The sequence below is a fragment of the Babylonia areolata genome, chromosome 11 (genome assembly GCF_041734735.1).
Source record: "Babylonia areolata isolate BAREFJ2019XMU chromosome 11, ASM4173473v1, whole genome shotgun sequence".
Classification (NCBI taxonomy): domain Eukaryota; kingdom Metazoa; phylum Mollusca; class Gastropoda; order Neogastropoda; family Buccinidae; genus Babylonia; species Babylonia areolata.
Window position 1 is genome coordinate 27,534,849 of NC_134886.1, and position 144,179 is coordinate 27,679,027.

Genomic DNA, 144,179 nt, shown 5'->3' on the forward strand with positions numbered 1-144,179 from the left:
TAGAATAAACTAAGAAATTAGTTTATTTCGACGAAAAGATAACTCTACCCCTGCTGTAGCTTCAAATATATTTACAGACAAATGATGGGGTAAAAAAGGTCGTCTACAACGACATCTAAAATCACCTACACATAGCTAAGCACACACAGACACACGCACACACACACAGAGACACAGCCACAGAGAGAGAGAGAGAGAGAGAGAGAGAGAGAGCGACAGACAGACAGACAGACAGACAGACACTTAACACTTTGACACTTTGACTCTTTACTGTCAGTAGCTTAAGAGGCCATATGACAGGGAGGGGTGTGGGGGGGGGGGGGGGGGGGTTGAGCGTACAGGGTGGGAGGGGGGTGGTTACAGTGTCGTTACATCCTATCATCTGAGCAAAAAAGCTAAACCAAACGAAACTCTAACGAACCAAATATAACGAAGATAAAATGAATAAACAACAAACAAAAAATTACACAAAAACATTGTCATTAGATTGACCATCCAAATACCAGTTCAGTTTGCTTATATTTTCCCCTTCAAAACAATTATTTGAGAAACCATTACTGTTTGCACATACGTTGTGTTACAGTCGTATTCATTATTCATTTTCGTTTTCCGAATGTTTACTGCCTCTGAGACGTATTTAGCAACTGAGAGGATAATGTTTTCGTCATTTGATGTTAAAACACTAACTGGGTCATTTCTCTTTGCTGCAGCCATGTAAAAAAAGAATGTACACTTTTCCCGAACCTCCTCGTAACCTTTTCAACTAAACATGAAATGTTTCTCATGAGAGAGAGAGAGAGAGAGAGAGAGAGAGAGAGAGAGAGAGAGAGAGAGAGAGAAGATATGTTTTACATTCAAATGATGACGCTTGTGTTGGGAAAGGTAAAGTGCATTTTATGCAGAACACACAAACTCAGACAAATTGTGTTTGACCAAGTTTCATCAGCTGTACCGTGTCAGTGGATTACTCCCACGACAATCATTCCGAGTCTCCAATTCACAGCCACACCCGGGTATCCTGCAGCATTCTGAGCGCCGTAAGTCCACAGGGAACCATTGATGTTAAGTGAATCAGGAGGCCACACACCAGGGGAGACCCTGCCCTGCATTGTTGCCGTTACCTCCCCCCAACTCTCCACACTATAATGTTTGTTTTTGTCGTATAACACTGAACCAGAAGAAATTCCGAAAAGCCCACCATTATCATATTGTGAGAAAACCGATTTTTGCGATAATTACTGGCTCAGTCATAACGCAAACGAGATACTGTAGTCTTGCTGATTAAATATGATAGTTTTAAGATTTCCAGTCGGAGTTTTTTCAAGAATGTTGGCATTGTCAAATCACCACACAATAGAGTTATCACAATTACTGACTGAAGCATGTCAAGAATGATATATGTTGGCAAAGGTTGATTTCAATACCGCTATGTAGAACGCTTTTTTTCTGACCCATCTTCCGCGCCAGTTCAGTAGCATTAATCATTTCATTCCCCTTTTGTGTGAATGTTTTACACATAGGATAAGTTCTAAAGGCATGAGCGGCGTATTGAGCTATGTAAAGATCAGGCATCGGCTCCCCACCCCCCCTTTTCTTTAGAAGATGTAGTGCAGCGCATATGGATATGTCCGCATGCTCTGACACCTCCTTAACCCTTTCACCTCCACTCAATTTAGAGTACAAAATTCCCTTGTGGTATAAACACAGAAAACACAGTGGGTAAGAATAGCTGGGGATTCCCCCTGCGATGTAAAGAAAATATTGCCTATCATACCACCGAACATTAAGAGCAGTAGGTTCATGGGTAACAGACCAATGAATGGTCACCTTTCAGTGACATGGGTCCTCTACCACGCCTGTGCATAAATGCGAGCTTGGTGGTGAAAGGGTTAAAATTTAAACTGAAACTGAAACTCAGTGGGTTTTTTTTCCCCATGCCGTTCCTATCCAGTCCCCCAGTCAGGTATCAAACAGAAAAAAAAAGAATATGCAGAAGAACAATATTTAGACAAAATAGCTCTCAAACACAAGTGGAAAATTGAATTGTATCATACTAGTTTTACAAGGAGGAAGGTGGCAGAATGGTTAAGACGCTCAGCTGCCAATACAGAGAGTCCGTGAGGGTGTGGGTTCGAATCCCGCTCTCGCCCTTTCTCCTAAGTTTGACTGGAAAATCAAACTGAGCGTCTAGTCTTTCGGATGAGACGATAAACCGAGGTCCCGTGTGCAGCACGCACTTGGCGCACTGAAAAAGAACCCATGGCAACGAGAGTGTTGTCCTCTGGCGAAATTACGTAAAATGAAATCCACTTTCATAGGTACACAAATATGTAAGCATGAACTCAAGGCCTGACCAAGCGCGTTGGGTTATGCTGCTGGTCGGGCATCTGCTCGGCAGATGTGGTGTAGCGTGTATGGATTTGTCCGAACGCAGTGACGCCTCCTTGAGAAAGTGAAACTGAAACTGAAACTTACAACTTTATAAGTACGAAACAAGAAAGCCTACTGGTTACCCAATTCATACTGTAAGTTATGCGATTCTTCATGTCCCGTTTTATATGATAGTCGTGTCCGACTATGACCATCAGAACAGCAGAGGAGGCAACAGCGTGTCCGACTATGACCATCAGAACAGCAGAGGAGGCAACAGCGTGTCCGACTATGACCATCAGAACAGCAGAGGAGGCAACAGCGTGTCCGACTATGACCATCAGAACAGCAGAGGAGGCAACAGCGTGTCCGACTATGACCATCAGAACAGCAGAGGAGGCAACAGCTTTCCCGACTATCTGGGCTAGAATTTTTATCATAGTGACTTGCCCAAGTTACATCCCCACTCTCTCGGCCAAAGAGTGTTTTTGGACAGTCGGTGTTGGGGTAGTCCCTAAACGCCAGTTAGCCACCAAAGCTGCAGCACTTTGAGTCAGTGCAATCTTGCCTCCTAAAATGGTCATAATCCTCCACAAAACACAAAACCATTGATCATACCACTCCCACTTTGCTGTTGGCCCAACTGTAAGCTAATATCGACCTGTCACTTTTCACTCCCAATGTAATCCCACATGAAATCCAGTGTTCCTCTCCTGGGGCCACCAACATTAAGAACGAAAATTGCATGGGCATATACAGTTCAGTCAAATCCATAAGTTTGGCATGACTTCATGTAAAATATCCGATTCATATTCACGAGAACGTATGCGAAATGCACTGTCAGAAAAAAAGACTTTCCGATTGTTTTGGACTCTTCCTGCATCCATTTTTGACTCAGTTGTGTAAACAAGGTGAGTCTTTGGTATAACTCGGTGCTTGGTTGTGTGTGTGTGTGTGTGTGTGTGTGTGTGTGTGTGTGTGAGGGGGGGGGGTAAACTTTATTGCCATTTTTCTGGAAATACTTAGTCTGCCAATACCAAATTTGACTTAAACATAGTAGGAAAAAATCTTCACAGTTATACCAATAACAGGTTGTACGTCTCCCGAATTTAGCCGTACCTCCAAATCATTAACGGTTTATTTCGTTGATGCTCGTTCCGGATTCTGAACACGCTGTTATCCCTTTGCTGCCCGATTGTCTGGTAAGAAGACGCCGTGACCTCGTTTTTCTTGTTCGCAATCAAAAGCAAAAAAAACAAAAAAAAAAAAAAACAACAACAAAACAAAACACAACAACAACGCCCCCCCAAAAAAAACCAACAACAACAACAACCAACAACAAACAAACAAAAAAACCAAACAAAACAAATTCTGGACAAAATTCCTACAGTGACACTTACTACATTATTGACGTGTTTACTGCATGTGAATATTCTAAAAGGGACACTGGATTAACTGGAATGAACATAAAAGAAAATTTGAATTGACCGTTTTTCTGAGTTAACGTCAGAAATTCCATTTTGATAAGATGACATTTTACAACAACAACAACATCTTAATAGACATTTATAAAGAAAAAACAACAACAACAACAAAAAGCCCAACAACACCCCCCCAAAAAAAAAACAACAAAACAACAAAAACAAAACAAAACCCACCAACCAACCAACCAACCAACCAACAAACAACAACAACAACAAAACAAAACAAAACCCACCAACCAACCAACCAAGCAACCAACAAACAACAACAACAACAAAACAAAACAAAAACAAACAAACCAACAAAAAACCAGTAAAAATAACAGTTATATATTATGTATAAACAGATTTACAGACAGAAACAGCCAAGCAGCTGGATTATACATAGGTTGGTTATCATTGTGGAGTATTATCATTGATTTCTTAAATCTTACACAAGCTGTCAAGGAATACAAACTATTAAGTATCTTAGAGTATGTTCACAGTAAGTGAACATCACACTAATTTATTACGAATATCAATAAAAAGAAAATAAATATTGGTGGTTAATTTTAATTAATCATGAACAGGCTATTAATCATAATCAATCATTAAGCACATAAAAAGATTATTAACGACGGGCGCAATAGCCGAGTGGTTAAAGCGTTAGACTTTCAATCTGAGGTTCCTGGGTTCAAATCTCGGTAACGGCACCTGGTGGGTAAAGTGTGGAGATTTTTCCGATCTCCCAGGTCAACATATGTGCAGACCTGCTAGTGCCTGAACCCCCTTCGTGTGTATACGCACGCAGACGATCAAATACGCACGTTAAAGATCCTGTAACCCATGTCAGTGTTCGGTGTGTTATGGGGACACGAAAATACCCAGCATGCATGAACCACGACAGAGTCATCGGCAAGTCGATGTTGGTCGTGTAACCGAAAGAAGAAGAATCATTTGTGATCAATAATTTGTAAGGCAGCCATCTGTAAGTAATACTTTGCAAACAATATTATAAAACACAAAACAACATCATTTGTTATTGTCACATCATATCCAAATAACACAAGTGATTCTGTTAACTTTAGAATTCCCGCGTTTACACATCTCTCTTTCATCAAATCTGTTAAAGGGTTCTAAAACATTTGCACATAATTACACTCCCCAAAAAGCATGATCAATACTGTCTTTGTGTTCTCTACAAAAACTACAGTTGTTATTATCAGTAAAACCAATCTCTCTTTTTTTTATATATAATTTTTGTACGTAAACATCTATATATTCTTTTCAGCTGAAACCATTTCAGTTTAATGTCAACTATCTGGAGTACATGCATGAAACAAGATTTCCAGTTATGATGTTTCAAATGCTTGAAGTCCCATTTATTACAACATTTTGGTTTCATGTTATTTTCAGTCAGCACATCATAATATGGTATTATTATTGTCATTATTATTTCTTTACGTGTGTATCACAAGTGCCTTTCTTGTTCTTTGATACTTTAGTCATTTCCTGAGAGATGGTTTTCACTCTACTGGAATACCCAGAACCTGGATCATTCAGTTATGGAACTAGTACTTGACCAAAGTTACTGAAACAGTGTTTCCCCCAGAGGGAAACGAATGAGCGTCCCCCGGTGGGGTACAATGGGTGGAAATGAGTTAAAATTTATAGATTCATAAATTCTTTTTCTTTTTTTTGCCGTGTTCTTTTCCCTCAAGAGTTATAGGAGCGCAGCACAAAGTGATTTTTCACCAGACTCATACTTATCTGTGGGTATCTGCAAATGTCTTTTTCCTGTCCAATTCTGTAATGTTGTCAGTTTTTTTCTGTCTTCTCCGTACATCTCCCTGCCTCAACAGTTCCTTTGAGGATTGATTTTGCAAGGCATTAGGATCTTGTTACTTGTCCGTACCAGCAGTAGCTTTCTTTTGTTTTTGACTTGGGTAAATGTGATATGTTTTTATCTTGCTGTGATTTTGGGCCTATGTGATGTGAGACTATGATATTGTCTTGTGATGATTTTACATTATATGTGTGTGTATCCGAAGCGGAATCCTCAGAGGACTTCGGAAAATGTTTCTCAGTGGACGTCTGGCGATGGCAGTTCACTACTCAGAAGACGACAGGCCACCATACTCTGTGTCCACCATGACGATTCCACGACAGCGTAGAAATCCCAGACGGATTGAGGGAGGAGTCTCTCTCTCAAGATAACGACACTCAGCAAGGACCGGTGCTGCTTTTTTGACGTCCATACATCACAAACGTCATGTGACCAGGAACAGCGCAACCACAGCAAACTGTCAGACTTGGAAGAAACAAAATAGCAGCATATATTATTACGTTTAAGTCTGCTTTGATGTGAACAGCCAGCCTCCACACCAACGTGTGAACTTAATCGCTTCGAAAAGAAAGTTATGTACCGGCGGCCAGAAGGAAGCCTGTCAGAGGGCGGTACACAGGGGACACAACGTCTAGACACTTTGCGGGCATCGTGAATGATCGTTCTTAGGAGGAGGCTGTTTCCGGGTTCTATATATCGTAGTTCTTTAAAGTCATTTTGCTTTCATTCTCAGTACTTACATGAAATTCGCAGAGATAGTTAGACAGACAGTCAGACAGAGATAGATAGATAGATAGATAGAGGTAGACGAAAAGAATTTTGGTAAACTCTTGACTTACATGAGATAAAAGAGGCAACGTGTCGAGCCACAAGCTGACGGGCGCAATAGCCGAGTGGTTAAAGCGTTGGACTGTCAATCTGAGGGTCCCGGGTTCGAATCACGGTGACGGCGCCTGGTGGGTAAAGGGTGGAGATTTTTACGATCTCCCAGGTCAACATATGTGCAGACCTGCTAGTGCCTGAACCCCCTTCGTGTGTATACGCAAGCAGAAGATCAGATACGCACGTTAAAGATCCTGTAATCCATGTCAGCGTTCGGTGGGTTATGGAAACAAGAACATACCCAGCATGCACACCCCCGAAAACGGAGTATGGCTGCCTACATGGCGGGGTAAAAACGGTCATACACGTAAAAGCCCACTCGTGAGCATACGAGTGGAAGAAGAAGAAGAAGAGCCACAAGCAAAATTAGTAGATAAAAAAAAAGATAAATAGAGAAGTTAGATAGGCCGAAATATAGATAAACAGATAGATAGATAGGTAGATAAATAGACAGATAGGTAGATAGACAGATAGAGAGAGGGAGAGAGGGAGAGAGAGAGAGAGAAACAGACATAGATAAGGACAGACAGACAGCCACACTGGGTGACAAGTATGAGAGAGAGAAAGAGGGAACAAGAGACATAGAGAGAAACAGAGAGAGACAGAAAGAAACAGAGACACAGATAAGGACAGACAGACAGTTAGACAGACAAAGAGATAAAAAGACATTACGCTGACGGTCGCCATTACAAGCACCGCTCGCAATACCTAGTTCCAAAGCTGTGCAGATGTTGAATAGCTATTTACTATATTATTGTTTATCTAGTTCACTGTCTTCAAAGCATCTAAATACGTACCACGAGTCACTTTTATCACAACAAACACATGTGCGTTTATAAACCAGATCAATCTTGAGCAACCTTTGCTATTCTTATGTTCATTTGAATTCTCAGTAACATATATTCACCTCTAACTCCCAAATTACATCAGCCACATTTTCAAGAATACCAATGTCATTATCAGTATAAAAAAAAGAAAAAAAAGAGGAAAATTTTCCGTTGGGATATAAGTGCAAAGTGTGTAAACATCTTTTAGTAGACCGAAAGGACTTAACATTAAGATAACATTATTGAAATCACAATCACATTCTTGCATACATGAAAATTGAGTGGGACAAACTGGCCCGCCGCTGCCTCCTCGAGGTTTCCACGGCTTACACCTTCTTCGACGCGTTCCTCCACAGGGCTAATGAGCTGTGGAAACAGCGTCCGGTTAATCAGGACACGGGGTCTCCTTCCTCTGTCCCGCCTGGCCTCTTCACCGACCAGAGGTTAAACGCTTTTGGCAATAGGGTAGCATCTGGTCTCACGGCAGCTGTAGACACAGCTACCAGCCTTCACTTCAATACTGTGCTAGCGCGGCGTGATGCCATTTTCAGCCTCTCTAACATTCCTGTGGAGGAGAGGGCTGCCCTGCGGTCCATCCCAGCACAGCAGCACTCCCTTTTCGGCCAGTATGCGCCCCATTTTGTCAGCCACAGGGCAGAGACAAACAGGGAGGTGGCCTCATATTTGGCCCACACCTCTCAGGGGCTCCAGGGTTCTATGCCATTGAAGAGACCGGCCACCAGGGCCCCTCCATATACCACGCCGCCTAAGTCAAAGCAGCGTGTGCAGAATCAGCGGCAGAGGAATAAACCACCTTAGGTCCGTCCAAGCCGACCGGCCATGCCCAAGGCCAGAAGGCAGCACCCTCAATGACTGGGCCCCGATTCAGCACCGCCAGTCGTTCAGCCCCTCCAATTAGGAAACTTGTCCCGGCATGCACATCAGTGGCGTGCTCTGGGACTCAACGACGGGATTGTGTCGGTGCTAGAGTCGGGGTACATGCTGCCTTGGGCGGAGGACCGCCCCCCTCTTAGATCCACTCTTCCTCCTTAGGTGCCCAGCTCGACGGAGCAGGAGAGCGTCTTAGAGAAAGAGATATCGCACCTACTCCTCATAGGGGCTATATCTCAACTCTTGGACCCGGGCCCCGGTTTTTACAGCTGGTTGTTCGTGATTCCAAAGGTCTCGGGAGGGTGGAGACCAGTTTTGGACTTGTCCCTCCTCAACAAATTCCTCCCCAAAATCAAATTCAAGATGGACACACAGGCACAGATTCGGGAGACCATCCAACAAGGCGATTGGGCTACCTCTATCGATCTGGAAGATGCTTATTTTCATATCCTCATCCATTCGGCATCCCGTCGGTACCTGAGGTTCGTGTGGAGGAACAAGGGGTTCCAGTTCCCGGCCCTCCCATTTGGTCTGTCCCTTGCCCCTTTCCTGTTTACCAAGGTGGTGCGGGAATTGGTGTCCATCGTCCGCTCGGAATCCATTTGTCTCTGTGTGTACCTGGACGACTGGCTTATCCTGGCCCAGTCGCAGGCCCTGTGTCAGAGTCATACGGCCAGACTTCTAGACCTTTGCTCCCAACTGGGCTTCCTCATGGACCAGGAGAAATGCGATCTGTCCCCAAGTCAGTCCTTCGACTTCTTAGGGATGAGATTCGACACGCGGTCCATGATAGTCTCTCTGACACCAGATCGCTGGGACCGTCTGGCAGGCCTCCTCAGCCACTTGCGCCGCTCCTCCCAAGATACAGCGCGGACACTTTCTTCCCTCCTGGGCATGATGGAGTCCACGGCACCTCTCATTCCCCTGGGCAGGGTTCTCAAGCGCTCTCTCCAGAGGGCACTGAGGTTACGCCGGTCCCAGAGCACTCAGCCATGGGATACCCAGATATGTCTGGGCGAGTGGTTCCTCGAGGTGACATCAGAGTGGTTAATCACCCCTCTTCGGAAACAGGGGGTGCCCATAGCCCCACCTACTCTTCAGGTGGCACTCTTCACAGACGCCTCCTCCCTGGGCTGGGGAGCCCACATGGACTCACTCCATGCAGCAGGGACTTGGTCCCCGGAGGAGCGCCTATGCCACATCATATTCTGGAACTGGAGGTAGTTCGCAGGGCTCTCCTGCACTTCATGGGGGAGGCCACTGGCAAGACCATCCGCTTGTTCACGGACAAGACGACGGTCGCATGTTATGTGAACAAAGGGGGGGGGGGGGGGGAGCGCACTCAGCAGACCTCTCCCTGCAGACTGAGGCTCTCCTCCGTTGGTGCCACAGCAAGGGCATTGCACTTTCAGCGAGACACTTAGCAGGAAAAGCCAAATTCTTGGCAGATGCTCTCAGCAGGTCCAAGAGTGTCATACGCACAGAGTGGACCCTGGACAAGGACAGCCTTCAGGGGGTGTGGGAACAGTGGTTTCCACCGATGGTGGACCTTGTTCAACAAGAGACTTCCCACTTATGTCTCTTCGGTTGCCGACCCAGAAGCGTGGGCAGTGGATGCTCTCTCTCTAGACTGGAGCAGTCTGATTGCCTCCGCGTTTCCTCCCTTTCCAATTCTGTCCAAGGTGATACGGAAAGACAGATTGGAATGCCCGCAGCTGATTCTCATTGCGCCGAAATGGCCAGCCCAGCCCTGGTTTCCGGACCTTCAGTCCCTGACACATGTTCCACCCCTGGAACTTGAAACCAAATCTCATCTGCTGAGGCAGCCTCGCTCGGGCACTCCTGATTCCAATCCTCAACTGCTCCACCTGCACTCATGGCTGCTGTGCGGTTGGAACTGTCAGCATCACCATTGAAGTCCTCGACCCCTCGGTCGGCCTCTGTGTCGGCTGCGCTGACCCAGGGGTGTGCCTCCTCTGACCTCCTCTCCATAGTCACCAGAGCAAGGAGGCAGGGAACGGTGACTTTGTATGACTTTCGCTGGAAGAAATGGCTGCGGTGGTGTACAGCTCAGGGCATTCCCCCTACGAACCCTACGAGCATGCAGCTGGCCAACTTTCTGGCTCACTGCTCCTCGGTTCTCATCCTGTCTGCTAGTTCTGTGCGAGGGTACAGGTCTGCCATCTGTACCACAATTCAAACAGCTAGGTGGTCCTGCCTTTGAAGCGGATTTCCAGCTCAGAGAGGTGGCTAGGGGTGCCCCTCTGAAGGAAGCTAGAAACCCCAGAAGAGTGCCCCTCTGGGACGTGTTCCTGGTGCTGGATTTCATTCGAAAACAGCCCTTCGAGCCATTGGGGACTATTCCTTTTGACATCCTCACCCTCAAGACCACTTTCCTTTTGTTGCTGGCCACAGGCCATCGTAGAAGCGAGATTCATGGTCTTAGTGGAATGCCACAAGATCTGGCCTTCCACAGAGATGGTTCCATCACTATTTTTACAGCTGAATTGGTGGCCATCCTTATGGCTTTAAATCATCTTGTTGATATACCAATCATAATAAGTAATATCCTATTTTGTGTTGATTCTCAATCTGTCTTAAAAGGTTTGCTCCTTTTTGAGAATAATCTAAGAGAAGATTTATTTTTTGAAATTAGGTATTTATTGCACTCCCTATTTGTGAAGGGTACAAATGTTGATTTTTGTTGGATACCATCCCACACTGGATTCCGTTATTACGACCAAGCAGATAGGGCAGCAAAAAGGGGAGCAAAAAATCATATAGATAGTATAAAAGTATATTACCCATTGTCATACAAGGAAATAAGCAATATACTAGAAAGAGACTTTTATAGGTGCTTGAATTCAAGTCTAAAACTTCGTCAGTTGACTCTCTCAGACTTTGGTCCGATTCGCAGAGCAATTCTGAGCTTAGCTCTGAGACTATTATCAAATTCATTACGGACCAAGTATTGTTCTAATGTCAAGTGTATATGCTTTAATAACCTGACAATTGAGCATATAATTTTTCACTGTAGCTTGATGAAGCCTTTTGTACACGAAAGTGTGTCTTCACAAGTGACTGAGAACGTTGATGTTTTTGACTTTTTGCATTCATTATCAGTTGTTTCGCTTGTCAGTTTAACGACTTCTCTTTTACGAAGTCCTTTAAGTAATTTCCTGTAACTGTATTTAGAGGGTTTTTTGTTTGTTTGTTTGTTTGTTTGTTTTGTTTTTCTTTCAAATTTCACCCACATTTTTACCCTCATTTGCCCAGTTTCCCCCAACCCTCCATTCATCCACATCTCCCACCCCTTCTAACCGATAATACACAGGTGTATTCATAAATACTTTTACAAAATGTCTTCAATCACCGATATGTGTGACGGGACATTAAACAAAAATTCCTTCCTTCCTTCCATCACTATTCGTTTCCTTCCAGAGTTTCTGGCTAAGAACCAAGACCCTGAGGTTCCTTCCCCCTCTCTGAGGGTCAGACCTTTGTCTGATATTCTTGCCCAAGATGATGAGGATAGGCATCTCTGCCCTGTTCGGTGTCTCAAATATTATTGGGATAGGTCTCGCCATAGGCGTTCTTCTCAGAGGCGTCTGCTCATTTCCCTCAATGAGAATTACAAGAAAGACATCGCTGCAGGCACCATTTCCCTCTGGGTTTCCCAAGTCATTCAAAGAGCCTACTCTCATGCACACAGGGATATCAGCTGTCTTCATCCCAGAGCACACGAAGTGCGGGCCATAGCTACTTCGGCTGCTTTCCAGCACTCAGTGCCACCGCAGCATGTCTTGGAGGCAGCCTTCTGGCGGTCTGAGAATCCCTTCATCAACTTCTACCTCAGGAATTTCCGTATGACCAGGGCTGACGGTTCCGAGGGGATTTCCTTTGTCGCGGCTAACACTGCCGTCTCAGTTACAAGGGCTCCCCATACGAACCAGTAGGCGTTGCCCTCCTCCATTTGCTTTAAATTCTGCATCCGTTTGACATGGTACAGTATAGGACACCAAAAGGAGGAGTTTGTATTATATTCCATGTTTGGTGTTACATATACTTACCATGTCAAACTCGAATGCCCGCCCGTCCGTCCCCGCGTCTCCGCCGTGGTTCTCATGGGGCATATTCTTCGATGGCCACGGAATGATTCAGCGCTTATAGCTTTTAGAGGCGTTTGATTGGCTGAGAGCGGGCGGGCCCGTCTTTTCACTGTTAGCCGCGCGAAATTTGGCCAAGCAGAGCAAACCAATAGGCCTAGTTTGTATCAGTTTGACATGGTAAGTATATGTAACACCAAACATGGAGTATAATACAAACTCCTCCTATTCATCAAACGAGTTAGCCACCCATAACGTCTTCCTTGCCTTTAAAAATGGAATCGCTGGCTTACAAACATGTGGCAGAGAGAGAGAGAGAGAGAGAGACAGAGACAGAGACAGAGACGGATACGGAGACAGAGATACTAAGACACAGATAGGCAGACAGACAGACAGTCAGACAGACAGACAGAAAGAGACAGGGACAGGGATAAAGGAACGGTAACGAAAAACCGGAGGGGAAAAAGAAAAAAGAAAAAAAAAAGAAAGAAAAAGAGACATAGACAGAAAGATCACATACTCCCCACGGCAAATCACCATCACACAGTCACACGACGGCCAGCATGCAAATTAGTTCGCCCCAAGGTGTTACGTTTCCACTGATTGGATGGTGCCCAAACCAATCAGATCGTTGTTCTTCCCCTCCGGCTTCTTGTTGTGGGGTGTGATGGGGAAGCAGAGGTTTTGCCGATGCGCAGTGTGTGAACTAATATTAGTGTTCCGGCAGTGCCATTGACCAATGTCTGTCTTTCTGTCTGTCCTTAAGTCTGTCTGTCTGTAAGTCTGTCCGGGACATGATTGTGCTATTCAGGTTTAGAGAATTTTTTTTCCTGATTCGGTAGAGATCGGAGAATGTATGTGTGTATGTATATATGAATGTATGTATGTTTGTGTCTCTACTGTCTCTCTCTTCTGTCTGTCTGTCTCTCTCTCTCTCTATCCCCCCCTTTCTCTCTCTCTCTCACACACACACTCTCTCTCTCACACACACAGAGACACACACGCAGACAGGCATATATATATATATATATATATATATATATATATATATATATACACATACATATACATGAATTTCACATATTATTTGCGTTTGTTTTGAAGGAGACTTGGGCTGTAAATTCGAATTTCGAGTGCATGTTTGTGTGTGTGTGTGTGTGTGTGTGTGTGTGTGTGTGTGTGTGTGTGTGTGTGTGTGTGTGTGTGTTATTTAATCCAAAGTAGTGTTTCGTTTTGGGTGATAGCGTCAGATTTACTTGTAGAGCAAAGTTCCCATTATTCTAATTAGTGGAACAAATTGTTGCGAAAATGCCAGTACAACAAACAGTTAATCTGACAATAAATGGTTTCAGTCAGTGTGTGTGTGTGTGTGTGTGTGTGTGTGTGTGTGTGTGCGCGCGCGTGTGTGCGTGAGAGAGAGAGAGAGAGAGAGAGAGAGAGAGAGAGAGAGAGAGAGATACACGCAGTTAGGCACAGGGAGAGACAGACAGGGACAGACAGACAAGACAGACAGAAAGACGCAAGGAACATCTGTAAACTACAACACACCGTTTTATGCCTAAATGCCTGTTGATTGATGCGTCCTTGACTTGTATTCTACAGAGTGTGTTTTTACAAAGTGCAGCAAACGACAGCACATTTGTTGCCATCGGTACTTTACCGAGCGCAAACAAAACAGTTCTTAAGTCACTTCGGGTTCCTTCTCTCATCCACACGACCAGCACTGTTACCAAGCTCCCTGGTGGTGGTGGTGGTGGAGATGGTGGTCGATTTCATTGCAGGGAAACTACAAATTATTTTCAGCTATGTGTTCGAAACTGCCGCAAGGATTTATCTGTACCTTTCCCTGTCACTGGCATCATAGACATCAGCAGTACAGTGTCGTAACTGTGGAAATCACCCACACACAGCATGACGATTTGAACGTAAGGTAAGCATCGAAAATTTGTTTCCATTGGCCTGTCGTTCATCGGGAATGCTATATCAATTTCCCTCGGGAATGCTATCCCTGGAACGCTATACCAGTTTATCCCGGAACGCTTTTTCAGTTTCCCCCGGGAATGCTATATCAATTTCCCCTGGAACGCTTTTTTAGTTTCCCTCGGGAATGCTATATCAACTTCCCTCGGAACGCTATCCCTGGAACGCTATATCAATTTCCCCCGGGAACGCTATATCGATTTCCCACGGGAACGCTATCCCTGGAACGCTATACCAGTTTCCCTCGGGAAGGTTTTTTCAGTTTCCCTCGGGAATGCGATATCAGTATCCCTCAGATCCTCTCATTTCATTTTTCAGGGGTGGGGGGTTAGGGGTGGGGGGTGGTGAGCAGGAGAGAGGAGGGGTAGGTGGTACAGCAGGAAAACGAACGAACGAAATGTTTTATTCAAATAAAGGCCATAGCCCCTTACTGAAGAGGTGTGACACATGTACATTGAAATATAGGAATCATAACAGTCATACTGAATACAACAGTAACATACTTTGTATACCATAAATTGCACACAATCAAAGTCTAACTACTACAACAGAAATATACCACACATGTCATATAGTACACTTACAAAATAAACAAACAAACAAAAACAACGACAACAACCACAAAACAAACCACAGCAGGAAAGAAAGAAAGAAAGAAGGAAAGAAAGAAAGAAAAGAAAGAAATAAAGAAAGAGAAAAGGGATGGGCGGGACTGCCAAGCAATTATTTGTATTTGTATTTCTTTTTATCACAACAGATTTCTCTGTGTGAAATTCGGGCTGCTCTCCCCAGGGAGAGCGCGTCGCCACACTAGAGCGCCACCCATTTTTTTTTTTTTTGTATTTTTTCATGCGTGCAGTTTTATTTGTTTTTCCTATCGAAGTGGATTTTTCTACAGAATTTTGCCAGGAACAACCCTTGTGTTGCCGTGAGTTCTTTTACGTGCGCTAAGTGCATGATGCACACGGGACCTCGTTTTATCGTCTCATCCGAATGACTAGCGTCCAGACCACCACTCAAGGTCTAGTGGAGGAGGAGAAAATATCGGCGACTGAGCCGTGATTCGAACCAGCGCGTTCAGATTCTCTCGCTTCCAAGGCGGACGCGTTACCTCTAGGCCGTCACTCAACTCCAGTTAATTAAAGCGCTTAACTCACTCAGTACGGCCAGTCCTCCTCAACACAGACCCCTCGGATGTCCAGTGGGTGTCTGAATGACACAACCTTTAGCTTCCGAACTGTGGTATTCTTTGTCAACAATCACCCCTTCAGTATAAGAGCCTTCCGCTTGCAATATTTTGATGATGGTAATTGGGGTGAAACGCTGTTAACGTCGTCTCTTTCGCCGTTCGTATGGAGTGAGTTAAAGGATCCTGTAATTCATGTCTGTGTTCAGTGGGCAGTGCAAACACGACATTGTAATTGCTGAAACGGAGGATGGATGCCTAAGAGGCGTGTGAGTTGCAGCCCATGAACGAGGAAGAAGAAGAAGAAGGAGAAGAAGGAGAAGAAGAAGAAGAAGAAGAGAAGAAGAAGAAGAAGAACAAGAAGAAGAAGAAGAACAAGAAGAAGAACAAGAAGAAGAACAAGAAGAAGAAGAAGAAAATCAACAACAAGAACAACACCAACAAAAAGAACAACAACAAGAAGAATCTTTAGCCCAGTCATGTCAAGGCTGAAGAAGAAGGGAATTTTTCATCGATTTTCAGAGGTACCTTCATCTTTTTTAGATTATTAAAAAAAAAAGATACATGTTTTTTGTTAAAACAAAGTTCCAATGATGAGCTTACCTCCGGATTTCAGGATCAATATCTTCAGTTAGCGTGGTGACCTCCGTGGAAGCTTACTATAAATACACATCTAATGCGTCGTGCTGTGTCTCTGGGGTAAACCATTGTACCGGCGACCATCCCTTGGAATGTACAGGACACTTCAACCGGGGTTCCTACATTATACAGAAATGTCGATTTCTAACGAATAATGACCATCATCATCATCATTATGACAGAAATGATAATAATCCAATTAATAATAATATCATGTATGTTCAGTCTGATATCATCGTATTAGATGAACAGAATATAAATAAATAAGCGAACAAAGAAGAAGAAGATGATCAACAAAACCAACAACAAGAACAACAACAAAGAGATTCTTTAGCTCAGTCAACCAACACATGATCAGGCCAAAGCTGAAGAAAAAGAAGAAGAAGAAGAAAAAGAAGAAGAAGAAGAAAAAGAAAAAGAAGAAAAAGATGAATGAATGAATGAATGAATCTTTAATGGGTAAAGAATTAGGCACAGTAAAGGCCTTTTTACACTTCTGTGCATTGAACGACACAAAACATAAAAATAAAGAACGACACAAAACATAAAAATAAAGAAATAAAATAAAATAAAATAAAATAATAAAACGACGAATACGAATAGTAACTGGAATAGTCTACTAAAGGTAACAAAGCGAAGAACAGAACAATTGGTACATTACATGCACGTACGTATCTACACACACACATAGAATGAACATGAAGAAGGAGAAGCAGAAGAAGAAGAAGAAGAAGGAGAAGAAGAAGAAGCAGAAGAAGAAGTTGAAAACAAGAAAGAAAAAAAAGAAAGCGGAACGAAGAACCTCTTGGCATCTTAAAAAAGATTACCATGCATTGTAAATTTTGCACTGTCTCATCGGAGAAGAAGTAAACATTGCCCCAGGGATGGTGAAGGAGACAGCAGGACTGTAAAGTAAATAAGAAGGGTGACCAGACTGCTTGTCCTTTTTTGTCTTCGGGAGGCTTGTGGGTATATATTTCTTGTTTGGAAAGTTGGTCTAGGTGTCGACTGATTTATTCATACCGTCGGTGTTTTGGACTCGTCGCTATCCTTTGTCTTTCTGTTGTTTTATTCTTCTTTTCTGCCTGTCCCTTTTGTCATGTGTGTGTGTGTGTGTGTGTGTGTGTGTGTGTGTGTGTGTGTGTGTGTGTGTGTGTGTGTGTGTGTGTGTGTGTGTGTGTGTGTGTGTGTTTTGTGTGTGTGTGTGTGTGTGTGTGTGTGTGTGTGTGCGCTTGTGTGTGTGTGTTTGTGTGTGTGTGTGTGTGTGCGCTTGTGTGTGTGTGTGTGTGTGTGTGTATGTGCGCTTGTGTGTGTGTGTGTGTGTGTGTGTGTTTGTGTGTGTGTGTGTGTGTGTGTTTGTGTGTGTGTGTGTGTGTGTGTGTTTGTGTGTGTGTGTGTGTGTGTGTGTGTGTGCGCTTGTGTGTGTGTGTGTGTGTGTGAGAGAGAGAAGAGAGAGAGAGAGAGAGAGAGAGAGAGAGAGAGAGAGAGTGTCACTTTCTTCTTTTCTTTCCCTTTCTTTTCTTTCGTTTTTTTTTTTTCCTCTCTCTGTTGTCTTTTAATCCTTTTTCGATTCCTTTTTATTTTCCACCGCACTTTTGTTTGTTTTTGTCTACTCCCCGTGTTTTATTTTGTTTGTTTGTTTTGTTTCGTTTCTGGTCCTAGTGTCTTTTTATGTTTCGCCTTTCTTTACATCTCTTCTTTCTTTCGTCGTTATTCTTTTTCAGTCTCCGTTTCTTTGAGAAGGGCAGGAGCAGGGAGGAGGCCGTGTTTCATGTTTTTTTTAATCCATTCTTTCATGTATATATTCTGTGTCCTATTTTTTTATTTTATATTATCATTATGTGTTTTATCTTTTTGCTGTTGAACCCACAACAAAGTGAGGGTTGTATGATCCATGATTTCCCCACTGCAATGGGCATTGATTTACAGCTTAGTCCTTTCTGAAGGGCTATGACTCTCGAGCTTGGAGGCAAGATGCAATGGCACTTAGTGCTCCAGCCTTTTGGGAGCTAGCTGGCCTTTGGAGATCACCCCAACGCCGATTGTCCTAAAGCCCTCTTGGCTGAGAGAGAGTGGGGGTATAATTTGGGCAAGATACTCTCCACTATGGTAACAAATTCTAGCACATATAGTCCAGACAGCAGTTGCCTTCTCTGCTGTTCTGATGGTCATTGCCGTACACGACTGACTATCATACAGTGTATACTGCAGCTGAGAACAATGCCCGCTACAAACTAGTGCGTAGCCCCTAGTGGACACGGTGACTGACTGTAGCAAATGAAAAACACGTGTACATACCACTGACCTGCACTGAGAACCAGTAGCCTAGAATCTGGATCAAATCACCCACCACTAATTACAAAAGAAATAAAGTTTTCAGTAGCCTACAATCTGGATCAAATCACCCACCACTAATTACGTCAGAAATAATGTTTTCAGTACAATCTGGATCAAATCACCCACCACTAATTACAAAAGAAATAAAGTTTTCAGTAGCCTACAATCTGGATCAAATCACCCACCACTAATTACGTCAGAAATAATGTTTTAGTTGCCTACAATCTGGATCAAATCACCCACCACTAAATACATCAGAAATAACGTTTTCAGTACAATCTGGATCAAATCACCCACCACTAATTACATCAGAAATAACGTTTTCAGTACAATCTGGATCAAATCACCCACCACTAATTACAACAGAAATAACGTTTTCAGTACAATCTGGATCAAATCACCCACCACTAAATACATCAGAAATAACGTTTTCAGTACAATCTGGATCAAATCACCCACCACTAAATACATCAGAAATAACGTTTTCAGTACAATCTGGATCAAATCACCCACCACTAAATACATCAGAAATAACGTTTTCAGTACAATCTGGATCAAATCACCCACCACTAATTACATCAGAAATAACGTTTTCAGTTGCCTACAATCGTGATCAAATCACCCACCACTAAATACATCAGAAATAACGTTTTCAGTACAATCTGGATCAAATCACCCACCACTAAATACATCAGAAATAACGTTTTCAGTAGCCTGCAATCTGGATCAAATCACTCACCACTAAATACATCAGAAATAACGTTTTCAGTACAATCTGGATCAAATCACTCACCACTAATTACATCAGAAATAACGTTTTCAGTACAATCTGGATCAAATCACCCACCACAAATTACATCAGAAATAACGTTTTCAGTACAATCTGGATCAAATCACCCACCACTAATTACATCAGAAATACTGTTTTCGGTCGCCTACAATCTGGTTCAAACCATACACCACAAATTGCGACAGAAATAATGTTTGACACAACAGGAAGAACATTGTTTTCGAAACGAATCATGTGAGTTATAAACGCTCTTCCTCTTCTATTTCTCCCTGTACTCTGTGAGACTCGCTGGGCACAGCACAGAAGGGACAACAGTTCACCAGATTCCTCGGAGGTCTGACCATTGTGTGCCAAAGGTTGCGCGTCTCTGCAAATGATTTTTACTGGCCATTCAGCTGTGTTGTCATTCTGATCGTTTTGTTCTGCCTTTCTCCCCGTGTCCCTCCTCAACAGTTCCTTGGAGGATTGTTTTGGCAAGGCCGTTTGTGTTTCAGTCCTGAAATAAATCTTTAAAAATGATTTTTGTTTAATTCGTCGACGGGCGCTTTTGTCTGGAGGCTGAAATCCGTGGCTTGAAACCACCCCCCCAAAAAAACAAAACAAAACAAATACAAAACAAAAACAAAACAACAACAAACAAACAAAAAACAACAAAAAACAAACAACTAAAACAAATAGTAAAAACACAAAAAACCAGCAACAACAAACACACACACACACACACACACACACACACACACACACACACACACACACACACACACACAAAAGAAGAAGAAAAAGCCCAGCTACACGTTACGTATCACAATCAAACATCCGCTCCGACTGCACCGTTTACATATGTTTGAAGGTAAATATGGTGGATGATAATTCAGGCCATCCATATCTTGGTCGCCATGACACTTGCTGTTTTGTATGTGATTTCTTTCCACGTGTTAGAATTTCAAGACCATTGGGAATTGGAAAGGCAACAGCATTGAAAAAGATGCTGAAGTACAGTTCAGTTTCGTCGAGACATTTCTCCGACAAGAGACCCAAAAGGGAAATCTCATACACAGGCGAGGACGCATAACTGCTGCTGTACAAGGGGCCATTATGGAGACAAGAACCGCTTGTGGCATCGGCTTTTCTGCATGGAAGGAGCAAATGGGACAGCGATAAAGTGCTTTCATTATCACCAACTTCAGCTGCTGTCTGGTATGACACCCAGAGAGTGTACCCCTCCAGGTTCAACAATCTATGGGGATCATCCGAATCCGTCTCATCCGAATGACTAGCGTCCAGACCACCACTCAAGGTCTAGTGGAAGAGGAGAAAATACTGGCGACTGTGGGATTCGAACCAGTGCGCTCAGATTCTCTGGCTTCCTAGGTCAATGCTGGATGCGTCCCGCATTCAGCGGGAGCTGTCTGCTGCACGCATGATCTCATCACTGCTCTATGCTTGTTGGGTTCAACCAGAATAACTTTGCGAGTACGTTTGTGTCTTTCAGGTCCCGTTTTCCTCTTCTTCTGTAAAATATTGTGAACACACACACACACACACACACACACACACACACACACACACAAACACACACGCACGCACGCACATGTACATGCATAAATTCATAAAAAGAGAAAAAAAAAGAAGCTACTGCTACTGCTACTACTACTGACAATGACGCACACGCGTCATACATGCATCGATCATACAAACAGCTCAACTCACATGTCAGCGTAAATATCCCTACTCCACCCCCACCTCCTTTACCTTACTCACTACTGCTGCTACTACTGACGATGACACACACACACACACACACACACACACACGTCGCACATGCATCGATCATAGAAACAGCTAAACTCACAGCGATGGCCACCTATATATACCAAATTTACCTGCACATCCTACCAGCCCCCTGAAAATATCCCTCCCTCCCCCCTCCTTTACCTTACTCATTAACCCTTGGTCTGTTGCGCTTGTTTGTTTGCTTTTACCACTATTTTCGGTTTCCATTTTCGTCTTATTGATTAGTTCTTTACCACAGGTATCACTGCTTTGGTTGTTTGCTCACGTATTCGTGTATTTTTGGTAAAGCTATTGTTCTCTTTTTGTCAGGTTGAGGATCAGCTGACTTTCTTTTCGAACATTATTTCTTTCAATGGGACTGGAAGAATATATACCTACCTCAACATAAGGTCATTCTTCGTATCACAAAAACAACTTTATCAGTTTTAATTTTCTTTTCTGTCTGTTGTTTTTTTCTTCGTGTTTTATCGTTCTAATTAATTTTCTTTTTGCATGTCTTTATTTCTGTCTCCTCCCCCCCCCTCCCTCCACCTTAATGTCATTGTCTAGCCGTAAACAGGGAAAGTGCTTTGCACTCTTTGAACTTAGTTATCTCGGCTTGTGTGCGGATTTTGTTTTTCTGTGATGTTTTTTCCCCCTGCTGCTTAGTGTGAGTGTGGGTATGTGGCCAGGAGATATGGAAGTGTGTGTTTGTGTTAGTGTTAGTGTGTGTGTGTGTGTGTGTGTGTGTGTGTGTGCGTGTGAGTGAGATTTTTTTCTTTTGTTTGCTTTTTTGGTGTGTGTGTGTGTGTGTGTGTGTGTGTGTGTGTGTGTGTGTGTGTGTGTGTGTGAATTTTTTTTCTTTTGTTTGCTTTTTTGGTGCGCGCGCGCGCGCGCGTGTGTGTGTGTGTGTGTGGTTGTGTCCGTCTGTGTCTGTGTGTTTGTTTCTGCGTGTGAGTGTTTGTCTTTGAGTGTGTTTAATCAAATACTTTATATATATATATATATATATATATATATATATATATATATATATATATATAATTCAAAGCTCTAGCCATGGTATTACAAGTGCTTGCTCGTAGATTATCAACTGTATTCATGAGGAATTAAGAAATGAATACTCTCTCTCTCTCTCTCTCTCTCTCTCTCTCTCTCTCTCTCTCACACACACACACACACACACACACAAACACACACACACGTTTTATTTTATTTTCATTTTTTATTTTGACGTTAAACATGCTTCAAACTTTAACAGAGACATGCTTTGACATTTTTGCACACAGAATGCAATAGGTATCTTCTTTCTTCCTTTCTTCCTTCCTTCCTACACCAAGAAATGAAAGAGGGGGAAAAGATTACAGGGTATATATAGTGCGTCTAGATAAAGGGACACGACTTGGTGTCGGTGTATTAATTAGATCCGTAGTAATCTCGATCTCATTGACTTACACAATACCGTCCGTTGATCAGTGTTGGGAGAGTTTGCCTCGGGGGGAGGGGTGGGGGCTGGGGGTGGGGGGTGGGTGGGGGGGGGGCATGTTTTTAGCCCCATCACCGAGTATATTTGCTTTGTCTGCCGCGTTTTGTGGGTGGGTCACTCTTCTTCAGGGTACACTCTTCCCGTCCTCCTCAAACAAAGAAGTCTCTACCGAGTGGTCTCCCTTCGCGTCCTTTTCAACCGGAATCTTGCGGTGGTTTGTGTCGTCGGTCCTCTGTGTGTGTGTGTGTGTGTGTGTGTGTGTGTGTGTGTGTGTGTGTGTGTGTGTGTGTGTGTGTGTGTGTGTGTGTGTGTGTGTGTGTGTAGACAGTTCGATCTTTCTCGGTGTGAAAATGTAATTATATCAAGGTCTGGAGACGAGAGAAGGAGACTTAGGGAGTATCATTCCACGTTTTGTGTACCTTGGATAGATCTTTCACTGTTACACTACTGTTATGGGGAGGTGTTTGATTTAGATTGAGACGGTGGTTTTCTCTCTCTCTCTCTCTTTGTCTCTCTCTCTCTGTCCCTCTCTGTCTGTCCCTCTCTCTCTGTGTCTCTGTGTCTTCCAGTCTGTCTGTACGCCTTTCTCTGTGTGTCTTTTCTCCATACAAACTTCTTGCTTTAAACTGATGTTAGTTTGTGTCTATGTTTTTGGTTACTTCAGGGATGAACAGAATCTTTCACGGAAATGTCAGGAATGATAAATAATGAGTTCTGTCTGTCTGTCAGTCTCCGTATATTATATATATATATATATATATATATATATATATATATATGTATATCATATATATCTTATGTTCATATGTCTATATTGAGATCTGTGTGTGTGTGTGTGTGTGTGTGTGTGTGTGTGTGCGCGCCCCCCCCTCCCCCGCGCGCGTGCGACTGTACTTCTTCCTTTCTCTCTTTCAGATGATACTATCTTGACCAGTTTCACTGGTTCACTGGTTTCCACAAGCCGTTTTATCGGCCTTTCTCTCTGTCCCCCCCTCAGCCTCCAACAAGAAAAAGAAGAAGAAGACAGGACTGCAAAATCAGATTTACAACTTTTCTTTTGTTTGGCTGCCTTCAGCTCAGGTCTGCGTGTTTCCATCACCGAGGTTCTAGCCACCACCATCACCACTACCACGAGCCAGTCCAACCATGTAAGCTGACACATCTCCCAGGAGATTTGTGGGATCTTTTCCTGCTGCAGAGACATCCACAACCTGATCTTTTTCACCCGAGTAAAGGCAACGACTACACTTTGGTACCCCATAAACTTGTTCTCCACAGTTGCTATGGAGGTGGCCCATTGATAAGGTCGTCCGCCTGGGAAGCGAGAGGATCTTCTGAAGGTGCGGGATCGGATCCCAACACACTTGCCACAGTTTTCTCTTCCCCCTCCTCTCTAGACCTTGAGTGGTGGTCTGAACTCTAGTCATTCGGATGAGACGATAAACCGAGGTACCGTGTGCAGTATGCATTTAGGGGAATGTGAAAGAACCCACGGCAACGGAAGGGATGTCCCATGAAAAAAACAATCTGGAGAAAAATCCACTCTTATAGTGAAACAAGTACGCTTGCACGCAGATTGAAAAAAAGGAAGAAAATGTGGGTGCAGCTGCACTTGACAGCGCGCTCTGCCCGGGGAGAACAGCTCAAATTTCACACAGAGTATGTTCTTGTGACAAGAAGTAATACAATACAACACAATACAATACAATACAATACAGTACAGTACGATACGATGCCATGCGATACGATGCGATATGATACGAAGCGATACAACACATTACATACAATGCAATGCCACATAGGCGAAGCACCCATTATTCGCTGTACATGCACGGAATCTCGCAGGGAATCTTTCTACTCTTCTACTGTCTTGGGACAAGGGGAAAGCGTTGTTAGCATAGACAGACAGACAGACAGAGAGAGAGAGAGAGAGAGAGAGAGAGAGAGAGAGAGAGAGAGAGAGAGAGTTGGCAATGCCGTATAGCTTTAGCTCCAAGAGACTGTTCATGTGAAGCTTTTCTGGACACCCTGTACAGAGTGGCTGTTAACAAAGTCTACGTGCACAGCGATGTCAGTGTCATGCCATTAATTTTCAACCACATTACCCGATAACGTTCTGCTCCACGCTTCCTTTCATAATGCTTATGTCCTGGTGTCTCCCAGGCTGGAGAGACACAGACACGTGCAGTGTTGGTCAGGAAACATGAGCAGAGCTCCCAGGGGAGACGATTCTCGACTGTGTGGTCCCAGTCTATCTATCTAAGCCCACAGCTCACTGAACTCTTGGTAGAAGTCGGCCATGGTAAAAAGAAGAAGAAGAAGAAGAAGAAGAAGAAGAAGAAGAAACCTGCAGTGAAGAACCTTTGATGGCATTGAAACCCGTGTCCCGTCTTTCCTCCTCCTCCTCCTCGTCCTCCTTCTCCGTTCGTGGGCTGCAATTCTCACGTTCTCTCGTATGTACGAGTGGGGTTTTACGTGTGTGACCGTTTTTACCCCCGCCATGTAGGAAGCCATACTTCGTTTTCGGGTGTGTGTGTGTGTGTGTGCATGCTGGGTATGTTCTTGTTTCCATACCCCACTGAACGCTGACAGGGATTACAGGATACTTAACGTACGTATTTGATGTTATGCATGCGTATACACACGAAGGAGGCTTAGGCACTAGCAGGTCTGCGTAGATGTTGGTCTGGAAGATCTGAAAAATCCTCACTTTTAACCCACCAGGTGCTCCGAAACCAGGGATCGAACTCAGGGAGACGGGCGCAATATCCGAGTGGTTAAAGCATTGGACCAATCTGAAGGTCCCGGATTCGAATCTCGGTGACGGCGCCTGGTGGGTAAAGGTGGAAGTTTTTTTTCCGATCTCCCAGGTCAACATTTGTGCAGACCTGCTAGTGCCTGAACCACCTTCGTGTGTATACGCAAGCAGAAGATCAAATACGCACATCAAAGATCCTGTAATCCATGACGGTGGGTTATGGAAACACAAGAACATACCCAGCCTGCACACCCCCGAAAGCGCAGTATGGCTGCCTACATGGCGGAGTGAAAACGGTCATACACGTAAAAGCCCACACGTGTACATACACGTGAACATGGGAGTTGCAGCCCACGAACGAAGAAGAAGAAGAAGAACTCGGGGAAACTCGGCCGAGAATCCTGAGCTTAAACTATTTTTGGCCACCGCGCCCGTCAGTTTATTTGTATTTGTATTTCTCTTTTTATCACAACAGATTTCCCTGTGTAAAAATCGGGCTGCTATCCCCAGGGAGAGTGCGTCGCTACACTACAGCGCCACCCATTTTTTTTTTTTTCCCTGCGTGGTTTTATTTGTTTTTCCTACCGATGTGGATTTTTCTACAGAATTTTGCCAGGAACAACCCTTTTGTTGCCGTGGGTTCTTTTACGTGCGCTAAGTGCATGCTGCACACGGGACCTCGGTTTATCGTCTCATCCGAATGACTAGCGTCCAGACCACCACTCAAGGTCTAGTGGAGGGGGAGAAAATATCGGCGGCTGAGCCGTGATTCGAACCAGCGCGCTCAGATTCTCTCGCTTCCTAGGCGGATGCGTTACCTCTAGGCCACCACTCCACCGCTTCGTCACGTCCACAACTTCTCCACTCACTTTTCTGTCGTTATTTTCCCCTTCATGTCCTTCTTCATCTTCTTCTTCTTCTTCTGCGTTCGATGTTTTGGCTGCGTCAGACGGTCACCCCTGTCGCCACGATGTAACCCACGGTCTTCTCCAGGTCGTGGCGGTCTCCCCAAAGCTGCGCCTGTAGCTCTGTGCCCCCTGGCCAGGTTTGACCGATTTTCTTATTTTCCACATTATTTATTCCTTTCTTTTTTCTTTTCCTTTTTTTTAAAAATTGGTTTTCATGTTTACTTCTGTCGTTTGTTTTTTTTCTTCTCCTTCCTTATTTGTCTAGGACTTTGTATCTCGTGTTCTCCGCATCCGACTGACCCGATCAGACGTCTGGTTTTCGCAAAAAACAGAACAAAACCCGCACACATGTACATTTGTTCTCAGTCATAAATAGGAACGTCATTCTGTGAAGAAAGAGGAAACTCTTCTGTCTGGAAGAAACAGATCTTTTGATTTCTTATGTCGTCTCAGGAATGCACATTTTTCTTTCTGTTCCGTCGATGTTTTCTTTGTTACACTTTTCTTCTGCTTATTTTTGGGTCTTTGACATTTTACACCGGTGCTCGTTATGTTGTTTATAGTTAGAAGGAGGTAGGAATGTTTTGGGTTTTTTTTTCTTTTGTCTTTTGTGTGCCTTATCCTTTCACTGGAAAACACATTTCAAACCATGCAAAGCTAACATTGGTTAGCTTTTATGATATAACACATGTCCGTTATCGGGTAAAAGCAAGATTGTTCACAGACCTTGAACGTTGGAGCCCATCAGAACTGACAAAAAAAAAAAAAAAAGAAGAAAGAAAGACAGAAAAAGAAGAAGAAGATTTTTCTTTCTTTCTTTCTTTTTTTTATTTTTATTTTTATCTCTAGAAACAATGAAAATACAATGTGCAACTATACCATGCTAATTAAGATAAGTTTCTTACATGTTTGTGCGCTCTCTCCTCTAATGGGCCATGGCATTGCGAGTAAAACATATGAATCTGGTCTCTGTCTGTCTAACCACTTTTATCTATGTCTTGATCTTTCTGTCTGTCTGACTCTGTGTCGGTCTGTTTCTGTCTTTGTTTGTTTGTCTGTCTGTCTGTCTGTCTCTCTTTTTCTTTTGTTGTTATTATTCTTCGCCTTCTCTCCGTCTTCTGTCTGTCTGTCTGTCTGTCTGTCTCCCATCCTTACCCCCCACCCTCTCTCAAATGACTTTTTAAATCAAACAACCACGAAGATGTACGACTGCCCTTGCTCGTGACTTTTCAATATATATATATATATATTATTAATGAACGTGAACACAACCCGTTCCAACTTTAAACACATGTAAATGAAAGGGAAATGAGTAAGCCAGAGGTAGCCTAATTGAAAATGACAAGTAACGGGATCTAGGAACGTTTTGTGAGGAATTCGTTCATGTGTCTTGACATTTTCTTGTCGCTGGTTCTCCAGTGAAGCTCATCAACGTGACTAATCATATCTCCTAGCCTGGGGGGTTGAGTGAAGGGGGTGGGAAGGGATGGGTGGTGATGGAGGAGGGGGTGGGGGCGGGGGAGACGTCGGGGGTGTGGGTGAGTAAATGGGGTGTGTGGTGATGGAGGAGGGGGTGAGGGCGGGGGAGACGTCGGGGGTGTGGGTGAGTAAATGGGGTGGGTGGTGATGGAGGAGGGGGTGGAGTAAAGGCGGGGGAGACGTCGGGGGTGTGGGTGAGTAAATGGGGTGGGTGGTGATGGAGGAGGGGGTGGGGGCGGGGGAGACGTCGGGGGTGTGGGTGAGTAAATGGGGTGGGTGGTGATGGAGGAGGGGGTGGGGGCGGGGGAGACGTCGGGGGTGTGGGTGAGTAAATGGGGTGGGTGGTGATGGAGGAGGGGGTGGTGGCGGGGGAGACGTCGGGGGTGTGGGTGAGTAAATGGGGTGGCTGGTGATGGAGGAGGGGGTGGGGGCGGGGAGACGTCGGTGGTGTGGGTGAGTAAATGGGGTGGGTGGTGATGGAGGAGGGGGTGAGGGCGGGGGAGACGTCGGGGGTGTGGGTGAGTAAATGGGGTGGGTGGTGATGGAGGAGGGGGTTGGGGCGGGGGAGACGTCGGGGGTGTGGGTGAGTAAATGGGGTGTGTGGTGATGGAGGAGGGGGTTGGGGCGGGGGAGACGTCGGGGGTGTGGGTGAGTAAATGGGGTGTGTGGGTTAGTTGAGGGTCCAGGACGTCAGCCTAAACACCATTGCCATTCGCACTTTTATGTCGAATAGTTTACCGTGAGTTATGATGGCTGTGCACAGCAGAGAGTATCTGTCCATTTGCAGACACATGACACAGCAGCACAGCGCAACGTAGTATTGTACTGTATTGTATTGTATTGAATTACCCTCTTTTTGACACAACAGACTTTTCTATGTGAAATTCGGGCTGCTCTCCCCAGGGAGAGTGCGTCGCTACACTGAGAGCGCCACCTTTTTTTTTTTTTTTTTTTTTTTGGCGTGTAGTTTTTCTGCCTGGAATTTTATGTTTTCCTATCGAGGTTGATTTTACTTCAGAATTTTGCCAGGGACAATCCTTTTGTTGCCGTGGTTTCTTTTACGTGCGTTAAGTGCATGCTGCACAGAGGACCTCTGTATATCATCTCATCCAAATGACTAGCGTCCAGACCATCACTCAAAGTCTAGTGGAGGGGGACAAAATACTGGCGAATATGAGATTCGAACCAGCACGCTCAGATTCTCTCGTTTTCTAGGTGGACGTGTTACCTGTAGGCCAACACTCCAGTGTGACTGTCGTACAAGTTCAGCTTAGATGCACTTTGCAATGGTCGAGAGGAGGGCACAAGACGACCCAAAACGTTTGCAAGCTGAAGTTTGGAATACATTAATGTTCATCCTTTGTTCGCCTTTCTGCCTACAATCACAAGTGTGTGTGACATGTCATAACATATGATTCCTCCTCCTCGCCTCTATGTACGAATGATGAGCGCCCAATGGCAGCCGTCAGTCGGCTGTACCCAGGTACCCAGCCTGTTGTGAAAATGATCGACCCCGTGTTGGTGAAGCACTTAGAGCTTGGTCTCCGACCAAGGACAGGCGATATATAAGTATCCATACCATTCATCATCGTTCACGGAGCTGAACTGAGAGAACAACAGCATGGTGACTGCCATCATGTTCCTCCAGCGACAGCACCACCATGAATCTGCGGGCAGTGAAGACCTCGAAAGAACCCCCACCCCCACCCCGAATGGAAGTGTAGGGGGACCGAAACTACGACGGAAACTCTCTCTCTCTCTCTCTCTCTCTCTCTCTCTCTATATATATATATATATAATATATATATATAAGGAGGACAATTATTCCTTTTGGATTTATCTACCATGTTTTGTTGTTCTCTTTCGAAAATATACCGCTGTGGAATGATTATCATGGAGTGGTGCCAGCAAGTCCAGGATATATATATACATATGTGTGTGTGTGTGTGTGTGTGTGTGTGTGTGTGTGTGTGCGCGCGCGCGCGTGCACTCAAGACCTGACCAGCGCGTCGGGTTATGTTGCTGTCAGGACACCTGACCAGTAAATGTGGTGTAGCGTACGCAGTGACGTCCACCTCCTTGAGAGTCTACTACTGAAAACTGACACCGTACTCGAAGTACTAGAGACCTGACGCCGACACAGGCAGCACCATTTCCAGACCTTAGGATCACCCAGGGAAATGCCTCCAGCCGGTGGCAATCTGCTATATCGGTGACAGGGAACTGACTGACTGGAAAATTTGAACTCACGCCGGACCATCATGTTCTCAAATAACAGAAACATTTTTGCGAAACCCGATAGAAGTGGGAATGGCCAGAGAAAGAGAAATACTGAGTTCAGTCTGTCTGTCTGTCTGTCTGTCTGTCTCAGTCTCTCTGTCTATGTCCCTGTCCCTGTCTGATAATGAGTTCTGTCTGTCTGTCTGTCTGTGTGTTTGTCTGTCTCAGTCTCTCTCTCTCTCTTTTTGTCACACACATACAATAAGGTTGCCTCGGTCAAGAATTGATCGCTTTAAGACAAGTCTCACTTATTCCGGTGTGAATTTATGCAATACTCTATGTGTAAAACGTCGGTCTTAGTGTCCTTAAGAAACTATCTCATCACGAACATTAAATGACAAGACGAATAGTTACGAATCACTGAAATTATTCTGATCAGTGGGGAATAAAAAAAAGATGCTTGATGTCATCTCTCTCTCTCTCTCTCTCTCTCTCTCTCTCTATATATATATATATATATATATATATATATTATATATATATATGTATCACACTCTCGCTCTATCTCTCATTTCTGTTTTGCTCTATATCCTCTTCTTTTATATTTCCTTTTCTTTCTTCCTTTCTTATTTCCCTCCCACATTTGCGCGTGTGCACACGCATATTCAACTAATGCTTCTTCAACGGTCTTGTAGAGAGCATTGTATTTCTCTGCAGTTTATTTTATTCTTGTTTCATTTTAAAACGTTGTCTTGATATATATTATTTACCTCTCCCCCCTTCATTTTTTTTTCTTGTATTTCCTCGACTGATTTATCCTTACCTTTTTGTGAGGGTATGATGAAAACGTGTCATTGTGAGCCAGTTCCTTTTCGCTCAGTAAACAAAATCGATTTCTCTGTCGGCCTGTCTATCTCTCTCCGATCTTCAGAGAGAGGGGAATAGAAAAAAAAAATCTCATGGCACTGTGATCTCAATTTTCCATGGAATTACATTTTGTGCCAGCCACCCTTGGTACCGAAGAAACATACTGGGTACATGTTGGACAGTTATATAATCAGAATGCATTGTGTCCGGGAATCAAAACACGAGATAAAACAAAGAGAATTCTGGTTATCTGCAGGAAGTGATGATCAGTTCTTGCTGTGAGCATACGAAGTGTGAACTCTGTCTGCTTTAGGAGAAAGGTGGCAGAATGGTTAAGACGCTCAGCTGAGGGTGTGGGTTCGAATCCCGCTCTCTCCCAAGTTTGGCTGGAAAATGAAACTGAGCGTCTAGTCTTTCGGTCGAAACGATAAATCGAGGTCCCGTGTGCAGCACGCACTTGGCGCACTGAAAAAGAACCCATGGCAACGAAAGTGTTGTACTCGGGCAAAATTATGTAAAAAGAAATCCACTCTGATAGGTACACAAACATATAAGCATGCACTCAAGGCCTGACAAGCGCGTTGGGTTATGCTGCTGTTAGGCATCTGCCTATCAGATGTGGTGTAGCGTATAAGATTTTGCCCGAACGCCTCCTTGAGAAAGTGAAACTGAATGAATCTGTCTGCTTGTCTGTCAGCATGTTCGCGAAATGTTACACTCAACACAGGCCGTCCAAGGGCCAGCATTTTTCAGCGTCAGAAAACCAGAAGAAACTATAAGAATGTAATTACCTCCTTGGCAAAATTCAAAACGCAAGTTTTTTGTTTCTTTTTTCATGTAGTTTTTTCTTCTTTTTTTTTCGTTTCTTTGCTTGTTTTTTAACGTTTTGTGTCACTTCGTCACCGGAAATAACATTCTTTTTTCATGACGAGACGTTATTGAGGTAATACAACTCTCCTCTCTCTCTCTCTCTCTCTCTCTCTCTCTCTCTCTCTCTCTCTCTCTCTCTCTCTCTCTCCCTCTCTCTCTCTGGACCTCTCTAGAATTCCCAAACTTGTTCTTTAAATCAAATAACTGAAAATACTGGTGGGCCTCTCGTATCAAAAACTGCTGAGACAGATATGGATTTTCATGTTTGGTAAGCGGGCGGAGTTGCAAATGGACAGGCTTTTTACGAATTTTAAGGCAGACAATGGCTGACTGTTTTCAACAGGACTGGTTCGGTAAATTGAGTTCCAGTGATCGTTTAGAAACATATCGCTAGTTTAACCCTTTCACCGCCAAGCTCGCATTTATGCACAGGCGTGGTAGAGGACCCATGTCACTGAAAGTTGACCATTCATTGGACTGTTATCCATGAACCTACTGCTCTTAATGTTCGGTAGTAGGATAGGCCATATATTCTATACATCGCAGGGGGAATCCCCAGCTATTCTTAGCCACTGTCTTTTCTATGTTTATACCACAAGGGAATTTTGTACTCTAAACTGACTGGCGGTGAAAGGATTAAATCACTGTTACAACCAGAATCCTGCTTGCCGCAGTTAACAAATAAAGCAAGTTCACAGTAAATTTTGTAAAGCTTAGACTTGGTATTAAATAATTTGAAAAAGAATAAACGATATAGTGATAATGTAAAGACATGTCCTTTCTGCAATCAAATAGAGGATGAATTTCACTTTCTGCTACAATGCGATGTTTACAGACCTTTAAGGGAGAAATATGTTTTTAAACATAGGCAGTTTAGTAGAGATGTTTACAGACCTTTGAGGGAGAAATATGTTTTTAAACATAGGCAGTTTAGTAGAGATGTTTACAGACCTTTGAGGGAGAAATATGTTTTTAAACATAGGCAGTTTAGTAGAGATGTTTACAGACCTTTGAGGGAGAAATATGTTTTTAAACATAGGCAGTTTAGTAGAGATGGTCACGTAAATTGGGACAGTTGTTATAAAAAGAAGATGGGAGCATAACTATAAATGTTGCTATGCATATAATTGTTCTATGCGTTCAAAAGAAGGGAAGAACGCTTTGAGGCAGGAATCTAAGTCTGGGCAGATAACCTTTTTTCATTCCAACAAATGCATTAACACTTTTGGTATCATTTCATAACTTTTTTTTCATGCATGTACATGTGCACCTCAAATGTTTACAGGCCGGAGGTCTGACATTAAATTCTTTGAGCCCTTGAGTCTCTCTCTGTCTCTGTCTCTCTCTGTCTCTCTCTGTCTCTCTCTCTCTCTCTCTCTCTCTCTCTATATATATATATATATATATATATCTCTGTGTGTGTGTGTGTGTGTGTGTGTGTGTGTGTATGTGTATGTGTGTGTGTGTGTGTGTGTGTGTGTGAGAGAGAGAGAGAGAGAGAGAGAGAGAGAGAAGGTCGTGAATAAGTCAGGGAAACCCTGAAACGTAAAAACAACAACAACAACCCTCTTCTTCTGCTTTCATGGGCTGCAACTCCCATGTTCACTCGTATATACGCGAGTGGGTTTTTACGTGTATGACCGTTTTAAACCCGCCATGTAGGCAGCCATACTCCGCTTTCGGGGGTGTGCATGTTGGGTATGCATGCTTTCGGGGGTGTGCATGTTGGCTATGTTCTTGTTTCCATAACCCACCGAACGCTGACATGATTACAGGATCTTTAACGTGCGTATTTGATCTTCTGCTTGCGTATACACATGAAGGGGGTTCAGGCACTGGCAGGTCTGCACATATGTTGACCTGGGAGATCGTAAAAATCTCCACCCTTTACCCACCAGGCGCCGTCACCGTGATTCCAACGCGGGACCCTCAGATTGAAAGTCCAACACTTTAACCATTCAGCTATTGCGCCCGTCAACAACCCTCTAATATATCTGAAGATCGCAAAACTGATCGATGTGGGGATTTCAAGAAGGAACTCTTCCGTGTACAGCTACGGTTCTGATGGTGAGCAAAGGTCTTCTTCTTCTTCGTTCGTGGGCTGCAACTTCCACGTGCACTAATATGTACACGAGTGGGCTTTTACGTGGATGACCGTTTCATACCCCGCTATATAGGCAGCCATACTCCGTTTTCGGGGGTGAGCAAAGAAAGATATGCTTTAATCTCTATGAAGCACTTGTAAACCACCACCACCCCCACCCCCACGCCCGCCTGTTCACGTTCAGCGATTTGTTGTTCACCTGGAATCACACGAGAGCCAAGGCTTTGCTTCTTGTTCACCTTCGGTGAGAAATAGAAACAATTAATTAATTCGTTAATTCATTTATTCATCCATCCATTCATTCATTCACACACACGGCACCAATTTGCAGACACCCAGACCTAACATGTCTCCATCGACACACATATATACCTGGGCAGGACCTTTCACACACACAGACGCGCGTGTACGCACGCACACACACACACACACACACACACACACACACACACACACACACACACACACACACACACACACACACACACCAGATAATGGACATCATTCTAAGTTTACGTTAAAAGGCAGCCCCTCCTCCTTCCCCCTCCCCACACCCCTATCTATTTTCTTCTCTACTTTCTACCTCCACTGTCTTTCTGTCTGTCACTTGGGGTGAGTGATGGCCTCTCCCAGTGGAACTCTCTAAGTCCATCAGGGTGTGGGAAGAGGTGGACAAAAAAAAAGAAAAAGAAATAAAAAAAGATTGGGTGGGTGAGGGGGGGAGGAAGGCGTCTATTCACAGTTGTGTGATTCCACCATCCCTGCCTTCTGTGTAATTCAGTTTGCCCAGCCAGAAGCCCTTTGTGAGGCTCAGGCAGTTAAAGGCAAGCTTGCGACGACGGTTGCAAAATGAAATTAGTACGCGGTGCACGGGACACTCGACGTGAAGAGCCAATCTTCACGACAGTCAAAAACATAATAAAACCCACAGTCACGTGCACACGCGTACATTCACACGATTCGTGCACGCATACACACACACACAATCACACACTCACACACACGCACACACGCACACGCACTCATATATATATATATATATATCATATATCTTGTTGGTCTATTTCTTCTTTTGAATTGTATACCATTCCCCTTCCTATCTTTACATCTGATTGTTTTGTAGTCCTTTCTTCTTCTCTTCTTTCTTCAACCCATTCTTCCTTTCGGTTTTTCTTTATCTGTTTTTGCCTCACATATCCTACCTTAGCAGGGCAAAAACAACAAAAAAAAACAAAAAAAAACAAAAAACAACAAAAACAACAACAACAACAAAAAACAGTTATCTTTCTTTGTACTTGCTGCATGCCAGACTTGGATCTGCAAGGAAATCTCCAACATCCGTATCATGATCAACATTTTAGATGTTGAAAGTTATTTATTAAAAAAATAAATAAATTATAAAAAAAAAATCCCATAACTTTTTACCGAAAGAGGGACAATGAATTCATTCCTATTCACCGCGTCAGATGAGAGGCATTGGGAGGCGAGGCCCAATCATCTCCTTCAGCCGTTTTAATCAACTAATCTTCCTTAACCCAAGTCAGGCACCCAATCACACCTGGATGGGGTAAGAGAAGAAGAAGAAGAAGAAGACGAAGAAGAAAAAGTAAAGCGTCTTTCACATAGACAAAACAACCAAACAGAGAAACGAGGTTTCGAACCCGGATAATCCTGTGAACACTGGGGTCAGAAACTCAATACCTAAACCCGCTCTGCCAAGACGTCTCCTCAACTCTTTATGCATTCGCGTGTTTCATGTTGTACTTCCCCCTCCCCCCCCCCCGCCCCCCCCCCACACACACCCACAGCCCCACCAACTTTTCAATGCTGATCCCATGCCAGTTGTACTCGCCAAAGAAAGCATGAAACCATCGGAACTAGGTCGCCACACAGACGTTGTGCACCCATAAAGTTCATACACACACACACACATGTATAGCTGTATAGATGTATATATATAGTTGTAACAAGGTACACTTGGTGGTAAGGGACTTTAATTTATTGTTTGGATTTAATTTGGATAAAAGAATTGAAACATTAAAAGAAATGTAGTTTGGATCTATTTTGTTGTGGATCTTTATCCTGTTGGTGACGCCACTTTTGTAGCCGTGGTATTATTATATTAAAGGGGATGGTGCAAAAGAATTAATAATGATTTACTGAATTAAAGAATAGAAAATATACTTGCGCAGTCCCAGGGACATATAGCAGGTCAGTCACAAAAGGGTTTTTTCTTTTGTTTTATTTACAATAGTTAAGTAAAGAAGAAGAGATAAGAGAAGATAAACAGAAGACAATGCAGTGATATGGCAATGACGCTGGCCATTGCAGCAACACACACTCTGTGTACAACACAGCAAGAGAGAGAGAGAGAGAGAGAGAGAGAGAGAGAGCTAGCAGGCTCTAGCCAGTGACTGGCCAGGTGGAAAAGTGACAAGTCATCACCTGCTGGGGCTATTTATGCAAGTTAAGCGAACTGCAATGACGCCCGCGTGTGCTGCGAAGCAAATCTACTCAGATCAGGCTAAATTTGAATGGAATTGTGTTTGTTACAAGGTGTTCAATGATAGATTTCAAAATGATTCCTGAACCAATTTACGTCGGATTGGTCACAAAAAAACCCAGCTCAAAACCTACTTTCTAATGAGTATAAAATGAAGTGTTGATTATTTAAGATAAATGTATAATCTTTATTTAAGTCACCTGAAAAGGGTCCTTTTTAACGAGCTTGTCGTTGAAAACTACAAACTGGGTTAAATCAGTTTAATGTAGGCAAACACAAATGATATAGATTATAAGATGGAATTTCGACGATTCTGCCTGTATATAATACTTGTAGTTTACTGATCCAATGAAAGAGATATTCAATTAAATACAGTGTGTCAGAAACACAGTTTTCACCTCAGTCAAAGCCGTCAAGCAACGCTGGGTGTGGAGCGATTGTCAATAAGTGTCAACAATGAAAATTCGCTTTGTATCTTCTAAATGCCTGATCTACTCTCGTCCAAATACTATAATGGTGTGGTTTTAGTTTCCTACAGAAGTCATATACAAAATTGCAACTGCAGCATTATGTGTGAGCTTAGCGTCAGTTGATATCTTTAGACTGACATGCGATTAAACTGAAATCAAGTATGCTTCTGACTGATTTGTGTGAAAAAGCACAACAGATATAATCTGCAGTGAACGATACCTAGATCTGAATTAATACATGTTCGGAGCAGTTTAGAATGGGCTTTGCAATATCAATTCGAATTGCGCCGCATTCTGTACGAGTCGATAAGACCGGCGTGTTAGTTGCGAAAAAGGCGTCTGCTGTACAGCTCGTGTGCGAAACAATTTTTGAAGTCAGCGGAGCACTTGGCTACACACACACACACACACACACACACACACACACACACACACACACACACATATATATATATATATATATATATATATATATCGGGAACAACACAGCAACAGACTTCTTCAACTCACTGCCCTCATCATCCCCCCCCCCTCCCCAGGGCGCACTTTTAAGAGTTAGACACAGACAGAGTTGCGGGGTCCTTTGTCCTTCTTTGTGGAAAACGAAGACACCAGTACAGGGCCTCACTTCATTGTTCACTGCACCCAGCAGAAAAGAGAGAACGGGGAATACTTTCTTTCTTTCTTTCTTTCTTTCTACACACTAAAACTAGGACAGTGGAGGCTGAGCACAGACGCACAGGAACTGCTGTTGTTGAGTTACGGAAGACGACTACTTGCCGAGGCCATGTGCACTGCTACTACTCCTACTACTACTCCTACTACTAATGATAATAAAATGCAGGCTTATATAGCGCCGTACCCCCATCTCAAATGAGGTTCACCGCACTTTACAATAAGATATACAAATTTAAGACTAAGTGACATGAAAATATGTATGAAAGATAAAATAGAATAAAAATGAAATAAAATACAATCGAATAAAATAAAAAGATAGACATAGTCTCACGTCACATTTGCTAAAATACGTATTTCAGACTATCTCACTTGACGCGGGCTAAAATCTACTTCAAATTAAGTGACACACGTCTCTCTCTCTCTCTCTCTCTCTCTCTCTATATATATATATATATAAACACACACACACACACACACACACACACACACACACACACATATATATATATATATATATATATTGATTTGCCTGAAGAAGAGCTTGTGGCTCGATACGTCGCCTTTTTTTATCCGAAGTAAGTCGACTTTTACCAAGATTTTTGTTAGTCTACCTCCCACTATATATATATATATATATATAAACACACGTATATATACACATATATACACACACATACATATACATATACACATACATACACCCACACACATATAATGTAAAATCATCACAAGCAATATCATAGTCTCACATCACACAGGCCCAAAATCACAGCAAGATAAAAACATATCACATTTACCCACTTCAAAAACATGCTGAAGGGAACCAGGCCTCACAGAGAGGGGGTGGGTGGGAGGAATGGAGGGTGGTGTGGGGGTGGAAGTGTGGGGTGGGGGAGGTGAGGGGGTCCAGGGGGGCGAGATGGATCGTTGAGGTGGTAGGGGGGTGGGGTGGGTGGGGGGATGACGTGAGTGGTAAAGATCGCTTTAAATATTAAGTTTAATATTTCGTCACCGTCTATTTCTTTGTTGAGAAGTCAGCTTTTTAAAATGTTACCTATTCTTCTTCTTCTACTTACCGTTATCCTCCTCCTCCCCTCCCTCCTCCTCCTCACTCTTCTAATTTATAATGAAATGAAAAGAAGCACTCATTCGGGTTGATAATGAAAAGTTTGAAATAAAATCATGGAAAAAAACAAAAACAACACACCACAAAATAAACCATAAAAAACAAACAAACACGTAGACAGCTGAAAATAACACCACCACCACCAACAACAACAAACCGAAAAGTTATATCGGTGAAATGAAGGGTTTCCCAGACTTTGAAATAACCCCTTTTTCCATCAAATTGGCAGTTCAAAGGTTTGAGAAATTTTCGTTCATCCAGAGTTTTGCAATCTGCGGAACAGCTTTAAAGAGGGGGTGCTTGTGTGGGTTTCCTTGCGTGCATGCAAACAGCACGTCACACACACACACAGACACACAGACACACACACACACACACACACACACACACACACACACACACACACACACAGATATTGAGTGAGAAATCTAAGAGGCAGACAAAAACACAGAGAGAGTGATAGAGAGAGGCAAACAGACAGACAGACAGACATATATATATATATATATATCTAGAGTGAGAGAGAGATACAGAGAGAGATAGGCAGATAGACAGACAGACAGACAGACAAAGAGAGAGGCAGACACAGAGAGAGAGAGAGAGAGAGAGAGAGAGAGAGAGAGAGAGAGAGGCAGACAGACAGACAGACACACACACACACACAGGCAGACAGACAGACACAGAGATAGAGAGAGAGGCAGACAGACAGACACAGAGAGACAGATTCAGAGAGAGAGAGAGAGAGAGGATACAGAGATAGAGGCAGATAAACAGACAGACAGACATACATACAGAGAGAAAGAGAGAGAGAGAGGGAGAGACATGTCATTAAGTTTAAGAGTCAATGCTCGCGAATTGGTGATTTTACCACAGGAAAACACGAAATAAACAAAAATGATAAAAGCATTATACAGAAAAAAAACAACCACTACGCCTCTCCGTCACTCTGTGTCTCTGCCCCTGTCTGCCCGTCTGTCTTTATCACTCCCCCCCCCCCCCCCCCCACTCTCTCTCTCATGGCCTGATTGTCAGTAAATGACTGACGCATATACACTCTCAGTGACTGCAAATTAGTGTTTGCAGTGTGGTTTTGTTCTGCGTTATCATATAATTTCTTTGACAATGCCAGTGGTATTTTGTACCCCCATACCGCCAAGGCATTTCTGCTCATGACATCAATGGGTTTCAATGTCAGTGACACTCTCTTTCTTCCTCTCTCTCACTCGTTCACGCACACTCGCACTGCAAAGGTGTGTGTGTGTGTGTTTGTTTGTTCGTGCGTGCGTGCGTGCGTGCGTGCGTGTGTGTGTGTGTGTGTGTGTATCCGTTCATGTGTGCGTGCGTGCATGCGTGTGTGTGTGTGTGTGTGTGTGTGTGTGTGTGTGTGTGTGTGTGTGTGTGTGCTTGCGTGTGCGCGTGCACGCGCGGGCTTGTGTTTGTATCCATGCATATGTGTATGTGTGTGTGTGCGTGCGTCTGTGTGTGTGTGTGTGTGTTTGTATCCGTGCATGTGAGTGTGCGTGTGTGTGTGTGTGTGTGTGTGTGTGTGTGTGTGTGTGTACGCGTGCGCTCGCGCTGAAGTTTGCACGTCCGTGAACGAATGGGTCTTAGCCAGACAAGGGTGGGTGAAGAAGCGAATTGGATGGCGTAAGTACTTCACGTTCTTCCTGCTACCATCAATTTTTTAGGGACCTTTCTTTTACCGGGGGTGTCCTGTCCATCTAACACAAAGCACAAGACGTGGGCTTATTCCGTATCTATCTCTCTCCTCCACCCCCACCCCCACCCCCAACCCCCACCCCACGCCCCTGTCCTAATCAGGTTTTCCAGCCTGGGGTGTTTTGTATGGCCTGTGGCAATAAGACAGCTGGGCGTGGAAGCTTAGCCTTAATTCAGTTGCTCTTTTGAGACGAGGAGAGAAAGGTAGTGTGTGAACGTATCCTAAGGGTGGAGGTGGGTAAGGTGATTTCTTTATTTGTTCGGTTGTTTGTTTGTTTGGTCCTTTGTTTATTCATTAAATTATTCATGCATCTATTGCTAGATCGCTGACGAGGATGGTGACTGATTTCATCAGCTGATGGCAGAAAATGTAATATTTTTTTGTTCTTAATGCTTTGGGGTTTTTTTTGTTGTTGTTTCGTTTCGTTTTCCCCTTGCTTGTTGAAATCCCCTTTCATGATAGTTTGATATATGTGGATGCATACAGAAAAGAGATGGACAGACATAAGTGGAGAAAATCAGAAAGAGAGAAAGAGAGGGAGAGAGGGGGTTCGTGGGGAGACACACACACACACACACACACACCCACACACACACACACACACACACACACACACACACACACACACACACACACACACACACACACACACACACACACACACACACACACAACCACACACACACACACACACAACCACACACACACACACACACACACAACCACACACACACACACACACACACACACAACCACACACACACACACACACACACACACACACACACACACAACCACACACACACACACACACACACACACAACCACACACACACACACACACACACATACACACACACACACACACACACACACACACACACACACACACACAACCACACACACACACACACACAACCACACACACACACACACACAACCACACACACACACACACACACACACACACACAACCACACACACACACACACACACACACACAACCACAACCACACACACACACAACCACGCACACACACACACACACACACACACACACACACACACACACACACACACACACACACACAGTGTCTATCTGTGTATATGTCTGCATGCCCACCACAAAACAAAATATGTTTAAAAGATTTTTTTTTGAAAGGTTGGTTGAATTTAATTGAACTGAATTCAGTTGAATATTCCCTTATACAATAACGACAACAACAAAACAACAACATCAATGCAACAAGATCAAGGACAACAACAAGGAGAACAACAAAAAGGAGGGCATTGCATTGGTAACAACAACACAAATCCATTCCAACAACACAAATCCATTCCTTCGTGGCATGCATATAAAAGAAGTGGCCGTAATGCCTGTATGTATTTGATGATAATTCCCTGTCAGTTTTCCGTTTCTGCTGTCAGATTGTCTTTGATCTAGTTTTTATCTGTCGCAATATTCCAGCTTTCCAGTTGGGTCGAAGAATTGTCTTTGAGTTTAATAAGCTGGGTAAAAGAATAATAAGTTGTTTGTGAAAGAACAGTGGATTGAACAGTCTCTGTGTGTGTGTGTGTGTGTGTGTGTGTGTGTGTGTGTGTGTGTGTGTGTGTGTGTGTATTGTTGTTGTTTCTTTGTGTGTGTGTGTGTGTGTGTGTGTGTGTGTGTGTGTGTGTGTGTGTGTGTGTGTGTGTGTGTGTGTGTGTGTGTGTGTGTGTGTGTGTTTTAACTAGATTGGTGGTGACATGAGTGGAGGGGATCACAACTACGTGTTGTTGATGTTTGTTATGAGTTGTTTGTGAGAGGGGATTGTTTGTGATGAGTTGTTTGTGAGAGGGGATTGTTCGTTATGAGTTGTTTGTGAGAGGGGATTGTTTGTTATGAGTCGTTTGTGAGAGGGGATTGTTTGTTATGAGTTGTTTGTGAGAGGGGATTGTTTGTTATGAGCTGTTTGTGAGAGGGGATTGTTTGTTATGAGTTGTTTGTGAGAGGGGATTGTTCGTTATGAGTTGTTTGTGAGAGGGGATTGTTTGTGATGAGTTGTTTGTGAGAGGGGATTGTTTGTTATGAGTCGTTTGTGAGAGGGGATTATTTGTTATGAGTTGTTTGTGAGAGGGGATTGTTTGTTATGAGTTGTTTGTGAGAGGGGATTGTTTGTTATGAGTTGTTTGTGAGAGGGGATTGTTTGTTATGAGTTGTTTGTGAGAGGGGGTTGTTTGTTACGAGTTGTTTGTGGGAGGGGGTTGTTTGTTGTGAGTTGTTTGTGAAAGGGGATTGTTTGTTATGAAAGGACAGTGTATTAAACAGTGCGTATGTGTGCATGCATGCCTACGTGCGTGCGTGCTTGTATGTGTGTGCGCGCGCGTGTGTGTGTATGTGAATCAGAATCAGAATCATATCTATTTGTTTTGAAAACCGTAAATGAAAGGTTTATGGACACAACAATAAAGGGTTAAAAAGAAAAAAAAAAGAAAAAGAAAGAGCTAAAAAAAAAAAGAAAAGATAAAGAAGTGCTAAACTGTAAGGTGTTCTAATTAAAACGTGACGTGTTCTTTAAAACTTTCATATATGAATTTTGCTAGTAGGGATTGTACGGGATCGTAATTACGCCATTGAATCCCGGTATCAGTATCATCAAAAATTGTGAATTCAGACTTTATATCTGTTAAGAAAACTTTTCGTAAGTGTTCATATCTTATACATTTGTCTAGAAAATGATATTCATCTTCTTATACACTACGGGTTTTGCATTTTCTTGCATGTTTTTTTCTGTACCTGTGTATCTGCCTCTTTCTATTTGGAGATCATGTGGGCTTATGCGATGTCTGCACATGGCGGTTGTATGCTCAGTTTTCTTGAGTAGATTCATCTCTCTCTCTCTCTCTCTCTCTCTCTCTCTCTCTCTCTCTCTCTCTCTCTCTCTCTCTCTAAGAATAAGAATAAGAATAAGAATAACTTTATTATCTCCAACTGGAGAAATTTGGTCAGGTGCATTATCAGAACATAGACAAGTAAACAACATGGGGACCATAACTGTAAAAGTCAACAACAGCTTTTACGAATATCACGAAGGCACAAATGTAAAAAATATCACATACACTGTTTCATACATACATCCACACACTGCAGGTAATAACTGGTATTCTTAATGTAAAAACAGAAAGAATTAAGAAACATTATTTTGAATATAATTATAAGCATAGCCTACTGTATTGCACATTGATTATAAAAGACAGAAAAGACAAGAATAATGATAAATTGCGGAAAACCACAACCAGATAATCAGCACACACCCGCACCCACCCACCCCCCACCCACCCCACACACACGGTGTGTGTGTGTGTGTGTGTGTGTGTGTGTGTGTGTGTGTGTGTGTGTGTGTGTGTGTGTGTGTTTCTGTCCCTGTCTGAGGAGACGATGACATGGACACCTATGTAGGCGCTTATCCTCGGTCGGAGACCAAGCTCGGAACACGGAGACATTTGCACAACAGGCTGCCTACCTGGGTAGCGCCGACTGACCGCTGCCATTGGGCGCTCATCATTCGTTTCCTGTGTCATTCAATCAGATTTCAGGCACGCACACGTACACACTCAGACAGACATGTGTCATTTTACGTGTATGATCGCTTTCATTTATTCAGCCCGCCATATAGGCATACATGTTGGCAGGAGGGAAGGAAGAAAGGGACGAAAGAGAAAGAAACAATGAAACAATGAAAACGAGAGAGAGAGAGAGAGAGGGAGAGAGAGAGAGAGAGAGAGAGAGAGAGAGAGAGAGAGATGGGAAAAGAAAGACAGACAGGCAAACGGACAGACAGACAGAAAGACACAAAGACAGAAAGACTAAAAAGAGAGACAGAGACAGGCAGAGAGTCAGATAGACATATAGACAAACAGACAGATAGACACACAAAATTTAAACAGAATGTTTTGTTGTTGTTGTTGGTTGTTTTTTTTTTGGGGGGGGCGGGGGGGGGGGGGGGGGGCACGGGGGTGGGCATGGCGGAGGGGGGTGGCCGGGGGCTGGGGGTTGGGGGGGCGGGTGAGGTGATGGGGGCGGGGGAGAGGGGTCTAAGTGTATGCGGCCTCCGGACCCTGGCTTACTTTCTCATCAGAAGGACTAGCACCCAGTCACCACCCACTACGTCCTGGTAGAGGGTGAGAACATGAAGGGTGGACTGAAACGAGCGGGGAATCCTCGCATCCTTGGACATGCTGTTCTAGCCACTAGGCGACTGTACTGCGTTACCTACTTTATTTATTCATTTATATACTTACTTATGTACTTACTTGTTTAATGTTCAGTTTCAGTTTCAGTAGCTCAAGGAGGCGTCACTGCGTTCGGACAAATCCATATACGCTACACCACATCTGCCAAGCAGATGCCTGACCAGCAACGTAACCCAGCGCTTGTCAGGCCTTGAGTGCATGTTTATATGTTTGTGTACCTTGTGTCAGGCCTTGAGGAAAAAAAACCCCAAAACAAAACAAACAAACAAAAAACAACAACAACAACCCCCCCCCCCGCCCCCCAAATAACTAATAATAATATACTTTAAAAAAAAGAAAATAAATAAATAAATAAAATAAATTAAAAAAGACAACAATGATAATAAATAAGCAAATAAATGTATCTAAAAGAAAAAAAAGAAAAAAAAGCAGACACACATTCACACATAATGTTCAATTGTTCAATGTTCAATTTAATTAACGTAGGCTGTAATTATCAGTTAGTTGACGCCAGTGGTTCATCTATCCATTTCCTTGGCCAGGTGTTCTAACAACTTGGCCACAACTTTTAATCACTTACTTACTTGTTGACTTATTTGTTAAATTATCAATTAATTAATGTACGTTTTAATTATCAGTTCATTAACGCAGTGGTTGACCAATCCAGTTACGTGTCCTGACCACCTGGCCACTACTTTTAATCACTTACTGACTGACTGACTTACTGATTGACTACTTACATAGGCCTACGTACTTAATTAAAATCATCAATTCATTAATTAGCGAAGTGGTTCGTCTGTGTATTTCCTTTACCAGATGTTGTGATCTTAAGGCCACTATTTCAATGAATTACCTACTTCCTTCGTTCCTTTCCAACTAACTTATATGTGACAAGACAGCTAAGCCTTGTGAGTGAATATTTGGGGAATGTGTGTGTGTGTGTGTGTGTGTGTGTGTGTGTGTGTGTGTGTGTGTGTGTGTGTGTGTGTGTGTGTGTGTGTCCAACTCTCTCTCCCGCCACTTATTTTTTGTGCAATGTAACTCACACACACACACACGCACACACACACACACACACACACACACCACCACCACCACCACCACAACAACAGCAACAACAAAGACTAAACAAAAGCGGTGGCGGTGAAAAAAAAAAGAGTGCACAAAAAACAAAGCAAACCAAAAAACCAATAAAAGAGTACATATAACGAATGGCGTACATCAGACGCCAGGGAAATATCAGGCAACATTGGCCTTTGAACGTTGCCAGCCTGTCGGAAAAACAAAATACGACAACAACAGCAAAAAAAAAAAAAAAAAAAAAAAAAAAAAAAAAAAAAAGCGCTCCCAAATTACAAGAACAACAAAAACACGAACACTGTCATGAATAATGCCAACTCTTCTTCCATCAATGGAAATGGCGCCAGTGTTGGTTTCTGTAACCGTAAATTTCTTCTGATAAAGGAAAGAAAAGAAAAAAAAAGGAAGGAAGAAGGGAAAACACGAAGAGGAACACAATGTAATAGACGACGAAAGACACAAAGGGAAAAAAGAAGAAGAAACAAACAAACAAGCAGATGAAGAATAAAAAAAGAAAACAGAAAAAAAGAAAAGAAAAGAATAGTGATTGTGATTTATTTTTGTTCCACATGATATAGAACAAACACACACTCACACAACACACACACACACAGACACAGACACACACACACACACACACACACACACACGAAACAACGACAGCAAAATCAACAAGGATGCTGGGGAGGATAGGTCATCTATATTCATGGCAGGGTGAAAAGTTTTTTTTTTTTTCGGGAGGCGGGTGGGGTGTGTGCACAAATCCGGGTGATCACCGCCACAAAATGACTTCGTATACTTTGGGATCACTTTGGCAGCGAAAACAAGGAACATCTCTTATTCTTTGTCAGGATTTGGACAGCAGCAAGAACAGATGCATCGTCAATGATATTTGAAATAAGGCAGGAACACACACACACACACACACACACACACACACACACACACACACACACACAAGATACACACACACGCACAGAGTCACAGACAAACACAAATCCCAAAGAACCCCCCCCAAAAGTTTGGATCCCAAAAGGAAAGGATTAATCACTTTCCCTTGCTCCCGTTTGACATCTCCGTATCAGATCACGAGTGATTCATCTCTGTGCCAGGCTCTTGAAGGAGACATTGGATCGAACAAGCGCTTTTAGCGCAGATTAAGGATACGATGGCAACAAGACAAATGTCCCTGTCTAAACTCTGCACAGATGATGAGTTCAGAAATAGAATACAATGGAAAATACACAGTTACACACAGACACACGCATAAAGGCACACACACACACACACACACACACACGCACACACACACACGCGCACGCACGCACGCACGCACACACACACACACTTTTTAAAGGAAAGTTTTGCAGTATTGCAACTGTGCTCTCTCTATCGCTCTCTCTTTACTTCCCATAAATTCTAGTTACATTCCTTTTCGTTTTGCGTTATGACAAAAAAGGAAACCGTGTGGAGGCGAGAGGTGAATGGCAATAAAATAAGACGACAACTTTTAAGATGTCTATTGCAAGCAAGGTTCTGCTGTCAATATGTGTCGGTAACTGTCCGAACAATTTGGCCTCCTTGCGTGTGGGCGCGTACGCGCTGTGTGTGTGTGTGTGTGTGTGTGTGTGTGTGTGTGTGTGTGTGTGTGTGTGTGTGTGTGAGAGAGAGCGTGTGAATATATGTCTGTACCCGTGTGTAGTATGTGTGTGCATGCATGTATGTGTGTGTATGTATCATTCGTTCTTTTGCTTAACGTCTATCCACATTTGTGATTTTAGACGAAAATCCATTATCTCCCCACCCCACCTATGACTTAAATCATCACTACTTTCCCTATTCCTCTGTCCTCAATTTGCATTAAAAAAAGAAGAAAAAAAAGAGAGAAGAATATAAATGAAATAAACTGAACTAACTAGTCAACCAGTAGAAAATTCTGAACTATTTCATACACATATTGATTGTCATATAAGACATTTCTAATGGAAGCAGATGGAACTGCAGATTTTGTAAATGACATTGGTAAATATGGTTTTAACTGTTCACATTAATAGATGATATGCACGGGAGTAATTTCATTGCCGCAAATGCAAGTCACATTTGAAGTTTATTTTGTTTTTATGGCATCCATTCGTAGTCTGTATATTAGACTGGTGAGCCTTCTGCTACTTTTGTTTTAAAAGAAAACATGCAATCAATTTTTCGCGAGCTATTGTCAGTATTTTCTCTGTCAGGCTCAGACTCCTATAGTTTACTGACATAGTTCCAGCAAGTTTTCTCCAGTAGAGAATAACCTTCTTGTAACGAATATGGAATACGAATTTCTGTGGCATTGTAAATGTTCATTACGCTTTTTTTTCGCACGACGATCCACCCGCTCATTTCCCACGATCCCTTCGTGAGAAGGGATCCAACACAAATTAATCTTTGTACCACGGATGGTCAAAACATGAATTATATGACGAATTTCTGTCACGAGTTCTCCTCTTGTCTTCAAATTAAAATATTTTAAAGCTTGTAATACAGATTTAAAATCGACATAAAATAACACTTGGAATACGGTAATGGGAAGATACAGTAAAGTGATTTAATCTAGTTAATATAGCCATACGTTTTGTTGGGAATATAGAAAAATCTTTACCGATATGATAGTACTTCTCTATTTTTAATGACGGAATTATAAATGCTGCCCCTGGGCCTGCCTGATTGTTATCAAGTACTGAACCGTCTGTTTATACTTTAAGGTGATTTGGATAATTTTCTTGAATGTGAGATTTAACAAAAGCAGGGAGAGCAGGGCCTTCAGCTTTCTTTAAATCCAGGTAATTAATGTTAGATGTTGCGTTGTTCATCTCCCATTAATTTTAGGTATTGTCGCACATGATAACCGAGGGGCTGTTTGATTTGGGTTCACTTCTGATGTTTTAAATATGCCAGAGGTATAAGTACCTATAGTCATGAGGGAGTGAATAGACTGTGCTCTTTTAGGGGAATGAAAGTTTGATTTTAAACTGATCTCGGCAATATTTGATTTTTGTGCTGTTGTATGTATGTATGTATATATGTATCTGTGTATAGTATGTGTGTGCGTGCATTTATGTGTGTGTATGCATGTGTGAATCAGAATCAGAATCAGAATCAATTTTAATGTCAATTAAACCTGAACAAGGTTTATAAGACACGCATGCAAAGTTACATGAAACCACGCACAAAAAAGAAAAAGCAAAACAAAAATAGATAAATGCTGAATAAGACATTGAATCACTCTTGCACGCTATGGCGTTTTTGACAGCAGTTACTGACAAATTTCCCAAATAGTCCCACAAGTTTGTCTTCCAGTATTAGCTGACTGGGTTTAATAATATTTGGAATGTAATTTTGAATTTTTTGTATGAATTCTACTCTAATTTCTTTGTATAATTCGCAGTCATCTAAGAAATGAAATTCATCCTCTATTGTTTGACATTGTAAACATAGTCTCCTTTCTTTTGGAATGTTGAAATATCGGCCTTTTTCTATTGCTAAATCATGACAGGATATTCTTAACTTGCACAATGATTGTTTTTGATTATAATTAAGATATCCTTCAAGCAAATAAGGCTCGGTTCTGTATTCACGAGTAACTTTATTATAGAACAGTAGTTTAGATTTATTTTCAGATTTGTTTCTCTTCCAGAATAAAACATATCCATATTCTAGTTTATTCATTATAACGTGGCTAAGTCTATGGATATTGAATGTTGACTGATTATTTCAAACGTGTCCTAAACCAAGCTTCTGTAATATAATTTCAACGAAATTAATCCATGTTCGCTGTTTTGTTTCCTCTGTAAGCATATCATCATACACAATTTTGATATACGAATTTTCTCGTGCCTGTGTTATGTGAAACCAAAATTTTATTACTTGACAAATCACTTTTAAACTTAAGGGGTATTTACCTATTTCACCAAGTATTGGTAAATTTGTCCCGCGCGCATTTGTGTGTGTGTGTGTGTGTGTGTGTGTGTGTGTGTGTGTGTGTGTGTGTGTGTGTGTGTGTGTGTGTGTGTGTGTGTGTGTGTGTGTGTGTGTGTGCGCACACGCGCATGTCTACGAAACCGTACACGTCTTTGTGTCTGAATCTGACATTCTTTATGGAAAGACCTTTGGCGTTTCCCTTTATGCCATCTCTCAAAGAAGGAACTACAAGGAAGTTAGAAAGAAAGAAACACAGGAAGACGAATATATAGAAAAAAGAAGAAGATAAAAGACAGAAAGAAGAAGAAGACGAAGAAGAAACAGTGGCTGTAGCACACTTCTAGTGGAGTAAGAGACAGAGGAAAAACAAGAAGAAGAAGAACAAGAAGAAGAAGAAACAGTGGCTGTAGCACACTTCTAGTGGAGTAAGAGACAGAGGAAAAACAAGAAGAAGAAGAACAAGAAGAACAAGAAGAAGAAGAAACAGTGGCTGTAGCACACTTCTAGTGGAGTAAGAGACAGAGGAAAAACAAGAAGAAGAAGAAGAAGAAGAACAACAAGAAGAAGAAACAGTGGCTGTAGCACACTTCTAGTGGAGTAAGAGACAGAGGAAAAACAAGAAGAAGAAGAACAAGAAGAAGAAGAAACAGTGGCTGTAGCACACTTCTAGTGGAGTAAGAGTCCAAAGGAAAAACAAGAAGAACAAGAAGAAGAAGAAACAGTGGCTGTAGCACACTTCTAGTGGAGTAAGAGTCAGAGGAAGAACAAGAAGAAGAAGAAGAACAAGAAGAAGAAGAAACAGTGGCTGTAGCACACTTCTAGTGGAGTAAGAGTCAGAGGAAGAACAAGAAGAAGAAGAAGAACAAGAAGAAGAAGAAACAGTGGCTGTAGCACACTTCTAGTGGAGTAAGAGTCAGAGGAAGAACAAGAAGAACAAGAAGAACAAGAAACAGTGGCTGTAGCACACTTCTAGTGGAGTAAGAGTCCAGAGGAAAAACAACAAGAACAACAAGAAGAAGAAACAGTGACTGTAGCACACTTCTAGTGGAGTAAGAGTCCAAAGGAAAAACAAGAAGAAGAAGAAGAAGAAGAAGAAACAGTGGCTGTAGCACACTTCTAGTGGAGTAAGAGACAGAGGAAAAACAAGAAGAACAAGAAGAAGAAGAAACAGTGGCTGTAGCACACTTCTAGTGGAGTAAGAGTCCAGAGGAAAAACAAGAAGAACAACAAGAAGAAGAAACAGTGACTGTAGCACACTTCTAGTGGAGTAAGAGACAGAGGAAAAACAAGAAGAACAATAAGAAGAAGAAACAGTGACTGTAGCACACTTCTAGTGGAGTAAGAGACAGAGGAAAAACAAGAAGAAGAACAACAACAACAAGAAGAAACAGTGGCTGTAGTACACTTCTAGTGGAGTAAGAGTCCAGAGGAAAAACAGGACGAAGAACAAGAACAAGGGGAAGAAAAAGTGCAAGCACAAAAGCAAATTCTTAAAAAAGCATGTACATCACATGACTATATACATCAATAACTTATATGCATAATACAAAGACATGCACAAATTATATAGTCAATGGAGGAGAGAGAAAGTAAGAATGAAGGAAGAAAAAAAAGAAGAAATAAAAGAGGAAAGACTGGGTGAAGAAATAGAGACAGGCAGACAAACAGATGCAGAGACAGACAGAGAGACGTAAACGCAATAATTATTTATAATCAATTTAAAATTGTGGATGATATTATAGTAACGTGAAGCACGTTTACAGATTTTTCATGAGATATGCACGATATGTGTTTTTAAACATAAAGATGCTTTTAATCGTGTTCACTCTTATACATGATTACATTTCATTCCATAAGCAAAACCCTGAGTAAGAAAGACTAGACTTGAATAGATCAATTCCTTGGAAGCGGTACAGAAATTTTGTGTACATGACGGTGAGTGTTAATAGCAAATCTATTTTGATGAGAAGTAAAGAAGGAGAAAAAAACGACATGATTTTAAACAAAAATAGCGCCTTAATGTATTTAAGTTTTGTTGTTAGTGGAAGACTATCCAGATCTCTGTAATCATAAGGATTTAGTGATGATGATTTTAGAAGAATTAATCTTAATGCTCACCTATGGAGGCTCAAAAGAGGTCTTAGAGCATTTTCACTAGCTGAATCCCATAATGATGATGCGTAATTAATGTGGGATTCGACATAAGGATTAAAAATAACTTGTGACAATGATGATTCAAAAAGTGTTTTATTTTAGATAGTTGTAGATAGATATTTAGATACTTTTTGGTATTTGTTTGCACAATGACGAAATGCGATGTAACCATGATGGGTTGTCTAGAATTTTATGGTGGTCTACGCCATTGATATGGATAGACGAGCAGTATACAGGCAGATTTTGACGCTTTTGTCTTGTAATGATCGAGTATTTTGTGTTTTTTTCGGATGACTCTGGACCTCCAAGATATTGCCTGCAGCAGTTGTAGGGAGATTTTGTTTTCCATGCCAGAAGGTCACGGCACCTTATTCTCCGTAAGAGCCTTTCGTCCCTTTTCTCTGTTCTGCAGCTTGAAGCACCGTTTCCAGCCTTCATATTCGAATACTGTAGTTTCTTCTGTTGTCCACGTTCCTTTTTCTTTGATTAATTTTCTTTCTTCCTCCTTTGTTGAAAACTATGCAGTCTGGTTTGAAAACTGCTTTCTCCAGTGTCTCAGAGGAACTTACTTACTTTAGCCATTCGCTCCCTGTGGAGCATAGGCCATCGACAACGTTTCTCTACCGAACTCGACTTTGGGCAGTCCTTTCTGCATCTCTCCATCTGGATCCCAACCTCTTTAGCTCTACTTCAGTGTCCCGCCTCCACTTGTTCTTGGGCTGGCCTCTCTTCCTTTTCACCTGGGGGTTCCAGGCCAGGGCCTGGCGTGTAGTGCTGGACGGGGATTTTCTGAAGGTAATGCCAGTCCATCTCCACTTTCGTCTCAGGATCTGTTTCTCCACTGATTCCTGCCCCCCTCTGTCACAGTTCCTCGTTTCTAATTTTGTCTGGCCAACTGATCTAAACAAAATGCGCCTCAGACAATTCTTGATAAATGTCTGGATTTTCTGCAGCATCTTTTCGGTCATTCTCCAAGTCTCTGATCCATAGAGAAGAATGGACTTCACGTTGGAATTGAAGGTGCGTATTTTTGTTCCTGTGGAATGATGGCCTAGAGGAAACGCGTCCGCCTAGGAAGCAAGAGAATCTGGTTCGAATCACGGCTCAGCCGCCGATATTTTCTCCCCCTCCACTAGACCTTGAGTGGTGGTCTGGACGCTAGTCATTCGGATGAGACGATAAACCGAGGTCCCGTGTGCAGCATGCATTTAGCGCACGAAAAAGAACCCACGGCAACAAAAGGGTTGTTCCCGGCAAAATTATGTAGAAAATTCCACCTCGATAAGAAAAAGAAATAAAGTAGAGGAACACCCAGAAACCTAGACGTCATTGGCTACTGAGCAGGTTCTCCATATTCTGTGGAAGTCCTTCAACGACAAAGGTTCTTTGTGAACAAAGGTAGCTTTGGTTTTCAGGAACTCGCAAACACATTTTCCATACTATATGGGGGGGTTACAGATTCCAGCAGTTTCCGTTTGGCTATATCTTTCAGTTTCTCTTATAGCTTCTCCAACTACAGTTGTTTGTAATTAGTTTCCTTTCTCACTTTTCAGTTGCAAATCTTTTGCAGTCAGGCTTGAAAAATGCTTTTTTTTCAATGTCTCAGAGGAATGCCAAAAGTTTTTGGCTGCTGTTGAACAACTTCATCATCTTTTGTTGAGGTCTTTAAACGGCAGAATGTTGTTTTGTTTAGTTCTGAAGCGATTATAGTAATCTCTGTGATACCTATGCTCTGAGCACAGGTCCTAAAAAGATTGGCAGATATGTCCATGTGATACAGGGAGTCTGCAGGTTTCACCAGTCTCCGTCTGACTTTGTCTTGATTGAAAGCTTCTCTAACTGAAACTGCAGCCGTTTGTAATTAAAAAAACAGAGAAAAGGCTCTCCAGTTGATTTTTCAACATTTATAATGCAGTCTGGAACTTCTACTTTTGATATGAGATTGTTTATTGTTTCATGTTCGCTCTTTTCTTACGCCATTTCTTCTATCTTCTTTTACCATCACCAGGTCCACTTTAACAGATACACAAAACAAATGTAAATGTGAATAAAGATACCCAAAACTGTCCACTAATTAATCATCAACAGCAAACAAGAAGACACTATAGAATTATCGCCCCAACAAAATCACATTCTTGAAATATTTGCTGTTTGAGGATAGGAGAGTTGGACAAAATCTTGTTACATTCATAAACATCAGGCTGGCCTCACAATCACTTCCAAGATGCTAAATGGTGTAGCTTCGTGTGGAAAACAATTGTAAATCACCACAGAACATTGTAAATACGTTTAAAACATACCTGCTTTATTCCTGTGAGTGTTAGGGGGGAGGTGGTCGGTGGTCGGTGGGTAAACTTTATTTTCTTGACTAATATCGCTTATTTGCACACAATGTGTTTTGAACGAAAATTCTTCAAATCAGTATTTGTTGTATTCTGAAGCAGGGGAACATGACATATGTAAATGTTAGCCACAAAAAACTCATGATTTTGCTACTGAAAGGCGATTCTTGGCAAAAGAGCATTTTGGGGGTAGGGTAAGAAACTCGACCAAATGATTTCAAAAAGAGTGATATTGAAGTGCTGAAATAAAACGACAGGACAATTTTACGTTAATTCGTCGAAGATTTGATAGTTGGCCAATACAAGCCTTAACTGTGAAAAAATGAATGAAGATGTTTCAATTCTGGATATTTATTCGGATAGAAAAGACCAGATTGAAAAAGAAAACATAATATGTGGTGGTGGTTTCTTTTATATAAGTATGATTAATGAGGGTTTGAAGTTGAGCTTGTTTTAATTTCATTGACCGGGTCGGGAGAGGGTACCCTTGTGCCAAGGGCAGTAACTCTGAGTGCGTCCCAATTTTTTTTTCTTGGGAACATGTAAAATTGAGTTCAGCAGACACCAACGCACATTTTAAGACTAGTCTACTTCATTCCTGGGGGAGGGAAGGGGGTGGGGTGTGTGCACGGTAACCCCTTTGGCCTTGCGGACGAATTTAATGGTTGAAGTTGCTACATTGCAAAAGTGTGTGTCAACAGATATGTCTGAAAGTGATGCACTTTGAGAGAGAGAGAGAGAGAGAGAGAGAGAGAGAGAGAGAGAGCATTCAAGTAAAAATGTGCATACATATGATAAACATGTAAACCCGACTCCACCATCAGTCACTCGAGCATTCGTCACTCTCTTAGCGACATATCGATGATGGCCACCTCCTTGTGGTATAAAAGACTTATCTCCCCTGTCCCAAGTAACCAGATCGTTCCACGGTGGGTAACTCAGCGTGAAAGACAATCACAACACCAGGGAGTTCATGGCACACTTCGGCGGGTATATTGGTGCTTCAATCCCGCCTGTGGATAAGTGTACGGGCATGCAAATTTGGGTCGACACCCGGCTTGAACGGTTTCGTGTTTTCTGCCAGTAATTTCACGTTGAGTGGAGAGTTGGATACAGGGGAAACTTGTTGCCACATGTGGCGTGCCTGTGTAGCCACGCCGCACGGGATTTTTGTTTTTCTTTTGCTGCAAAGGAATGAGAACGGAAGAATTTTGTTGTTGTTGTTTCTTGTTTAATCTTCGTTGAGTTTTCAAGTTCCTCATTTAGTCTCTTCCGTTTTCTCATCTCAGCATCAAATTCTGCACTTCCGCAAAGATGGCGACTGCACGACACACAAAAGAAGCATGAATGGGTCTGCTTCTGTCTCCTTTTTCTTCATTTTCCAGTGTGTTCTTTTCAATTGGAATATTTCGCTTTATTATTGTTATTATTAATATCATTATTTATTATTCTTTCTTTTCTTTTCGGCCAATGAAGAAAGCCGCGTGTAGAGCACTAAGATAGAGAGAGAGAGAGAGAGAGAGAGAGACAGAGACAGAAAAAAAGTAGAGAAAAAAGTGCTCCTTGACTCGCATGCAACTGAGGCCACACACACACACAAAAAAGAAAGAAGAGATGGCAACTGCTTCAAACAGAACCATGCACGGGCCACTTTGTCACTGGTTAGCAGCCACGTCTGACTGTTAATGATAATAGTTTTGTTTCCTTGTTTTTGTTGTTCGTTTTTTGGTTTTTTTTTTTAGCTCCCTGTCATAGTAAAACAACGACTGCTACGAGCTTGAAGAGTTCCAAGTCTCTTGTTACGAACATGTGATGCAATCTTGCGGTCTGATCTGTGTATGAGTTGGGGACAGATTAACCTACAGAGCAGTGAACTTACCAGTGTTCACCTCCATGCCTTCGGCGTGTTATCATCACTGTACCAAAATGCCAACACAGTACCACGCCCAGTGCGCATATAATTTTATGAGCAACGCTTGTAAGTCAGTTCCATCACTTTGTTTTCAGTTGGAATAGTGTTATTACAGGAAAAAAAAAAAGAATGATGAAAGCAATGAAGGGAAGAACGACAGAAAAAAAAACGAAACAAAGAAAGAAAAACAAAAGAACAAAAAACAAAACATAACAACAACAGAAGTTGTAAGGAAATGCATAGTCTGGACATCTATGCAAAAACTGTCCTGCTTGCCCGAGAATCCTGGAGGACTGTGCTCACTTCTCTTGTGCCCTTGTCCGTCTACAGTGGAGCCAGAGTGATGAATTGAGCGATGCTCATTCGACGAAGCTAAATTTCACATGCACACACATGTGCTTAGGCACTCATGTACACAAACACACATAGAATACAGAATACTTTATTATCTCAACAAGAGAAATTCACACATTCATTCACACACAAACACACACGATGCAGGTGAACATAGACACCCGTCTCATGTTGAAATAAAAGTGTCAACATTTGCAAATCACTGGAATGATATGGTTACAAGAAGACGATCACTTTCGAATCCCCCCTTTTGTTTTCATTGAAACGAACCGATTATGCTTATGAACAGTCACTTGCGTTGAAGCCTCGTGGCTTTTAAATGGAATCATTTGGCTGTCACCATTCATGATTCGAGGCTATAATACCACATACTCAAACTGGAAACTCGAGCTGCAGCTATTTCAAAACGTTGATTGATGGTGAGCAAGATGCCGAAAGATTGCGATGGAGGCCTGTTTCGACAAGCAGACCGAAAGCTCAAATTCTAGAAACGCCATGTCAAAAATGCGGTCATGTAATTGCCTTCCTTGGTATTATATCCGCATGTGGGTGATCGTCCCTCCACCTTGTACCCCCGGCCAAACGCTCAGTTTATATCACAGATTGACATAAGCTTGCAGCTGGGCCAACAGCGGAGAGCTGTATGATCAATGGTCCTACTTTGCAGTGGGAAGTCATTACAGCTTAGTGTTTTGTGAAGGGCTATGACTCTCAAACTAGGAGACAGGATTGCACCGGCTCTTAGTGCTGCAGCCTTGGGGGCTTGTTGGCCTTTGGGAACCATCCTAAAACCGACTGTCCTAAACTCTCTTGGCTGAGAGAGTGGGGATGTAACTTGGGCAAGACACTCTCTACTATAACTGAATTCTAGCCCAGATAGTTGGGACAGCAGTTGCCTCCTGTGCTGTTCTGATGGCCATAGTCGGACACGACTATCACACTTTACCTGGATTGTAAGCCTGCTGAGGCTACTTTCTCCCTAGGGTTGAATGGGTTGAAATAAAATGGCTCCAGATGTGAATAATTTATCGGTATATTGGAACAAATACAATTTTAAAGAAAATGGGTGTTGCACAAAATAAAAATAGTAATTGAGGCTTTTGTCTTGAACGAAAAGAAAGCATTGAACATGGCTTTTGTTTTACATGCACTCTCGCTCTCAACGTTTTTGGAACGAAGTTGAAGAGCTGCTCATATCAGAATGCATCAAATGCACCAACATTATTTCAACACAAAATATGGTACTGTTTGATGTGGGTTAAAAATTTAGAGACCGATTCAGTGTTTGGTTTGATTATTCCTTTTGGTAAAAGATTTATTTACAAGAGTAAACTGGATAAATGCTTGCCAACCATTTTGTCTTTTGGAAACTGTCCTTGTGTAAGATATGATTTAGAGGAAAGTAATGCAAAAGTAAACTGCACACTACATGATTTTAAATCTAAATGGTCGCCATATATATCTGATAAAACGTAGGTCTAAATCTCGTTGAACATACATTTCCACGCCACAGAAAGCTACATATTTTACGGTACCTTGATATGTTAATTCAGTTAATCATTTGCAGTCAATATCTGCCAGTTCAGTTGATGCGACTGTATACACCTCTACTGTATTGTGGGGCATTCGTAAATCAGGCGAAATCCCTTTCAGGGTGTACTCTCTATCCAGCATCTGAGCTCTTGTTTGTGTTCCTTCTGTATTATTTACAGGCTTTCTGGTCTGTTTTTTGTTATTTTCCTTTCTAAGTGTTCACACACACGCACACACACACACACACACACACATACATATATATATATGCATGTATGTGTATGCACACACACACACTCATATATATATATATATATATATATATATATATATATATATATATATATACATATTCATATATATATATATATATATATATATAGATGTGCCTGTGCGTGCGTGTGTGTGTGTGTGTGTGTGTGTGTGTGTGTGTGTGTGTGTGTGTCCCTACGTGCCTATAAGTATCACCAGTGTTTGCACTTTCATAAAGAAAGAAATTCATGTGTATATGTCTGTTATTATGTAAAAAATATAAAACATTGAATAAAATGTTAAAAAAACAACAACAAAAACAATTCATGCTTTTTTTTCATGCTATTTCACATTTTTCTGACTCATACCTATATGCATCGTATGTACTATCGTCCGTTTCAGTTTCTTTGGTTTGCTGGTGGAGTGAAGATGCAAGCGAGCTCACGCATATGATTTCTACATCAAGGACTACCGCAAACATATGCGTTGTACAGTGAGCCAGCCCATGCTGCAGGAGAGAGAGAGAGAGAGAGAGAGAGAGAGAGAGAGAGAGAGCACGTATGTGTATGCGTCCGAGAATATGTATGCTAATTATACGTGCACACACGCCCACACATGCTTCACTTTGTCGGCGCATGAGCGTATAGTCGACTAAAATGGTCTCTTATGTCAGAAGAAGTGAAATCACGAGGAATCGTCATCATCACCATCATCACCAGCGAGAATATCGGGATCTTTAAACGACCAAGATAATTCTACCCGTTTCCGATTCACTGTCAATCTTCATCCTCATCTGAAACAAACAAACACAAGAAGGATTTTTTTTTTCCAGCAATAATTGATTATCACGGCCATCGTCTGATCCCTGAGTATTTTTCTTAGTAACTGATTGTGGTATGTGTAATTATCATCCTTTAGTGCAGAATCCCCAAAGCCAAACATCTCTCATCAGTTTCCAAAATATACTTTATAACGTTGTTATGGTATTCCTTCCCTCCTCTCTTACGCTATTTTCCTTCAGATGTATTTGCAGGTCTGGGGCCGTTTTGATCTGCAAAATGTAGACAGTTAACTGTGGGCAGCTGGTTCGCTTGCATTGTAAAGGATAAAGACCAAGCGAGGAGGTACAGTATAGATAGGACTCTGCCAGGCATAACAAATTTCACACCGTGACTTCACTCAATGCCACAGTCTTCTAAAAGAAATGTAACCACAGCAACCACTGCCACTGCCAGCAATCCATGACATAAATTACTTCACAGCAACGAATCATCGACTTATGCTCTTACAGTGTTTTAGGAAGTGCTAAAAACCACCACACAATTATGAATGTGTATTTCCACTATGAATGAAGAAGTCTCCAGTTCGAACTAAACATCCCGCCTGCTTTCACACACACACACACACACACACACACACACACACACACACACACACACACACACACACGCACACACACAGATACCAAAAACGAGGTATAATCTGCTTTGTGATTTGTCAAAACAATTACCATTTCTATATATATGTATATGGCAAGATACTCTTTTTCAGGAAAGAAGGTACTGGGTCGATCATACCAAACATATGACGTTCTTCAGCTCTCAGAGTCTTTACCAGCCGTCATTAACAACCACACAATTATGTGTATTTCGACTGTTAATAAAGAAATCCCCCCTTCTAATTAAGTATTCCATCACCGCGCGCGCGCGCGCGCGCGCACGCACGCACACACACACACACACACACACACACACAAACAAAACAATAATAATAATAACGGTATTTATATAGCGCTGGATCTTGTGCAGAGACAAATCAAAGCGCTTTCGCACCAGTCATTCACACGCATGCATAACTCTATTACTGTAGAAACTAAAGACAAGGAAGGGCAGGCAAGGGAGGCTATTTTGGGAAGAGGTGGGGTTTAAGGCCAGACTTGAAAGAGCTGAGTGTGGAGACTTGACGAAGCGAAAGAGGAGTTCATTCCAATCGCAAGGTCCAGAGACAGAGAAAGAACGGCAGCCAACAGTCGAGTGTTTGAATCTGGGTATGCGTAAACAGAGTGGATCCGAAGCTGATCGTAGTAAGCGAGATGGAGTGTAGAGGTGAAGGCAGCCGCAGAGATAGGAAGGGGCATTTTTGTGAATGCATCTATAACATAGAGTGCTGATCTTGTAATTTATTCGGTGGGAGACAGGGAGCCAGTGGAGATGTTGCAAAAGAGGAGTGATGTGCTCAGATCTTTTCTTTCTGAGCACGAGTCGGGCAGCAGAGTTTTGTATGCGCTGAAGGGACTGAATGGATGAAGCAGGCAAAGCAGACAATAGAGAGTTACAGTAGTCAAGGCGAGAGAGAATGAGAGAAACGACAAGTCCAGATGTTGCGTCAGTGGACAGATATTTCCGGACGGCACTGATGCGCCGCAGTTGACAGTAGCAGGACTGACATGTCTGACTGATAAATTTTTGCATGGACAGTGTATTGTCAAGGACAACACCGAGGTTCCTGACTGACGTGGAAAGAGGGATGGATGTACTGCCAAGTTTGATTGTGTCAATTGTGATGGAAGACAGTTTTTGTTTAGTTCCTATGATCATTGCTTCAGTTTTGTCCGCGTTCAATTGTAACTTATTTCGAGTCATCCAGTTTTGAATGTCCAGGAAGCAGTTGGATGTTTCTTTCAAGAGCGACAACAATTTTTCAGGGGTATCACTCTTCTGGAGATGAGTGTCATCAGCATAAAAAATGATGACTGATATTATGGCGGTTGATAATTTCAGCGAGAGGAGCAGTGTACAGTGTGAAGAGCACAGGGCCTAAAACAGATCCCTGTGGGACTCCATGTTCGATTTTAACGGGTTCAGATTGGAAATGATCAACAATGACAGACTGGAATCGATAGTAAGATAAGATTTGAACCAGTTTAGAACAGTGCCGTTGATACCAAATGTAAAAAGAAGACGGGAAAGAAGGATTGAATGGTCTATCGTGTCAAAGGCGGCTGACAAGTCGAGAAGAGTAAGAAGGGATTTTTTTCCTGAGTCGGACGCTATCAGTAGATTGTTCAGAATGTGGAGCAGAGTGGTTTCGGTGCTGGTATCGTTTGATTTGTGAGCTGTCAAGACTTTTGCTATTTCTAAGGCAAAATTCTTTTTGAGGATAAGAAAGTGCTGGTCGATCATATTGATATGCGAAGAAGTGTATTTGGAAAATATCATCATTCGTATCACTGTATGTCATTCCCAACTCCTGTCTTTAATCAGATAGCCATTGTCACCGTGATTACTATGTAAGGCCATCGTCAAAATCAGCATTACCATCATCATTATCACCACCATGATCATAATCTTTATTTCCAACTACCATCTGTATCACGCTCGCATAATACATACAGTATATCAAGCAAACTTTCAACTTGTCTCATTAATTAATAAAGACGAAACAGAGGCTTACGTTCCGATTCTACTTCTGGTTCCTCTTCACCTTCCTCACTTTCACCTAAAAAAAAAACAAACAAATAAGATAAAATAACTTTTTTAAACATTTATTACAAATTATTAAGGTTAGCGTTTGATCTCTGGAGATTTTTCTTTCTAATTTATTGTGGTATGTATAATCATTAACATTATCCCTTGGTACGGGGATCCCCAAAAGCCAAAAGTATTTCGTTTGGTTCTGAACAAACATTGGTTTTCATAATTCATTTTGGCGTTTCTCCTCCCCTCCTCTTGATCGTTCTTGTTTCCCTTTAGATGTGTATGTAAGTCTGAGGCCGCTTTTGCGAACATGAAAGCTGTAGATAGTTAATTATAATCAGTTGATTCTTTTGTATTGTAAAGGACAAAGACCAAGAGGGTGAGAGGAAAGGTGTACTCCTCCTAATTACATCTGATTTTTCACCGTGACTTCACTCAATGTTCGGCAGTACAAACCCTTCTCAGAGAACTGTAAACACAACAAGTTCCATTTAGTATAACCACTGCTAGCAATTAATGAAATCATGAAATATTTCATTTCAAAACATGTGATGGACTTGGGCCCTCAGTGTTTACCAACTGTCATTAACACCTTACAATCATAAATGTGCATTTCCATTCTGAATGAACAAGTTTCCGCTTCGTACTTCGTATCCCATCAGCACACACACACACACACACACACACACACACACACACACACACACACACCACAAAGGAGGTGTCACCTGCTTTGTAACCTGTCAGAACATTTATCATTTCTATGGCAAACTATTCTTTTTGAGGAAAGAAATCACTGGATCGATCATATCAATATGCAAAGATGTGCATTTGGAGAAAAAAAAATCATCCTTTGCGGTGGTAACATTGTTGTGAATATTCAATCCTAAAAATAATATTTTAATCCACACACAGCCATTATCACCATGATAGTTAACTCTATAATATCATCGTCAAAATCTACATTACTATCACCATTAACGTCATGATCATCATCCTGATTCCTAAAAACCATCTATAGCATATTTGTATAAGACATACAGTGTATCAAACAAGCTTTTAAATGCTCACCTTCCATTTCATCTTCATCCTTTTCCTCTCCTTCCGCTGGATCAACTAAAAAAAAAAAGTAGATAAAAAGGAAATATTTTAAACATTGATATACTCTCTTCTCGTACACAAGTAGGGTTGTTAGCCCACGCTTTCTCGCATTTCCACGTTTTCTCTTACTTTGAGTGTGGTCTTTCCCATGCCACGTGTTGGTGGCACCATCACGCTTTCTCGCAGTGTGTGAGAACGCTTATGAAGTCGCCATTTGTATTTTTATAATATATATATATGTATGTATAATATATATATATATATATATATATATATATGCATAAACCCAAACATTTCCTTTGTCATCTGGTTCATTTTTTGTCCTTTCCCAAAACAAATCTTGTAATGTGGTTAATTTCTTGTCCTTCCCCAACACAAATCTTGTGATCTGGTTAATTTCTTGTCCTTTCCCCAGACGAATCTTGTGATATGGTAAATTTCTTGTCCTTTCCCAACACAAATCCTGTAATCTGGTTAATTTCTTGTCCTTTCCCAACACAAATCCTGTAATCTGGTTAATTTCTTGTCCTTTTCCAACACAAATATTGTCATCTGGTTTATTTCTTGTCCTTTCCAACACAAATCCTGTAATCTGGTTAATTTCTTGTCCTTTTCCAACACAAATATTGTCATCTGGTTTATTTCTTGTCCTTTCCAACACAAATCCTGTAATCTGGTTAATTTCTTGTCATTTTCCAACACAAATATTGTCATCTGGTTAATTTCTTGTCCTTTGCCAACACAGATCTTGTAATCTGGTTTATTTCTTGTCCTTTTCCAACACAAATCCTGTAATCTGGTTAATTTTTTGTACTTTTCCAACACAAACCCTGTAATCTGGTTAATTTCTTGTCATTTTCCAACACAAATATTGTCATCTGGTTAATTTCTTGTCCTTTGCCAACACAGATCTTGTCATCTGGTTTATTTCTTGTCCTTTGCCAACACAAATCTTGTCATCTGGTTTATTTCTTGTCCTTTGCCCACACAAATCTTGTCATCTGGTTAATGTCTTGTCCTTTCCCAACACAAATATTGCCATATGGTTAATTTCATGCCCTTTCTCAACACAAATATTGTAATCTGGTTTACTTCTTGTCCTTTTCCCCAAACAAATATTGTCATCTGGTTTATTTCTTGTCCTTTTCCCAACACAAATCTTGTAATACGGTCAGTTTCTTGTCCTTTTCCAACACAAATAGGGAGGGTGCGTGCGAGCGTGCGTGCGTGCGTGCGTGGATGTATGTGTTTGTTTGTTTGTTTGTTTGTGTGTGTATGCGTGCGTGTATGTATGTGTTTGTTTGTGTGTGTGTGTGTGTGTGTGTGTGTGTGTGTGTTTGTGTGTGTGTGTGTGTGCGTGCGTGCGTGTGTGTGCGTACGTGCGTGTGTGTGCGTGCGTGTGTGTGTGTCTGTGTGTGTTTCCTTTTGTTTATTTGTTTGACTTGTTCTTTGACTCGTTTAAGAAAAATCTTGTTTTCTAAGACATCGAGACAGTAATTTGAATGAGACGTTGCATGCGAATGGATACGGTGTTAACAAACTAATACAAACAGGTGAACGTATGACCAAGTGTGAAATGTAAGAATAAATGTGACAGAATAGGTTGCTCCACAACCAACACCAAAGCGTACTCCTTTTCAATGACATTTATGGACGAAGTTGTTTCATTCCATTGTCGTTTGCTGTAATTCCGACGTTGAATTTGAGGTTGGTGCATTGCCGTGATCCGTCTCATGTGAAATGCTTGGAATAGCAAATAAAAAGCCCATGAAAAAGAGACAAAAGGCTCTTGAAAGGTCGCAGAATAAAACAGAAATCAATTTCCAAGAGTTACAGGAAAAGAACGAGGAGATGAAAACAATACGAGACAAAAAGAATGGCAGGTGTATTAATAACTGAGGTCAAACGCGAGAAGAATGCACATGAGAAAAAATATGCATATTCTATTTATTTCATTTACTTATATTTCATTATAAAGCTTTTGTGTTACGAAAAGAGAAGAAACCAATCACGATGACAAAGGAAACGATACCACGTTTTATCGCAAAGTGAGAGAAAACGTAAAGGCGTCCACCCTTGTTTTCTCTCAATGTGAGAGAAAGCGTGGGATTGTGAGAAGTCATAGGCAAACAAGGTTTACTTTGTGTGGTGTTTCTGAACACTAATTAACAGCGTCTGCCAGTTGGCAGCAAACCTGGAACCCTTACGCAAAACTCCAGGGCAAACACCATAATTATCATCAAACCATACGCCGGAATCATTGCAGTGATAGACTGATATAACAAACAAAGAAATATCTAATATTTCACAATTCCTAAGTCAAGGTTCAGCTTTACCACTGCTTGCAATCAATGACGTGAAATACTTCATACCAAACATATGACGTACTTCAACTCTGAGTCTTCACCAGCTGTCATTAACCACCATACAATTATATGTGTGTTTCGACTGTGAATAAAGAAACTCCCCCTTCGAATTACGTATCCCATCAACACACACACACACACACACGTGCGCGCGTACAAAAGAACAAAACCCTGGTATCATCTGCTTTGTGAGCTGTCAGAACATTTGTCATTTCTGAGGCAAATAATTCTTTTTGAGGAAAAGAAAGTACTGGATTTATATGCAAAGAAGTGTATCTGGAAAACATCATTTGATATCTGACCTCAAAACGGCTGGAGAAAGCTCTCGCCCCTATTTCGGAATGCTCCCAAACACTTTCACAACATTTCTGAACTTTGCTCGCCGATATTAAAAAAACAACAAAAAAACAAAACAAAAAAACTACAACAACAACAAAAAACGAAAAACAACAACAAAAAAACAACAACAACAAACTGGCTTCAGCCAATATTAGAACAGGAACGTTTTGCATTAACGTTGCGGTAAAAATGCTGTATATACCCACTGTATGTCATACCTAACTCGTTTTTAATCATCAACTCATATCAAAACCATTATCACCATGATTGTTATCTATCACCATTGTTAAAATCAACATCACCATCACCATTATCACCATCCTGATTCCTCATACCCATCTATGTTATATTTGCATAATACATACAGTTTACCAAGCAAACTTTTAACTCGTTTTAGAAATAAAAATGAAATGGTTACCATCTGATAAGACTTCCTCATTCTCCCCCTTCTCTGATTCTTCATCTGAAACACACACACACACACGAAAGATTTTAACATTGATAATTCATTATTTGGGTCAGAGTCTAATCTCTGAGGATTTTTCTTAGTATCTTATTGTGGTATATTTGATAAGTATCCCTTGGTACAGGGTCTCAAAAAGTCAAGCGTCTCTCACTCGGTTCTAAAACATATTCTTTTACACTGCTACAATTTTCCATGAGGGTCTATGTTCGAATCCGGCTCTCGCTCTTTCTCCGAATTTTGACTGGAAGATCAGACTGGACATCTAGTCTTTCTGTAATGCCTCACTACTCTGTAAAACAAATAATACTGACCTGAAACTAGTTTGCAAAATCTGCTGATGAATCTTTGGGGTTTTGTTTTTGTCTGCTTCAGTTTGGCACTGAAAGGGAATTTACTCAATTTTCCTCACTCCACCCAGAGGTATGGGTACTAGACTTCGGCTGGGGTGGTTAATTAAAGGGTGTAAGTTAACAAATAATGAGGCCAGGAGACGATATGATTAACAAATAGTAAAGAGTGGTAACTCTCTCCATTACACAAGGTACACAACTTAACTCAGTGATGCTTACGCTACCGATTCAGTTAGCACACAGTGGATAAACTACCGAGGCAACCATGTATTTGTTCTGTATTGTCCATGTGTTCTGTGTGGCTTGTTCAGGATTAAAGAGGCTATGCCAGTCTTGAATAAAAGCTAATTTGTGTTTGCACATTTCTTCTGTCTTTGCTGCTGTGTGCACATGTCAAATGATTGGTATAAGGACAGGCCCGGCGCTTCCTTTTTTGTGGAAGTGTCTGGGTTTGTTCCAATGTACCTTTTATTTACCTGTGTGCTAGCTGAATCGGTAGCGTAAGCATCAGTGACTTGAAGTTGTGTACCTTGTGTAATAGAGAGAGTTACCACTCTTTACTATTTGTTAAAGTAAGGAAAGAACGGGGATCCGCCTACCTATGCCGAGCCCTGGACACGATGAATATTAATTCACTGCTCTTGCGGCCATAATAGGATGTGAAACCTTTAACCTACAACTAGTTAGGAGTGAAACCTTTAACCTACAACTAGTTCGGAAGCTTTAATTGTGGTAGTTTAGTGGCATCCAGTCGTGTGGCAAAAAACTTCTGCACCAGGCTTCTGGATCAAAGGCAAAAAATCGCACTTACCTGAACTTAGCCTAATGAATTTTTGATGGATGTCTTTTTTCTCTCTCAAAATCATCTACATTAACTTTTGTGACAGTTGACTCGAGGGATCCAGATTCACGTCAGATTGTGTGTGTGTGTGTGTGTGTGTGTGTGTGTGTGTGTGTGTGTGTGAAGGAAATTAAATGGGAGTTATCCTATTACCAATTAGAAGTTAACTTAAAGGTGAAATGATAACTACACAGTGTTATACAGTTTTATCAAAAGTATCATATACTTGCGTTCTTGGTGTGTGTGTGTGTGTGTGTGTGTGTGTGTGTGTGTGTGTGTGTGTGTGTGTGCGTGTACTCGAAAGTCCGTATGTATATGCGCGTGCTTGTGCTTGTGCCAATGTGTGTGTGCGTGTGTGTGCGTGTGCGTGTGCACGTGCGTGTGTGTGTCTCACCTTCATCCTTTTTGGGCTTGTCCTTGTCTTCCTCTTTACTTTCATCTGTAACACCCATGTGACGATTGCACAACTTGGAGAAGGTGGAGAAGAAGAACAAGCAGTAGAAGGATAAGGGGAATGGAAAGCTGATGTTGAAGGAAAAGACGGAGAAGGAGAAGAAGGATAAAGAGGAGGAGAAGGAGGAGAACGAAGAGAAGACGAAGACGAAGAAGAAGAAGAAGAATCTGTAGCAGTAGTATACTGCTACTTGAGTAAGAGTTCTGATGAAAAACAAAAAAAAAGGAAACCCTTCAATGGCTCACGTGTGATTCCTGCTGTACAACAAAAACCAAATGTTCATGGCTCAGGTGTGATTCTTGCCGTACAACAAATAAAAACAAATCTTCCTTCCTCAAGTGTGATTCCTGCTGTGCAACAAATACCGAAACCTTGGCTCACGTGTGATTCCTGCTGTACAACAAACAACTTTCATGGCTCACGTGTGATTCCTGCTGTACAACAAACAACTTTCATGGCTCACGTGTGATTCCTGCTGTACAACAAACAACAACTTTCATGGCTCACGTGTGATTCCTGCTGTACAACAAACAACAACTTTCATGGCTCACGTGTGATTCCTGCTGCACAACAAACAACAACTTTCACGGCTCACGTGTGATTCCTGCTGTACAACAAACAACAACTTTCACGGCTCACGTGTGATTCCTGCTGTACAACAAACAACAACTTTCATGGCTCACGTGTGATTCCTGCTGTACAACAAACAACAACTTTCATGGCTCACGTGTGATTCCTGCTGTACAACAAACAAAAACTTTCATGGCTCACGTGTGATTCTTGCTGCACAACAAACAACAAAACCTTCATGGTTCACGCATCATTCCTGGTGTACAATAAACAACAAAACCTTCATGACTCACGTGATTCTTGCCGTACAACAGACAACAAAACCTTCATGGCACAGACGTGATTCCACAGGCAATGGAAGAAGTGATTCTATTACTAAGTTGGTTGTCTTTTTTATGATGGAAGTACTGTTATTGTTTACTTATTTGGGACCTTCTCTATGCTATGTTTTGTCTATCATTTTGCTTCATTTAATTCCTTTGTTGTTTTAACACACGTATAGTGCAATATTCATTCTGACTGTTGGCATCCGTCTGTCTCGGGAAACAATGGAACTCTGCGCCTTGTTCGGTCAAGTTGTTGAGTTGCAGCGCCTGCTGTGGCTGTACAGTCCCATTCTTGATCGGCAGGCTCTGTTGCAGTTGCCGCAGGTGAAAATCGCGCCTGGATCAGAGGGTATGGATTCTGCCCTCTGCAGTCTGTGCTCTCTCCCCTGTTCCCAGTGCTGTTCCCTCTTCTCCTCGCTCCTCTGGACGCATGCCTTTACGGTCCTTTTCCAGCTGTTACGGTCTTCAGCCACCACCTCCCAACCTGGTGGGTCCATGTCGCCTGCCCTCATATCTCGTTTGCAGACGTCCCTGTAGCGTAGGACACGTCTTCCTGCAGGTTTGGATCCAGTGGCGAGCTCGCCATAAAGGATGTCCTTGGGGATTCGCCCGTCATCCATTCGTCTGACGTGGCCGAGCCACCGCAGACGATGCCAGGTCAGGAGTGCAAACATGCTGGAGATGCCTGCCTTGTCAAGGACTTTCTTGTTGGCACACGGTCTTGCGACGTGATGCCCATAATTCTCCTGAGGTTGCACAGGTGAAAGGAGTTGAGTCTGCATTCTTGGCGAGAGTAGAGAGGCCATGTCTCGCTGCCACAGAGCAGAGTGCTGAGCACACATGCTTGGTACACCTGCATCTTGGTGTTGATGGTCAGCATGGTGGGATTGTCCCAAACCCTCTTTTCCAGGCGGGCCATGGCTGTAGCTGCTTTTCCAATCTGCTTGTTGAGTTCGGCATCCAGGGAGAGGTTACTGGAGATGGTGGAGCCGAGGTAAGTGAAGTCCTCGATGATCTCGAGTGTGAAGTCAACAATGGAGATGCTTGGGGTGCTGCTCACGTCCTGGCCCATGATGTTTGTCTTCTTTAGGCTGATAGTCAAGCCAAACTCTGCATGCTTGGGTGAAGCAGTTGATGAGTTGCTGGAGTGCCTCCTCAGAGCGTGTTGTCAGAGCTGCGTCGTCTGCGAAAAGCATCTCACGTACGAGAACCTGTCGCACTTTGGTTTTAGTGCGAAAGCAGGCCAGGTTGAAGAGACTGTCATCACTTCTGGTGTGGAGATACACTCCATCCTCCGACTGGCTGAAGGCATAGGACTGCAGCAGCGAGATTGTTGACACCGAAGAGTGTTGGGGCCAGCACACAGCCTTGCTTCACCTAGCTGACGGGCGCAATAGCCGAGTGGTTAAAGCGTTGGACTGTCAATCTGAGGGTCCCGGGTTCGAATCACGGTGACGGTGCCTGGTGGGCAAAGGGTGGAGATTTTTACGATCTCCCAGGTCAACATATGTGCAGACCTGCTAGTGCCTGAACCCCCTTCGTGTGTATATGCAAGCAGATCAAATACGCACGTTAAAGATCCTGTAATCCATGTCAGCGTTCGGTGGGTTATGGAAACAAGAACATACCCAGCATGCACACCCCCGAAAACGGAGTATGGCTGCCTACATGGCGGGGTAAAAACGGTCATACACGTAAAAGCCCACTCGTGTGCATACGAGTGAACGCAGAAGAAGAAGAAGCTTCACCTAGCTCTGAAGCTGTGTGAAAAGGCCTTTTCTGCTGATCAGGTCAAAGGCCTTGGTGAGGTCGATGAATGCAACGTATAGTGGCTGTCTCTGCTCCCAGCATTTCTCCTGCAGCTGTTGCAAGGAGAAGACCATGTCGATTGTTGATCTTCCAGCTCTGAATCCGCACTGTGCCTCAGGGTATACACGTTCAGCAAGTAACTACAGTCTGCTCAGGACAACACGGACAAAGGTTTTCCCAACGATACTGAGGGGGGAGATTCCATGGTAGTTGTTGCAGTCACTGCGAACACCCTTGTTCTTGTACATAGTGATGATGTTAGCATCACGCATCTCCTAGAGCACAGTCCCTTCTTCCCAGCACTGCAGTAGCAACTGGTGCAGGTGGTGGAGTAGCACAGTCCTTTTTCCAGCCTTGATGACTTTAGGCAGGATGCCATCTTTTCCTGGAGCTTTGCCACAGGCGTAGGAGTCGATGGCCTTGCTGAGTTCCTTTTCAGAGGCCGGGATGTCGAGTTCTTCCATGACAGGGAGGTTAGCAGTGCTCTCCACTGCTGCGTCTGCGACAATGTTTTCTTTTGAATAGAGCTCCTGGACTTCAAGAAAGTGTTCGACAGTCTGGCAGGAGGCACTATGTGCCTCACTGAAAAGACTATCGGGCAATTTTTTTTCAACAACATCCAGCAACTATTCGTCAAAGTGACCAGCACGCACTCCCATAGGGTGCCACTAGAGAGTGGTTCCACACTTCAGTGGGACTTTGTCAGGGCCGACTTCTGTTTCCCACTCTGTTCAACATATTCCTGGAATGCATCGAAACTGACAAATTTTTAAAGTGTTTTTTTTCTTCAAAATTATTAACTTTACTTCTGTTGCATTTGTTGGGTATTGAGAGGACTGCGTGCGTGCGTTTGTACGTGTCTGTGTGTGTGTGCGCCCGCGTGCACGTGTGTGTGTCTCACCTTCATCCTTTTTGGTCTTGTCCTTGTCTCCCTCTTTACCTTCAGCTGTAACACCCATGTGACGATTACACGACTTGGAGAAGGTGGAGAAAAAGAACAAGCAGTAGAAGGAGAAGTGGAAAGGAAAGCTGATGTTGAATGAAAAGACAGAGAAGAAGAAGAAGTAGTAGTAGTAGTAGTAGTAGTAGAAGAAGAAGAAGAAGAAGAAGAAGAAGAAGAAACAGTGGCAGTAGTACATTATAAGCAGAGTACGAGTCCTGAGCAAAATCAAAGAGAACAAAAACCTTCATGGCTTGCGTGTGATTTGTGCTGTACTACGAAAGCAAAACCTTCATGGTTCACGCAAGGTTTCTGCCGTACAACAACAACAACAACAACAAAACCTTTATGCAAAGTAATGCTCAGAATCATTGAGAACAGATTACAGCCGCAAGCTGATACCAATTTTTTGCTGATGAACAGGCAAAAGAGGTACTTCTATAACTACGTTGGTTGTCTTTTTATGATGGAAGTCCTGTCATCGTTTACTTATTTGGGACTTTCTCTATGCTGTGTTTTGTTTATTTTGTTTGATTTAATCCCTCTATTGTTGTTTTTAACATACGTATGATGTAATATTCATTCTGATTATGCTCCATAAAATAAAAGGAAGAAAAATACCATCAGACAAATCTTTAGCCTGCATATTTATTGTGAATAACAAACGCCAGTCTTCACAGACTTCAAGAAGGCGTTTGACAGTAGACTTGGCATGTCTTTTTATATTATACATATACACACACACATAGATAGATAGATAGACTGAGATATAATTATAGATATATCATTTACATTTACAAACGGAAGAGAGACAAAACATCTTGCGATAACCAGCGTGGAATCTCTCTCCTCTGCATCGCCGGCAAGATCTTCGCCCGCATCATACTGAACAGACTGGCTGACCATGTCTCCAACACAGTCATCCCTGAAGCACAGTGCGGCTTCCGCTCAGGCAGGGGAACATGTGACATGGTGTTTGCCGTACGCCAGATGCAAGGGAAGTGCCGTGAGCAGAACAAAGAGCTCCACATGGTCTTTGTAGACCTGACTAAGGCCTTCGACAGGGTAAACCGCTGTGGTCTGTGGAAGATCCTCCTAAAGTTCGGCTGCCCAGAGAGCCTAATCCAGCTGATTGCATCATTCTACGATGGCATGCAGGCGAAAGTACGGGAAAATACTGACATGTCGGATCCGTTCCCTGTGGTAAATGGAGTGAAGCAGGGCTCCGTCCTGGCACCCACACTGTTCTCCTTTCTCTTCTCTGCCATGCTGATTGACGCCTTCCAAGACTGACTACATTCAGTTTCGCACAGATGGCAAAGTTTTCAACTTGCGGCGACTCCATGCCAGGTCCAGGGTGTTTGAGGCACTGTTGAGAGAATTCCTCTTCGCTGATGACTGCGCGTTTGCTGCACACACCCATGAGGACATGCAGTTCATTATGGACAGGCTCTCAGCCTCCTGCAGGCGCTTTGGACTCACCATCAGCCTCAGCAAGACTGAGTCCATGTACCAACCGGCTAGCTCACAGAACGCCAGTGCCTCCCAAGATCGATGACACAGGAGTCAGTCGACAAGTTTTGCTACCTGGGCAGCACCCTATGCAGCAACGGAGCCCTTGATGCAGAAGTGACGGTGCGCATTGCCAAGGTCAGCTCCGCCTTTGGCAAACTCAACAGCAGGCTGTGGAACAACAAAGGCATCAGGCTCAGCACCAAAATCAAAACCTACAGAGCTGTTGTGGTGACCACCTTGTTGTACTATTGTGAAACATGGACGACGTATCGCCGTCACATTCAACAAAAGCAGTTTCACCAGAGATGCTTATGGAAGATCCTCGACATAAGTGGCAAGACAGGGTCTCCAACCTCCAGGTCCTAGAGAGGAGAAGCCTGCCCAGCATCGAAAGCCTGCTGATCCAGTGCCAGCTACGCTGGACAGGACACATTGTCCGCATGACAGACAGCAGGATCCCGAAGATGCTTTTGTATGGCCAGCTGAAGGAAGGCCACCATGAACTTGGAAGACCCTGCAAGGACACCTTGAAGACAAACCTCAAAGCCTGTGACACAGACATCGCTTACTGGGAAACTGATGCCTTTGACTGCTCTCGCTGGAGGATGCTGTGCTCCAGTGGCATAAAGACGTTTGAAAACAAGAGAACGCTGGCCATTAAGGAGAAGCGTGAGCGAAGGAAGCATGGCTCAACTTTTTCCAACCTTGATGACTTCAGGCAGGATGCCATCTTTTCCTGGAGCTTTGCCACAGGCGTAGGAGTTGATGGCCTTGCTGAGTTCCTTTTTAGAGGCCGGGATGTCGAGTTCTTCCATGACAGGCAGGTTAGCAGTGCTCTCCACTGCTGCGTCTGCGACAATGTTTTCTTTTGAATAGAGCTCCTGGACTTCAAGAAAGTGTTCGACAGTCTGGCAGGAGGCACTATGTGCCTCACTGAAAAGACTATCGGGCAAAATTTTTTCAACAACATCATGCAACTATTCGTCAAAGCGACCAGCACGTACTCCCATAGGGTGCCACTAGAGAGTGGTTCCACACTTCAGTGGGACTTTGTCAGGGCCGACTTCTGTTTCCCACTCTGCTCAACATATTCCTGGAATGCATCGAAACTGACAAATTTTTAAAGTGTTTTTTTTTCTTCAAAATTATTAACTTTACTTCTGTTGCATTTGTTGGGTATTGAGAGGACTGCGTGCGTGCGTTCGTACGTCTGTGTGTGTGTGTGTGTGTGCGCGCGCGTGCACGTGTGTGTGTCTCACCTTTATCCTTTTTGGTCTTGTCCTTGTCTCCCTCTTTACCTTCAGCTGTAACACCCATGTGACGATTACACGACTTGGAGAAGGTGGAGAAAAAGAACAAGCAGTAGAAGGAGAAGGGGAAAGGAAAGCTGAGGTTGAATGAAAAGACAGAGAAGAAGAAGAAGAAGAAGAAGAAGAAGAAGAAGAAACAGTGGCAGTAGTACATTATAAGCAGAGTACGAGTCCTGAGCAAAATCAAAGAGAAGAAAAACCTTCATGGCTTAAGTGTGATTCCTGCTGTACAAAACAACAAAACGTTCATGGCTTGCGTGTGATTCGTGCTGTACTACGAAAGCAAAACCTTCATGGTTCACGCATGGTTCCTGCCGTACAACAACAACAACAGCAACACCTTTATGCAAAATAATGCTCAGAATCATTGAGAACAGATTACAGCCGCAAGCTGATACCAATTTTTTGCTGATGAACAGGCAAAGGAAGAGGTACTTCTATAACTACGTTGGTTGTCTTTTTATGATGGAAGTCCTGTCATCGTTTACTTATTTGGGACTTTCTCTATGCTGTGTTTTGTTTATTATTTTGTTTGATTTAATCCCTCTATTGTTGTTTTTAACACACGTATGATGTAATATTCATTCCTATTATGCTCCATGAAATAAAAGGAAGAAAAATACCATCGGACAAATCTTTAGCCTGCATATTTATTGTGAATAACAAACGCCAGTCTTCACAGACTTCAAGAAGGCGTTTGACAGAGTCTGGCAGGAGGCACTATGGGCCTCAACGAAAAGATTATTATCAGACAACAATTTTTCAACACCATCCAGCAACTATAATATTATGTCAAAGCTACCAGCACGTACTCCCATAGGGTGCTACTGGAAAGTGGTTCCACACTTCAGTTGGACTTTGTCAGAGCTGTCTTCTGTTTCCGACTCTGTTCAACATATTCCTGGAATGCACCGTGACACAAAATTTTGAATTATTTTCTTTTCTTCAAAATTATTAATATTAACGTTGGTGACATTTTCCTCGGGGGATCCCAACTAACGTAAATGCGCGCGCGCGCGTGCGCGCGCGTGTGTGTGTATGTGTGTGTATTCGAATGTTTGTATGTTTTTACGCTAGCTTGTGCCGGTCTCTCTCTCTCTCTCTCTCTCTCTCTCTCTCTCTCTCTGTGTGTGTGTGTGTGTGTGTGTGTGTGTGTGTGTGTGTGTGTGTGTTTCTCACCATCATCCTTTTTATTCTCCTTGGACTTTCCCTTCTCATTCTCTTCTTCATCGGGCTCTGTAACACCAGTGAGACGATAAGACGACAGGAAGAAGGTGGAGACGAAGAAGAAACAAGAGAGGCAAGGCCTTCAAGACTCACTTGTGATATGCACTTTATCAAACAGAAGAATTATGGAGAGAAAAAACATGTGAAAGGGATAATCTGGCAAAAAGACTCATCGGTGTGACCTTAAACTTAGACGTCTAAATTTTCATTGCATTGATGTTACGGCCAAAACAAACAACATGGTATACCAATGAAAACAGGATGGAAGAAACAAAGTTCTATTATCCTTTTTCCGAATAGGCTATGTTGTGACCTTGATCTTTGACTTTGCTTCTTTTCATAGGTGTCACAATGACCAATCATTGTACCAAGTTTGCTGAAGAATATCTATAAAAGAACTTCTCTCTCTTGCATGCAGAAACGTTTCCTATCAATATGGTATGCCAGGTATACCTTGACCCTTAACCTCTGATTTGAATTTTTTAAGGGATTATGCTGCATCAATAACCTGTCACAAGGCCAAGGCTAATTAAAACTGAGTTCAAACACAATAAAATGCATCTGATCTATAGCTTCTAATATGGTGATTGCAAATTTCATAGCATACATGCATAAACATAATAATATATAGAAACACACACATATATATACACACAATTAGGTCACATTCTCTTGGTATTTTGGGGTCTGCTCCATGTAAAAAATACCCTGACCGGTAAAAATGTATATATATATATATATCTATCAGTGTATCTATATCTATCTATCTATCTATCATCTCTCTCTGTATATATATAATATAGATAGATAGATAAATAGATGTAATATTAGATATATCATTACATATATCAACAACAGTAGACTTGGCATGTCTTTTTATATTAAACATATATACACACACACATAGATAGATAGACTGAGATATATATATATAGATATATCAATTACATTTACAAACGGAAGAGAGACAAAACATCTTGCGATAACCAGCGTGGAATCTCTCTCCCCTGCATCGCCGGCAAGATCTTCGCCCGCATCATACTGAACAGACTGGCTGACCATGTCTCCAACACAGTCATCCCTGAAGCACAGTGCGGCTTCCGCTCAGGCAGGGGAACATGTGACATGGTGTTTGCCGTACGCCAGATGCAAGGGAAGTGCCGTGAGCAGAACAAAGAGCTCCACATGGTCTTTGTAGACCTGACTAAGGCCTTCGACAGGGTAAACCGCTGTGGTCTGTGGAAGATCCTCCTAAAGTTCGGCTGCCCAGAGAGCCTAATCCAGCTGATTGCATCATTCTACGATGGCATGCAGGCGAAAGTACGGGAAAATACTGACATGTCGGATCCGTTCCCTGTGGTAAATGGAGTGAAGCAGGGCTCCGTCCTGGCACCCACACTGTTCTCCTTTCTCTTCTCTGCCATGCTGACTGACGCCTTCCAAGACTGTGACTACATTCAGTTTCGCACAGATGGCAAAGTTTCCAACTTGCGGCGACTCCATGCCAGGTCCAGCGTGTTTGAGGCACTGTTGAGAGAATTCCTCTTCGCTGATGACTGCGCGTTTGCTGCACACACCCATGAGGACATGCAGTTCATTATGGACAGGCTCTCAGCCTCCTGCAGGCGCTTTGGACTCACCACCAGCCTCAGCAATACCGAGTCCATGTACCAACCGGCTAGCTCACAGAACGCCAGTGCCTCCCAAGATCGATGACACAGAAGTCAGTCGACAAGTTTTGCTACCTGGGCAGCACCCTATGCAGCAACGGAGCCCTTGATGCAGAAGTGACGGTGCGCGTCGCCAAGGTCAGCTCCGCCTTTGGCAAACTCAACAGCAGGCTGTGGAACAACAAAGGCATCAGGCTCAGCACCAAAATCAAAACCTACAGAGCTGTTGTGGTGACCACCTTGTTGCACTATTGTGAAACATGGACGACGTATCGCCGTCACATTCAACAAAAACAGTTTCACCAGAGTTGCCTACAGAAGATCCTCGACATAAGTGGCAAGACAGGGTCTCCAACCTCCAGGTCCTAGAGAGGAGAGGCCTGCCCAGCATCGAAAGCCTGCTGATCCAGTGCCAGCTACGCTGGACAGGATACATTCTCCGCATGACAGACAGCAGGATCCCGAAGATGCTTTTGTATGGCCAACTGAAGGAAGGCCACCGTGAACTTGGAAGACCCTGCAAGGACACCTTGAAGACAAACCTCAAAGCCTGTGACACAGACATCGCTTACTGGGAAACCGATGCCTTTGACCGCTCTCGCTGGAGGATGCTGTGCTCCAGTGGCATAAAGACGTTTGAAAACAAGAGAACGCTGGCCATTAAGGAGAAGCGTAAGCGAAGGAAGCATGGCTCAACTTCTGGAGACGTTTTCCCTTGCAACACCTGTGGGAAGAGCTGCGCATCCAGAATCGGCCTCTTCTCCTATATATAGAGAGATATGTGTGTGTGTGTGTGTGTGTGTGTGTGTGTGTGTGTGTGTGTGTGTGTGTCCTCTCACCCTCTCTCTGTCTCCCTGTAATGTAATACAGTATACAATATGAATAGTATGTTTGGAGTAATAAGCATTTTGGCTTGTACTCACATGCAGCATACATGTGACAGGAGTTTCAGTTTTAGTTTCAGCTTCTCAAGGAGACATCACTGCGTTCGGACAAATCCATATATGCTACACCACATCTGCTAGGCAGATGCCTGACAGCAGCATAACCCAACATGCTTGTCAAGCCTTGAGTGCATGCTTATATATTTGTGTATCTATCACTGGATTTTTTTTCCTTTTTTTTTAAACATAAATTTGCCAGAGGACAACTCTCACTTGTGTGACAGAGAGAGGGAAAGAGAAGAGAGAGGGGGGCGGGGGAGGGGTGGGGAGAGAGAGAGAGAGAGAGAGAGAGAGAGAGAGAGAGAGAGAGAGAGAGAGAATTTTCTAATTAAAAAAAAACATGTTTTCAGTTCGTAGCATAAAAACTGATACATGTTGAAATGACACCATTCACAACACAAACATATACACAAGCACACTGACACATTCTGGGGAGTGTTTATCTGTGTGGGGAGGGAGGAGGAGGGGAGACAGTCAGAGTGTGTTTTGTCAGTGTGGTTGTGTGTGTGCATGTCATGTGACATCTAAACAGAGAAAGAGAGATTATGCATGAATATGGATAGATAGACAGATGGATAGATAGATAAATAGATATGTATGTGTGTGTATATATATCTATCTATATATCTATATATACATATACAAACAGAGAGACAGACAACCAGACAGAGAGATCTTGTAATGCATTTCATAGAACAGGAATGTGTGTGTGTGTGTGTGTGTGTGTGTGTGTGTGTGTGTGTGTGTGTGTGTGTTTGACCACCAATTTCATATACATATAGATATATGGAGGGAGAGAAAGATCTCTCTCTGTGCACGCACATGTTGGTACACATGCACACATATGCAGATCTGTATAGATCTGATATATATAATTATACACTGTATAATGTAATGCCGTTCATAGAATGAGAATGTGTGTGTGTGTGTGTGTGTGTGTGTGTGTGTGTGTGTATTGAAAGTTGGAAGGTGTATATACTATGTCAGCTGTGTATTTCTCACATACAAGTGGTATGCAAGATCTTTCTGTCATGCTTGATGTCTCTGAATGTCAAAGACTTTACACTTTGTTTCCTTTGCTGAGGTGTGTGTGTGTGTGTGTGTGTGTGTGTGTGTGTGTGTGTTTGTCTGTGTCTGTGCGTGTGTGCATATGTGTTGTTTTTGAACAAAAAATGATAAAAATGACTGCTATTGATTGTGTGTCAGAATATCAGATCAAAGTGCCAAGTTTTGTGAATAAAAAAATAGAAGTATAACAGTAAATTCATTTTGCATATAATTTGGCTTCTTTAAAAAACAACAACAAAACTTTGTGCCCATCCCAGATGTGAAATATTGTTTAAAACAAGATGACTGGAAAGAACTGAATTTTTCCGATTTTTATGCCAAATTTGGTGTCAACTGACAAAGTATTTGCAGAGAAAATGACAATGTTAAAGTTTACCACTGACACACACACACACACACACACACACACACACACACACACAGAGACACACACACAGACACACACACAGTGACAACCGAACACCGGGTTAAAACATAGACTCTTTGTTTACACAAGTGAGTCAAAAATAGAAGAAGGAGAAAGAGAAAGGTGAAATTGAAGGAAAAGACGGAGAAGGAGAAGAAAGATAAGAGGAGGAGAAGGAAGAGAAGAAGAAGAAGACGACGACGAAGAAGAAGAAACAGTGGCTGTAGTAGTTCACTACTAGAAGAAAAGAAACAGTGGCAACAGTTCACTTCAAGTAGAGAAAAGTCCTGAGGAAAAACAGAAAAACAAGGAGAGGAAACGCCTTCATGGTTCACGTGTGATTCCTGCTGTACAACAAACAACAAAACTTTCATGGTTCACGTGTGATTCCTGCTGTACAACAAACAACAAGACCTTCATAGCTCAGGAGTGATTCATGGTGTACAACAAACACCTTCATGGCTCACGTGTGATCCCTGGTGTACAAAAAACAACAAAACATTCATAGCTCACGTGTGATTCCTAGTATACAGAAAACAACAAAAAACATTCATGGTTCACGTGTGATTGCTGCCTATAACAAATGAAAAAACAACATCTTCATAGCTAAGGTGTGATTCCTGGCAAGCAACGATTAACAAAATCTTCAAGGCTCAAGTGTGATTCCTACCGTACATTTAACAACTAAACCTTTATGGCTCACGTGTGATTCCTGCTCTACAACAAAGAGTACCTTCATGGCTCAGATGTGATTCCTGCTCTACATCAACAACAAAACCTTTATGGCTCAGATGTGATTCCTGCTCTACATCAACAACAAAACCTTTATGGCTCACGTGTGATTCCTGCTCTACAACAAACAAGAGTACCTTCATGGCTCAGATGTGATTCCTGCTCTACATCAACAACAAAACCTTTATAGCTCCAGTGTGATTCCTGCCGTACAACAAACAACAAATCCGGAAACGCCAGGTGTAGAGAAAGGAGTAGAAGAGGGAGACAGGGAATTACCAGTACAAACATATCACAATCCAAATAATGTTTTTTGCTCAACATCACAAATGAGCGTAAGTTATGTGCTGGAAACGGATCAATTCTACTTTAAAGCAGCCCCCATCAATAGGCATTTAATTATTGTGTGATCATAATACAGTTTATAAGTCTCAAACTTTCCTTGTCTTCCCCACGACTCTCCAGCTTCGATAAATCGTAACAAAATTGACCCAAACGTATTTTCGGATCTAATGTTACACGTTAATCACTCTGGAGAAGTCCAGTTATTTTAGTAGAATTTGGATCAGCGGATCGGATGCGTCCCCTCGCTGCCAGCAATGCAGATTGTCCATCACCGCCTACATTAACGTAGGACATTCAAAGGGGAAAAAAAGGAGAAAAAGAAGAAGAAAAGTTTTATGACCGGTATTTATGTTATCATTTACAAAAGCATTAACAAGTTTGTTTTTTTTATAGGGTCTAAGCATTTTGGTTATGAGACAAATTTGTCAACATTTTCAAAGAAGGTAAATAATGTCTTGGACAGTGAGTGAGCTGTTGCCAAACAGAAGATACTGAACAGAGGTGAGATCTGGTGGGCGGTTGTGGATATAGTGTCCGGTGTAACTCATGATTTAGACAGTGCAAAAGAACGTACTCAACCATTTCGTAGGGATAACTGCAGATACAGGACAGATCATTCAATGTATGTCGATTTAAAGGTCATAATTCAAATCGCTCATACGAAGTCTCTGCCGACAGCATCCGTTATGAAAACAACTGCTATCTGCAGCAAAATCCGGCACATAGGCAAATGAATCACACTATTGGACCTAATCACTGATCGTCACCCTTCCCAAGAAAAGAAATGTCCAGTTCCGCTAGCATTTACCGCACCAACCATTTGATCGGCCACACAAAGAAAGACATGCTCAGAATCATTTAGAACAGATTACAGCCGCAAACCGACACTATTTTTTGCTGACGAACAGGTAAAGAAAGAGGTGCCTCTATGAAACAGATCATAACTACGTTGGTTGTCTCTTTATATGGTGGAAGCGCTCTTATTAGGGAGATAGTGCACACGCTTTCGTCGGAAACCTTTCGTAGCTTGCTGAGCGGCGGGGGGGGGGGGGGGGGGGGGGGGGGAGGAAGTCATATGACATCATGGGCAGCCCACCTCTGTAACTAGCTTTTCTTCGGATACATTTTTCGGCAGAGATCTATCACATCATTTCATTTGCACTGACTGAACCATACAACAAAAACTGTCGTCAAAAAGGTCTTTAGAACTCAAGACATACACAGCATAATATATATATATATATATATATATATATATATATATATATAAAGCAACGCAATAAGTTTATTACTTAACAAAATTTTTATTAAAGAAAAAAAAAAAGAAAAGGGAGAAAAAAAAGAAAAAAGAAAAAAAGATTCTCCGATCGAAAGCTGGCGTAAACACATGACGGAAAGCAGATCACGTAATCGGCTTGGAACCTTTGCCTTGAAACGGAATATGAAAAATAGATCCCGTCGACATATGTTCAAAACAACAAATTCTCCTTCCCTCAATTTCACAAAGACATAAAAAAGAATGCGTGCTGTGGATAAAATGATGCTTCAAACTGATATTCGGTGTGTTAAGTCTCTCCAAAGTTGAAGCCAGATGAGGCTCAGTGTTGAGTCTTTAATCAGTTCGATTTCTTGAATGACATAGATTTGACAAGAAACACGATCAAAGTAAAAACAGAAGATCAAAGCAAACAGCTGGTGTAATTATAAAACGAAAAATAACCTGTAAACTTGCAAACATATTCAATGAAATAGTTCAAAATCCTTTTGTCGGAACAGGCGATTTCCACTTCCATATTTTAGCATTTCCGTGACCAAGAAAAACCGGCAATGGAGACGCGCATGCGCACGTGGTTTTCGCTAAAGATAACCGGGGAATCCCGACGAAATGTTCCCGACAAAATGTTCCCGACGAAAACGTGTGCAATATCTCCCTTTTGTTTACTTTTTTCCGGATCTTCTTCATCCTGCATTTTGTTTGTTTATCTTCATTCCTTTATTATTGTTGTTCACACACCTATGGTGCAATGTTTATTATGATTATACTCCATAAAACTAAAACTAAAGGAAGGAAGTACCATGGAACAAATCTTTAAACCTGCGTATCCACTGTGAATAACAAACGCCAATCTTCACAGACTTCAAGAAGGTGTTTGACTGGGTCTGGCAGAAGGCACTACGGGCCTCAGTGAAAAGATTATTATCGGACAAAGCATTATCAACACCATCCAGCAATTATACGCCAAAGCGACCAGCATAATTATACTCCCAGAGGGTGCTACTGGAGAGTGGTTCCACTTCTGTTGGACCTTGTCAGGGCTGTCTTCTGTTCCCCACACTATTCTACATATTGCTTGAATGCATCTCTATTGACACATTTGAAGATCATGTCACCAAACTCAGCACTGGTTGGAGAACCATCACGAACCTTTACTTCGAAGATTGACATCAGTGGTCTTAGCAGGCAGTGAGCAAAAGCGTCTTAAATTACTGGTTAAAACATCGACAAGACATAGCATGAAATTCCTCACCGAAAAGAACAGGCTTATGGCCAGCTACACCACCACCACCACCACTGCTGATGCAACTGTCAGGGAACTGAAGCTAGGAATTACTCAACACTTCAGTTACCAATGGATCCTGGACGAATGCGAGATACGGTCCCTCACGGCAGATTTGGAATAGAGTGGGTGAGTGCGCCAAACCATATTAAGAACATCATTTATGAAAAGAAATCTGCGTTGGATGGCCATGTAGTAAGATCCTATGGCCTTGATAAAGATCCTTCAAAGAACTGTTGAAAGATTGAGATGGAAAGGAAGAACGAAAAACGATGGACTGACAATACTGCAGAATGGACGGGAAAACCATTTACAGAGACCCAGGCTTTGACACGCAATCGATGGACTTGGAGAAATTTGGCGAACAATTCGTCTCTGCGGCGCCACAATGATTGTTCACTGAGTAATGGGGGAAGTTTTAGATAAAGGATTCATAGTCCTCGTTCATATCACGTTAAATATCTGTCAGTTGTATTGTTCTTACTTTTCTTTTGTTAGTAGATAATGGTACAATGTAAAACTTCTGCATGCAGAGACATTTGCCACAAGTCTTTTGTTTTTATAGATGTAATACTGCAGGGCTTTATGAAAGATTATCTTGTCCTGTTGATTTTTCTGTATTTGGATTGTGATAATTTCAAAATAAAGTACTTCTAAAATTAAACGAACTCACCCCTTCAAAGGGAGCTGTGGCATTTATCAATAAAGCACCAATCACTTTCTCTTGCTTTCTTTCGTTTAACCGTCCAATACCACTATTAGTGGACAGACAGGCACAGACGCACGCACTTTCTTGTCTCTCGACGCCACCCCACCGAACCGTCTGGCTGCACCCTTTCTCTCCCTCTCTTTCCTCTTCTCCTCTCTCTCGCCCCGCACCCCCCTCCCCCCACGCCCCCATCCCCACCCCCCGGACACACCCCACACACCCCTCTCTTTCTCTTACTTTTTTTCCTGCGGATGACGACGACTATGACAACTCCAACGATGAAAAATATAGCGGCACACAACCCGATGATTATCGGCAACGGTCCAGATCCTGTTTTAGAAAAAAACAACAACAAAAAAACACATATCATCGTTGGCCATCCATCTCTCTCTCCCTCTCTCTATATATGCATACATACATATATACCCCTCTCGGCCCCTCCATCAATATCAGTCAGCCGTGTTAATAGTCTCAGTCTGCCTCATATACACAGTTCTTCTGCAAGTCAAATCAAGTCAAGATTTTATTTCATGATGGTAAATTGAATAAGCAACAATTGCTTTTTTTATTTTATTTTTTTTACATCAAGCCATCAATGAAAAAAAAAAGGAAAGAAAGGAAAAAAGGAATTAAAAAAAGAATATAGGAGACAGAGAGAGAGAGAGAGAGAGAGAGAGAGAGAGAGAGAAAACAAGCAGATGAAGAGCAACAATAACAACAAAATGCATATATATATATATATATATATATATATATATATATATACAAGAATATTGTGATAAAGAAATACACGATTGCATTTCCATCTCTCTCTCTCTCTCTCTCTCTCTCTCTCACACACACAAACACACACCACTGAACACAAATTTTCGGACACAATTGCAGCATGCCCATCCCACCCACATGCACATGCTCCCTCATATAGTGCAAAATCCTTACCAACACAAGCATATACAAAACATTTCACAACTAATAATAGGAATATCAGACTAACAGATCAAAATTTGTATTACTGTTAATTATTTTCAATGAGGTGATTCTTCAGATTTTTCTTAAACACGTTTTTATTCACGATACTTTTTCAGAGTGAGTGGGAGATTATTCCATAGATTTCTACCATAATACAGAAAGCTGGATTTGTAAAGGTTGTTTCTTGGTCTGGGTATGCAGAACATGTGGTTCATTAGTTTTGAAAGTGTCTGCAATCTTTTTTGGAGCATTTCCATACGTAACATTATGCATGCAAACAGCTTTTATAAAGTACAGCCTGTTGTGAAAAGATAATATATTAAGTTGTTTATAGTCCATTGGGGTCAGGGAGTTCGGTTTTAACAATACTGTTTTCATTGCTCTTTTATACATACGGTGAATAAACTTCAAGTTTGAGAGGCTACAGCTGTCCCATAAAGTTGACGCATAATCGATTACTGGCAGAATATGTGCACAGAAGAAGAGCTTTCGTGAATGGACATAAAGATATTTTTGATTTTTGCTAGTTGAAGTATTCTATTAGAGAGACGTTTACTCAAGTACTTCGTACGATCAACACAAGATTTTATCTTTTTATCTTTTATCAATAATGACACCCAGAATTTTATGTGAATCTACCTCTTCAATTTTATTGACGCCTAGGAATAGTGGTTTGAAGTTATGTTTCATTTTTTGTCCTTTTTGTCGTGCACATACATACATGCACTTCGTTTTCTGAGCATCCGAGGACATGTGATTTAAGTGTGTCCACTGATTAAGTTTCAGAATATCATCTTGGAGTTGATTAGTTTACTGGCGTCTGAATTGCTTGAATGTAAGGATGTGTCATCTGCAAACATTTCACATTTACATTTCATATAACAAGGTACGTCATTAACATAAGTGGAGAATAAAATTGGCCCTAAGATGGATCCCTGTGGTACTCCATGTTGAACAGATGTAAAATTTGAGGTTTGATTATTTATTAACTGTTTCCTATCAGAAAGAACAGATTGTATAAGGTGAATATACTCTGGTGGTAATTTATAAGCTTCTAATTTACGTAGTAACAAAGAGTTACTGATTACATCAAAAGCTTTTCAATATCTGTGAAAAGGAGACCTGTGAATTTATTTTCATTTATGCTATGTAGAAGACTGTCAGTGAGTTGTATGAGGGCTGTATGACAAGAATGATTTTTACGGAAACCTGACTGGCCTTCATGGGTTAGGTCGTTGTCAAAGAGATAAGAATATAAACATTTTTCCAAATGTTTTTCAATGGGTTTAGACAGAGCAGACAAGACAGAAACTGGTCTAGAGTTAAATGGATCAGAAGAATCATCTGATCTGTACAGTGGAATGACTCTAGCCTGCTTGAATTTAGAAGGAAAGTATTTCTTATCGATACACAAATCATTAAGATATGTCAGAATATCTACAATAACAGGGGAAGAAAGCTTTAATATCTATCTATCTAAACCGTCCAAATCCCGTGTGCCGGATTGTTTTAGTTGTGATAGGCTTTGACATATATCCAAGACAGTCATTGGTTGAAGATTAAATGGAACATGAATTTTCTTTGAGTCAATATACTGTTTTAGAATACAGAGGTCATTTTCACTGGTCCTATCGCTTGGTATAATTTTTTTCAGCAATGGTTGCAACATGATTATTTAACTGATCTGCCGTTACATCAGTGATGCTTTGTTGTCTTTTTCCCACACGTTTATTATTCAACTTGTTGATGGCTTTCCAAATTAGGCGAGAATCTTTTGTGTTGACAAACATTTTCTGAAAACAATTATAATTTATTTCGATTTACGTTTCATGGCGTTTATTTTATTTCTTTGTTTCTTATATTGCTCATTTGATCCACACATCTTCAGATAATCTCAATAATGTATTTCAATGTCAATTTCTTTTGTTATCCCTGGTGGTTTTGTTTCTTGTCTAACTCTTTTCCTAATAAATGGTGCATGTTTGTTATATACAGAAGAGAATGTATTTATCCAAAATTCGACAGCTTCACCAGGATCTCTTAGCTGATATACATAATCTAAAGATGAGTTTGCTAAATCCGAGAGAAAATCATCATCTTTAAAGTTCTTAAAACTCTTATATAATATAGTTTTATGTCCTACCTTTGGAATTTTATCACGATTCTTAAACCAGGTGAGACAGACTGGGAACTGATTACTACTACCACAAGGTGGAACACATACCTCTACAATTTGTTGTTTTGTGGTTGTGTAAATGTGATCTATTAAGGTATTTGTGTTTTCAGTATTGCGTGTTGGTCTGTCAGTTAAATGTTCTAAGCCATGCATAGGGTAATCATGATGCCACTTTGGTTTTGGTTTAAGCAAATCTATACTGAAATCACCTAGAATATTAGTTTAATAATTTAACACTATCACCTCATCCATTACAGAACTAAATATATCCTCCCATTCTACATTTTCTGACGGATTTCTATATACAAACCCCACTGGAAGAGTGTTATTACCATTTAATCTTAATATCTACACAAACTGATTCCACATCATAAACCTCAAGACTGTTCAATATCTGACATCTTAATGTGGAACCAAAATACAAAAGTAAATCAGCAGTTTTGGGCTTAATGGGATCTGAGCAGATAATCTGGTACCCTGGCATGTACATATCAGCATCTGTTATGTTAGAAGAGAGTCGGGATTCAGCAAAACAGAATATATGAAATGGATTTCCGGTGTTATGAAGAATGGTTGCGATATCGTCCTTTGCACTGTTTATGTTCAAATAACCTATGCGGAGTCCTTGCTTGTTTGACCACAAGTCAGAAGTAAACGACATGGTTAAATTATTTTGGAATATAAAGATTATCGAGCAGTTTTAACTCAATTTAAAATAATAGACCTTTGAGGAAAACAAACGAACAAACAAACAAACAATATTATCCAGCTGACCGAGTTGACAGATTATATTAATACAAACTGACAATGTATTCGCGAACAATGTCAAACAATTTTTTGCAGATGATCAAGTTACACGCAAATAGCACAAACTTCACAGCTCAGTAACAAGCTATTTCAGATTACCCGATTAATTATGATTTAAACACAATTAAGCACAATCACACAAATGCACAAAATGCCAATCTAAATTTACAATGAAGTAATGTGGACTTAGGGAAAAAAGTCCAAAATCAAAAGGAAAATCGATAATTCAAAAGTATGGAAACTATGTTAAACAAAATACCGATTATAATAATCTCAAAATTATAGACAAAATGACCAATTTATGTCATCAGTAATACAATATATGTATGTGAATACATGTGAAGTAGATTAGAACAGTTATGTGGAACGGCGTGATATTGGTTTGAATCAGACAGTCCACTTAAATATGACATGCTACGAGCAAAAGTAAACAAAGTTGAATCCACATACAATGTCATAATCAACTTGCAATTGTTTGTTGCTGTGATAGGAACTGAGAGGCCATCGTATTCATTAAGTGCACAGCAAATGGATGTAACTGGTCAGTTTTGATGCCAGCTTGTCTGGAGCCATGGTTGTGTGTTTGGTATTGGTGTTCACTGGGAACATTAATTTTTGTGGGATAAATCGTTCGTGTGTTAGGCGAAGAGTGAATGAAGTCAGGTTCTTGGTTATCTGTATTGAATGTGGAGGCTAGCTGAGTGTGGGGACGTGACACTGGCATCGCAGGTGTGTTTTCAGAATAGGGTGTTTGAAAGGGAGGGATGTACTGACGGGACATAGGTCTATGGTAAACATTTTCTGAGTTCGTGAATGGGTTGGGAGGGGCCTCTTGGTGGGACGAGGGAGGTGCTTGCTGAAAACGATGTCTGTGGAGGGAGGGGAAGTGAAAGGAGGAGGTAGGAGGTGGGCATGTGTCCTGACCAATAGGCTGTTGGTAAAACTGAATGGGGCCAGCTCTGTTCTGTGCCACATGAGTAGTATCACCGGTGTGGTGATAATTCACTTCATTGTGAGCATTTGGTTCATGATTCTGATCGTGATGATCTGGGTAAAAGTACTCTGGTCGTTCACGTGTTTCATAAGGTCTGTGACCATGGTACATTTCTGTACTTTGTCGAAAAACCTGCTTCAGATTCATTGCCAATCTTATTGTGCCTTTTGTACTCGGATGAGTCAGGTTTTGGTACAGGGCGAGTCGTGAGGCTCCTGATGATGCTGTGAAGGTTTCATGGTTGTCAATAAAGGTGACATCCATGTCTTTGCTCACTGAATGCAGATTTCGATTTGAGGGGATGATGGCGTTATTCAAGTTATGACGCCCTCTAGCAGGAATAATAGAACTGAGCACAACAGAAGAAGCGGGGAAGGCATTTTGGCAGGCAGTGATTAGTTCTGCCCAAGACTGTTTCGACACAGGGCCAGCGGGACAGCTGTTAACACCGACATGTATCAGAACAGTGTGTACAGAATGCGATACCTTCATCGTGTACAGGGAGTTTGCCAACTGGCTAACCGTTAAGCCAGGAATACAGACTTTGTACATAAATTCCCCTCGTGGAGCCAGTTTTCTAGCATTTATATACTTCAGTATAGAATCCCCAAGGAGCAGAACAGAAGTTTTCACAGGGAAGTTAATGGCAGAAGTACAGTTTTCCGATGCAGGTAAAAATGAAGGAGGTACATTTTTGTTCTCGTCATTTTTGGAGTCTTTATTTGGTGTTGTCTGCCCTGTGGGTTGGGCACTGATAGAATAAACCCACTGCCCTGCCATGCATGTCGTAAGAGGCGACTATGGCAGGACCATCTCGCCCGGAGGTTAAAGGGGTTTGCGTAGCGTTAACTACCCTGCCTGTAAAAAAGACCAGTTACAGAAGCATCGACGACAAAGAACCAAAACATTCACCTGGGCAAGGAAGGGGCTCCATCCCGGAGACTTATAACGCGGTGCAGTGAAAGCCGAAAGGAAGCTGCAAGGCTGACTCCCCTTCTGACACCCAGGACAACAACGCGAGTAGCCACATGGAACATCAGGACGATGTATGAAGCAGGAAGAACCATCCAAGTAGCGAGAGAGATGAAAAACTACAAGATCGGAGTGCTAGGATTGAGTGAGACAAGGTGGCTACAGTCAGGACAGATGAGACTTTCATCTGGAGAGCAACTGCTGTATTCAGGACACACAGAGGATGGAGTCCCCCACACTGAGGATGTGGCCCTGATGCTGGCACAGGAGGCACAGGGGGCACTCATCGGCTGGGAACCTGTCAACTCCCGCATCATCACAGCCAAATTTACCACCAAGAAGAATGACATCAGGCTGAACATCATCCAGTGCTATGCTCCCACCAATGATGTGGAAGAAGAGAAGAAAGATGACTTCTACCAACAACTACAGACAGTTATAGACAGAAGAGGAGCCAAAGACATAACCCTACTGATGGGAGATTTCAACGCCAAGATCGGAAGGGACAACACCGGCTACGAGGACACCATGGGGACACACGGACTGGGATAGATGAATGAGAATGGTGAGCGCTCTGCAGACCTGTGCGCCCTGAACCAGCTGGTGATAGGAGGAAGTATCTTCCCACACAAGCGCATCCATAAGGCCACATGGAGATCCCCGAACCACGTCACGGAGAACCAGATCGACCACATCTGCATTAGCCGCAAGTTCAGGAGATCATGGCAGGATGTACGAGTGATGAGAGGAGCTGATGTGTCATCAGACCACCACCTTCTTACGACGACAGTGATACTTCGCCTCAAGAGATTCACCAACGCCAACAACACACAGACAAGGTACAATGTTGGACTGCTCAGAAGCAAAGACACACAAGCAGCATTCCAGACCAGCCTTTCCAACAGGTTCCAGCCACTACAAAAGCTGATAGAAGACGGTGAGATGGACATCGAGACACAATGGGAACACAGCAAGAAGCTCTGGCACGACACATGTGAAGAGGTCCTTGGCAAGAAGAAAACTCAGCACAAGGAATGGATCTCTGCCAACACCATCCACAAGCTGGAAACAAGGAAAGAGAAGAAAAGTTTGCTGAACACGAGCAGAACAAGAGCAACTAAGGCAAAGGCACAGGAAGAGTACACAGCAGTGGACAGAGATGTAAAGAGGAGCATCAAGAAGGACAAGAGGGACTACATCGACGACCTGGCCAGTCAAGCAGAGGCAGCAGCCGGACAGGGGAACCTGAAGGACCTGTACCTGGTGACCAAAAAGTTGACAGGCAAGTTCCAGCAGACCGACAAGCCAGTGAAGGATAAGAACGGGAACCCACTGACAACAACCGAGGAACAGCTGAAACGATGGGCAGAACACTTCAGGGAGCTGCTGAACCGCCCCGCCCCTGATGCACCACCAGACATTCCACCTGCAGAGACAGAACTGCCCATCAGCTGCGACAAACCCTCAAAAGTAGAGATCAAGAAGGCCATCATGACTCTGAGAAATGGGAAGGCTGCAGGGCCGGACGAGATACCAGCAGAAGCCATCAAAGCAGAAACGGAAATAGCTGTCAACATGCTATACAGCCTCTTCAGCAAGATCTGGGAGAAGGAGGAGGTACCGGCCCAGTGGAAAGAAGGAATCATCATCAAGCTGCCGAAGAAAGGAGACCTCAGGGACTGCAGCAAATACCGAGGGATCATGCTCCTGTCAACGCCAGGCAAGGTTCTCAACAGGGTTCTACTGGAAAGGATGAAAGAGGCCGTCGACCCCAAGCTCCGAGACCAGCAGGCAGGCTTCCGGCGGAACAAATCCTGTGCCGACCAGATCGCCAACCTGCGCATCATCGTGGAGCAGTCGCTGGAGTGGAACTCCCCCCCCTCTACATCAACTTCATAGATTATGAGAAGGCCTTCGACAGTGTGGACAGAGAGACGCTGTGGAAGCTGCTGAGGCACTACAGAGTCCCAGAGAAGATCATCTCCCTCATCCGGTGCACCTACCAGGACATGAGCTGCAGGATTGCCCACGCAGGCCAGCTGTCCGAAAGTTTCGAGGTGAAGACCGGAGTTCGTCAAGGGTGCCTGCTGTCACCGTTCCTCTTCCTCCTGGTCATCGACTGGATCATGAAGACCACTACAACAGGCAGGAACAACGGTATACAGTGGACACTCTGGACACAGCTGGACGATCTCGACTTCGCTGACGACCTGGCGCTCCTGTCACACAACCACAGCCAGATGCAGGACAAGACCACTCGCCTGGAGACCACGTCAGCCAGGACAGGGCTCAAGATCAACAAGAAGAAGACCGAGCTGATGAAGATCAACACCACTGCCAACACTTAAGTCACAGTCGGTGGAGAGCCCATCAGGGAGGTGGAGTCTTTCGTCTACTTGGGAAGCGTGGTTGACCGACAGGGAGGCACGGACCGAGACGTCACAGCCAGAATCGACAAGGCAAGAACAGCTTTCATCATGCTCAAGAACATATGGGCATCTGGAGCAATCAGTATGAAAACCAAACTCCGCATCTTCAACTCCAATGTGAAGTCCATTCTGCTCTACAGATGCGAGACATGGCGGACAACACAGACGATGCAGCAGAAGATTCAGACATTCTTCAACACCTGTCTGAGGCGCATCTACAAGATCCGATGGCAGGAGAAGATCCGAAACGAAGATCTGTGGGAGCGAGCGGGACAGGAACCAGTGGCCAAGCAGATACTGCGGAGGAAGTGGGGTTGGATCGGACACACCCTCAGGAAGCCAACGTCCACGCCAAGCCCTGACCTGGAACCTGCAGGGAAAGAGGAAGAGAGGCCGGCCTCGCAACAGCTGGAGGCGAGATACCGAGGCAGAGCTGAAGCAGCAAGGGACCAACTGGACTGGAATGGCCAGAACAGCCCAGAACAGAGTGCGATGGCGAGGGGTCGTCGATGGCCTATGCTCCACCAGGAGCGATGGGCAAAATGAATGAATGAATGAATGATTTGGTGTTGTAATCTTTTGTGGTTTTGTTTGCATTTTTATATCATCTTTCTCATTTACTTCACTACCCACTAGAGTTTGAAAAGAGTTGAATGTTGGAACATCATATGATAAAATCTGTGCATTACATTTTGGTGATGTATGTAAATGCAGATCGGGAAGATCTTTGTCAGTCTTTTTGGGTAGAGTGGGGGTCAGCTGATGTCTGTTTTTCTTTTACCTGTTCATCACTAGGGTCGGTAGGTTTCTCACAAGATGGTGATGTGTCAGTAAAATAACAGAACAGCTTTTGGTTGGTGTTTCATCTTTGGGTCAATGGGAAGTATTATCGTCTAGTGAAACCTATGTACAAGCATGGTTAGCTAAAGTCACAGTGGAACGTTTCATTTTCTTTAAGTCTGACTGCAGGTTCCCAAGCTGTGTTTTCAGAGAGTGGTTTTCTTTTGAAAGGATGCCAGTCGTTTGTTATAAAGTCACTATTTTTTCATTTAATGTTTCAACAGAGTCACAAAGCAAGTCTATCTTGTTTTTGATTAGTGCACGTAGTTCATTTTTAATCGCACATTTTTCGTCATTTATCAGTGAAATGATTGCACACTCAGATCCACGTTGTGTTTCAGTGACATTATCCATGGTAGTCTCAAGATACTGTAGTTCATCTCTTATCAGGCGAGAACGGGCACGTGTGTTGGAGGATTTCTTTCTGTGCCACTTTGGTGTGTAACAGAAAGTTCGTCGGCGGTGTTTCTTGATTGTTTGTTTACTGGGTGACACATGGCTGCGTGGTGTGACGTCGTTGGGGACTGTATCCAGACTCACGTTGTCAGGGCTGTGTGAAGCGATGACAGATGTGGTGACGTCTTTGAGGACTGTATCCTGACTCACAGAGACAGGGCTGTATGAAGCGAAGACAGGTGTGACATGGTTGGGGACCATATCCCGACTTATGGTGTCGGGACTGTGTAAAGTGATGACAGGTGTGGGAGGAAGAACGACAACACCGCTCTCTGTAGCATGGTCACAGTGCAACAGGCTGCCTTCAGGATGGGAAGAGGGAGGTGTGGGGCATGCTGCGAAGGGGGGCAGTGACACGTCGTCCGGTGGCGTCAGACACACAACGTCTGGCAAAGACTGGATAAAGGTGACGGGAGTTTCCAACAGGGACATCGCCAGTTGCTGAACGTCTTTGTTGTTCACAAAAGTAGTGACACAGGTTTTAAGTTGCTCACACTCATCTGTGTTCCACGTGGAGCAGTCAGTGCCCTGGCACAGGAAGGTGCCACGTGCGTATAGCTTGAAGTAAAGGCTTAAAGTTATGCTTTTGACTGAACCACAAAAAACTCTTACCAAAGTTTTGCACAGATTACTCGGTGGGGGAAAATCAATTAGCAATGGAAAAGTGGTCAAAATGTTGGAATTGTCCGATATCTGAATCTGGATACCATCACTGACAATGGCGGAGTACCGAAACACAAGACTGTTTCTCCACACACACAGTTCTTCCTGACCACAAAAGAAACGTTTCTTCTTCTGCGTTCGTATGCTGCAACTCCCACGTTCAGTCGTATGAACACGAGTAGGCTTTTACGTGTATGACCGTTTTTACCCCGCCATGTAGGTAGCCATACTCCGTTTTCGGGGGTGTGCATGCTGGGTATGTTCTTGTTTCCATAACCCACCGAACACAGACATGGATTACAGGATCGTTAACGTGCGCATTTGATTTTCTGCGTGTGTATACACACGAAGGGGGTTCAGGCACTAGCAGGTCTGCACACATGTTGACTTGGGAGATCGGAAAAATCTCCACCCTTTATCCACCAGGCGCCGTTTCCGAGACTCTCAACCCGGGACCCTCAGATTGAAAGTCCAACGCTTTAACCATTCGGCTATTGCGTGCGCTTATACACAGTTCAACATAAGTCCGGGGTGTTGACTGGTGACGTTCTTTTTCTTGCGCTGCTCCCTAATCTCCACAATTTCAGAGGTATTACTCCCACGTAGCTCAATCCGAGTCATCCATATACAGCCACAAACTGGGTCGGTAGTCCACAGGGAACTGTCGATGTTCAGTCGCCAGGAAAAGAAACAAAAAAACAAAAACAAAACAAACAAAAACCCCCAAGCAAACAAACAAGCACACACAAAAAAACCCAACAACAACAACAACAACAAAAAAGAAAACATCAGAGGAGAACTGCAGTGTTGCTGAGTCATATCGGTGGTGTTCAGCAGTGACTGTTCTGATAGGACACCACCTACTAAGCTCTCCCCTCCCCCCCCCCTCCTCCCCCCGCCCCCACCGACGACAATGATCATTTAGTCGCGGAGCCAGACTGAGTGGAGAGCGCCACCACGTACCTCCAACGACAGTCCCCTATAGATCTGCCTACGCTCGAGACCATGACAGCACTCACCCCTAGCATGGTTGAGGGGGATCAAAACTGAGGTCACCATGAAAGCAGGGCATGCAGGGCCACGTAAGTTTGGACTTGTGTTTGTTTGTTTGTTTGTTTTTTTTGACGATGAAGGATGATGGTGATGCTACTATGGAGGTCCATTTTAAGTTTGGGAATACGTGATAATGCTGCAATTACGCTTCATTTCATAACAATCATTCTGGTGTTAACCAGGCCTGAGAGAAACATACACTTGCAGTACTAGTCAGGAATTTTGAGCATCCGTGAAGTGGGATGATACTCTACTGTGTGGTTCTAGTCTTCCCATTTAAGCCCATAGCACACTCAACTTCGGGTAGGGATCGGCCGCGTGCCGAAAAAAAGCCACTTCCGCTGGGAATCGTACCCGCGTCCTCCCAGCCGTTAGTCCGCGACACGAACCACTTCGCCACGGCGGCTGGTGGTAACGGAGTACTACCAGACTCACCCTCGCACACACAGTTCACGGTCTTCACTACACTTCATCAGGCATCATTATTCCTCCGTACCATGCCGATGTAGTGCCTGGAAATGACCCGAAGCAAGGTTTTGACCCCATCGGAGTCACCCCAGAAACAGAAACACTCCCCTTGGAGTTATTTCGGGAGAGACGTAAAAAAAAAAAGAGGTCCACCTCATGCTCCATTTTAACTCCACACCGTTTTCCATCGGAATATCCTTTATTTGTTTACTTTTCTAAATGTACATCATGACATGCTCATATATACGTATGTATAATATATATATATATATTTTTTTTTTTACATCAAGACAAATCCGGAGGGGTATTTTTGAGGGAGAACAACAATGGTTCTACACCATGTTAAACAAAACAAAACAAACAAAAAAACAAAAAACAAAAAAACAAAAACAAAAAAAACCTCCATGACTCCAACGGAGTTATGTTGGGGACAGAAGTACTACCCAAAATGACTCCCCATGTATTTTCTTTCCTTATTTTGTGTGCAGGCCCTAAATACACCCCACTCTTTTTACGTGAGGTGTTAATCTGGTAATCTTGCATTACCCTTGAAGGATAGGAATAAAAAAAGATTCCAATCTACAATAACTCGTCATAGGAGTACTTTCGGGGCCAGGACCAGAGTGTATTGCGGGCGGCCCAAAATTAACTCCATTCTGTTTTGTTTTTTTTTCCACTTGTAATATACTAATCCGGGCTTTCTGATTTTTTGTTATAATACAATTTTCGATTTTCAGGACGTGGAGTTATTGCAGGGCAAGGGTTGGAGTTTTCCCGGGCAAACTTCCCACTGGAGATATTTCAGACCCTCCCCAGAACAACGCCAGGGTGTTAACTTGGGAGTGGGGTCATTCGGGGGATTACACCGGCAATGTTATCATGTGCATGATGTCATAGAAGTCCTGACAATGTAAGAGAAAGAGATTTGCTTACTGTCTATTCTCTCCACATGAAAAAAAAAGTTGTCAGAAATATCAAGTTATGGCAGTATAAACTGAAGACTGTATACTTTCCCAGTCGAAACGTTAAATTTTTTAACGTCAGGCAGTCGTGTTATTTTTTTCACAAGGCAGGTTAAAACTGAACTGTCACATGCGTCTCTTTCACCATTATTAATTAGAAGTCAATGCTGAGGTTGCCATCTATCAATCATACGGACAAATTTATGAAAGAAATGATACACTGGCATTGCAGATATGAGGAATATGATTATATTTGAAGTATGGTTGTTGTTTTTTTCTTTGACACAATACATTTTGTCTGACTGGACACTTTTTGTGGGGTCCCCTCACGCTGAGATATGTTTTGGAATAAGTAAACGGACCCATTTTGCTAAACTGATTGATCGATTAACTCACTCAGTACGGCCAGTCCTCTCTTCTCCTCTACACAGACGACCCCTCGGATGTCCAGTGGGTGTCTGAATGACCCAACCTTTAGCTTCCGTCGTCAGAATTGTGGTATTCTTTGTCAACATTCACCTCTTCAGTATAAGAGCCTTCCGCTTGCAATATTTTGATGATGGTAATTGGGGTGAAACGCTGTTAACGTCGTCTCTTTCGCCGTTCGTATGGAGAGAGTTAAAAGGGATACTTACATAGCACCTATTCTCTGTCAGAGATCTAAGCGCTTTACTAACAGGAAGGCACTTGAACAACAGTCTCTGCCTACCTGGGAAGAGCCGACTGGCAGCTTTCGTTACGCGCTGATCACTCGTTTCCTATGTAGTTCATTCAGGCTTCAGTCGGTCACACACACACACACACACACACACACACATGTAGTGTACATTAATGTGGATTGTTGCCGTGGGCTAGACTTTTACGTGGGCAACGCGCATGCTAAACAAGGGATATCGGTTTGTACTCTCATCCGATTGACTAACGTTCAAACAGTCAAGAACTAGCGGAGGGGGAGACAAATCTGGCAAGTGTGGGAATCGACCGGACCGAACACGCTTAGATTCTCTGCTTCCGATGCGGACGATGTAGGCCACCACACCACTACAGAACATTTCAGTGACGTGATAGACCCCCCCCCCCCCCTAGCCCCCACCCCCCTCCCCCAACACCTGTTAAGCTTAACATTCCATGAGAAGAATACGACTCTTGTAAACACAGCACTCTTAAAACAACAAAAACAAAACAACAACAAAAAAACTTTCCAAAAAAGGTCTCCTGTACACGGAATACTGAAGCCATCGAGGCTTTAACTGGCGTTTGAATGCTTGGAATACAAAATATACAAAATGTGTCATGTAATTGCTCCAGTACTATTTCAGTAGGTCTGTACCAGTGTGTGTGTGTGTGTGCGTGTGTGTGTGTGTGTGTGTGTGTGTGTTCGAATGAATGAAAATGTATGTGTCTAAATCACCTTGTAGTAAACAGATGATAAGTGCAGTAACGTGTTAAGTAATCACGTCTTGTCATCGAGGTAAATTTAGTAAAGCAAGCATTGTCATAATGATAATGATAATAATGATAGCAATGGACATCTATATAGCGCTTTTTTCTTCCAGATATACCACTCAAATAGCTTTACATATCGTTGCACTTCTCCCCTTCCCCATGCCCGTGAATGTCTACCACCATCCCCACAGCGAAAACGTGCCAGAACACACTCGCGCAATTGAACATTGAAAACAACACGTGATGCCCTCTAGAAAACACATCCCTGTAACATGCACTCACGTAAGCACGCACACACGAATCCACAGACACTCACAAGCACTCCGCCACACAGAAATGGCAAACGGCTTCCCCACCATAAAACATACATTTGGAACCAGATCATACCGACACCATCACAGTAAAATTACTGTTGCTGGAAAAGATCATACTTCATACTTTTTGGAATCTCTGGAACAGCTCTCGATTGGTTAATATTCTTACCTCTCCAACCATACTCAAGGGTATTCATTTCCAGTTATCATTCTGAAATCATACCTTTTCCTGTTCAATATGGTGTTCCCCAATGTTCAGTTCTTGGTCCGATATTATTTACTCTGTACACTTAGCCATTGTCTGACATCAGACATCATCGATATGATTTTCAGAAGTTTGCAGATAACACCAAACTCACTAAAACTTCTTCCCCAAAATATTTTGCTATCCTCCGCAAAACAACAACAACAAAAACCACACACACACACAAAAACAAAACAAAAACAACAACAACAAAAAACAAACAAAAAACAACAACAAAAAAACACACCTCGAAAACAAGACATAGAGATGTGCATTGTTGCTGTGTATGAGTGAAGGCTGACAAGCTTAAACTGAATGACGTCAAGACAGAAGTCATGGGTTCTAAGTCTGCACTTAGTCACATGTCAGGCCATACTTTGACTGTCTGCAATGCTGATATCAACTTTCAGAATTCTGTCTGAAACCTGGGTGCGTTTATTTATTGATTTTTTTTTATTCAGCTCTGTCCTTGAACGACTATGTCAGTAATCTATGTAAAACTGTAAACTTCCAACTGGGGAAACTCCGTCCCATTTGACCGTATTTGACTGTTGAAGTAACCACTTAAACCGTCTGTTCCTTGATCCTATGGCGTACTGACAACTGCAATTCACTACATGCTGGTTTGCTTCTAACTGGTTGTCACGCCTTCAGATGATTTTGAACAATGCCTCAATAATCATTTTCAGAGGAAAAAAGGATCACATTACTCTACTCTTACGTCAACTTCACTGGTTACTCACCCATTACAGAAATCAGTACATTGACATATTGGCTTATCACCATTTGTAATATCTCCCATCGTACGTATCTTCTGTCCTTAATACTTCCCCCCTTCCCGTTCTCTCAGGTCTTCTATTGAAAATCTCTTTCGAGTCCCCAAAACCTCTTAAAAGACCTTTGGCCAAAAGGCTTTTCAATATCAAGCACCTTCTGACAGGAGTTCTCTTCCTTTGGATCTCTGTCACTTACCAACGCTGTCCTCTTTCAAGGCAAACTTGATAATCCACCTCTCCAAGCACACACACACACACACACACACACACACACACACACACACACACACACAGATTCAAAACTAGTTAAAGACCCTTTCGCTGCCAGGAAAATAAGATTTAAGTGAAATCTATTTGCCAGGGTTTTTTCACAAAAAAACGGTTATAAGTTTTCAAAAAATTCTGTGCTCTTTGTTATTGGAGAAAGACCCATAAAAGTATATATTTTCTGAAAGGGAAATGAATAAAAAATACAAAACACATGATGTTTTCCCATTTTATGTATTTTTAGTGACATGCTGTTGTTTTGAAATCAGTGTTTTGTATTTTGTCACATTTTCAACTTGTTCATTACAAAAATTAGTCAGGTAATTTGCACTAAAATATCATATTTTCTGGACAAATGGATATCTGCACACACAAAATCATACAAGAACAAACCACAATATAAAAAACTGAAAAAGAAATAGATACATAATGCATTGTGACTTCTGCAAGTGATAATATGGATGTGAGGCCACGCCCCCTCAGTCGCCACCCCCCTCCTCTTCACCCCTCTCACACAGTCACTTTATCCAGTTCTCATCAGACCGCGATGGCTGAGTGCCAAGAAAATAGCTCACACTGCTAAAAATTCGGCTTCTGTCGCCTGCTAGAGCTGAACAGACGGCATCACTCACTGATAGTCGAATCTTGGCCACTCTCTTGATTGCTCCCTTTATTTTCTATCAAATCGTCCTATAAATGTTCACCACTGTCTTCTCCTTCGAATTTATGCTTCAATTCTTTCTGAGCATCAGCTAAAGAAAGTAATCTTGGTTGATTTAGTTCGCCACGATCGCATGTCTTGAGCACGGAGTCAGTCGGACATTTTGTTGAGCGAGCGAGGAGAGGAGCCAGGCAAAGACTGCGGCCAATAACCCAAACAAAACGTTCAAATAAAGGACTGCCTTATGACGCAGATGGTGTTTCTAGCTATGAATAGAATCTAGAAAGATTCCCCAAGCTAAAGCTACCAGCATTTTTGTCAACGAACTGAATGCAAAGCAGGGAAAAGTCAGAATATTTCGATGACGAGTTATCTGTCATTGTGGCAGCGAAGCGTACATGCTTTCCATGACGAGTTATCTCGTCATATAGGCAGCCTAGGGGTTGTCAAGTCAAAAATGACTATTGATCAATGCAGTCTTTCGACCCAGTTTATCTTGTGACTGTACAAACCGCTGTTTTAAGCTCACGGTGTTCAATCACCCAAACAGATTTATCTCTCATATCTCATTTATATGCAGCCCACATGCTTTACATGCTTCGACGAAACCACCATAACTTCACAGGTGCAAAGAACCAACTGGACGCCTGCAACATACTGTCGTCAATTTGCATCCAGAAAATACAGCGTAACGCACGAAAACACAAGAAAACAAATGCAAAACATCATTCAATTATTTTCAAATACGCACCTCCTCCTCCTCCTTCTTCGCCTTCTCCTCCTTCAGTAGCTGTCAACAGAAAATATCGAAAATAATCACGTCATGAACGGAAGTGTTCAAGCAAACAACAATAACAACCAAACAAAACACCAATAAAATTGGTTTTGAACACCTCAACAGCATTCCACACACCTTAACTGGCCGATTTAATTTATGGACAGCAAGGAATACTAATTAACATTTTCTATGTATGGTAATTTGAGGACGATGCTGGGTTTTGCTTTTGCCTGTGTGTATGTAGTGTGTATATTACCCGTTGATGCAGGCATCATAATATCTGATCAGCTAACTTCAGGACAAGTGAAGGTATGACTGATGTAAGAACAGAGGGGACTCAAAGCCGTGTACGGAGTTGAGAATATCATTGATTTTGATGTTGAAGAGTAGGAGACAGCATGCTCCCTTGTGGGATACCCATCTTCTTCCCTTGGACATCAGGAAGACTACAGCCAACACAAAGCTGGAACTGTCGACCCACTAGACACTTCTGGATAAAGTTCGAGAGACAACCTTGAAAACCCAGTTCGTGAAGGTCCGAGAGAATGCTGATCTTCCATGAGTCTTTCCAAGTAAAAAAAAAAAGAAGAAAAGATGGCTACAACAGGTTTGTTGTTGCGGATGGTAGTCTCCATGGTTCAGTGGTACGTCCTGAAACCGGACTGTTCTTGGGACAGGAGTCCATCAGGTTCGAGTTTACAGTTTAGTCTTGAATTGAATTATTCATCACTTTGCAAAGACAGCCGGCCAGTGCAATGGGTCGATAATTTGTAGAGTTGGAGGGATTTTGTCCCAGCTTAAGGAACAGTTATAAAAAAACTTTCTGACAGGAGGCGGAAAGAAAATTTCCATATGTGTGCTTTAAGTTTTAGGACAGTCTATCGACGTACATCTGGAAGGTGTTCAAGTGAAATGGGGTGGATCTGATTAGGGCCAAGGGCAGAATCATTGCATGGTTGAAGAACTGATACTGATTCGTCCAGAGTAAAGGGCATGCTGTTCTATTCGGATTTCGCAGTTAAAATCACAAGGCGTCTTCTCTTTTAGGGCTTTGATTTCAAGGAAAGTGTTAGACCTTTTCGAAGGTGCGGATTATTTTTCTAGATACTGAAACCCAATAGATTTGCAACGGGTTGTTTGCCAGTAGGTGGTGCATGGAAGGATATATTTTCCCCCTTTGATTTTCTTCATTATTTCCCACGCTGTTTCTGGATGTTTAGAAGTGAGTGTTAAACAGAGCTTCCATGAAAGGCGTGTGTTGGTTTAAAAAAAGTACACACAACAAAACAACAACGAAACAACAACAACAACAAAAAACAACAACATACAGCAAGATTTATTTGGAAGCATTTGATATGCCATCATGTTGTTTGGATGCGGTCTTTGAAAGACAAGCTGCTGAGCCTTTTCCTCTTCCTTCGAGCTTGTTGACGGTGCATTAAATCGGAGGGTTTCAGGTAGCCGCGGTTTGCTGTTGCTTTTCGAGATTGCAGATATAGTGGATTTCAAAATGATGGGGGTAAGAATCAGTCAGTTTTAACTCGACGTTTTCATTGATAAGATCCACGTTTGCGCTGTGTGTGGGGGGAAAAAAAAGAAGAAGAAGAAAAAAAGAAGAAACTTTTTATACAAAACCAGTGTCAGCGCGTTCGTGGGACGATCATTAGCCATATGCTCATTCATTTTTTTCTTTCCTTTTCTTTTTAATTTTTTTTTTTTACAGCAGATGTGATGTGGCGTACATGGATCAGTCCGCACGCTTTGACACCTTGAATCTGAAAGACAGATTCGGGCACCACTGCACTCCGTGTCAGAACTACCGGAAAGTGGTTGCTCCCGTGCAGATCGTCGTGGACTCTCCTCCCAAAGTCCAGAGCCAAAGCGGGATTACACACCAACTGATTCAATCATGAGAACGAGCTAGTGGCAGAGTGAAAGTAGGTTGTAGTTCTGTTTCTTAAGGCACACAGGTCCAGTTCAGAAAAAGACGTCTTTAAGGAGACCCCTTCCACAAAGATCGCTTCCACAAAGGACAGGATGGCCAGTGAAATCACTCAGCAGAAAATGCCAAGGCAGCTGATCGATACGAGAGGTACAGATCTAAGGGATATCAAATCTTGTTTGGAGACAACGGAAGTTGATGGCAGATGTAAACAGCAGACAGTGATAGCTTTTTACTGTAACTTCAGCAGTTGCTGCCTGAAGAGTTGTTCAGTTAACCTCTGCTGCAAATTTAAAGATATGTGAAACAGAAGAGGCACATCACATATTCTGTGAGTTGGGTAGGTTTCTGGAAGATAGAGAAAGCCATCAACGGAATACGTTTGCCTTCTTTTATTAGACTTTCCTGGATCGCCAGCACCGAAGGCTGGGCTGCACTGCAGAGAAGCTGCAGCTCTGGGTAGCTTGCGTTCACATCTCAAACGTTCCAATGAAATATTTTATTCACAATGAATTAAAAATTGCTGACGTGTCCATGTCAGCATCATCGTCCTGCAGTGGAGCGAATCTGTTGACTGTTATAGGATACTCAGGGGAGGCAACGCATGGGACTGCTTATCGACAACACAAAGCGTACTATGAGTCTGTGCTTGAAGATAAAAAGAAAAGTTATAGAAAAACCTTAAGGGAATCTTTGTTGGAAAACAGAACAGATAGTACTTCATTCTGGTCTACTGTAAAATCAGTCAGGTGAAAACGCAGAAATCAACCCAGCATTCCAGTTGATACCTGGAAAGAACATTTTGAGCGTATCTTGGGACAGCAAAATCAGCTGAACAAAAATAGTGAAGTCCACTCCCCTGTCCACGATGAAGAAATATCGATATCAAATGAAAATGCAGGTGAATTTGAAATCCAAAGTTTGGACGATGACATAACTATTGATGAGGTAAAATGTGCACAACGAAGATTAAAACACGGAAAACTGCTGGTTTAGATGATCTTGCAGGAGAGTTTTTAAAAGCATCTGAAAATATAATAGCACCTTTTTTGACAAACTTTTTCAATCATCTTTTTAATATAGGCTATTTCCCATCAGGAAGTTGTATGAGTGGGCTGAAAGTGAAGGTAAAATCTCGAAAAGCAAGCTGGTTTTAGGAAAATTTTTACCCTCTGTAGTATTATCCAGAAATGATTATATGGAGCAAGGAAGAGTAAGCTCTATGTTGCTTTTGTACATTACCAGAAGGCTTTCGACTCAGTTGATTGAAATTGTCTTTGGGCAGTACTTCACAAGATAAGAACAACAAAATGATCCGCATTTCAAAAGCAATGTACAGTACAGTTCAGTCCTGTGTCCGATGAGGGCCCTATGTTTCAGATTTTTTTTTTATTGCCCTGTTGGAGTAAAACAAGGATGGTTTATTTCATCCCAGCTGTATACCCTTCTGTTAAATATTTATTTCTTAGATATTGTCTAAAAACCACAAACTCTGGAGTGACATTTTGCATTTTACATTTATAAAGGAAAAATTTGGCACAAAGTATGATAAAGTCTTGAATGTCATCAATCTCACATTCCTTGTCGTTACCAAGCATTACTAGTTCTTTTGTAATTCTAAAGTTAACTACATTGTCACAGTTATTTAGAAGACCTTGTAGTTCCTTCCAGAAATCTAGAACCACGTTGCAAGACCAGAAAAGATGTCCAATCGTTTCCCCGACAGTTTTGAAGAATGCGCATTTGTCATTGTTAGTTATGTGCATCTTCTGCTACGTGATGTTTGTTGCAATGATTCTATGAACAAGTCTAACTTGAAACCACCTAAGTTTGATTTCCCTTATTTTCTGTATTTTATAGAAAGTAGAATTCCAGTTAATCTGATTTAACATTTCTCTATTCCATTTATCACAGCAGTTTGGTTGGTGTTTATCTGTTATTAAAGTGTTGTAGAATACACGTGTCCCTCTTTTGGTATCCTGGATGATATTAACTGATCTTGGCATATTTCGTATTTTACTTCCTTGTAAATTAAAGCCTGCTTTTAGACAGTACTCTTTTATTGCATGCACGCAACCTGAGAACTCTAAGAAATGTGTCTGAATTTCATATTTAGATCTAAATTGTTGATATCTCATTAGTTTACCATCTGGACACACTAAGTCTGCCACACGACACATCCTTTTCCATCCACTTGTTGAATATTATTGTCTTCTTATCAATTTTAAATTTATCATTATAGAAAATACGTTCAGCCATTACATCAGCAGACTCTTTTAAGCTGACTTTGCTACCGTATTCTTTATATGCTTCGGATGTATCTTTCCAGAAATTATTTAATCTAAGTTTGTTAATTGGAAGGCTTGAACCATATTTGTCTAAATCTTTAGTAACTGGACATACTTCGTTTATTATAGATGTCCATTTGTGTCCTCCCACCAACAATTTTCTTATCCATGAAATTGTCAATGACTGAACAAAATGTTTGATAGAAGGGACTCCTAAGCCTACTGGTCAACCAGTCTGTTCAGTATGATGCGGACAAAGATCTTGCCGGTGATGCAGAGGAGAGAGATTCCACGGTGGTTATTGCAGGATATTTTGTCTCCCTTCCGTTTGTAAATGTGGACAACTGAAGCATCATTGAAATCCTGGGGGACCTCCCCTCTCTTCCAGATAGACTGGAACAGGGCGGTCAGCTTGTCTGTCAGCACCTCGCCTCCACACTTGTAGATGTCAGCCTGGATTCCATCCGCTTCTGGTGCTTTTCCTGACGTTGTCAGCTTCAGGGCCTTCCGGGTCTCGGCCTTGGTGGGAGGGGCAGCTAGCGATTCATTGACTGGTAGCTGTGGGAGGGCTGCAATTACCTCGTCAGATACAGACGAGGTCCTGTTGAGGAGGGTGTTGAAATGCTCTGCCAAGCGGGCAAGGATGTCTTTCTTGTCTGTTAGGAGGGTGGTCTGGTCCAATGCTCGGATAGTGTTTGATCCTGTGACTCTCAGCCCATACACAGCTCGGAGACCATCATGGAAGGTCTTCATGTCGTGAGCATCAGCAGCGGACTGAAGCTCTTCGGACTTTCTCTCCCACCAGGTGTTCTTCATCGCACGCAGCCACTTCTGTACGGGTTGCCTGGTTTGCAAGAACTCGTCCTTCTTCCTCTTGCAGTCTTTATCGGAAATGTGATCTTCATGCCGTATATGCAATGTGTTCAGGAGCTTGGAGATTCCAGGGTCGTTCTCGTCAAACCAGTCTTTGTGGCTCCTCTGTAGAAAGCCGAGTGTGTCAGCTGCTGCTGTGTACACAGCATCTCTAAAGGTTCTTCATATCTCTTCTACATAAGTCGATGCAGGAATTTCTTGGAGAGCTGCTTGGACTTGCTGCTGCACGTTTTTGGTGATAGGGAGGCGGTGGATGTTCAGCTTCCTAGGGGGTTTCTGCCTGGCTGGTTGGAGCTTGCGTGCAAGTCTGATGTTCATCTTGCTGCGAACCAGGAGATGGTCCGACCAACAGACTGCTCCTCCCATGCAGCGTGTAATGGAAACATCACCTCTGTCCCTCTGCCGGACAATCACATAGTCCAGCATGTGCCATTGCTTGGAGCGGGGGTGCATCCATGTGTTCTTGTACTTGTCCGCTTGTTGGAAAAGGGTGTTGGTGATGGTCAGTCCATGCTGCGCGCAGAGCGAGAGCAAAAACAGTCCGTTGGAGTTGCACTTGCCAGTGCCGTGCTGTCCTAGGACTTTTGGCCACGAGGAGAAGTCCACGCCGCCACGGGCACTGAAATCCCCAAGGATGATCAGCCTGTCCTTTCTGTCTACCGCTGAAATGGTGCGGCTGAGCTCCTCGTAGAAAGCTTCTTTGATGTCATTAGGATTGGTCATTGTCGGGGCATAGCAGCTGATGACTGTGGAGAAGCGATCCTCGGACAGCTTCAGACGCAGGGTCATCAGCTTATCGTTTATCCCACGTGGAAGGATGTAAAGCTGTCGTGCAAGTTTGGTTCGAATGGCAAAGCCCACGCCTGAGGTTCTTGGAGTGCCATCTCGCTTCCAATGCAGTAGAAGGTGTAGCCCCCTCCAACTTCCTCCAGCTGGGTTTCACCGACAAACCTGGTTTCGTTCAGGGCGGCTATGTCCACCTGGTAGCGATCAAGCATTCTAGCAATGAGCGCTGTGCGCCTTTCTGGTCTGCCGTCTCCGTTGGGAAAGGTTTCCTCCTCCGCCTGGTCTGTCGTTGGGAGACATGACATGCGGCAGGTAGTACTGGGTTACATGGTACCAGTAGCAAGGGCTATGCCCCTGACCTGACCCACTTCATCCTACTGAACTTTCTTAATCTTAAATTCAAAATTATTATTGAAAAGAATACACACACCTCTAGCATTTGATTTATAAGATGCAAAATAGCACTTGAAGCCCCACTCAGATTAAACTAAATGTTCCATTTTGCTATCAAAATGCGTATTTTGTAAGCAATATATAGAAAAAGATTTTTCTTTCAAATACTGAAAAACGTCACGCCTCTTTTGTGCATTTCTAAGGCCCTGACAATATAGGGAGGCAATAAAGATACTAACCATTTTATCTAACTAAAAAACGACAACACCACAGTTACATACGAAGTGCACAGTGTCTGATAATTCTTCACATAATCCTTTTGCACTCCAGAACCCTAGTACACACACACACAGGAGTTGTGAATTTCATGACATGAAATGTAACTTCTTGGGTCCCGCCTACACACACACAATGCGAATCCAATGATAAAAAAATAACGAAAACTAAGGAAAAAAGAGAAAAAGAAAAAAATATCATCAACCGAGATATGCTCAGTACTCGATAACTGTTCATCACTTGCCAGGCGACACGAAACCGGACCGCACGAAAGCCAACAATTTAGAATAAACATTCACGAGAAAAATGTACACTAAATATGCTCATTGAGGTGGGGGTGTAGAGAAGGATTAAAAAAAACAAACAAACAAAAAAAACCGCTTTCCATTCACCTCTCAACCTACAACCCCCAAATGGAGTTGTAAACAAGTGAATATATTTGCACGAACGTGCGCACACTCACGCGTGTGTGTTCATGTGTAAGGACAGACTTGCGTGGAAAAAAGATTCTCGGGGAAGGAACTGAAATATTGGGGAAAGGGGTGGGGACAGGAGGGGGGAGGTGTGGGGCGGGGAGCGCGGGGAGTGATTTTGTGTGAGTGGACCGAAGATAAAAAACTCAGTGTACATACAAGTTTGTCCATGTGAGCAATATTCGCACCTACCCGCTTGCTCATTTGTATCCACAAAATCATTCTTTAACACATGGTAAGTACCTAGTCATCGCAATATCGTCTTACAGACTCCAAACTACAAACATGAAACGACAAGCATGAAATGATTTGGCCGTCTAACATTTAAAAACTTATTTTACAAATGTGAGAAAAAACAAACAAACAAAAGTAATGAACATTATAGTTTTAAAAAGATTTGTTTGTTATTCGGACCAGGGGTGAGTCATAACTTTGAGAAGAACTGGGAGGGCTGGTTTGTGGGATAGACATCCAAACACCATGGATCAATCATACAATCTAAACACAATAGTGAAACCATGTCCCGCACTCCAATACATTTTCAAAAACAAAAAACACAAAAACAAAACAAAACAAAAAAAAACAAAACAAAAAAACACACCCAAAAGTGGCTCCCACTCTCATGATTCCTACAGAACACAGGTGAGAAGCACGAGCGGTAGTCTCAGATCAGCCATCTTACACACAGATTACGACACAACTGCTTCTTGGTGTGTGTGTGTGTGTGTGTGTGTGTGTGTGTGTGTGTGCATGAAGTGAAAACACACACACACACACACATATATATATAATGAAATTACTGGGTTTACTTTGCACATCAGGAAGATAATCTTTTTCTTCTTTTTTTTAAACAAGCATGTTTGTTATCTTCCTTGCTTTTCTCACTTTTGATTTCTGAAGTTGCTGACGAGGTGACTAAGAGTGGAAAACACGGTTTTCAGTTTTTGCCAGACTTACAAGAAATATTTCTGTTATTGTTTGCAGATGATATTGTCTTGCTTTCCTCGTCCCCAGCTGGTTTACAAAATCAATTAGATAATCTTAACAAAGCATCTAAATCTCTTGGACTAACAGTAAATTTAAGCAAAACGAAAATAATGGTTTGCAGAAAGGGTGGCCGTCTGTCTAAAGTAGAAAAATGGTATTAAGTTGGAGAAGAAATTGAAGTTGTTAACAGTTATAGATATCCGGGTTTTATGCTGTCTACCAAGTTATCTTTTGTTTCTGCACTTGAAGAGTTCGCTGGCAGGGCAAAGGGAGGGTGGTTGAAATTATGATAACAATGTGGTCTTGGCAATATGGACAGAACCGTGTTTTTTAAACTCTTTGATGCGCAGATAAAACCTATGTTATTATATGCATCTGAAATGTGGGGAACGCGTTTCAAAGCAGTCGAGTCTGTCCATTTGTTTGCCTGTAAACGATTTTTGAGTGTAAGTCCCAAAACACCAAATGTAATGATTTATGGTGATGTTGGTAGATATCCATCGCACATTGATAGTTGCATCAGTACTTTGCAATACTGGTTTAAGCTAAATCAGATGTCTTTGTCGAGAATTCCGAAACAAGCGTACCTAATAAGCATAAACAAGATGACATACAATGCTGATATGTCTTCAAGAAACTGGGCAGACAGACTGAAACATTGCTTAGACATTTATGGGTTTTCAGAAATTTGGATAAATGGCGGGGTTGGGGATGTAAAAAAACGCATGATAGATGGCTTTAAACAGGATTGGGCAAGCAAACTCAACGGCAGTAATCGTTATGAAACATATGTCTTTCAAATCTTTATTTTAACCTGAAACATACTCATCTCTTTTTACCATTAGTGAATTTAGATCGGGTTTCATTATGTTCCGTTTTGGTACAAATGAACTAAAAGTAAATCTGCGATATCATGATGTTTTGAAAAATTGTCCATGTGGTGGTAAAATAGAGGACGATTTGCATGTTTTAACAGCCTGTTCATTATATAATTATCTCAGAAAGAAATATTTGCACAAGCATATGCAAAATGTTAGAAATCTATCATTACCATTTCTGCTGCAAAACGAAAGTTGCAATGTGACCAGAGATGTTGCAATGTTTCTTTTTTATGCATTAAGACTGAGAGAAGAGCGCTGTCAGCCCTAAACAAAAATATCAGCTGTGTGCTTTTCATTAAGTTTACTTGTTCTCAGTGAGCCCACTGGGTATTAAGTGGATTGTTTCGTTCTTCCTATTTTAATTTTAGTTAAGATGTGTGTGCAACACGTGCACCCAAAATGTATACAGGTCAGTGACCTTACATTAAAATTATTGCGTTCCTGCGTTCAATCTGTCTCTGGGGCCAATTGCCACCTTTCTATCTCTCTGCCTTTTTTTTTTATCTGTTTGTGGGGCCAGTGGCTACCTTGCTATCTCTCTGCCTGTTTTCAATCTGTCTCCAGGGCCAATGGTCACCTTGCTATCTCTCTGCCTGTTTTCGATCTGTCTCCGGGGCCAATGGTCACCTTACTATCTCTCTGCCTGTTTTTTATGTCTCCGGGGCCAATGGCCACCTTGCTATCTGTTGAAGCAGACTTTCCTCGAGGTGGTTTGTGGTTGATGGCTTTGCCTGCCATCACTATAACCTCCTGGCGGTTTCAACCTTCTTTGGTTTTGGTCTGTTAAATCTTATGCCCAGTCAACTGAACATTGTACGTTTGTTGGGGGTGGTTGGAGGGGTGTGGTGGGCAGGGGAGAATCCTACCAGTTGGGTCACAGATGTCATGCATTGTTGCAATGCCCCTGTTAAGGGTTGCCCAACTGATTGAAACAACCCAGCACTTCTCAAGGATTCTCCACTGCTGGTCTCCATTATTTTACGCCTCCTTACTCGTCGCTTCTACTTTATGTCATCGTCGTTGCTCTTCACTTTCATCCTCCACAACTCTGTCGTCGCCATTATCTCTCCAATGCTGTGTCATCATCACATCTTCTGAAACTTCATTTCAGCATCCCCAGTGTTTTTCAGTGTGCGAGCGCACACACGCACACACGCTCTCTCTCACACATCTTATTAGCTTTGCCGCATCATCATTGTTTTCCATCGTCATTTCACACACACACGCACACACACATAGATAATAATAATGACCATTATAACTAGTTACGTACATCTGCGACTTACTATGTCATAAAAACAAAGGCATTTAACAGCCTTCAATACTAAATATGGTAAAAAAAAAATCATTTTGGCATTTCATGGCAAGAGATGGACTGGTGTGGCATAGCCAAACACAAAGAAAGCAAAGGAGTGTTCAGCTTGTCAACAACGTTCCCAAAGCTAGAAACAACGAAACATCCGAGTTGAAAGACTGCGCCCAAACTCACCCAAAAACCCAGTGGTGTACAAAACACACACGCCCTCCCACACACACCCCTACGTTATTTTACTGTACTTACATTCGATTTGGAGGGTGGTGGTGTTGCTGGTGGAGGTGCCCACAGCGTTCTGGGCCTGGCACTGGTATTTGCCAGCGTCCTTCATATCCGCTTTGATGATGGTCAGACTGGGTATAGCTGGGGTGGACCCAGAGTATCTCGAAGTGTCGGAAGTGTTAAACAAACTGTTATCTTTTAACCACGTGATGGACGTGGCTGCTGGTTTGGCGTCCACGGTGCAAGAGAGGGTGACATCTTCCGATTTTTTGCCGACCACGGAGTCTTCAACAGTTATTCGCGGAGCGTCTGTATACAGGAAGGCATCAGAGAAGAACTTGAAGCATAGATAAAGCAATAGTGGCCAGATTCCTCAACAGAATTTTGTTGATGTGCCAACATAATTAATAAACTTTGTCACCTGCATATTTTCAGTGTGCAAAGTATGCAGGCGGGCATATTAATGCATGATGAGCTGGGACAATGGTTAGCGGGATATATAAGCAGACTTTGTTCTTTGTTAGTGTCATGACATCGAGTTTTTGGGTCGATGTCAGTACAGTGTTGCTTTTTTGTGAAGGTATGATTTATTGTATGGTTTTGCAATGTGACTGCAGTTTTGTCTGAAATTGAATTGTGGAGAAATTCTGGTGGTGCACGAACTTTAGGCGCTGAGGTGAATATGTGTTCACGAATTGATGTATTGTGGTGCATCGATTTTATTGTCCTTCTACTCTGGGCGCACAGTGGTGTAGATGACAGAAGTGACCTGGTGGATAGACAGACCTTGGGCTCATAAGTGTCATGGTGACACTTTATGTTGTAAGAGGGAATGCAGATCCTTGACGTTAGGACTGTTGAGTTTTGGGAAAGCTGATGCTGAAGTAGTGGTAAATTCATTGTTCTCCTAGTGTTTGATAATGTTAGATTCATTGCAATCGTTTCTTCTGAATTTTACCAATTTCGGAATTTTCTTTATCATTTACATTTGTGAATACTGGTTAGGTTAGACAACATTTCGACAAGGTGAAAGTGCATGTAAATAATCTTTTTTTTCTTCTCCTAGTTTTGCTAGTTAGCTAAAGGTGGGTTCTGAGGATGTTACAGCATCATCTGATTAGTTATTCAGCTGATTAGTCGCGCCACGAGTATTATTAGCATGTACAGAAGGACGACGCAATCGTGCGAGAAAACAAATGGCATTTTACATGTGAAGATCAATGAACACTGTTAAAGTCGAACTTGAAATTGCACGGGAGACTGGACCATTTGTGATTGCGTCTCCAACAGCGTCACAGTTGATACGATTTATCCCCAGACGGAAAATGTGGACATGTTCGTTTATTTTTCTTTGACTTGTTTGATGATGAGAAGGGAGCGTATTTGTCTGGTCCTGTGGTTTATCCCTGGTAAAGACTGCGAGTGTTGTGTGCATGTTTTCCTGCAGTGTGAGCTTGAGTTGAGTGAATGCGGCAGTTTGACTTAGTATTGTCTGAAATTGAATTGTGTTTTATCATCATTGTTGACTTATTAATTTATCTATTTATTTATTTATTATTATTATTATTACTACTACTACCCCCTTTTTTTTATATATTATAATTTTTATTTATTTACTTATTTATGTACGCTTATCTATTATTTATTCACTTTTTTTTCTTCTCAAGGTCTGACTAAGCGCGTTGGGTTACGCTGCTGGTCAGGCATCTGCTTGGCAGATGTGGTGTAGCGTATATGGATTTGTCCGAACGCAGTGACGCCTCCTTGAGCTACTGAAACTGAAACTGTACACAGCACAGATACATCACGGATATCAAGACGATGAATTACACAGTACAGATTTTACAAACTGTCAAAGAGATATATTCTTGTGGAATAGAGAAACTAATGTAAACTCTACAAGTCAACACCTTCTCTGCCACAAACTGGCTTTAGACACTGCACAATGTTAAGTTCGCCAAACGTTTTCACCATCCCCGAAAGGGTTTGTTCGTCATTGCCTCTCCTATTCTATCGTCAACTCCAAATGTCCATGTCTTGCTGTGCTCTTATGGTCATTCTCTTTCATATCTCACACATCTATCAATATTCTGTGTTATGATTTTTCGATAAATATATAACTATGTTTTGTGTTATTGTATTTGTCGACATGAAGCTCTCTCTTGTGAGAGTATTTCACTTCGTGTCAGTACGAGGATGTCTGTAGTCATCTATGGCAACAAGGCTAAGTGTGTCACTATGTGTCACTACGAGGACGTCTGTAGTCATCCATGGCAACAAGGGTAAATGTGTCACTACGAGTACGAGGACGTCTGTTGTCATCCATGCTAACAAGGCTAAATGTGTCACAATGTGTCACTACGAGGACGTCTGTGGTCACACATGGCAACATGACTAAGAGTGTCACTACGAGGACGTCTGTAGTCGTCCATGGCAACAAGGCTATGTGTGTCACAATGTGTCACTACGAGGACGTCTGTAGTCATCTATGGCGACATGGCTAAGTGTGTCACTGTGAGGACATCAGTAGTCGTCCATGGCAACAAGGCTAAGTATGCCACTATGTGTTACTATGAAGACGTATGTAGTCGTCCATGGCAACATGGCTTAGTGTGTTACTATGTGTCACTGTGAGGACGTCCGTAGTCATCCATGGCAACAAGACGAAGCATGTCACTACGAGGACGTCTGTAGTCATTCATGGCAACAAGGCCAAGCGTTTCACTACGAAGAAGTCTGTAGTCAACCATCGGAACAAGGCTAAGTGTATCACTATGTGTCACTACGAAGAAGTCTGTAGTTGTCCATGCCAACAAGGCGAAGCATTTCACTATGTGTCACTGCGTGGACGTCTGTAGTCATCCACGGCAACATGGCTAAATAGTCAATACGAGGACGTCTTTTTCTATGGGAACAAGGGTAAGTGTGTCACTATGTGTCACCGTGAGGGCGTCTGTAGTCGTCCATGGCAGCGAGCCTAATACTCGCCTCCACAGTCCACCATCAGGTGTTTCTTTTGCAGCTCTGTTCACATCCTTTGGAACACTGGCCACCTCGCCATCTCTCCAACTTTTTATTGGTCCATCTCCGCAGCTACAGGCCACCATGCTGTCTTTCGGACCAGACGTACCTCGAGGTGGTTTGTAGTTGACGGCCTGGTCTGCCATCACCACCAACCACCTTCTACGACTTCTTCGACCTCCCCTGGTCTTGGTCTGTTAAACCCTTTACTTAGTCATCTGAACTTCGTAAGTTGGGAGAGGGCAGAGGAAATCCTACCAGTGTATTACCAGTGTCTTTCAGTTTGTGCTAAGGGTTGCCGAACTGATTGACAAAACCCTGTACTTCTGAGCGGTTATCCAATGCCAGTCTCATCGCTCCAATTCTGTATCATCATCGCATCTTTTGCGACTTCAATGCAGTATCTCCGGTCTTCGTGCGCAAGTACACACACACACACACACACACACACATTCAAACACACACATCTCAATAGCTGTGCCGAATCATCGCCGTTCATCATCACTACAAGCAGCTCATCGTCTTTCCATCATCTTGCTTTTCAGACATCGTTCGACATCGCTGAGCATAATTTACAAACCATAAAAGAACAATTAATCATAACATAGATAACAGCCCTTCGTTCATCCAAACAAAAAATCCCCTTCGCGCATCTGAGTGGAAAGACCACACCCATTGCTGCGCGGCACGTACAACGTACGAACCTCCACCCCCCTCTCACCCCCCCCCCCGCCCCCTCCCGACACATACACCCCCCTCGACGTTATCCAACTTACATCCGCTGACGGTGGTAGCCGCTTTTTCTGGGAAGCATCAGGGAAGAACATGAAGTATAGTGAAGCATCGGAGGTCAGATTCCACAGCAGCCGTTGACCAACGTAATAAAAGGATCATATAAGTGACAAGTCTAAACAGCTGGACTGTTCCAATGATCTTTATCACAAGCATGCAATGTATCAAAAAAGTAACTTGAAGTAACGTCTTTAAGTCCACAGATAAAACATCTAGATCAGACGAAGCACACATTCAGTGTTGTAAACCAGTACAAGTTAATCATTCGAGGAATGTTTAGCGAATTTTCACATTGCTCGTATAAACCGCTCTGATTATGCCCAACGGCATGCGGGTACATCAGGGTAAAAAAAAAAACACACCCAAAAAACAAAAACAAAAAACAAAAAAACACCGAAACAAAAAACAAAAACAAACAAAACAAAAAACCCACACACACACAAAAAAACAAAACAAAACAAAAAAAACCCCACCACCCCCCTAAAAACCCAAAAAACAACAACACCAAACGAATAATAACTAAGTAACGCATAACGATGAATTCCACAGTACAGATTTCAAGAACTGTCATGGAACAGAGAATGTGCAGTGTTTTGTGTTTTTATTTTGTCGGTAAGTTTGTCACTACCATGTGTATCGAAATGATGCACCCCTTGTGAGAGTAGGTACATCGCTATGTGTCACTATATGGACGTCTGTGGTCATCCACGGCAACAAGTCCGATGCTCGTCTTTTCATTTCACATCAGGTGTTTCTTAAGCAGCTTTGTTCACATTCCTTGCGAAACTTCGATCCATGGAAGTGTACCCTTCATTCTTTGGCATCCTGTGCCATCATAGTCGTAGCAACCAAAGCAACAACTGCAGTAGTATTCATAATTATTATCTAAAATCTAGATAAGAAATAAAAGGGGGTGGATGGGGCGAGAAAAAAGATAAGAAAGGAAGAGTATGAAAGAAAAATAAATAAAAAAAAGGGGGAGAAACATATAAAATCACATACAGAGAGAAAACGAGAAAGAAATGGGAGAGAGAGAGAGAGGGGGGGAATGAGAGAGAGAGAGAGAGAGAGAGAGAGAGAGAGAGAGAGAGAGAGAGAGATCCGTCTTGCCGAAAACAACAACAAAATAATCACTTGAAATCGACATATGTTTAAAAAATCATTCTTAAACAACAAGATGGAAAACAGACATATCAATCGCGCTCAACACGTTTTTAAAAACATATTATTCATGGACAGAAGATGGAAAATAAACATATCGATCGGGCTTTTCCTGACGATAGACGGAAACACACACACACACACACACACACACACAGAGATACACATGAGCATCACTTACGGGTGGTTGTGCTGGTTCCATTTTGTGCTGCACGCATGAGGAATGTGAGTTAATGTCATTGTTTGGTCTTCACCACATGCATTATTTATGTTATGTTGTTGCCAGCTTCAAACCCTGTGGTAGACTTTCCATTGCAAAAGATGTATGTGCTTTGCTATCCACTTGCATTTCTGACGTTGTACTTATGACATCATTTGTTTGTGTCCACAGCCACTGTTTTGCTGTTTCAGCTTTCATAATAGAACCACTTTCTCTCTCATCGCTTTCGTACGTTTCTGTGTGCATGCGTGAAACTGAAACTGAAACTGCGTGCGTGAGAATCCATTTAAATCTGTTATCTCTTAAATCCTCGACTACATTGCTGCACTCTTCTACCCTGCCCTAGATACCCCTGCTCCGCGCTACTCCAACTTACCCTTACCCCGGACTCCATCTCAATTTCAGTTTCTCAAGGTGGGGTCACTGCATTCGGCCAAATCCATATACGCTACACAACATCTGCTAGGCAGAAGCCTGACAGCAGCATGGCCCAGCGCGCTTGTCGGGCCTTGAGTGCATACGTGTATATTTACGCATTTATCAGAGTGGATTTCTTTTACAGGATGTTGTCAGAGAATAACGCTTTTGTTGCCCATGCGTTCTCTTTCAGTGCGCGAGGTGCGTGCTCCACACGGGACCTCAGTTTCTTCTTCTTCTTCTTCCTTTATACAACCAACATCATTATATTGATGATTCTGTTGTAGTTTGGGGAGGTTGCTGAGGATTGCGCTGTTGTGAGGATTTAGAGATGAGAGGCCAGTCTGGACTTGAAGCAGTCCAGTGACTCGGCTGTCACAACTTTTGAGGCAGCTTGTTCCATTCTGGTATGGTCCTCGGGAAGAATGCCATCTCCCTGTACAGTGTTGTGCTGGAGGGAATGTCGTAGCTCAGGCTGTTGTTCGTTCTACAGCTCAGCCTGCTCTTAGATGGCTTGGGCAGGTACTTGGAGTTGATGGAGATGATACCATGGTGGAATTTGTAGAACATCTCCAAGCGGGCTTTCTTACGGCGCTGTTGTAGGGGAGGCCAATTGAGTGAATCGAGGATGGAGTCCACGGATGATGTTTGGCGTTGGCGATTTGAGACCCATCTTGCTGCTCTTCGTTGGATCTTCTCGAGGGCCTCAAATTCGTTTGCAGTGTAGGGATCCCAGACGGTGGCTGCGTACTCAAGAAGTGGGCGAACGAGGGCTTTGTACGCAGTTTCCTTTGTCTTCTTGTTGCCGATCTTGAGGTTGCGCCGGACGAAGCCTAGGGTCTTGCTGGCTTTCTTGGTGATGGAGTCAATGTGGGATTCCCACTGCATATTTTCCTGAATGTTGACGCCCAGGTACTTAGTGGTGCTGACGTTTTCAATCTTCTGACCATGCAACTCATACGCAGGGGCGGTCTTGTCCCTTTTCCGGGAAACTCTCAGCGTTGAGCACTTCTGTGGATGGAACTCCATGGACCACTTCTCCTCCCAGGTGGTAAGGGAGTGTAGATCTTCTTGCAGAACTTGCTCGTCCTTTTTCTTCATGATGGTCTTGCTGCACAGGGTGTCATTGGCAAATAGGCGGATCTTCGACTTGTTTCATCCGAATGACTGGACGCGCAGTTTTATTTTACAATCAAACTTGAGAGAAAGGTCGGGAGCGGGAATCGAATCCAGACCCCCCATGGACAGTATTTTGGCAGAGGAGTGTCTTAGCCATTCTGCCACCTTCTTTTGCATCATACTATCTCAGTATAACTAGATTGATGTTCCATTATTTGACTGAATTTGGCTTCTCCTGGCAGATGTATGTTCAATGCAACTTCCAAACAATGCAGAAGTCACTGAATCTAAAATTTAAAAAAAGTCTGCTTAACTAATCAGAGTGGCAACATGTCAGATAAAAGTGCATGTGAAAGTTTTTTTTAATTAGAAAAAAACCCAACAAAACAAATGTGACAACAATGTAACTGCAGAAAAATTTTATGGTCTCCATAAAATGTTTATGCCATTCAGTGAAGTGCATTATCAGTTCAATTATAATATATGGAAAGAGCATACATTATTCCTATCATTAAACCGAATTTGTTGTTGACAAAATAATTCTAGAGAAAATGAATGTGTTAAAGTTTAACACTATACCCCCCCCCCCCCGCCCCCACCAGCACACACACACACACACACACACACACAATCATCTTCAGTGTTGACGATCTTCAGCAGTCCATTGCTAATGTATGACTTTTTCAACTCCTTGTTAAATAGTCCTGTTGGTTCGCTGTTATAGTTGTTAGTTTTTCATTAGAAATATGTTATGTTGTTATGTGTTTTTTGTTTTGTTTTGTTTTAAAAAAAAAACTTAAATCAGTAATTTTCACACACACACACACACACACACTTTCACTTACTCGTATGCGTACACAGTAATTCCCCCCCCTCCCCCTCGATTTTTTTCCTTCCCTCGTCTAATATCACTTATAGTGAAAAGACGTTAAACTAAAGAACGAACGAACACACACACACACACACGCACGTATATCGTCTACAATCACAACTGTGGATAAACGTTAAACAAAAGATCGGACGATCCACCAAAATATAGAAACAAGGTGTGCGTGTTACAGTGTAAACAACCATGAGCCAGAAATTAATTACGGTTATCATGAACCTTTTATTCAAATTTTCATAATTTTTAGTCTGTCATATTGTCATATTATATTTTCATACAGAAATCTTACTTTGGACGTAACTGATGGAGATGATCCAAATAAGTGCTGACCAACTGAAATCCCGTGTTAACAACTTAAACAAGGCAGCCATCGTTGAGGCGGAAGACCAAAGCGTTTCACTCTTGTCAACACTGGTATTCGCTCAAAAACGTCACACTATTGTTCACACACTCAGGCAAGGCTGGCTAGAAGTGACGTCAATATAAAAAATTTCATCGCGGATGACGTTCCATTCATTTCGATGTCAGACTCAGAAAACACGTAAACACACTGGAAGAACTTACAGTTCGGAAAAAAAGGCCAAGCCTTCATACGACAACGGAAAACGCCGGAGCTCACTACCAGAAACAAAATTAATGTTCGTCTAACCGACAACTGCTTGCTTAAAATCGGACAATTGTATGTTAAGCGGAGAACATCGATCGGCATTAAATATTTTATGATCGTAATACATATCTGTCAAAGTTTTTGATACTCTCCGACTTCGACATACAGGTGTGGTTAAAAAATCGCAAAGCACATCATCGAGCGTAAAGTAAGTTCACGGTGACCACTTTGAACAAGTCCTTTTTCTAACAAAGAACAGCTCCCACCCTTCGCCCTCTTCCGCCACACAATTACACATACATAAATGAGAGACTAAAAAAAAAAAAAAAAAAAATCTGAAAACAAAAAGATACTCTCTCTCTCTCTCTCTCTCTCGTTTCAAATCATGGCAAACATTTTCATGTATTTGGTGTGCCAGAATCTAGACCAAACAAGCATATAACAGACCAAGACATTTCTATCCCTGGATATAATATCATTCGAAAAGATCCAAGTTGGTCCAAAGAAACAGGTCTGCTGCTCTACGTCAGCGAATCGCTCACAACTAATGGACTAACGTGGAGTGATGGCCTAGAGGTAACGCGTCCGCCTAGGAAGCGAGAGAATCTGAGCGCGCTGGTTCGAATCACGGCTCAGCCGCCTATATTTTCTCCCCCTCCACTAGACCTTGAGTGGTAGGCTGGACGCTAGTCATTCGGATGAGACGATAAACCGAGGTCCCGTGTGCAGCATGCACTTAGCGCACGTAAAAGAACCCACGGCAACAAAAGGGTTGTTCCTGGCAAAATTATGTAGAAAAATCCACTTTGATAGGAAAAACAAATAAAACTGCACGCAGGAAAAAATACAAAAATTGGGTGGCGACGCGCTCTCCCTTGGGAGAGCAGCCCGAATTCCACACAGAGAAATCTGTTGTGATAAAAAGAAATACAAATACAAATACATAGAAAAGTATGCTGTAGAATCGCTATGGACTGGGGTCAGACTAAAAAAAATGTCATCCAATACTAATAGGATTATGTTACAGAATTCCGTCTAAAAGTATGAATTGGATGGATGATTTTGTATCAGTGATGGATGCTGTCTCACTGGAAGCTAAAGAAATAATTCTCCTGGGGGACTTTAATATTGATCTTATAAAAGTGAACAACCAATGGACAACTTTAACAACCCTGCCTAACTTGCACCAACTAGTACAAACACTCACCAGAGTCACAGCATTATCTCAAACACTAATCGATCATATTTATGTATCAAATAGAAACAATATAGAAATCCGCGTTCCTGTTTCAGCATGTAGTGATGACTATCCTATTTGTGTAAAGTGGTCCAAATCAGAAGTGAAGGCACCTAAAGCTGGACACAAAACAATCACTTATGGCTGCTTCCCCAGGTTCGATGAAAATACTTTTTTTTTTAACAGATGTGAGGAATTCCAATCTATCGTGGATTTATAACATCACCGACCCTGATTAAGTCATCGAACACTGGTTGAATACTTTCACTGAAATATATAACAAACATGCTCCACTCAAAACAAAGAGAGTAAAACATACCACGAAAAAACCATGGATAACAAAAGAATTACAGGAGACTGGTTATCTCCGGGACGTCTTAAAACAGCATGGATATCATGAAGAATCAGACAGACTAAGAAATGCCATTAACTCCTAAAAGTGAAAAGAACGGAAGAGACACTTCAAGACTTACTGTCTGACAAAAATAATGCTAAATCTAACAGGACGGCAATAAATCCAATTACCAACAAACAATCTGCCAAAATCCAGTAGTAGAAAAGACATATCTGCAGACGAACTCAACACACATTTTTTATCGACAGCTGATAAAATGATTTCCACAAACCACACTAAATCTAACAACTTGGAATCACTGAAAGTTCAGAAAGAAACATAACTTCTGATCTAGATATCCCTTTCATCACGGTATTTGATGTTTACAATTACTTAACATACTTTAAGCAGTCAAAATCCCGGGATCTTGATGGACGTGACAGCAAATGTCTTAAAATCTCAGCACCTGTGATAACAGACACACTAACGTACACATTCATTTTATGCCTCGAAAGTTATCCCAGTTCTTAAATGTGGATATACCAATGATCCATGTAACTACAGACCAATATCAAAACTGTCCATTTTATTGAAAGCGCTAGAAAAAACATATAAACAAATAAATTCTTAAACATTTGGATAGCAATAAACTCCTTCACGCAAACAATCTGGATTTAGAGAAGGTCGCTCTTGTCATACTGCACTAATTAATCTTGTTGATCAATGGCTTAACAACGTCAATAACAATGAATACTGTGGTAACCTATTTATAGGTTTCAAGACAGCATTTGACGTAATTAATCACGACCTTCTTATCAGAAAACTATCACTGTACTGTCTCTCCACCAGTACCTTGAATCTCCTTCATTCATATATTACAAACATACAACACTATGTAATTGTTAATACATCTTCCTCGTCTTTACAAACACTAAATATGGAGTTCCACAGGGTTCTGTCCTGGGTTCTTTGCTTTTCACATTATATATCGATGATCTCCCTCTTCATATTCAAATATCATGTGAACTTTTTGCAGATGACACAACATTACACACGAGCCATAGCTGCATAAAACAGCTTATGCTGTCTCTGCAACATTATGTAAACAACCTAACCGGATGGACTGATCATAATCACATGACAATCCACCCTCACAAAACCAAGTTTATGTTGACAACGACCAGACAAAAAAAGACAAATCCTCACATATGCGTTTTCCCTCCATTCTAATAAATGGCCAAGCCATTTATGAAGTTAACAGCCACAGGGTCCCTGGAATAACAATTGACAGCAATCTTTCTTGGACACTTGGACTCATCGGATAAGTAACAATTGCAAGCATATTTCCATAAAAACACACCAACTCTCAAAAATCAAATACTTCATTAATTACCACTCAAGAAAATGAATGTTTTTTACAGGTCTTTATCCAAGGTGGTGTCCTAAGTACGTTAAATCAGAACAGGCACCACTGAACACCACCGAAGTGACTCAGCAGCAGTGCAGGGTCTCCTCTGGTATGTGGCCTCCTGGCGAACTAACATCGATGGTTCTCTGCGGACTGCCGACCCTGGAACTGTGACGGACGAACCCGGGTGTGGCAGTGTATGGGGGAATCTAAATGAGCGGCGTGGGAGTAATGCCACTGAAACGGCGCAGATGATGGGGCAGCAAAAAAAAAAAAAAGAAAAAAGAAAAAAAAAAGGTCTTTATCCAATTCACCGTTGATTATGCATCAACCCTGTGGGGTACTGCAATCGCCAAGGCCTTTAAGTCACTTCTCAACCTTACTCAAATGTGCGCTTAAAATTGTTCTAAACAAAACCTCATCCTTGACAAAATCTGACTAGAGAAAACTTAACATTCGACCGCTACACCAAAGACTGACTTACAATCTACAGCACAAAATAGTGACAGGTCGTGCTCCAGACTACCTATTGAATAAATGTTCCATAAATGACAACCGAAAGCAAACAAATTAAATGTCCCAATTCCCAGAATAGACTCATATAAATCCAGCTTTGTTTATTCTGGTGCAAGAATCTGGAATTCACTCCCAGTACAAACACAAAAACATGACGATTTCAAAAACATTATTTTCCCATCTTTTCCAATAAATATAGAACAATTCCCGCTGTTACAAACACTCAGAAAGCTTTCCCTCGTTTTTCAATTTATCATTTTCAGTCTGCTATATTTTGAAAATGTTTAGTAGTAGTGACATAGATGGATGTGCTCACTACACGGTCAATATACAATGTAACTGGAATTTGCTCCTACCCACCAACCCCAGGGAGCCACACTCCGTTTTCAGCGGTAACCATGATTATAATGTGCATGCCGTATTGATATAATGATTTCCCCCTTTGTTTCATTTCGGATGTTTCCCCTTCGAGGGCTGGATGATAACATTCAGAAAATAAAATCATTCATTCATTCTTCTTCTTCTTCTGCGTTCGTGGGCTGCAATTCCCACATTCACTCGTATGCACACGAGTGGGCCTTTACGAGTATGACCGTTTTTACCCCGCCATGTAGGCATCTATACTCCGTTTTCGGGGTGTGCATGCTGGGTATGTTCTTGTTTCCATAACCCACCGAACGCTGACATGGATTACAGGATCTTTAACGTGCGTATTTGATCTTCTGCTTGCATATACACACGAAGGGGGTTCAGGCACAAGCAGGTCTGCACATATGTTGACCTGGGAGATCGTAAAAATCTCCACCCTTTACCCACCAGGCGCCGTCACCGTGATTCGAACCCGGGACCCTCAGATTGACAGTCCAACGCTTTAACCACTCGGCTATTGCGCCCGTCATTCATTCATTAATTCTCTCTCTTTCTCTCTTCACACACACACACACACACACACACACACACACACATATATATATGCCTGGCCAATGCATAAACTGAACAAGTACCGTCCAGGCTCTCAGAGCCTTCCAAATGATACATGTTTGTGAATGTGTTCCGTTGTGACGTGGTTTGAAACCTAACTTGATACTTTCAATGAATGTGATCGCTCTGGTGAACGTTTCGTTGTTCGTGGGGAGTGAGTTGTGGTAAGCGTCAAAATGGACAAGGCAATACATTATACGTATTGTGCCTCAAAATCACTTACATCTCAGGACTCCACTCTTTCGAGCAATGGTGCCCCAATCCAAAAGCTAGAACCAAGCATCATGAACAACACGACCTTAACCAAGGCCGTAAGCCTGTGGGTCGTTGAACTCAATTAACAAGAACCGCGCACTGTTCTCTTCATGTACTCAAACTTCGGGATGAAGCGGTAATTTTTTGGGTGGACAGTGTATGCATCGAACAGACCAGCACAGACCTGGAGATGAGGGAGGTATGAGTGTGAGTGTAATGTTCCACGGGCTACAGATTAGTGCAGACTTGAAGGAGAGGTCTCTTTGGATAGGTGTGTACGTTGCATCGCATATTGAAGCTTTTGTTGTCACCACATTGTTGAATCAGCAACAACAACAGCAACAACAACAGCGACAACAACAACAACAACCAGGTACTGCCCATACAGTTCAGAACCAGAATCTCACAAACTGCAACCATGTGGGCAATCCACGTTTGGATATGCGTATATAAATCTGGAGATTTGGAACGTGCTTCTCCACGTTCTTGTACTGATCGTTCTTATTCTTCTGCTTCTCTGCAAATGTCTGTCGTTGTTTCTGCCTCTGTCTCTCTCGTCTGCCTTTTTAGTCCGTGTCTAAGTCTGTCTGTCTCTATATGTCCGTCTGTATGTCTCTCTCTGTCTTTTGTCCCACTGTGTTTATCTGTATTTCTTGCATCCCATTTCTCTCTCTCTCTGTTCTCGCCTCCTCTACCCCCCATCTGTCCCCTCCCTCCCGTCCCCTGTCCCTCTTTCTCTTTCACCATGCCCACACCACCAGTAGATTCACCCACAAAGTCATGTCCACATGAATCGACCACACACAGACCACACACGTCTCTGCACTCCACCTCCCCGCCCCCACCCGCACCCGCATCCCTCTCACCGTTTCCCAGCACTCCAGCAAAGTTACTTCTTATCATCAGCACAGCAGGCCTTTCCCATGGACCTCTAAATTCGCCTTTCTCGCCGCCACCATGGGAGCCCTACGATAGTCTGGAGCAGTCCTGTACCCCTCCACGGCGCAAATTTACACCAGTGCATTATGCTTAACCCTTTACTTTCACAGCTCCCAACAGATGAGTAACAATCGCCAATGTCCGCAGTCTGAGTGTGTTCTATCCCCCCAGATGGACGCTGATATCCGTTTCTTCGGGTGAGACCCCCCCCCTCCCCGCCCTGCCTCCCCCCCCTCCCCCGCCCCCTTAGAATAAATCTACTGATCAGGAAAGCGAAATACGGAAAACACGCACAGAAATGAAGGGGAAGATGATACTAGGTTGCCAGGGATTCCAGGAGGTGTATCCCTTTTCTTTTCTTTCTTTCCTTCTTTCTTTCTTTCTTTCTTCTCTTGGACGTCTTTCACTTTGTTCAACCCAGATGGAAATGACCCCTTTGTAGCCGGTTGGGCAACATGATTTGACAGAGTTATTGTTTTATGCGTATTTTATCAGGACGGGGCTTTAAATAAGATGGCATTCACATAGTCATCATAAATGAATTACAATATATGTGTTATGTACACACACACACACACACATATATATATATATATATTATATGTATATATTTAGGTCAGTTATATATGATTGTCTGTCCTTTCTTTTAAACCGCTCTTCAAAACAAAACGTATTCAACAGTAGCCACATGATTGTTCCGCTTGGGCTGTTTTCAATCGTATCAGGCAAACATTGTTTCGAGACAGGCACACACACACACACACACACACACACACACACACACACACATTCTCTCTCACATACACACGTACGCGCGCGCGCGCACACACACACACACACACTTTAAGGCATTAACTTGAAACGAGCCATTCTTTCCATGTTTCATTACAATCATAACATCACGTGGCAAAATGTCTTATCGATCTCCTCTGGCGTAGTTCAGCATCCAGTCCAACACATATTTTATGGAAGTGATCACGAGTAAAAAAAAACAACAAAAAAAACAAGAGAGGCAAGGCCTTCAAGACTCACTTGTGAAAAATTAAGTCCCCTAGCATTAATTACAGAGTAATTTCCCTTCTTTACTATCTGCACCAAAACGTTTGCAAAATAAATAAAACTTCCATGCTTAGCAAAAGATGTTCCTGTTTGAACAAAAAATGATAATAATGACTCCTCTTGTTGTTGTGTCAGAATAAGAGGTCAAAGTGCCAAGTTTAGAGAATACAAAAAATATAAATATAACAGTAAATGCAGTTTGCATATAATTAGGCTTCTTTTTAATTTTTTTGTGTGCCGATCCCATAGGTGCAATATTGTTTTAAACAAGATGACTGGAAAGAACTGAACTTTTCTATTTTTATGCCAAATTTGGTGTCAGCTGACAAAGTATTTGCAGAGAAAATGTCAATGTTAAAGTTTACCACGGACACACAGACACACGGACACACACACACACAGACAACCGAACACCGGGTTAAAACATAGACTCACTTTGTTTACACAAGTGAGTCAAAAACAACTATATCGTGGCTGTTTCATCATGCTCATCATCATGATCGTCGTCGTCTTCATCATCATAATCGTCGTCATCAATATCATCATCATCATTGCCGTCATCATCATGATCATCTTCTTCTTTTGTTTTATTTAATCTTTCTCCTCATTCTTCTTCTTTTTCCTTCTTCTTCTTTTTCAGCCCTCTTTTCCCCATTCTTCTTCTGCCGTTTTATGCAGATCCCCCTTCCTTAATTTTCCATTCGTCACCACATCCATTGGATCTCGTTTGCTACTAATTACTAGCCAGCTACCTACTTAACTAACTAGAGTCAACTAACCAGCGGGCCTGATACAATTATTTGCTTAACTCACTCAGTACGGCCAGTCCTCTCTTCTCCTCTACACAGACCCCTCGGATGTCCAGTGGGTGTCTGAATGACCCAACCTTTAGCTTCCGTCGTCAGAATTGTGGTATTCTTTGTCAACATTCACCTCTTCAGTATAAGAGACTTTCGCTTGCAATGTTTTGATGATGGTAATTGGGGTGAAACGCTGTTAACGTCGTCTCTTTCGCCGTTCGTATGGAGAGAGTTAACGCACTGCGTGACAGTTCAGATCTCAAAGCAGCCGAGTTCTATCATTGCCTGAGGCTGTGACGCTTTCCCCCCGCTCTCTCGCAGTCCCACGCTTTCTCTCACGTTGAGAAAAGGCGTGGAGAGAGAGATGGGGCCTTGCGGAGAGTGGGGAAGGGGGTTTAGGTGGGGAAGTCGGGGGTGAAGGGGGGAGTGGTGACTCCACGCTCTTTCGCAGTGTGTGAGAAAGTGTGGGAAGTCTTTCGTATTTATTTCTATTGAAAGCATGCTCTTTGTCATGTTTTTTTTTTTTTTATTAATTTTATTTTTAGCACAAATTCCAAGAGAACAACGAGAGATGTTTGAACAAAAGCACAAAACCAGCAGAAAAGTGTCCAAATTTTCGGTCCATAGATCTTTGTCAAAACTGAATGACGTAACGTGAAATAAGACGTATGAAATATGATCTAGTTTCTATTTGACGTATACTACACGCTTCTCTCTCTCTCTCTCTGTGTCTCTACCCCTGTCTCTGTGTGTCTATCAGTCCCAGACACCCCCTCCCCCAACCCCCTCTCCCTCTTCCTCCCCTCTCCTGGAATTACGGAGTTTAGATAGTAATGCAATGTACACGGACAAATAGAGAAAAGAATCGCGTGAAGCAATTGTTGGGAGTTTTAAAAAAAAAAAAGAAAGAAAAAAAAAATCACATTATGATTAAAAAAAAAAATCTTCTCAGAAACACACACATATATATGTCTCTTTGTTAGATACTGTCGGGGGTGAAGGGGGGTGGGGGTGGTGGTGGTGACTCCACGCTCTTTCGCAGTGTGTGAAAAAGTGTGGGAAGTCTTTCGCATTTATTTCTATTAAAAGCATGCTCTTTGTCATGTTTAAAAAAAAAAAAAAAATTATTTATTTTTTTAATATTTTTATTTTTAGCACAAATTCCAAGAGAACAACGAGAGATGTTTGAACAAAAACACAAAACTAGCAGAGAAGTGTCCAAATTTTCGGTCCATAGATCTTTGTCAAAACTGAATGACGTAACGTGAAATAAGGCGTATGAAATATAGTTTTTATCTGACATATACTACATGCCTCTCTCTCTCTCTCTCTTTCAGAGACAGAAAGATATAGACAGACAGATAAATAAGTATATATATATTATATGTAAATATATATATATATATATCGAGAGAGAGAGAGAGAGAGAGAGAGAGATTTTGTAGAAGATGCCATCATGCAATTTGATTTTTTTTTTAAAGATATTCATTTCCAACTGGAAGTGCTTATATTCTCTCCAGGTCTCTGTCTCTGCCCCTGTCTCTGTGTGTCTATCAGTCCTAGGCACCCCCTCCCCCAACGTCCTCTCCCTCTGTCTCTTCCTCCCCTCTGTCTCTTCCTCCCCTCTCTCTCTTTCTTCCTCCCCTCTCCTCGAATTATGGAGTTTAGATAGTAATGCAATGTACACGAAAAAAAATAGAGAAAAGAATCGTCGTGAAGCAATTGTTGGGAGTTTAAAAAAAAAAGAAAGTAAAAGAAAAAAAAAAAATCACACAATGATTAAAAAAAATCTTCCCAGAAACAGTTCGTTACCACATATATATGTCTCTTTGCAAGATACTGGTTAAGAATGAATTATATGGCATTCGCATGGGCGACGAAAAAGCGAATAAAATGCAAGCAGATTTTAAATTACAAGGTAAAAATAAAATGTTTTGTTTTTGGTGTGAGGTGTGTTTCGTTTCAAAATGACTATTATTGTATTCGGGTGAATCGAGATTTCGAACATACCTAACTTAAGTGTTTTTTTTCAGTTATTGTTTTTCAACTTAATTTAAAAAAAAAATTTTTTTTTAAGAAGCATGAATGATAAGAGACGGCGAAACTGGGGCATGTTGTTTTAAAAGAACACAATTTGTCAAAAGCATCTTTTGCATGTAATTGACAGCCCCCCCCCCTCCCCGCCACCCCCCTCCCCGCACCCTCTCCCACTCCCCCGCACCCCCTCCCCCCAAAAACAAAACAAACAAACAAAAAAACAACAACAAAAAAACAACAACCCCAAAACAAACCAAAAACACACACACAAAAAAACAACAACAACAACACAGCAGCAGCAGCAACAACAACAACAACAACAAAAAAGAAGATAAAATTCGGAAGTGGAGCACCAGACATCGCTGTGTATCATCACCGATATAAACATTCTCCAGATGTGTTTTGGCATCTCCTTTATGTGATAATGAGAATCAAAAATGTAGGTGCACAACCTTTCCGTGATTTTGTTGCCCCGTGTTTGCTGACTCCCAACTTCAAGAATTATATTCAGCAAAAATAATGCGAAAACCTTGTTTGTTCCGGACTGCTTTACGTATGTCTAGTTAACAACGAATACTTTCTGAGTATGGCTGTATGTATTGATAAAAGCCTTTAACTCTTTCCATACGAACGGCGAAAGAGACGACGTTAACAGCGTTTCACCCCAATTACCATCATCAAAATATTGCAAGCGGAAGGCTCTTATACTGAAGACGTGCATGTTGACAAAAAATACCACAATTCTGACGACGGAAGTTAAAGGTTGGGCCATTCAGACACCCACTGGACATCCGAGGGGTCTGTGTAGAGGAGAAGAGAGGACTGGCCGTACTGAGTGAGTTAAGCTGTGCACTGTTAGGCTCAGATGAATTGAATTATCATTTACAAAGTACGTTCATTGTGTTTTTGCTTTTCTGTCACTGTGTAGTTAAATGTTTAAAATGAGCTAGTCTGCAAATTCGTATTCATAAACTATTCTTATCTACTGTATACCCCCCTCCACCCCCCACACCCCCTCAGAAGAAGCTAGGGCCTGCATTAAATTAAGTTTCAAGTCCTGTCACTGTCTGTCTGTCTTTCTGTCTCTCTCTCTCTCAGAATTTAGGCACTGTTTGCAAACAACAAGGCCTGACTAAGCGCGTTGGGTTACGCTGCTGGTCAGGCATCTGCTTGGCAGATGTGGTGTAGCGTATATGGATTTGACCGAACGCAGTGACGCCTCCTTGAGCTACTGATACTGATACTGCAAACAACAATTAATTGAAGATCAAACTACCAATCCATTCTCTTTCTTTCCATGGTTTCGTCATTGAACTGCAAAACGAGAGAGAAACAGGTTCACAAAAAAACCCCCAAACAAAACAAAAAACAAAGTCAAACATCTCAGAGTCGAAAACACGTAACACAAAACCCAACAAAACACAAAACGACAGCAACAACAACATACAATCAAACAAACAAACAAACAAAAGACAAACAACACACAGCTGTTTTCTTGTCTCCCTTGCTTTTGATTAGATTTGCTAGCTGGAACCGTGTTGTTCCTTCGTGAGCCGTGAATCGGCTCTGGTGGGGCGGCAAATGAAATTGCAATGGGGGCTACGGGCGAGGAGACAGATGCACAAGTAACGAGGCATAAGGAATTAAAATACAATTGTTTTTTGTTTGTTTTTTTTCCCCCTCACCCTCCCGGCCCCACCCGTCGAATTAAGAGAGGGAGGGAGAGAGAGAGAGAGAGCGACAGAAAAAGACAGGGAGGGGAGAGAGAGAGAGAGAGACAGAGACAGAGAGACAGAGAGAGACAGAGGATAAATGATGTGGCACACGTCGTTGTCGCCTCCCTCCGTCTTTCTCCTGTGTGTGTGTGTGTGTGTGTGTGTGTGCGCATGCGTGCGCATGTGCGTGCGTGCATGTGTGCGCGTGCGTGGCTGTGTTTGCTTACGTGTGTGTTTGTGCGTGGGCACGTGCGAATGTGAGTGCGTGAGCGCTTGCTTGCTTGTGTGTTTGTGTGCGCGCGTGTGTAACAACAGTTGCAAAACTTAGAAGATGACCATTTCTTTTCATGGAGGTAGAACTCGCGCTATTGTGCAGAAACATAATTTAATGACTTAATAGGAAACAGTCATCAGTCCATTCTAAATCACTCGACAAAGAAACAAACGCACTGGGGAAAAAAAAGTTGATTTTCCATGTTAGCTTTCGAACCTTTCCAGTGAAGGGTCTGTGTGACAGGACCATGTATTTTCCGAACATGTAAACCGTCCCCCTGTTCTTTTGACAGCGGTTCCGGTCATACAACCTCCTACAACTTGAATTCCACATCCATGGCATTGCCTGATGAGATATATTGGTAGATGTGTGAATGATGTTATGCGGTACGCACTTTTTGAATGTTACATTCTATTAGACACTTTATGATGAATATGACAATTGTTGCGTTTATATATATATATATATATATATATATATATATATATATATATATATTTCTGTTTCATGATATCACAGAATTATTAAAATTATTTCTGATGTGAGATGATAAAGTACACTTGATTTTGGTTTGTTCTTGTAGCTATTCATCGCGGACATTTGAAATTTTTAAAATTTTTATTCTGGATGTCTTTAACAGATATGAACAACGGCAGGGGGCTTTCAGGTTATGACACTAGGGACAGACAGCTGAACACCCCGAAACCCGCTCCATTTCCCTCCTCTCTTGTGCCGCTCGCTATTTGTTCTGGAAAACCTAAATACTGTCTGCATAAAACAAAAACAAAAACTAAGTACAAACACAATAATACCAATACTTAAGTAACAATCAACACCCCACAAAACAACAACAAACAATCCCCGAAAACAACAACAACAACAACAAACAAACAAAGAAAAAAAAAAGAAAAAAAAAAGAAAAAAAGAAAGAAAAAAAGAATAGAGCAATGCACTGCTCCATAAAACGAAACAAATAATTAAACAGACACACAAAACAACAACTTACCCCCCCCCCCCAACCCCCACCTCCCATCCCCTCCCTCAACCAGAAATAAACAAAAAAAGATGCACTGAAGATGTCACCATCAAACATGAGTTCTGTCCAGCACAACAACATAAGCACGAAGCGATGCTTTCCGAATGACGATTTCCCAAACCCTTTCTCACCATCATCATCATCATCATCCTCATCAGAATAAAAATGACGTCGCCAGAGGTTCTTCGTGGTGTCAAGAACATTGTCATTGTCCCGGTCAGATCGTTGGCTAGTCGGGGGGAGCTTGCCGTTTTACCGACTGTATCACGATGCTTAACTCGACTTTCAGACAAGGCAAAAATGGTGTCGTTTACATTTCGTCGTCGAAGTTTGGTTCATTTTAGTGTTCCCACAAAAACTCGCTATTTTCCATCATGGCACAACCGCCGTAATAACTGAGGTAGGGAAATGGAGAGAGAAGGGCAAGAAGGCAATAGGTTTGGTGGCTAAGTTTTTTCTCTGTTTTTCGCCCAAGAAAAAACACAGATTTATTGAGTCTAAAAGGCCAGTAGTATCGGGGTGCAATCCACTCAAAACTTTATTGAACTGGTGTTACGTACGTGTAAGTGTGTGTGTATGTAGATATGTGTGTGTGTGTGTGTGTGTGTGTGTGTGTGTGTGTGTGTGTGTGGAGGGGGTGGGGGGTGGGGGTATATGTAGGTAGGTAAGCTAGAGTGTGTGTTAGTGGGTGGGAGTGTGTGGGTGTTGGTGTGGTATGGTGGTATGGGAATGGATACGTAAAGGTGACACATAAACATAAATATCAAGACATGGTTTTTATTACCAAGTTAAGTTTCACATCAGGCTGGGCCAGGAGCAGCTAGAATAGACAGAAAACAGATAATTGAAATTCCTCACACAATGAGAAAACTGAACTCCATTCAGGTCTCTCAATTTTGGAAACTGTTCGATGCCCAAATTAAACCTATTCTAACCTGTGTTGCAGAAATCAGAAGACTGTGAAAATGAACGGACAGAGAATATACATACTCTAACAATCACGTGGCTTCTAAAAAAAAACAAAAACCCCTTCAATCTTCAAATGAAATGTACAACAGAGAACCAGGCAGGTATCCTCTTTTATAAGAACGTATATCAAATGTATGAGTTACAAGATAAAAACTAACTCGACTACCTCTAACAAGCATATGTAAACAGGCTTATGAAAAGCCTGTCAGGCAAGATGATATGAGATATTGTAACTGGGTGTTTGACACTGAGAAAGTTTTGATAGAGAATGGCTTTTATGTTGTTTGGCTTACTCGAGAGGTGGGAAACGAAAAGGCATTTTAAGTTAGATTTAAACAGTGCCTTCTCGATTGTTTCAAACAGAAATGACATGTATATCGAGCAGAGAACGAAACGTAAGTGTGGTAACACTCATTTAAGGACTACTCCAACCAGGCAAGTATATAAGTGAAATAACAAATAAATGGCACCGGGGAAACTTTGCAAGATTTAGAGCAAGAACTTTTGGACTTTATTCAAATAAAGGATGGTTTGATTCAGACATTTTTGTAAGCACTACATGCGCCGCGCCCTATGCTTAGACTGTCTGGAAGAAGAAAATCATTTTTCATTCGACTGTAAGGATTAAGACGTTTTGCGTTCGTCATGATTACTTTTTAAAATTTTTTTTTTTAGATATGACATGAAAAGACGGAACGTAGTGCCATGAGTTTTATTTCATCAACAAACACAGATAATGTGAAATCACTTGCAAGGTTTATCGCCGAAGCATTTTAACCCAGAAAGGAAAAGCTACCAGTGTGAATGAGCTAATTGAAGTATCCGAAATTCAACGTCATATCAATACAGTTTGTCACTTAAAATTGATCTTTTTTTTTTACCGGACAAATCACTATAAGTTGGTCTTCTTCTTCTTCGTGCGTGAGCTGCAACTCTCATGTTCACTCGTATGTACACGAATGGGCTTTTACGTGCATGGCCGTTTTTACCCCGCCATGTGGGGAGCCATACTCCGTTTTCGGGGCTAGTTGGTCAATTATGTCATTATTTTTAACCAAAATTAATCCACTGTAAGTCAACGTTGCGTGCATGGCAGACAGAAAAGAGATCTGTCGAAGTTTACGCTTTTTTTGTTGTTGTTGACTTTCATGTTTCACTGTAGTAATTTTTTTTTATATTTATATATTTTTTATTTCTAAAGTTTCATGTGTTGTCAACATCTTTTTCATATTGTTAATCCCCCCAAATAGCCATATATGCTAATGGCTTTTGTCAAAGAATTTTCATTTCATTTTTTCTTTTCTGCCTCTCTGTCTGTCTCTTTGTCAAGTCTCAGACTCTAGGTTATCACTCTCTCTCCCCCCTAGCCACTCTCTCTCTAATATTACTCCCCACCCCACTTTTCTGCGTTTCTCTCGCTGTAAGCATTTTTGTTCGCTTGTTTTCTTTATTTGCAGCTAAAGCACAACCCATTGAGCAATATGGAGTGGGCATGCGTGGTCTTCATCCTGCGATAACACATTTTGACTGCATCCACATAATCTGCGTTGCAGAACGTCCATAGTGTATTGCCACATACGCCAACGTCATTGTGAAATGTCTTGCTCTCTGGTTTTAAGAGAATTCAATATCAGCGAACGATGTTTCAACTAAATATGCAAAGACTTATATATAAGGCTTACAATGCGTTTAGGAAACAGGTAAGAGAAACGTGGTGTCGGTGAATAAAACCCCCCAACAAAAACGTTGAACGGCCTTGCTTTTGTTTGTGCAGCTTATCAAGTGTGAGGATGATGTAAAGTTTTGGATCGTGTATTTCGTAAGAGATTATTCGGATGATGTGGTCAAGTTGGAACTTTCATGTTCTTTTGAAAGATTTGATTTGGGGAAATAAGCAACCAGAATTTAGTTTGGAGAAAGTTCAGCCACATTAAAAAAAAGGAAAGAAAGAAGAAGAAAAAACGGAAAAAAAAGAAAAAAAAGAAAAAAGAAAAAAAAAAAAAGAAAAAAAGAGAACACAGTTTGAATTTGTATTTCTCTCTCTCTCTTTTTATATATATATATTTTTTTATCCCAACAGATTTCTCTGCGTGAAATTCGGGCTGCTCTCCCTAGAGAGAGTGCGTCGCTATACTGAGAGCGCCACCCATTTTTTGTTGTCGTATTTTTTCCTGCGTGCAGTTTTATTTGTTTTTCCTAATTCCTTGTTGACAAGGAAATAGAAAACTCAGTCGTAATGAATTAACGAATATCCCAAACATAAAAATGGATTTACCAGTTCTTAATAAATTCAATGAACGAACGTGGTTGCTAAGAAAACAACAACCCCGCCCCCCACCCCACAAAAACAACAACAAAACAAAAGAAAACAAAACAAAAACAAACAAACAACAACAACAACAACAAAACCAACCGGACGATAATGATCTCACTGATTACATATTTCTCCTCTCTCTCTGTCTCTGTCTTTCTCTGAGTGTGTCTCTCTCTCCCTCTCTCCCCTCTTTCTCTCTCCCTGTCTGTCTGTCTGTCTGTCTCTTTCTCTCTCCCTGTCTCTCTCTCCCTCTCTCCCATCTTTCTCCCTGTCTGTCTGTCTGTCTCTTTCTCTCTCCCTGTCTCTCTCTCCCTCTCTCCCCTCTTTCTGCCTGTCTGTCTGTCTGTGTCTCTTTCTCTCTCCCTGTCTCTCTCTCCCTCTCTCCCATCTTTCTCCCTGTCTGTCTGTTTGTCTGTCTGTCTCTTTCTCTCTCCCTGTCTCTCTCTCCCTCTCTCCCATCCTTCTCCCTGTCTGTCTGTCTGTCTGTCTCTTTCTCTCTCCCTGTCTCTCTCTCCCTCTCTCCCCTCTTTCTCCCTGTCTGTCTGTCTGTGTCTCTTTCTCTCTCCCTGTCTCTCCTCTCTCTTTCTCTCTGTCTCTCTCCACCCCTCTCTTTTCCTCTCATCTCATCCCATGGAGCATTGGGCAGAAATAGCTCTTCTGCGTAATGCTTACACGAAGAGTGTGATTAAAAGGCATCAAGGAAAGGAAACAAATACAATCTTCTTGACAGTCTCACAGATAGCGATCATCAATGAACAGGTAATATGTGCATGTAATAGGCTTTCTTCCCTTCGCTCATAGGGATTATACCTTTTTTTCCCCGACAGAAAATGTTGTCGAGAAACAACAAGGTTTGCAATAAATCAGGAGCAAGTACACGCCTCTCTCTCCCTCTTTCTCTCTCTGTCAGTGTTGTTTTCTTTTTTTTCCTGTCTCTCTGTTTGTTTAGCTATCTGCCAGTCTCTGTTTCTGTCTCTGTCTCCGTCTGAGTCTGTCTGTCTGTCTGTCTTTCTCTCACTCTTTTTCTCTGTCTGTCAGTTTCTCCCTTTCTTCTCTTGACTACCAATGTATTTGTATATTCACATATGCATGCGAATGCGGGCACATAAAAACACGCACATATACAGAATTAAATAAACAGATAAATGAATAAACGGATGAATAGATAGATGGATAAATAAACATATAAACACACACACACACACACACACACACAGAGATATCTATCTATCTATCTATCTATCTATCTATCTATCTATCTATCTATCTATCTATATATATATATATATATATATATATATATATATATATCGGAATCGGGGCTTGAAGTGAATATGAATGTTTATTCTACAAAAATAATGTCAAATGTCTATGATTCTCACTTCCCTATCTTTCCCTTTTTTTTAATCTCTACTCTCTTCTCTCTACTTATCCCCCCCTCTCTCTGTGCTCCCTCTCCCCCTCTCTCTCTTTACTTTCCTTGTTCATCTTATTCAGTTATGTGACCCCCCCCGTCCCCGTACCCCTTCTACACGATAGTGTGAAAACACCCTCGTTTGTTCATTAAATGAGGTGGAATAAAAATCCATTAGAATGCAAATGGATGTGACATGATTCGAACTTTTCTTCTACTTTCGTTATTTTCTTCTTTCCTTCCCTCTATGAAAAAATATGTGTTATTAGATAAGAAACTCTTCTTTTTGTTTTCTTATTTTACCCCCGCCTACCCCCCCCCCCCCGTCCCCGCCTTAGGCTTGCCCTCCCTCCCTTCCTTCCCCCTCTCTCCCTTCCTTCCTTCCAGATTCCCTTCGTCATCTTAGTTGTCCGTCGAAGACGATGAAGACTTTGATGTCTCCAAAGTTTTGACTGCAGTCTGGAGCTGTTCACAGTGAAGATGGGCCACAATTGTCCACAGTGATGGCAGATCACAGTTGTCTGTCCACAGTGACGGCAGGCCACAGTTGTCCACAGTGATGGCAGACCACAGTTCTCTGTCCACAGTGACGGCAGACCACAGTTGTCCACAGTGAGGGCAGGCCACAGTTGTCCACAGTGAGGGCAGGCCACAGTTGTTTACACTGATGACAGACCACAGTTGTCCACAGAGAGGGCAGGCCACAGTTGACCATAGTGAAGGCAAGTCGCAGTTGTCCACAGTGAGGGCAGACCACAGCTGTCTGTCCACAGTGAGGGCAGGTCACAGTTGTCCACAGTGAGGGCAGGTCGCAGTTGTCCACAGTGAGGGCAGGCCACAGTTGTCCACAGTGAGGGCAGACCACATTTGTCCACAGCGAGGGCAGACCACAGGTGTCCACGATGAGGGCAGACCACAGTTGTCCACAGTAAGGTTAGACCAAATTTGTCCACAGCGATGGCAGAAAACAGTTGTCCACAGCGAGGGCAGACCACAGTTGTCCATAATAAGGGCAGACCACAGGTGTCCACATTAAGGACAGACCACATTTCTCACAGTGAGGGCAGACCAAGCTGAGCACAGTGAGGACAGGTCACAGTTGTCTGTCCAAAGTGAAGGCAGGACACAGTTGTTCACAGCAATGGCAGGCCACAGTTGTCTATCCACAGAAAGGGCAGGTCACAGTTGCCTGTCCACAGTGAGGGCATACCACAGTTGTCCACAGAGACGGCAGACCACATTTATCCACAGTGAGGGCAGACCACAGTTGACAACCGTGAGGGCAGGCCACGGATGACCACAGTGAGGGCAGACCACAGTTGACCACAGTGAAGGTAGGCCACGGATGTCCCAGTGAGGGCAGACCACAGTTGTCTGTCCACAGTGAGGGCAGGTCACAGTTGTCTCTCTGTCCACAGTGAGGGCAGGCCACATTTGTCTGTCCACAGTGACGGCAGGTCACAGTTGTCCACAGCGAGGGCATGCCACAGTTGACGACAGTGAGGGTAGGTCACAGTTGACCATAGTGAGGGTTGGCCACAGTTGACCATAGTGAAGGCAAGTCGCAGTTGTCCACAGTGAGGGCAGGTCACAGTAGTCCACAGAGAGGGCAGACCACAGTTGTCCACAGTGAGGGCAGACCACAGCTGTCTGTCCACAGTGAGGGCAGGTGACAGTTGTCCACAGTGAGGGCAGACCACAGTTGTCCACAGCGAGGGCAGGGCGCAGTTGTCCATAGTGAAGTCAGACCACAGTTGTCCACAGTGAAGCAGGCCACAGTTGACCACAGTGAGGGAAGGTCACAGTAGTCCACAGTGAGGACAGGCCACAGTTGTCCACAGTGAGTGTTGGTCACAGTTGACCATAGTGACGGTAGACCACAGTTGTTCATAGTGAGAGCAAGTCGCAGTTGTCCACAGTGAGGGCAGATCACAGTTGTCCACAGTGAGGGCAGACCACAGTTGTCCACAGTGAGGGCAGACCACAGTTGTCCACAGTGAGGACAGGCCACACATGTCTACAGTGAGGGCAGGCCACACATGTCTACAGTGAGGGCAGGCCACCCATGTCTATAGCGTGGGCAGGGCACAGTTGTCCACAGTGAGGACAGGCCACACATGTCTATAGCGAGGGCAGGGCACAGTTGTCCACAATCAGGAGAGACCTCAGGGTGGAGTGATGCCCTGGAGGTAACGCGTCTGCCTAGGAAGCGAGAGAGTCTGAGCGCATGGTTCGAATCCCGGCACAATAGCCAGTATTTCCCCCCCTCTACTAGACCTTGAATGGTGGTCTGGACGCCAGTCATTCGGATGAGTCGATAAATCGAGGTCCTGTGTGCAGCATGCATGCATTTAGTGCACTTGAAAGAACCCACGGCAACAAAAGGGTTGACCCTAGCAAAATTCTGTAGAAAAACCCACTTCGATAGGAAAACAAAGAAACAACAACAACAACAAAAAACAGAAAAACAAAAACAACAACAACTGCATGCAGCAAAAAAAATTACAAAAAAATGGGTGGCGCTCTCAGTGTAGCGACGCGCTCTCCCTGGGGAGAGCAGCCCGAATCTCACACAGAGAAATCTGTTGTGACAAAAAAGAGTAATACAATTCCACAGCTGTCCACAGTGAAGGCAGGCCGCAGTTGACTACAGCTAGGGCAGACCACTGTCTCTTGGTTGACAGTTCCCAGCTTCCTGGGGACGTATTCAAGACAAAATTCGTTTTGCCTTCAGGCAACTTACCTTTGACATGGTACAGACCCGTGAGAGTGAGGTTCACGTATCGGACTCGCGAACCACACCCGAACCCACCAAAACTGACGAGGAGTTTGTACAATAAGCCTTCGTCTTGTTCGACGGGTCGTCACCATGTACCACGCTATGCCCACGGTCTTGTCGAATGACCAGAGGTCCAGCTGTCTGAAGAACAGGCTGCGGAATGATGTCAATGTCTCACATCTGTTCAGAAATGATGACAGGACTGTAGCTATGTAGACGGTGATGCATTGCTTTCATCTTCGAGTGTCCCAATGCCTTCACATTCTGGGTTTGAAGACATCTGGAAGGAGGTGGGTGTCTTGGACAAAATGGTCTTGCTTGTTTTGTGGTATTTTCTTCTTCAGCAGTCCCTTTGTGCTATTGCTTGAATGTTTTTTTTTCGTGTTTTTTTTTTCTCTCTCTCTCCATGCTTATTCTTTAGTCATGAATGTTATTTCATTCATGCCCCAGTTCATCTCTGATCCCTTCATAGATTCATTTCTTCATTGCTACCTTTTCATTCATTTTCCCCTCTTTCTTTCTTTCTTTCTTTCGTCTTTCTCCCCCTTTTCAGTCTTTGCGAGAGGGGAGGTGGGGGAAGGGGTGGGGATAGGGTTAAACATCGGTTAATCTTCATCGACAAGTATCTTTGTTCTTGTTTCGATTTTCTGTAGTTTTGTGTATTTTCTTTTTTCTTTTTCTTTTCTTTTGTATTTAAACCTTTCGTTTCCCTCTTCCTCTGTTTTCAGATTACATATTTTCTTATCTCAACGAGCAACCCGTTCCATTGATTTTCTCTCGTGGGCGTCCTTTTATTCGTTCCTGTGATGTCTCTTCTCTCTTTTTAGTTCGGACATTTCATTCATCCCTTGCATATACATTGCATTCATCCTTTGCATATACATTGCATTCATGCTGGCCACGGTGAGAACAGCGTCTGTTGATTTTTTTTCTGCGTTGTTTGGTTTTGTTTTTTTCTCTCTGTCTTTCTTTGCTTCATTTCTTTCCTTTTCTGATTCTTTCTTTCTTTCTTTCTTTCTTTCTTTCTTTTCGTTCTCCTTTCTTTCATACCCTTCCTTCCTTCTTTCCTTCTTTGTTTGTCTATTTATTCATTTCAATTTTTTTCCTTTTTCTTCCCCCCACCTCCCCCAGCTCCCCGCCCCACAGCTTTCTTTGAATTGCTTTTCACTCGGCAACTGAAAGAAATCATGAAACACTCGCACACCCGCACACACGCACACGCACACACACACACACACACACACGCTCACACACACACACACACACACACACACACACACACACACACACACACACCGACGCATGCACACGTACATACACACACACACACACACACAGTTGTTTCACTCTATCTTGTAATGTAATACTGTCTTACCCAAATGGTTTTCTTTTTACATAATAACTGACAAGTGCGTGGTGATCAGTGAAGGGTGTGTCACTTATTCGTTTTTCTCTTGGATATTTGATGACGGGCATATTGATTTAAGTGAGCCGAAAGAGAATATCCTGTTTTGGTTGAAGCAGACAATAAAGTACTTGAACCTAAATGAATGAAAGGAAAGTTGGAAACACATAAAAAATATAATATCACGCCCCTCCCCACCCCCCCACCCCCGCGTCACCATCCCGCCCCTTCCTCCCCATTCCTTGTCTTATTATGTAAACACCTGTTCCGGTCTATTAACACACTCAGTACGGCCAGTCCTCTCTTCTCCTCTACACAGGCCCCTCGGATGACCAGTGGGTGTCTGAATGACCCAACCTTTAGCTTCCATCGTCAGAACTGTGGTATTCTTTGTCAACATTCACCTCTTCAGTATAAGAGCGTTCCGCTTGCAATATTTTGATGATGGTAATTGGGGTGAAACGCTGTTAACGTCGTCTCTTTCGCCGTTCGTATGGAGAGAGTTAAATCTCTCTAGGTTTTGTGCCTTTGGGCTTTTTTCTTTCTTTCTTGCGTTGTTTACTAGAACGAGTGAACAAAAGTGGAAATTACGGTGATGCAGAAAACGGTCCCTCTGTCCATCTTGCTTTGCCCCTATCCTACTACAACAACTACTACCTATCAAATTAATCATATTATTAACATTCTTCTTCTTCTCCTTCTTAGCAGCAGCAGCAGCAGCAGCAGTAGCAGTAGTAGTAGTAGTAGTGGTAGTAGTCTCATGATCTAATCATAGTAGTTTTTCAGTTTTTTTCAATCCCATATACATGTACAACTTTCAAAGAGACAATGCAGGAATAGCCCTGTGCAACAGCTGGTGATTTCTGCGAAGATCCCGGAGTGACATGTCCAAGTGTTTCCCAATCCTTCTTCTTCTCGTTTCGATTGTCCCTTTCTTTCTTTTCTTATTTTCTTTCTTTACCCCCCCCCCCTCCTCTACTTCATCTTTTTTTTCGCCTTTCTCCTCTCCCTCTTTTTCCTCCTCCTTCTCCTTCTTCTTTCTCCTTTTTCTTCCACTTGTTTCAATTGTCTATTTCTTTCTTTCTTCTTTCTTTCTTTCTTTCTTTACCACTCCCCCTCCTTCCTCCTCTTCCTCCCCTCTCCTCTGCTTCCTTCTTCTTCTTTCCCGTTCTAATTCCGCTTGTTTCAACTGTCTATTTCTAATTGTCTATGTCTGTTTGTCAATTTATCTGTCTCTCTTTCTTTCTTTCTCTATCCCTCCCTTTCCTCGTCCTCCTCTTCTTCATCTTTCTTTCAGCCCTGCCCTCTTCCTCCACCTCCTCCTCCTCCTTCTTTTTGTTCCGATTGTCTATTTCTTTCTTTCTTTCTTTCTTTCTTTACTCCCCTCCCCTTCTTCATCTTTCTTCCCCTCCTCCTTCTCCCCCCTCCTTCTCCCACTTCCGATTGTCTATGTCTGTCTGTCTGTCTGTCTCTCTGTCTGTCTATTTCTGTCTGTCTGTCTGTCTCTCTGTCTGTCTATTTCTGTCTGTCTGTCTGTCTGTCTCTCTGCCTATTTCTGTCTGTCTGTCTGTCTCTCTGCCTATTTCTGTCTGTCTGTCTGTCTCTCTGTCTATTTCTGTCTGTCTGTCTGTCTCTCTGCCTATTTCTGTCTGTCTGTCTGTCTCTCTGTCTATTTCTGTCTGTCTGTCTGTCTCTCTGTCTGTCTATTTCTGTCTTTCTTCCCTTCTTTTTCCCCCCCCTCCTTATCCACCTTTCTCTCTTTTTTCTTTTCTCTCTTTATCATCCTTTCCACCCTTTCCTCCTCCTCCTCCTCCTCTTCCTTTTCTTGTTCTTGTTCTCCTCTTCCTTCATCATCATCATCATCATCATCATCTTCTTCTTCTTCTTCTTCTTCTTCTCTTCCTCATCCACTTCCTCTACCACTCCCTCCTCCTCCTTCTTCCGCGTTCCCTGTTTTTATCAGAGGAAAAAAATGATTTCCTGGACCAGATCCCCACCCTTCTCCACCACCCTCCCAACAGCTACCTAATCGGGTTGTGTGCGTTGTTCACAGAGGAAATGAAAACACGGGGTGGCTTTGAACACGTCAGCTTTTTATCCTGGGTGGGTGAGAGAAGAATAAGTGGTGGTCAGATCCTGTCTTGTCTCTGCACGGTGGGTGGAAAGAGAAACAGTGTTTTGTTTCTCTCTCTCTCTCTCTCTCTCTGTGTGTGTGTGTGTGTGTGTGTGTGTGTGTGTGTGTTTAATCTTCTTTTGCTTTGGTGTCTTTTTTTTTTCTTTGGGTTTTCTTTTCCTTCCTTTTTTTCTTTTCTTTTTTCCCCCATTGTATTCTGTTTTCTTTTCTTTTGTTTTTTTTTTCTCTTTTCGTATTGTGGGATCCCGCTTTGTTGCTTTCCACAGTGGGTGTAAAGTAGGTTTCTTAAAAAAAAAAAAAACTTTTTGTAGTTTTGTTTTTATTTTTGCTCGTTTATGTTTTGGTTTTCTTTCATTGTTTGGCTTTCGTTTTTCTTATCTATTGTTCCTATCTTCTTCTTTTTATGGCTGAAAGCCATGATGTTGTTACTGTTTTATCAATCGATAATGAAATCATAATCAGATCGATTGCTAAATTCATTGCAGAAGCTCAGACAATAAGACAAAGATACACAAGTCAGAACGGTATTAACAGTTTAGAAGACACTTAATTATAGTCAGTACAGAAGTTGCTATTTTATTTGGAAAACCCCCCCAGAAAACATAACATTACATACTTGAGTATATTGTTGAGTCAGTCTGTATTAGTTAAGTTTTGATATATACTTGAGTGGATGTTCCAGTCAGCCCCCATTCATTTTGTCAATTTGTTATCATATTATTGCTTTTCTTTAGATCCATCTCGCTGAGTTTTTATCAGGATGTGGCTTAAGCGTGTCCAATTATTGCCCATTTTCTTTGTATAAACTGACTGAATAGTTGAGAGAACAAATATAGTTTTTATTATTTTGAAGCTAAGATATGTGGATTTATGTTGTTGCCCCTTTGTCAAAAGACCTTTATTGGCAATGACAATAAATAATTCCAATTCCAATGCCTTCTTCTTCTTTTTCTTCTTGTTTCAATTGTTTGTTTCCCTCTTTCCTTCTTCCTTTATTCGCTCTCCACTTCCTCCTCCTCCT

The 144,179-nt window shown here is 42.4% G+C and overlaps 2 protein-coding genes across 2 annotated transcripts; both read right to left on the reverse strand.

Annotated features, from left to right (window-relative positions):
• Positions 1-6,248: 6,248 nt before the first annotated feature.
• On the reverse strand, positions 6,249-69,457 carry LOC143287198 (uncharacterized). Its single transcript, XM_076595142.1, has 3 exons — positions 69,103-69,457; positions 67,430-67,474; positions 6,249-6,274 (listed from the first exon to the last, which is right to left on the reverse strand). Exons 1-3 carry the CDS (start codon positions 69,455-69,457, stop codon positions 6,249-6,251), a joined length of 426 nt encoding a protein of 141 aa, XP_076451257.1.
• Positions 69,458-70,133: 676 nt separating this feature from the next.
• Positions 70,134-73,966, reverse strand: LOC143287199 (uncharacterized). Its single transcript, XM_076595143.1, has 6 exons — positions 73,909-73,966; positions 73,354-73,499; positions 72,751-72,817; positions 71,096-71,140; positions 70,498-70,693; positions 70,134-70,290 (listed from the first exon to the last, which is right to left on the reverse strand). Exons 1-6 carry the CDS (start codon positions 73,964-73,966, stop codon positions 70,134-70,136), a joined length of 669 nt encoding a protein of 222 aa, XP_076451258.1.
• Between the last annotated feature and the right edge of the window lie 70,213 nt (positions 73,967-144,179).

Bases quoted from the DNA above. Each gene is read 5' to 3' on its own strand.
- LOC143287198 (XM_076595142.1), bottom strand. From the start codon at position 69,457: ATGGGCCAGGACGTGAGCAGCACCCCAAGCATCTCCATTGTTGACTTC. The intron at 67,475-69,102 runs GTGTGCCAACAA...TGGGTGTTACAG, and splicing joins GGGCATCACGTCGCAAGACC to ATGAAAGTAAAGAGGAAGAC. The intron at 6,275-67,429 runs GTGAGACACACA...GCCCTCTGACAG, and splicing joins CAAGCCCAAAAAGGATGAAG to GCTTCCTTCTGGCCGCCGGT.
- LOC143287199 (XM_076595143.1), bottom strand. From the start codon at position 73,966: ATGGGTGTTACAGCTGAAGGTAAAGAGGGAGACAAGGACAAGACCAAA. The intron at 72,818-73,353 runs GTTGGAAAAAGT...GTTGTTCCACAG, and splicing joins TCCTGCCTGAAGTCATCAAG to CCTGCTGTTGAGTTTGCCAA. The intron at 71,141-72,750 runs GCTCCGTTGCTG...TGGGTGTTACAG, and splicing joins CCGTCACTTCTGCATCAAGG to CTGAAGGTAAAGAGGGAGAC.